General features: G+C 39.6%; 4 protein-coding genes across 5 annotated transcripts in view; 3 read left to right on the top strand and 1 right to left on the bottom strand.

Moving 5' to 3' along the window:
- The first annotated feature begins 16,994 nt into the window (after positions 1-16,994).
- Positions 16,995-81,667, top strand: LOC105060596 (kinesin-like protein KIN-14L). Its single transcript, XM_010944380.4, is given in 24 exon segments — positions 16,995-17,427; positions 27,028-27,151; positions 31,849-31,935; positions 32,055-32,225; positions 32,404-32,510; positions 33,224-33,355; positions 33,576-33,754; positions 34,425-34,586; positions 38,353-38,444; positions 49,914-50,065; positions 50,182-50,355; positions 54,932-55,078; positions 62,640-62,831; positions 63,238-63,309; positions 65,128-65,183; positions 65,277-65,493; positions 70,921-71,112; positions 71,219-71,434; positions 71,699-72,049; positions 76,271-76,369; positions 79,726-79,863; positions 79,962-80,064; positions 80,067-80,119; positions 81,015-81,667. Coding segments are annotated over 24 exon segments (3,867 nt in total). The 5' UTR covers positions 16,995-17,232; the 3' UTR covers positions 81,471-81,667.
- A 3,145-nt stretch (positions 81,668-84,812) lies between these two features.
- On the bottom strand, positions 84,813-92,591 carry LOC105060595 (SUN domain-containing protein 4). Its single transcript, XM_010944379.3, is given in 7 exon segments — positions 84,813-85,112; positions 85,663-85,748; positions 85,843-86,231; positions 86,234-86,989; positions 86,992-87,150; positions 88,215-88,399; positions 92,358-92,591. Coding segments are annotated over 6 exon segments (1,785 nt in total). The 5' UTR covers positions 88,381-88,399; positions 92,358-92,591; the 3' UTR covers positions 84,813-84,883.
- Positions 92,592-115,452: 22,861 nt separating this feature from the next.
- On the top strand, positions 115,453-116,875 carry LOC105060594 (uncharacterized). Its single transcript, XM_010944378.3, has one exon. The coding sequence runs from the start codon at positions 115,491-115,493 to the stop codon at positions 116,580-116,582; it is 1,092 nt and encodes a 363-aa protein (XP_010942680.2). The 5' UTR covers positions 115,453-115,490; the 3' UTR covers positions 116,583-116,875.
- Positions 116,876-142,556: 25,681 nt separating this feature from the next.
- Positions 142,557-144,179, top strand: part of LOC105060593 (uncharacterized) — a 10,297-nt gene continuing 8,674 nt past the window's right edge. For both annotated transcript variants that reach the window (XM_073248001.1, XM_010944377.2), the window contains exon 1: positions 142,557-142,740. The gene's annotated coding sequence lies outside the window, so the exon portion shown is untranslated. The remainder of the gene's footprint in view (positions 142,741-144,179) is intronic.

Genomic DNA, 144,179 nt, shown 5'->3' on the forward strand with positions numbered 1-144,179 from the left:
TCCATAGCTACACCACAATCTGCGGTGCTACATGCGAATGACAGATGATCCTAGTTTTTTTTTTTTTTTGATGAAAATTATAGTTGAATTAAATGATAGTAAACAAAATCATTCTAAGTGCTTTATTGCAACTCCCTCAAATAATCATTGCGAACATCCCCATGAAACTTTGGACATCAATACTATTGTTTTTGCCTTTGCCCTTTGTTGCTTGTCATTTCTTTCCCATGCCCTTACCTATTCCTGCTTATCCTTCACTTTCTTCCTCTTTGTAGACTTCTCATGTATCATCTTGACATAGGCAACACTGCTACCAAGCATAGCAATGCTCCAAGCCCTCTTCTTCTTAGCTTCCCCCTCCATTTACTTCATTGTAGTAGGTATTATAGAAGCAAGATGCTCTTTGATTTCATGTCCTAAATAGGATACTTACATATAGCGAGATCTACATTTGTGAATCCATGAGTTTTCAATTTTGCTTACATGTATAAGCAAAATGTGCATATTACATAGACGGCAAACTGTGCACATTTATAGGTTTCACCTTCTATTGAGAGTGTTGGGATAATTCAATCTACTTTTTCGATTCACAGTCTGTCAATCGACTATCTATTAATTAGAGTGATGGACTATCAAAGCTATATTGCAGGATGAGTTCCAGCTCAATTACAATACATCATCCGACTTTTAATCGGCCTAATAGGCACAGACCACCGACTATCAATCAATAAGCCGACCTACAATCGATAATTATCAACCAACTTCTCTGACAAATATCATTCAATTATAGCGACTCAACCGACTTCATAACCGATGGCCAGTCAGTATATTAGAGTCATCGATCGATGATTATTCGAATTTCTACAATCACTGATATACAGTCAATGTATTCAGACTACTGACATAAAGTCGGCATATCAGAAACCACTAGCACAGAAAGTACATAATGGTCATATATCATGATCATCAGAGGGTCTTAACCGTCCATTCTATGATCACATAATAACAGAATAAGCGGGATCCACGTGTCTAACCATTACAAATGGTTACTAGCGGATTATTTATAAAAGAAAGATAAACAAACAGTGTGGGTAGGATACTTCTGAGCTGATACTCTGTCACTTCTCATTTTCTACTTTCTGTTCGATCACTCTCCCTGACTTAAACATCGAAGGGTCTCCATCGGACACAACTCCGGTGCTCTTCAACGACGATGGGTGCAACAGGAGATTGGCCGCAACATATTGGTGTGCCAGGTAGAGGAGAGAACAAATCCAATAATAGCGAAAATAAGAGCTCAAAATAACTTCACCGGCTCTGCTAAGCAATCTTCCCATCGAGGAGACTTTCCTCCTCCATCTCCAATGATAGAGTCCAGTTCTTCGCATCCCATTATCACTACAGATGTCCAACTCACTACTTTAATGCAGCAAATGAAAGTGCTGATAGAGACGGTGCGTTGCCTCCAACAGCAGCAGCAGCAAATATAGCCAACAATCAAACAGTGATGCAACCTCAATGACAGTTTCATCGATGGGATGGGCCATACCACTTAGTCCTTCACTTTTAACGCATTGATCGCCACCTATTTTTCCCCCACAAAGCTGATGAGAAAAAATGATGATGTACTTTTTTTTCTCATTTAATGAAAGTTTAACTCCTAGATGCTCTTTTCGAGATGATTTCCAGCACATAGACAACTACGAGCTAAAGCTCCAAGAGCTAGATTGTCAAATTAAAAGATTACAAAATGACTAAGCGATGAGACTTTGGGGGCAGACGATCATAATCTACAATTCGAAAAGCTTCTCCAAACGATGAATCGATCATGGTCTATGATTTGAAAAGCTCTTCCCAAATGATGACAGTTTTTCTATAACAAAATGACCTATGACAATGTTCTGATTGAACGACGTAATATACGATAATGTTCCTCTATGACAGGATGACTGTCCTTCAGATATAGAATGCCGACAATCTACAAATATCTTCAATTATTTAGCTGACTCTTATTTGATTAAGGGATCCACATCCGACGACTATGTACTTTGACGATAAATATGAGCTCTGGCTCAAGTCCCGAAGGGCCAAAGTAGAAAAATACCGATCTCAGATTGAGGTAAGTCTCCAGAGGATCTACACGTCGATTTTGGTCGGCCGAATCTATATACCGACTTCAATCGAATAATTATATATGCCCTCTTAGCTACAGCTGAGAGGAACAACATGTCGACTCAACTATGGTTGAGCGAAAGAATAAGCCAATTTGATTCTGACTAAATCAAAAAATATATCGACTCGATTTTACTTGATCGAAGGATATTCGGCTAGCCACCGTCTATCAAATACTTAAAAAAATTTATGCCTAAAAGTTAAGTCAGCTGATATTTAGCTAGTAGGCAAATTATTCTACTATGACTATCGATCGACATTCGACACACCGATTGATAATCGATAATCCGATTAACATTCGACTGCATTGACAGCAAGTCATCTACAATGAAAAGCAACATACAAGGAGTTCAACACTTAGAAAATTTTTAATACTTGAAAAATTAATCTTTTCATTTATGAGCAAAGGACTACAAAATTGGATCCAAAGTCCGATTACAAAAAGTATGTTGGACTATTGTTCGATTACAAGAAAGAAAAAAAAGATATCTACATCGATCACCAATCGATTTCTTCCTCAACTGTGTCGATAACCATCACAGCTTCGATTTTGTAGCCTTCGACAGTAGCTAATTCTATTCCGACTGACTCTAGTGCAGCATTCTTTGCAGTTGGGGCCGACTCTATCACAACCGGCACGACTTCTTCGATTGGGGCCGTTGTATCATCGGCTGGCTCCTTCCTAACACACTAGCTGGGACAGTTATGTTGCTCAGATCTAGATCAGGATAAAACTTTCTATCGCATCTCTCCCATCTCATAACCGACCTAGTAAGATATACTGCCACCCTCAAAAATTTTATTCTTGAAATTCTCATATACTTTATAATCATTGACGGCCTGCTCCCATGCCCAACTGAGCACTTCCTAGGCCGACTTTACTTCCTCTTCGTGGAAGGCAACTCTGCCTCAGCCAGTGCCAACATCTCCTCGGTGGGCCAATGCCTTCCCCATTCATTCTCCAGCTCTTTGCTGCAGCCATCACATTCCCTTCGGAATCGATTGATCGAGTGCGTCTTGCTTTTAATTTGGGACTTCATGGACTCAACATTCTACTGGACCGACTCTAATTCGACTGTAGTCAACTCCAACTCGACCTTAATGTGGGAGATTTTCTCTTGGAGCTCTTTCTCCTGTTCAACCATTGCCTTCTCCTATTCAGTTGCCATCTGGAGGAGTTTAATGGTATAGCCTTCTCGGCATTCGTGGTCAAAATTTTATCGCTCCATATTTGGTGGAAGTCTGTGATCTTCTGATAACCATTCTCCAGCACCCACATATTATGTGCCAGCTGAAAAGAAGAGAAAGCAGTTAGAAAAAATAAGTTAGAAAAGATAATTGAAAAGTAAATTACCAACTTATACAGAGAATCATCGGGTAGAAGGACGAGAATATTTCGGACATCGTCCGACTCTTCTTGCTCTCCCTGTTAATCGGAAGAAGTGCAGCCTCAATGAGTCGCTTGGCCAACTTTGAGTTCGCCAAAGTCGACTCATTGATGAAAATTCAAACGTCGAAAAGCTCCATAAAGTTCGTTGATGACCATTGTCAATCGAAGTAGCCAATGCATTCCCTCACTCTCCAATAGGCAGTCGATCGATTGATCTCTCCATCCATTCAGGTGTTGAAGGTATCCGGGATAGAGTCAGTCCCATCTCGATCGATCCTGGTTCGGGCGCAAAAACTTTTCGAGACTCCATCGACTCTATACTAGTTGGCATTATTCTGACCGGTGGTGCTTCGATAACTACATCATTGCCATGATCGCCCGGCTCCTCAGCTGCCGAAGGCGCTTCAACTAGTGGAAGCACCATATGGGCTGACAGTGTGATGACTGACTCAGTGCTAACCTCCTGATGACTATCGATGGAATGTCAGTCTGGCTCACCGCTGTCGAAGGAATATCAATCTGACCCTTCTTCAGAGCTTGGGAAGGACCAGCACTTGCAGTAGACCTCTTCTTGGCAGCAAACCATCAAACTTCATCTACTGACAGTCGAGCTGTACGTCGCATAGCTGCAAACAAAAGATAACGACTTAGTTACAAATCTGAAGTCAGATAAAAAACAATGATGAAAATAAAGGTTAACTATATTATACCTATGCCAAGTACTGAACTAAATTCGACGTCGTAGAGAGACTGCTCTGTCAATAGCTCCCATTGTAAAGGGACTTCCATATCTTTCAGTCGCAGAAAGTCTTCCCGATCGATCTTATCAATCTGATTGTGTTCATTCTGGCTTATCTTCGGATTCTCCCAAGTGGAAGAAAAATTCTGAGGTGAAGAAGAGGAAACAAAAAAAATTACATCTTTCAATCATGGATGGAGGACGGAAGATCGGTAATGAAAGATAGACTCTTCTTAGGCTGAAGAACCACCAGTCTTTAGCCTTCAGATGAGGATGAAGAACCAAAAAAGTATGAAAAAGGAAAGGTCTAGATTCGATCGGGATCATACAACATAATAAAGTAAAAGTAATGAGAAGCCGGATGGAATTTGATTCAAGTTGGGCTAGACAGAGTCGGTAATAATCTAGAATATTCTGAATGAACTCCAAAATCAAAAATCGGAGCCCAGTCGAAGGTTCTTAATATAAAAAGTGATTTGATTCAGAGGAGAAAAAATCATCTGACCATTCGAACCTGACACGAACAGTTGAAACTGCTTCGGGATGCAGTTGAAGGAAAAACCACCTTTTTCCTTGTAGGATCTTCCATATCTAATGAGATCTGGGACGAAAATTTTTTTTTTAAAAAAATATCCTACTTTATTTCAGATCTAAAATCTATTAAATCTAATTTTTATTATTGATATTTAATTTAAAATTAAATCTAAAACTTGAGGATTAGAGGAATACCTCTAGGGTAACTAGATTACCTTGTAGATGATCGCAGCAACGTCTGAGGTTCAAAAATAGCCACACAGTCACCTGGCCTTTACCGATATCCACTCAAGTAGGATCTGGATCATCTTCTCCTTGTGAATCTCTCCTCTAAAAATTAGATCTGGATCTGATCTAGAAGATCTTCAAAGGATCTTCTGAAGCTGGAGCAGCAGCTTCTCGATAAATCCCTGCAGTCTTCTGATCAGAGAGCCACCACGTCTTGGACAAGCATCAGATGGACATCCAACTTTTTGGACATGAAGAGGAGAGAGAGAGGAGTAGAGGAGACATGGAAAAGTAGAGGAGAATCTCATTTTTGTTGGGTATTGAGCAGAATCTCTAAATTCTAGGCACAGACAGGGTTTAAATAGACCCTGCTGCGCCATGCAGTGCCACATCATTCGACCAATCAAAAAATTTCAATTAATTCTGAAAAAATTCTGATTGATGAAGTGATATCATTTGATCATATCAGATAAGAATTCCACCAAATTCTATCACTGTTGGCACCAACACTGGATAAGCATAGTGAGATTGGCGCCCCACAGTCCAAGTCGATCAAGGGATCGGAGTCCTCATCTGATGGGACTCTATCCTTATCCACTTGGGGTGCATGCCCAATCTGATCTTGGCACCCACTTTGAGATCTAATTTAGTAGGTGGACACTCCACAAAAACTCTTCAATAACCTCTTGACAAGTGGCCTTCAGTTTAAGATCCATAAGTCAATGTTTGATCGATGTCCTAAAACGAAAATGGCAGGTGACAGAAATTGACAGGTGTTGTCTTAAATTCATCTCATGAATTAAGGCAAAATTTTTTGAGCTGGACTGACTCCAGTCAGACTAAGAAAAATATTCTCAAGATTCTTTGGGTGAGTCAAATCACATTTGGCTCAGTCGAGATGAAAAAGATTGCACAAAGAGAAAGTTAGGCTCAATCATGTGCTAGCACAATTTTTTTGAACCTAATTGGATCTAATCCAAATCAATCGAACTGGACTAGCTCAATTGATGACATCCAACCCTAACTCTTGTTTGTGTGATCTAGTTAGGTTCATTTTTGTATGGTAATGAGATATGTCATGATCTCATCATCAACATCATCGGAACTTCTTTCGATGGACCAGAACTCTTCTGATTCAATAATTTAGAATGATCAATCATCAATATCATTCTAATTGCTCCCAAAATCCATCAGTGATACCTAGCAGTATATAGTAGCAATCCATCAGAAATGAAGACGAACCTCTCGGTGCAGCTACCTGTTGATTGAGTTTCTCTATCATGAGTCCCGACTGAATTAGAGTTAAGGTGAACTTATCAAACTCAACATCAGTCATATGAATCAATCGATCGATCCGAGTCCGATGTAAAATCCCAATGAAAATTTTTTTTCATTATTTCACTCTGCCATGACCATGGGCTTAAGGACTCGATCTTTCGATCATCATAAGACTACTCCTCTCATCTACCGAGGTTGATAGATCCCATCTTGATGCAATTTGATTCCTACAATGAATAAGCTACAGCCAACATGCACCTCAGAATTTTGAATGACTAGGAGATCGAGTTATGGTGTAGTCAAACTATAACACACTCAAGATGAACTGTCGATGCATCTCAGATCAAAAACTAGACATACAGCTGCAGCATCGAGCTAGTCATCGACGAGAAAGTAGACTTCCTTATGACTGCTCGAGGTGGTCACGCTCAGTACTCTCGTTCTCAACAAATACCTGTACTCTCACTCTGGTGTCTCCACACCGTAGACTCAAGACACATCTACCCTAAGGAAGCGATCGTACACCAACCTTCCGAATCGATCACCATCCTCGTAATGATCCTATGGTCAGAAGCTGTTTATGAGTTAGTTATGTAAATTCATGCCTTAAATTTTTAACTCTTGAAAAAATGAATTAACATTCTTACTAACTAAAAGGATGTATCACAGACATAATGTATACAATGTGATAGTAGAATAATCCTTTTATTCATTTATAGTCAAAATTATAAATTTATCCTTACATTTGTACAGAAATGTGTCAGCCAATCTGGCATCTAGGGCACACATCTAACAGTAGTACTACTCTAAAAAATGAATGATTGCTGGCTTAGTCAAATAGAAAACCTTTATCGTTGGGCCTGGAAGAGAGTTGCCAATCGAACCAATCGGTCGTTAACTCTAAGAAGACTGAAGGATGGGTGCTCTACTTGAAGGTCTATCGTCCTCTACCCTAGTCTTACCCTTCTATTGCTACTAACCATCAGAAATGGCAAAAAATTGAAAAAGCAAAAAAAGAAAGAAGGAGAAGTCCAACCTGAAGGCTAAAGAAAGACTTGAAAATCCTGACTCTCGATTTGGAGCTCAACAGGAACCTCAACACCTATAAAAAGAACCTTCAAACCCTCAGAATGTAGCAAAAAATCTAAATAGAAGTGATATTATATATATAGAAACCATTAACGATTGGGATAGATTTATTCAGATCAAGATTATCTCGAATTTTGACATGTGGTTACATCAAACCCGATCATTGATCAGATGGTTCCATGTACCTATCATCTGATCATGCTATGTCATCTCTATCCGTGTGAGTAGTTAAGAGTCAATGACAACTAGACGTGTGATGGCAATCGATAAGTCAGAATCAAATTAACCAAATCATCTGACCTCCTGATCATCTCCTCGAATCGACACCTCCTATGATGATCACACGACTATCAAAAAGATAAAACAACTGGAGATCTTTCGACTTTTGAAGGATTCATTAATGCCTTCTGCTGAATCAGGGCTCGAGATAACACATGACAACTTCCTTCATCCAACAGGTCAAACCACATGTCAATCCACATGTTAGGCCATCTTGGACTTGAGGGTGGGGGGCAACTATTGGGATAATTCAATTTGCTTCCTCGATTCACAGTCGATCAATTGATTATCTATTGGTTAGGATGATGGACCATCAAAGCTAAATTGCAGAATAAGTTCTGACTCAATTACAACACATCATCTGACTTTCAATCGGCCTAATAGGCACAGATCACCGACTATCAATCAGTAAGCCAATCGATAGTCGGCAATTTCCAACCAACTTTTTTGGTAAATATCATTCAACTATAGTGACTCAACCGACTTAGTAACCGATGGCCAGTCGGTATATCAGAGTCACCGATCGATGGTCATTCAGATTTTTACAATCACCAACATACAGTTATTACATTCAGACTACTGACATAAAGTTGACATATCAGAAACCGCCACCACAAAAAGCACATAATGATCACATACCACGATCATCAAAAGGCCTTAACTATTCATTCCACAATCATAAAATATCGAAATAAGCAGGATCCACATGTCTAATCATTGCAAACGATTACTAACAGATTATTTATAAAAGAAAGGTAAACGAACAGCGTGGGTAGGATATTTTTGAGTTGATACTCTGTCACTTCTTATTTTTTATTTTCTGTTCGATCACTCTCTACTGACTTAAGCATCGGAAGGTCTGAAGGAAAGAAAAACTGTTTCTCGCAGATAACCAGAATTGCATCTAATTTTTTTTTTTGAATCTCACTGAATAAGGATCAAATCCTTACCTGTATTGCAGCGAAATTGAGGATCAAATCTTCAGAATCTGGATTCAACCATCACGTAGGTCTGGAACTGCAAACCCTCCATTTCGCATGCACTTCAGGCAATGCAGGAAAGCAGGATGACCTCTGATCAAATCACCTTTGCAATCTAACCAAAAGAGGGAGGACAGATGCTGGTGTGACACCTCATACCAGCAAAGGGGACACCCAAGGGAGGGCCCACACCAAAAGAAGAGGGGCGGCAAGGAAGAGGTGGCGCCAAGGAAGAAAGGGGTGCCTCATGCTCACGCCTCTCTTTCTCTCTTCTCTTAATCTGATTTGTTTGCTATTTCTTATACATCCATAGATAGAGACCCTTTCAATTTATAGATGATTTTATGATCCAATAAGTATAGAACTCTTAATTCAAACATACTTTAAATCAGTCTAATACTCATGAAAGAAGAACTTCTACATGAGATAGAATTGGAACCATATAAGGCACCCACAATGCACCCATTCCCACACCAACATAGGACGCCCACAACCAGCACCATATCAGGTGCTGGTCGACCAAGGAGTAAGGAGAATCTCAATGCAAGTAAGACTCCAAATATCTCATCCAAAAAGGATCTAATTCGAATCTAATTCGAAGCTGTTTTGAAACAATTTCAAAAGGCTGTCAATCCTAAACTCTTTAGGACTTTAGAACTAAATCTAACTTAAAGTTTTGAACCTAATTAAGTCTAATTAAATCAGATCTAATTTAAAATTAATTAATACTTAAATTCAATCTCTTATATACTTCATGGATCATAGATCAGAAGCTGTTCATCCCCGATATTGAATCTAAACCTTATATGTAGTGCTAGCTATACATAGTCAACTCTTCAATCCCATTTGATCCATAACTTATTCTCAATTAAGTTAGCTTATATGTTCAATCAAGTCAAGTACTTTCAAATTGAACATATAAACATAGATTAATACTTTCTTATGGTGTCTGACTTGCGTGCGTGACTCCATAGGTTCAAACACTAAGTCGGTAGCACAAGAACTGATTTCTGTACCAATCGAGATACCATCTAGCAATGGTTCCTGACATCCAGATAGGTTGAATTATCGCAAAAAAATAGTTCAGAACCTATGTATATGGTTACCACATAATTCATCTCTTTGATCTTGAATGCTCTAGGATGATCTCACATTAACTGTCAATCGAGAGTGTTTCATCCACATTATATTTCAACCTTTCAAATTCATCTCATGGATATCCTGACAAAGACTTTACTAAATTGAAATGCAGCGATGCATCAGCTCCTATAATCCAGAGAGATCATCCCATCTTGATCCACACACAGACTTCGCAAGTACTTGACTATACCCAGTAGCCTTCTATCATTGCATTAGAAATCTAAATAGTTTGACACTAAAGTACAGTGAGTTACTTGCAAGTCACTATGGTGATCTCAGGTCTGAGAGACATATGTCCATATGCTTCACGAGAAGCTCTTGACAGCAGAACGCTCAACAGGTGAGTCACTTGTTCTGCGGTGATGTATTCCTATATTTCACCTGTATACTGTACCAGTATCACCACACTCCTTAGTTTAGAGGACAACCAACTCATATGGTACACAACGACCTCCACTTGATAAACGTCATCATCCTGTAATGATGTATCATTTGGTTGCGAACATGTTTCAGAACTATATGATAAATCCTCTCTTTATTGTTCACTAACATAGTTCTAAAGACTTCATCACCACACAAAAGTTCTACAAGGAAGATGTAACTTTTGTGATAAAAAATATCAGAATAACTTTTATTCATTTATCAATAATTCATATATAAAGAGTAACTCAATCGTCACATGATTAGTTTTAGGACATAATTTTCAATAGAGTCCCCGTAAGATACAACTTTGGTTAGTGTGGATTTTATTTTGCAGGTACTCTTCACCGACGACGGATGCAACAGGTGATTGACCGCAATAGAGAGTATCTATGAAGTTTTGTTATTGTATATGAGACATTGGGAATATGTGTAGCAATAACTAACAAATACATAGAGATGTATCAACCCTATTCTTGAAGCTTATAGTGGTACAAATGCACAAAATCTATATGTATCACACAAAATAGGTATATTACATTATGATGATCTATATGTATGTACTTTGATAACATGTATCACTTGTTCTATGCACACTTAAAATTTAAATTGAGGGCCAAAAGCACTATCAATCAAAGAGGGCTAATACTTAGTTTGGTAAAAAAGACACGAATTTTATTCCTATGACATTGGGTTACGCTGATTCAAGATTTAGGATTTTCTTAGATGATGCTGATAGGGTGGAGTAGATTTAAGGATAAATCAGGAAAATAGCTATAATATGCTTGCAAAAATATGATGTAACACCTAGCCTTTTTTTGAACTTGGCTTGTCCATTTGATTGGTCCAAAATTGGAAGAAATGAAAAAAATTGTATGTACACTACACATGCGATGAATAAGGTAGACTCTTGATAGGAGTCTCCTAGCTTCTTCCCAATTTTGCCAGAGGAAAGCCAGGGGAGATTTTGACTTTAATTCTATTTTAATTAACCCCCACCTCTCCCTTCAATCCCACACTCAAGACAAGAGCTTGGATAGAGAGCTTATTGGAGTTTATTAGAGTTGTCCAAGTTTTAGCCTGTGCACCATCTATCACCACCGCAACCAAAAATACCATCGAAAGATGGGTAAGATTCCAAAATCCTTTGATTGATCCTCCTCTGCACCCTCTTTAATCTTAAATCATGAATTTTGGCGAAAACTCAAGCCTCCAAATTTTTTTTTGTTGTTTTTTTGATGTCAATTGTCACCATCGACCACCTGATGGGTGACTTCCAGTTGTGCACCATGGCCACCATCTCTAACCACAACTATATTGATCGAGAAACTCCTCTATTTTAGAAAAAAGAGAGCATGAGTCCTATGTTTCACCAAGAAACCAAAAGAAGAACAAAAGAGAAGTAAAGAAAAGAACAAAAGAAAAGAAAGAAGAGAAAAATAAAAATTTCTCTCATTCGTCTCTCTTCCCCTACTTTCTCTCTAGTTTCTCTCTACCAAGTTTTTCTGTCTGCTGTCTATTTATAATTTGTTGAATCTAGCAAAGGACCCTCCATAATGACTTTGATGGATCCCAATGAAGGGATTCTAACCCATAGCCCTTGCGCAGTATGCTAATCAATATCTCAGCCACATAAAGCACCGTTAGATTTTACCATCAATTATATTCTAACATTATAGTATGACTCATAATTTGTGGTTGATCAATTGGATGTCCTCTATCGAATTGACTTGGACGTCAGGTGCTAGTCGTGCTACATTTAGTCATCTCTATGAGGATGTTGGAGCCTAAAATTTTTATTCCTAAAATAATTATTTTTGAATTTTGATAAAATATAATTTTTGATATTAGGTTTTGAAAAAGAAATCCATGATTAGTTGTATTTGTTTGCTCATTTTTCGTTCAATATAAGTAATGATCTGTCTTTTCTAGATTTTTATTTGTATAAAATTATTTTTAATATAAATAAATTATTGATAGATTTATATGCAATTTATAAATTTTATTAAATTATATTTTGAATGAAAATTTGATAAGAAATTTTAAGTAACATTTCTTGGACTATTACTATATTGTTTGCTCCTCTTATATCTTATATGCATATTTATATTATAGATTATATATTATATTACAAAAAAGATTTTGATATGTATCGAATTTGTACTCTCAACTTAACTACATTTTAGAATCTATCAATTGAGAATTATAGCCCAATATTTTGATTATTATTGAGCTTATTATTTTATTTCTGACCTTATCGTAGGATATAAATACAATATTCTAGCCCCATCATGAGGTATAAATATGATATTTCACCTCCCTCTATAGGATACAAGTGTGGTTCTATTGCTAGCTTCATCATAAGACATAAGTGTCGTTATAATTCTTGTGAATGAAATTTATTATTATATATATGAATATTTGAAAGATATTAGTTTTATTGGATTCATATTTTTGAAATATAATTAGTTATGTCTTTACATTGATTCACTATAATTTATATTTGACTATTATATCTTATAATATTTTATGAATGATCTAATTAAGGTACTCATTATTTATCAGACTGTTGAGCTTATTATCTTTTTTTTTTAATTTTTTGATTTAGATACTTAATTGCAGATATATGTGCTGTTTTGGAAATAAGATCAAAAGTAAGATTCAATGATATCAATATAGTTTATATTTAGATTTATTATTATATTTTTATAAAATTATTAATCGATATTTAATTGATATAAGGCTTTAAAATTTTATCAATGAATAAATTAAATTTTAGATTTTAGTTATCTAACTTTTTCTGCTACAATGTATTTGATATCATATTAGAATATTTTGCATACTTACGGAGAAAGTTTTCTATAAATATACAATGGTTGTCGTGATCTTAGTTGGTGATACCAGATTAAAGACATGACATAGAAAAGACATATAATAGAGAATTTTTTTTTAAAAAAATCTAATAAAATCAAATTTAATAATTAGAGTTGATAAATGGTACATATTTTACTTCAATTTTGAAAAGTCACATTTTAACACCCTCCCCCTCAAACAAAAAGTAGCAAAATTTTCTGCATATAATTTTGCCGAGGATATGCAGAGATTGATCATAACAACATATTAATGAGAGAGTAATTATGAGAGTTATAGAAAAAATGAATTACGAGAGTTTTCTTTCCTCGAGGTGGTGACACTATAGCTGGTTGGTTGGTGATGCCATTGATGGCCGAGCGAGGAGTTCTTTTCTCACACTATCATTCTATTCATTCTTTTGGGTAAAAAGCTTATCTATAAATTTATATTTTTTAGATAAATATTTTTCAAACAATATTTAGATAGAAGAGCAATTTATCTATATTCTTTTATGCATTGAAAATGGCTTGAAAATCTATTATCCATATTTTTTTTACATTACTAGTTATCTGAACAAGTTGCTAAGATTTATCTATATTTTCTATAATACTCTTTATTATATATAATAATATAATATAATATTTTATATTATATTATATTTTATATCTTATAATATATATTCATAAATATAGATTGTTATATATAATATAACATAATAAATTATATTATATATAATAAAATAATATATATTATAATATAGTATATAATATGATTATATTAAATTAATAAAAGATATTAATATTATATTATAATAATAAAATAAGATATTATACTAAAATATTAGTATTTGATAATAATATTATATTATATAAGATGGTATTATATATTATTATTGTATTATTATAGGGTTAGAGGTATATTAGGTATGAAATAAAAAAATTATTTTTTTTATTGATGAAAAAAATTACTTATCCATCTTTTAGATAGGTAAGATTTTTTTATTTTATAAAAAATATTATTTATAAAATATAATTTATTTATTTAAAAATTATAAAAATAGATAAATTGATTAATAAAAATAATTATTTTTTTATAATATTTATTTATTAAAAAAAAGAAAAAAAAAAAAGGGATCCTTGGAGGTAGATAAGCATAATACGCACAGTATGTGAAGGAAATGGGAAAGTTCGAGATCTGAGAAACCTTACCAGGACATGGTACAAAAACATTGGAGAGAATAAATTCAATTGGTGCCCGTCCAAACGCACGCAGCGGCGACGTACTTCGCGCCCTGTCTGAACGGCACGTAAAGCCAAAATGTCGAACCGCGTGCACCACTGATCACGTGGGACTCACAACTCCCACCTAGCACCGGAAAATTATTACTCGCGTGGAACCCTGAGCTGGATTCTTCCCCACGTATGAGCCGTCCATTTATTTGACCGTTTTTTCCGGTGTTCCTGCTCCGTTTGATTCGTGATGGAGGGAGAAGGGGAATAGTTTTAGCTACCTTGTTGCTAAGGTTCATCTGAACAATTCCAGGAGGAAAGGGAAGGACGGAAAGTTGAAGTCAGGGTCGTGTCTAGCTGGCTAGCTTTGCTTCCAAGAGAAATTTTGGTGGAGAGGGTCGACGGAAAAAGGGAAAGTTTATTTTTTATTATTGAAAAAGATTAAGGTTCTTAGATAATGATGTGGGGGGGACCAAACTGCTTCTGATGTGGATCTACTCGCATTACATGGCATGTAGCAAGGCAGCAATCTTGGGCTCGGTAATTTCCACCTACAATAATATTAAAGGAGATGAAGAATTATTAAACAGCAATAATTGCTACTAGAATCCTTTCATCATGGAAAGTTAGTGTGATGAAAGCCTGTGAAGCTATTTGTATAGGGCCTTTTGAGTCTAGGGATGGACCAGGAACCTTTGGATCCAGCCTCTAAACTTAGCTGCAGGGAGAAAAAAAAATTTCAAAAAACCTCTAGGAGGTGATTTTTAAAAAAAAACAAAACTAGTTAATGCACATCATCTGGGCATTCTTTGCAAGGTGTATTAAGCTAATCACTACTCAAACTCCTATATCAACATGAAGAGACTTTAGCAACTGCCATCCTCAATGCAACTCAATAAACATGCCAACTTTCAAGTTAAAAGACCTACTTTTATTTCTGCAAGTTATCGGTTGATTGGTCCTTATATGTTTAAAAGCTGGACCTTTGTTTGTGCTTAACTCGTTTCTTTAGATTTTTAAACAAGCTATCCAAGTCAAAAAGTTTTAACCATTCATAGATAATTAAGATTACATATAACTCTATCTAGGCCATATATTCTTCTTCTTGAATGACCTAGATGGTAAATTCAACGACCATAATTTTTGTTTTAAATAGCAAGAAAAATATTAATACTTATAATTTGATAATTTGAAACCATCTAACACAGATATACACATACATACATACATACATACATACATATATATATATATATATATATACATACTAAAATCGATATTCTGCTTGCACGGAGCTCTCAATTTATTATGTGAATGCTCATATTAATAATATTATTAACAGAGTTTTTTTTTTAAAATACTAGATAGGGCTCTTATTTAATACATTTTCTCAAAACATGACAATATAATGTCATTAATAACAAGCTTATTAAACTATTTTCAAGAAAGTATATTTTTGTGTCAAAAAAAAAAGAAAGCACTTTTCATTAGTACCACTAAATTAATATATAAATTAATGATATTATTAATATCCATATTTTCTTAAGATATACCAGTATTAATGGAAATACTTTCCACTGGTATTACACCATGTCCGCATTCAATGCAAGTCTTTGGATTACACTTATATTTTATTAAGTTTTATTATATTATTTTGATCATGACCTTACTTAACAACAAAAGTATAATTATTAATGATCCTACTATATTGCAATTAAATATTTTTTTAGATGCAATATCTTTTTATTTTTTATTATACATAAATTAGATCATGATCTTATAATTTTATAATAATAAATTATTTTACTATATTGACAGATGTATATATAGAAGTTTATACAATAATAATATATCATAATACTAATATCAAAAGTTTACTTTAAAAAATATTTAAGCTTTTATATATATTAAATTCTGTTCTGTTTTTATTATTTATGCAGCCTATATTGTTTTTTATTACATCTATATTGTTTGATGAAAATTCAAGTTCATGATCTCCTCCTATATGTAGATAAAGGTTCTATGTCTATATTCAAAGGTCTTGTTCAGAAACAAGATAATTTTTAAAATAAGCCAATTACCTTGGTTTTCTCGGGACAAACACCAACATGTTGATCTGAAAAGCGAAAACCATCAATGGCTAATAATTCACTCAAAACCCTTGAAAATCAGGGATAGATAGTTCCTACCTTTCCACTACTTTCATCCAGTTAATGTAAGAAAATGGTTATTTATATCAGTCATCGATGGAAAGCAAACCCTTCTTACCACAAAAATAAAAAAGAAAAAAAAAGAAAAAGAAAAAGAGGGCAAACCCAAAGGGAGTAGTACTTATTGTGTTTGAGCAAACCAACGGTCATCACTTAAATCAGTGGTACCTTGGTGCTGTGTAATAATAAGATTAGTTTAAAAAAAGGTATCCAAATATAAAATAATACTTGTCTCACTCTGTCTCCGTACTGTCTACATTCCTCAATGATCCTAAAATTACTTATCTGATTTTCAAACTTGACCTACTCATTTTACAACGCTAGCATGGCCAAACCCATGAAAAGGAACCCTTTTTTCTAAAAATATAAATTTAAAATCTATGAATGAAGGGGCAAAAAAAAAAAAAAAAGAAAATAAAAGGAGGAAAACAGAAAAAACCTGGACACAGGCCAAACGGCCTCAACAACGAGGCGATGGCTCACCCTTGGGGTGGTAGAAAACCTCTGGCCTGGGTGTCTCCTCTCCCTCCTCACGAGTTATAGATAGCCCTCCTCCGATCGCCAACCCCTTCCGATCGCCATTCCTCTCCTCTCCCCCCGGCCTCCTCCCCCTTCTCTTCCATTCCTCCCCATTTCCCCTCTCTAGCGCTCCGTTTCTAGGGTTTGAATCTCGAGTGAGAGGGGGACGGCCATGGCGGAGCAGAATAAACGGTGGACGTGGGAGTTGCCGGGCTTCGAACCCAGAAAGTCCTTCGAGCGCGATGATCAGGAGCCCCACCCCGTGGTCCGGAGGCTCTCCGTCTCCCCGTCGTCCCTGGTGCAGCGCCCTGAGCTCCCGAAGCAGCCCCTCGCTGTCAAGTTCCAGAAGTTGAAGGACCAACTCCAGGTTTCGCCTCTCTTCTTCCTTCATCCATTCTCGGTCTCTGAATCTTTCCTTTTCTTCTTCACTTCAGTAGTAAGAATGTGAATTTGACGCTACCCTATTCTGCAAATTGGCCACTTTTCCGCTGGAATGAGATCTATGATTTGGTAAATATAAGAAAATGAGCTTTTTTTTTTTGTGCCTTTAATATTGTCTGAACTTGTTTGGCGGACTCTACTTTGGCAAGAACTCTGTGTGCATACTTCGGTGCACTTTGTTATGCTTCGATATATAAAGTTTGTCATTCTGCTAAGAGCTCCTTATTGCATTATGAGTTTTAAGTTTCGTACCGATTCATAAAGTTGGTCATTTGTGCTGAGATATATCTATCGTGCTATGAGTTCAAGGTTCCTAGCAAACATGTGTTGTGTAGCTCTAGAGTGGAAGTGGAGAATGATAACAACTTGTTGAATGGTACGAGAGGAGAGGAGGAAGAGAGGCATGAGTAGATGGGGATATACAACGGTACTGTATGGGGTTGTTAAATTCGGGGGCTTCTAAATTTCCAAATCGGTGTTGCATGATGGTGAATTGGTATACCAGAGAAGTGCATGACAGAGAGGAGAGGTGATAGTTGCAGTCTTAAATGGTGCTATACGTTTGATTTTATAACTGTCCCATGCACTTCCTCTGTGCATTCTATTCTTGGGTTTCTTAAAGTTCATGATTTAGTTGCTCTGTTGTGTTGCAGAAGGTTTGCTAGTAAGTACTAACCTGGAGGCTTTTCATGGAACTCAAGAAATTTAGGCTGCTTATTTAGCTCATCTCTTAGTGTAATAGCAAAACTTAACATTTATTAGATTGGAATGAACTCGTACATGGTTACTGCTTTATAAGATGCCATGAAATGGATTGCAGGAATGGGAGTGAGAATAAATAATCTGAAAAGATAGGTGAATGCCACTTATCATGAAAATAAATCATTCTCCATGAAAGTTGAGCGAGCAAGTGAGGTAGCCAAAGTGTGCATAGTGGCTCCATGATATTGCTCACTCCAAGGAAGAACAGGAAAACAAGTGGCTTGCTTGATATCTTTCTTTTCTTTGGAAGGAACCCCTCGTATTAACACAAGAGATGTATGCATGTTGTAGGGTAATTTTGCTGTATTCTTCCATATTTTGGAAATGGAACTAGATGACACAATCTATTCTGGTGTGGAGAAATTCCTCCATGCTCTTTGATGCGTCCAGAGTTGCTGGTATGAGAACTTTAGAAACTTTTATTGTTAAAAAACACCATTTCTCTTGCACCAGGAATTTCATGTCTCCCAAAACTTTTTATGATATGAGAAGAATTTTCTTCTCCTGTTGATGTTTTGATAAACAACTTCTCCCCATTGAAGAAATTATCTTATTGGTGTCACTTCTTCATCAGTTTTGCTTTCTTAGTGAAATTTCACAGACCTATGAAGTCTTGACTCAACCATTGATGCCACTGACAAGCACCTGGAGAATTTTTTTTTTTGCACGCAGAAGGTCATGACCACTAACAGCTATCTTGTGGGAGAATAAATACCAGATTAGTGGTTGAAAGCCCCATATGTGTTGAAAATGGTGGTGCAAGTGGTTCTTCATTTGCATATGTTAAGTAGGGCCAAGTATGGTTGATACATGTTTTGCTCAATGCAAAAAAAATGCACTTGAAGTCTAGTAATTAGGCTTCGGAGGCTGAATTAATGATGGCAAAGGACATCTCTAATTTTTAGGCAAAGGTAGAACCCCTTAGCTTAACATTGAGGCAAGGTAGCTCCACATTTATCAATGTCTATCCTTAAATCCTTAAACCATATAAAGCATCTTAATTTTTCATTTTTTCAATTCCAAAAAATAAACCCAATCAGGCTATGCAATTAAAGATGTAAAATATTTCTATAATAATCCTAATTAGATTTCTCTCTTGGCTTAAAACATGCTGGACCTTTACAGAAAAAGGGATTGTAATATTGCTGGACTTTGAGAATAAGAAGAAGAGCAGAGACAGTATGTAGAAACGGATCTGCTCATGCTAACTTCCTAACCAACAGGTGAAAGAAAATCCAATTTAGCAAGAAATAAAGTAATTTAAAAACTTCAAGGGGGGACTAAGTGATACTTCTGAACAAAGAGGTGAAGGCAGGATATGATGCATAAGAAAAATGTTAATTATCACTTAATTATTTTTAGGTCCTTTTAGGATCTAGACTTTAGTATAATTGTCTCAAATCTGAAATCATTTAGTAGCCATGTGCATATAACCTGCATTATATCAAGTAACAAAAAAATTTTGTATTATAATTCTTCAAGTTAACTTGGGGCTTTTACTTTTGTTGAAAATGGGGGAATACTACCACATGTTTGATGAACTTTGAATAAATTGTTAAACTGTTTTGTCAGGTGTAATAAGCATCCAAATATGTGAGGAACAGCTCAAACAAAGTCTAAAGACTGGTATACATGTTGGTTTTTGCAGCTATCTGCCCCAAGCCACATTTGAAAGATTGTGGGAGCTTTATATCTATTTTCTTGTTGGTTTTGCCCATTAAATTTATGCCATGTGTATGTTTTAGATTGGCCTTGGAGCTGAAAAAGAGGTACAAATTAACTTTAGTTAAAATACTCAAGTGGTTAGTTTTGAACTAAATTATAGATGGAATTGGTTTATTCTTGCAGCTAAAATGATTAGGGTTGAGCATGGATCAGGTTCGGTTGGGTTGAGAAAAAAATTTCATCCGATCAAATCCAATTGGCTTGAAGAAAATTCAATCCGCTGCCGACTGTTTATCATGTATAAGCCGTTTGAAACCGAAGTGAACGGTTTGTAGCGGGTTCGGATGGGTTGTGTCGGTTTGGGCTTTAATATTGACCCAATATTGATTTTAAGTCCAATATTGATTTTAAGTCCAATGTTGGCCCACTTAAGCTTATTTGCTTTTTTTTTGTCAATTTAATGCAAAAAAGGTCTAAACTTTATAAGTTACGAATGTTGGGCTTATTTTTGAATCTGTACGAAACAAAACAGAAAAAAAAGATTTATTCATTTGAAAGCAATTACATCTGAAAGTTTTTACTTAAGAATTGTCTCAAATTAATGTGTTTCCATCAATAATTCAATATTAATATTCTCATGAATCCAAATGGTTGATGGGGTATTTTTTAGAATGAAGTATTGAAGTCTAAACGACACCGTCCCAAAATAAAAGTGAGTTTGTAAAATACTACATCGGTTGGGTTCGGTTTCATACAGGTTAAAAGTGTAGGAACCGAATCCGACCGTAAATAATCGATTTTTTACAAACCCCAACCCGATTCTACCCGATTTATGTCTTTCAACCGATCAAAATCGATGTTTATTGGGTCGGATTGGGTGGGTTTCTTTGGGTTTCGGTTATTTGCGCAGCCCTAAAAATGATGCTCATATGTAGGAGGGAGGGTTGGCATCACTCTGTCTTTCTAACATAGTGAAGTGACTGTGAATTCTAGAACAGCAATTCCTCTGGTTGAGTAGTGGGAGCTCACTTCAACATAATGGTATCTTTGTCTCACAGAGCAGTCAATGTTTGTGAACCCATTTCACAAAATTGGGAGCTGAAACGTTTAGTTCATAGTGCTGCTTAGACATAAGGATACAACTGTTTACTATAGTTTTAATATAGTCACCATGTGGCTAGTCTTAAGTATTATTGCAGTCTAGGAAGCATAGATACCGTTATGCGGTATGGGTACTTTATGGTACCGATACGCCAATACGGCAAAAATTGAAAAAAATCATAATATGGGTACGGCTAGATATTTTATTTTTTTATTAATATTTGAATATATATAATATTTTAATATTAATAAAAATATATGAAAAACTGAATCATATATATAATATTTGAATATTAATAAAATTAAGTTCTCAAATCTCAACTAAATTTATAAGTATCATCATAAAAAACAAACAAACACTTGTAATTAATGAAAAAAAAATTAGCAGTCTAAATAAGTAGAAGAAATTAAAATAGTAAGTTTTGATAATTAAGTGATAATAGTTTAGTTACTTCATTTTCTGCATCATCAGCAAAAAGCTTCTTCTCCATATCTAGTTCATCAAGGGACAAACTTGCAATCTCAAGAATGCAGAGATAGGAGTATCGGTATCGTATCGGAAACGTATCTGCACCGAAAATGTATTCGGTGGTGGTACACGCCTGATATAGGAGTATCCGTGCTTCATAGATTGCAGTGTAACATGTTAACTTTATAGGGCAACCATATTGGGCCGTGTGTCAAGTAGGTTTGACCAACATGAAATAAATTAAGGCAGCAATGCAATAAAAATCCAATTCACGAGGCTCCTGCTATTGTGGGGTCTAGGAAGGGTCAAAGTTATGCATCCTTTCCTCATTTGCGTAGAGGCAGGATGGTGATGCAATCAGACATTAAATTCTTCAGGAAGATCTTTATATATGCATCATTGCAATATAGTATTTTTGGAAAAAACTGACTTAGTTAATTTTCGTTTAGGGATTGCAAGCTTCCATATGCTTGATCTTGTCCTAGATTCTACCTCGATTTATTCATACTAGTTATCGAAATAAAAGTAATATATGTCAAACTTATGTGGATACTCTGACAGGGAACTGAGTTGTAAGAAGTTTTTGCACAACAAGTTCCTTTTCATGAATGATCATTCTGTAGGGATCTTGCTTAGCTTGTCCATATTTAGTTACGTGTATGATAATATTGTGACTTGTGGTGGAGGAAACTTAGGATATTCTTACTGAGTATGATTTTCCAATGGATCTAAGGTCTCTCTTCTCTACAGCTAAACTAGGCACCTTATGTTTGTTGTTGTAGAGCACCATAATAGCTATCCATTCTAGTTTGTTCTAGGGTTCCAGTTTGTTTCTTCATTTCCCTTTGTTCATGTGTGAATGGGAGAGTTATGCGGAAACTCTAATAAGGTTTGTAAATTGATGACATGTATGCATCGCAAAGTTTGTAGTTTATTGGGAGGCTCTTTCTCGTCAATATTCCATTCTAGTTTTTTCATTGAATTTCTACTTCCCTATTCAAAAAATTTGCTAAAGTTTTATATCATATAAGTTTATTAGTTGCTGAATTGATTTCTCCATATTCACATAATGTTGCATTTCAAATATGTGGATGGTGGTGTTCTTCCAACGGATGTTACTAAAGGAATAAAAAGATTGAATAAGTCTCTAAGCAAATTTTTATGCAGTTGAGCCCTGTGAAATTGAACTACATTTTTGGGAGTTGATGTAGTTAGGTCAATACAAGGGTTAAATCTTGGCAGTATAAATGTGACAGGTCTTGGAAAGAGAAATGCTGGTGAACAAGCCTATGGGTATGCACCCTCATAGCAAGCTTACAATAGATCAATCTGAACTTCTAGATGATCCGCAGGCCCCTTCTCTATCCTGACCGGTGGTAAAGGGGACATCTTGAATTGGGCAAATGGCAAGTCACATGACCCTGGTTTTCTGTTTGTTTGAAATAGTATAGGCAAGATGAAGGGGAATGGGGTCAATATCAAATGGTGTGAAGCAAGGTTTGCCATCTCGGTATCGGACCCCATATCGGTAAAATTCTGCTCAATGTCAGTACGCGGTTCGGTACAGTACAGTAATGTTGGTATGCTCCGAGATGGCGTACCGGTACGAGATCGATATGGTATGGTACGGGCAGTATGGGGTGGTACAGTATTCCATGGTTTGTGAAGATTGGTTGGTAGATTGATCTATCTCATTGTCATGCGTCTAGAAATTATTTCCCTTGTTAGTATGTTATTAAATACCTAAAAGCTGGTGGGACTGTTTTGTCATGGTTACTTTATTTTCATATTTTGATTTCTAAAATGTGCTTCTGATCAATTGTTCAAAGATCATTAATAAATAGAAGAATTTTCTTATGTTGATGGGGCAAGTTCTCTAATTGATGAGACTTAACTACAGGTTCTTCATTGAAAGAAATGTAATAAATTGGAGAATATGGAAAAAGATCCAATAAGAAGATAGATGTAGATTATTGAGTTGTGTCTTATCCATCATGTGAACTTATGTACCGAGATGTCCATTTTTTGCATAGTTAATTGCTATTAGGAGGTGTTTTGGAAGTTATATTATTGCAGTCAGTTGTGTAACATTTTGGTCAATAATCCAGTGTTTTTCAAAGAACAGATGCATTAGGGTGGACGACTACTTTGTTAGGAACTAGTATTTGGCAAATGTGATATGTTGGTGTTATACAAGGGAGCATGGTGATGGATGCTATGATCTCATTCATTGAGATTGGTTGAAGTAGATTTGATATATATACATCCCATTTAATCTTATAAACTTTTTCAACAAGTCATTTAAAGTGATATAGTGGGATGTATATGTTAAAAAAATATACACATAAAAGTTAAGAAAGGTACATGCCTGAGGTGTTAAATGGGGAAGTGTTCATGGAGACCAAATACACGTGTGCATGTGTGTGTTTTGTTTTGTTTTGTTTTTTTTTTTTTTTTTTTTGGTGGGGCGGCTGGGGGGGTGTGGAGATGTTGGAGACCAAAGAGTTGGGGTGAAGATGTGGAGATCATGGGGCTCACCTATAAAATTAGAGATCAAGTGGGGCAAAAACTTGGTTAAAATCAGACTGCTGATCAACTAGCCAATAATTTCATGAAGGCCATTTGGAATGAGATAACTGGTTGACTGCTACTGCTATAATGTATTCAGAGCTTCAATTTTTTATGCTCCAGCTTGAATGCAGTATTGAAGGTCTGCTAGTTAAGTTCATAGAAATCCTGAGTTTAAGATGACAGTGTGCTTTTCAATTCATTTTCATGCATATGGGCCTCAACTTTTGTATTTGTTCTAGTTTTATAGCTCAAAACATGTTATAGATCAATTAGTGGTTCTGCTGCTTAGGGCAATTTGGGCATTCAATAATATTTTTAATAGTAGGAGGGAGTTCTGCAGCCTTTAATTCTTCCTTCCCATCTCTTTGTCACTTTTTCCCTTTTTCCTTCATCTACTTTCTATTCCCCTATACATGTTTGCCTGTTGGTCTGTGGCTATGAATCTCCTTCTCATTTTCTTTCTTATTTTTCTTTTAAGGGACCGTAGGTATTCCAATTTCTGCAGGATCATAAGTACAGGTTGGATTGAGTTCTTACTTTGATACAGAGTTAACATAATGCTTTTTATACGGGACCTTGTCTCTCTGCAAGGTACATGTAAGATAGATAGAATTCCTTGGTTAAGAGCATGAAAATTGACTGGAGAGTTTAAAGTAGCAGTATTTACATAATTTTATAGATAATCAAAGAGGATCTTAACAACAAAGCCTGTTGTGAAGACTGATTGTACAATTGCATGTGTGGATATATTATGAGGTAATATTTTTTTGGCAAGAGAACTTGCAAATCATGAGTCCATCTGTAAATCGTATGATGCCAGCCATTCAATTTTTTTGATAGAGAAATATTGTTGACACGCTCCTGACTCTTGTTAGGTTACAACCTAAAAGGGGTGTTTAGCTAGTGCCAGGTGTAACATAGGGCTGATGATATATCCTTCATCAAAGTTTATTCACTTCTTCATGTTCGTAATTTGTGTAAAATTCCTAAGTGGCTATGTTCTCTTGCTGGAGATCTTGATATCCGATTGTAGTGGCTGTCATGTTTGGTGATTCTGGCAGCTTTTGGAACTACTCAACTGAGAGGACTTGGTGGATGGAACACAATTATATGCATAGAACTTACTTATTCTGCTATATTCTTGAAGATGCTAGGAAAGCTGTTAAGAGACAGGCCAAATTTTGATGTATTTAGTGCTAATAAAGACTCTGTTTGTTGAAAACTTGAAATCTTCCGAAGTTGGAATAGTGGCTTGGTGCCTAGGGAAAATAGCCAAGCTATTTTATTGGTTAAATATGGCAGAGGCTGATTAGAGCTAAATTAGATGTATTTGTTACCATATGCAGCCCTCGTCTAAGGGATTCTTAAAAGATCCTGAAGTGTTCATTTTATGTTCTTTTGGGTTCTCAAAAATTTAAGACATGGTCACATCATGGTGTTGATGGGCATGCATATAGGCTAAAAGGATATAAAAATTCATGAGAGGCATACATGACTGGTTCAAATGTCCAATTTCTACATTGGATTTGTGAAAATTTTGAAGTTTCTAGGATCCCAATTTCCTATAAGCAAGCTTTGGAGTTCTTTTGAATTTAAGGGATGATGTTTTGAGTCTTCTAAATCTCGAAGAGAGTAGAACTAAGGGCCAAAATGATCTTACATACATACATACATGTATACATATGTACATACATGTATGCATCCATGCATGCGTACATACATGAATACTAACATATGTACATTTATAATTTAATTTTATTTAGAATGTTCAATTTTTTTTGACCAATTGATGCATAGGCTAGAGGTTTCCAGATCACATGATTTTTGGCATGTGAGAAGTTTAGATGAGTAGATCATATCCGATGGCTTGGATCGTCGATATGGACCACAATCATCCAGTGTAGACCTAGTGGGATCTGAGTGGAGATTCATTCAAGTATAGCCAGGCTAGCTCTCTCTCTCTCTACACACACACACACATATGCACACACATATATGGACACACACACACACACACACATTATATGCATTCACACACACACACACACACGCACACATGCATTTACATATGCATATATACACATATATACATTTACATATGCATATATACATATATATGCATATACATATACACACACATACATGGAATGCTGTATTAGGTTGAACCGTCTAGTACGTCGCATACTGTACCATACCAGTCTCATACTAGTACAGTGTTTCATACCATACCAACACTTGGTATGCTATCTCATACTGTACCAAACTGCGTATCGATACTCTAATAGGATGATAACGGTACGGGATCTGGTGTCAAGATAGCGAATCTTGCACACACACACATATCTATATCTATATACACATACATGCACACACATGCAACACACGCATAGATACATACGTACATGTATGTATATGTATATATATATATATAGAGAGAGAGAGGGGGGGGGAGAGATAGAGAGGACTCCACTAGATGTCTTCTATGGTTCCCTTGCACCCTAAAGTAGATATTTGCAAAGAATAAATTATAATTGATGGTTTTGATAAATACCCTGCACTTCTATTTTTTTACCCTCTGAACCACTTATGGAGCATGTTGCATAAGTCAACTCCTTTACTATTTGTGCCTGATAATTAATTTTCGCAGTCATTATGAAGCTGGGTATAAGATAATCTTGCTTTTATTATGTATGGGAGATTATGCCTCATACAGAGTGTCATGCCTCAGTCTTTGTTCCTATATGTGGATAGATCTAAATGTCATTGGAGCAAAGGTTAGATATCATCTGGCAAACAGAATTAATATTCACTCAACTGAAAAATGTGGCTAATACTTAATTGGTTGTTGATTATTATTTTGCATCAAGAATTGTTTCATGCACATGTTGTTTCTTTCTCCCTATATTTTCTACTCGTTATCTTTATGTGTTTTGTAACCTCTTAGAATTGGCCTGACAGCATACTAGAGAGGACTACTTGGAGTTGAGACAGGAAGCAAGTGACCTTAGAGAATACTCGAATGCCAAACTTGACAGAGTTACTCGCTATCTGGGTGTTCTTGCTGACAGGGCTCACAAACTAGGTAAGGCGATCAAAACTACTGTTCCATTGCATTTATCTTTCTGCATGCACATTTAACGTTGTGCTTGTTGGTCATCTTTCTATGCATTTGTGCTACATGAATGCAAGTCTTTTTTTTCTCTTTGTATATATCAATTTTTTTTTGTTGTTACTTGTACCTCCATCTGTGATTTCACCCTTTGACAATGGTAGCAACATGCACCTTTTCTTTATGCAGCTGTATACAATAACTAATCTTTTAAACTGTTTATGTTGTGCTCATTTATATTTAGTTGTCGGATAATGCTTCTGTGAAATGTCACCTATTGGAATGCATGGTTTAAATTGTTTAGGTATCCTAGTGATTCTGCATGAAGTTGGTTGGCAGTGAAACATATAAGCCGGTTAGGATGATCACAGAGGCTTGATAGCTGCGCTAATAGCTAGTCGCTGTATTAGCTAACCTCATCTTAAATGCATATCTTAGATGCATATTAATCACAAGATATTAGAAAATCTTTTCATTTTTTCCTATGCGTTGTTGTGGCCAAGGTTCAATATTGGTTTGGCTGGCAGCACGGTTTGGTACGCCTAGGTGACTTTCTGTATTGGGCCAAAACCGACATAGCTGAGAGGGTGGAGGGAGAATAAGAGAGAGGGAAGGGAGAGGGAGAGAGGGCCTCTGGAGGCCGTTCGAGGGCTGCCAAAGTGCCTGAGGAGGGGTTCCGCCCTTGTTTTTTTTTTATTTGGCTGATTTCCAATGAAGTTGGTAATGGTGAAGGTTGGTGGAGGAAGAGTGGGAGAGAGGAAGAGGGGGGGGGGGGTGGAGGGAGAGGGAAGAAGGGGGGAGAGCGATGGCGAAAGCCGGTGGAGGACATGGCAAGGAGGGCGGCGGAGAGGAAGAATGTGAGACGAAAAGAGAGAGGGAGAGGGTGGGGTTGCTGACTTCATCGAGAGCTGGCAAACTAAAAAAAAGAAACAAGGGTGGAAGCCCTTGTTTCAATAGGGAGGAGGGTAGAGGCCCTCCGGTGGCCTTGAAGGCCCTCTCTTCCTCCCTCTCCCCCCCTCTTCTCCCTCTCCCTCTCCTTCACTTGTTTCTCATTTTGAATGTTGGTACCATCCGAGTCCGCCGCTACTCGGTATGCCCTGAACTAGGGAAGTTCGGGATGATTTTTCAATCCTTGATTGTGGCTTTATATAGTTGTGTTTTTTTGGTTATTTGAAAGGAAAAAGACAGTTGAAAAATTTTAATCTAAAGATGTGCCAAACTATGCTCCAAAATAAAATTTTGACTCTTGTTGGAAACTATAAATTTCAATTTTCTTTTCTAATTTTCAGATGTGAAAAATGCTTTCTTCAAATTTTCCACTTCATGTTACTCTTTTTGATTAAGCTTTATAATGTTGTACTTATTTTTTAATAAGATTATCACCAAGAACGTTTTTGCAAAAGAGTTTGAGGAGGATGAGGGCTGGGGGAGTTGGGAAGGCAAGAGTTTTATGAGTTTCCCTTTTTGATTTTGCTTAAATGCTTTTGGGGCTCTCTGAAGCATGTGGTTCTTATTCGATGATTTTAAACAACCATAGATGTTTAAAGATCATAAAGATTACTAGATTTGTGTGCTTGACTGTTTGTGTGTGTATCTAAATAATGCTACTCCAAATGATGTTTGGAGGAAATAGTTAGCTGTAGAGCTATGAAGCTTTTTGAATGCTATGTACAAGATCCTGAGGTAGATGCTTGCTGATGGGAAGGATAGGGTTATAGGTATGAAGCATTGGCTCTTCTTCGAAAAAGATATATAGCTTTATGCATGGGTTGGCCATACTGGCCTGAATTGCCTTGTTCTATGCGTATGGAACTGATGGGAACCGGGATTGTTTGCCCTATCGGCTTGGTAAACTGGTTGAGCCGAATTAAAGAGAATCATGGTTAGCCCATTTCATTAAATAAGCTGAACCCAATCCCTCCGGTTCTTGCCTGTTGATTAAATAGGCATGCCCCACCCTCGGGTTTGCGATTGCCTTTCCCTCCTAGTTCGTGTGAGAGAAGCAATCCCTACATTGAAACCCTACCCATCCGCCGTCACTACCCTATCGTGGATCCCTTAGCCCCTTCGCCTCCTCCTTTGTCCCTGCCTCCCTCTCTCTTTCTCCCTCCCTCCCTCTCACTTGTGCGGCCTTTCGAAACCCTCGCCTCTCTCCCTCCTCCACTCGCTGCTATTGATGCACTCGTTCCAGCCTTTCTTCAGCTCCTCATCCTTCCTAGGTTTACCGCCGTCGGACTTGGGAGATCGACCAGGCGAGTCTCTCCTCTTCTCTCTCTCCTTCTCGCTTTCCTCCCTCCCTCTCCCTCTCCTTCTCGCTTTCCTCCATCCCTCTCCCTCTCCCTCTCCCTCTCCAGCACTTTTCCTCTCCCTTCCCATGGTTATGGTAGGGTATGTGGTTCGATATGGCATGACTTGGTATTATACCATAAGGTCGCTGGCCGGCATGCTTGTTGGTACCGGTTCCACCATCTTTGGGCCTTCATGCAACTTAAGATTGTCTACATTTTAGACAATTTTAAGGAAGTTAGAGTTCTTTGCAAGTTTTTTTTTTTTTTTTGAGATGCCATATGATAATATTATCTAATATTTCTTATTATGAAATTTGATTGCTTTTTGGGTTATTTATTCAGATTCCTTTATATTCTGCAACTTTAGTTAAAGTTCGCGCTGTTCATTGTGGGTCTACTGTTGGTTCATTTGCTAATTAACTAGCTCTTAATAGGGTTATTTTATTTTTTCTTTCTGTTAAGATAGATTATGACAAATTGGCTAGGTCATTTGATGATATGAGCAATGATGACAACTCTTTGAATGATCATGTATCTGATGGCTACGGGTGGAGGCAGTGGACAAGGTGGTGGTGGCACGTAAGTTCCCTTGCTTGCTCCATTCACTGATGAGTTATAGTTTGAATATGCGATGTAGGATAGAGACCATAGGCATAAGGCTAGAGAGGACAGCGCATGCAGGCGGAGCGGTCCTAAAGGTGGTAGATGTGGCATCGATCTAGCTGATGAGGTGGTGCACCTAAGGGGAATCCTAAATGTATTAGGACCCCCTTGGTACTTAGGATTAGGGGTGGCAATCGGGTTGGGTTGGATGCATGATAGATTCAAAATATGTCAACTCGAAACCCAACCTGTTTATTAAATAGGTCAAAAATCCAAATTGGAACTTAACCATTTTATTAAATAGGTAACCTAACCCAATGTACAACAAGTTGAATCAAGTTAAACTAGTTAAATGGTTAAGCATTGCCACCACTACTCAGGATAATAATTCTATACCGGATCATATCGTCTTGAGCCGAGTTATGACCCGTATGGATATGCACATTTGAATCTTTGTGTTGTAGTTGCTATCATCCTTCCTAGCCTCAATTAGACTAGGGATCAAACCTTGTTCGTTTCTTTTCACTCGTGATTGTGCTCGATGAAGCAGCAACATTAGCATGGCTATCTGGTAGAGATAGGTTACTGGGATCCTGGGTGGGTGTAGTTTTAACAGATGCATGCATGTTCCATATCAATTGTTCTAATATAAGTATTTTGCATTTTCAATGTTATACTTAGTTAATTTAACTTGTATTATACAGCCAAGGTAATTTTTAGGCATGTAATTTTGAAAAATAAAGCATATGACATTTAAACATCAAAACAAACTCACAAAATCCTATTTTCCACTCAAAATTAAATAAAGAAAGTTTAATAACCTTGAGGAAAAAAACTAAAAAATGTATGCTGTCCATTACCAAGATTGTAAACCTTCCACACAAGTACTTGAATCCGTCGGCTAAACTTAAACCCTTGAAATCTAAATGTAGAAAGGGAGGATGGTGGAATGGAGGGAAAGCTGAGGGAGTGGGCTGAACTGAGAGGTAGAGAAAGTAGAGGGAGGAGGCAGTCTGAAACTGCAGCTAATTGTGTACTTAGATCCATGGGTAAAACCCTTGAAATGTAAAATATAGGGGGAGAGGAAGGTGCAATGGAGGGAAAGCTGAGGGAGGGTGCTGAACTGGGAGGTTGGGAAAGTAGAGGGAGAAGACAGACTGAAAATGTGGCTAATGGTTTCGACATGTCAGTGATAGTTAGTGAGTTGAGGGTGTTTAAGTTGTTTCCTTTGGTGGGAGGCTGACCATAGGAGCAGCTGATAAGCTCCTGTTGTTAAGCATAAAACATGTTTAAAAACTATAGGAAACCAATTTTTAATATCTTGATAAGTATATTGATATGGTCCTGGCTGACATTTTGAGGTATATTGGTTTATATCAGCTGAGATAATGTAGACTAATTTTATCATACCTTACTGGTGAGTGCCTGAAACCTTTACAAACCAAGATCTCATCCTAGATAGAAATCCTTGTGGAGGTTTGGCTGCATTCTTGTGCTTCATGAGTTTACTGTTTTTGCCTTAATATAGTCATTGCATTAACGAGATAAAACTATCACTTCAGTCTCAAGTTGTCACTGGTTCATTTTGTTTCCTTGTTGCAAATGATTTAGATTTGCTGCCTTCTTCTATTTTCTGGCACTATAATAGTAATGTCTCCAGTTTTTATGATACAAGCATTAAAGTGCTGATTGCTTTATATATAGTTCTTTACCTATCAAATGGCCTGTTGTTCATAAGTTCTATATTAAGCTGACGGTTTACTTCCCTCTTACATGCAGATCAAGCTGCTCTTGAAACTGAGGCCAGAATTAGTCCTTTGATCAATGAGAAGAAAAAGTTGTTCAATGAATTGTTAACTGCCAAAGGTACCAACATATCTGCAAAGACTGCAAGCCTTCAATTGCATATATTGGAGAATGTGCCATTTCTTCTTTGTTTTTGATGGTTGAAATTGGTTTCAATTGTCCTCGCATCTCAATTTCAGGAAATGTGAAGGTATTTTGTCGTACACGGCCACTATTTGAAGATGAGGGCCCATCTATAGTTGAGTTTCCTGATGAATTTACCATCCGTATAAACACTGGTGATGATTCTCTTACCAATCCTAAGAAGGATTATGAATTTGATAGGGTTTATGGGCCCCATGTTGGACAAGGTAAGAATCAGTTGCCAATATTCTACTCTTTAGATGGTCGTTTCTATTCCTTTGTCTTCACTTTCTCTTTTATTTAAAAAAAAAAAATAATATAGATGTTTCCTACTCTAGACAATATGACTGTTCATTCTGTTTATCAGGCTTCTTGTAGCTGATTCTGTGATACAAACACTTTCAGGGGAATTTTTTCGTGATGTTCAACCATTTGTACAGTCAGCCTTGGATGGATATAATGTTTCTGTGTTTGCATATGGACAAAGTCGTTCTGGAAAAACACATACAATGGTTCCTCTCATACTCCACTGCTCTTCTCTTGATTTTTTCTCTTAGTCTTAATTTTTTTTTTCTTTTTTACCTAATTCTTTTCTTTTCTGAACCTATTCACTTCTTTATTTTCATTATCTTTGCTTGGATTTGGTTGTAGTCCTTTTATTACCTTGATTTGGTTGTGTACTCTTGTTAGCTCATGTGTATTTACTTTATGTCTTGGTTGATCCTGTTGCATTATTACCAAGTTTTTGTTTGTGGGAGAAGCTTTTTTGGTGAAAGATGCAATTGTGATCCATAAGACAAATTGTCTCTTTTAAATGTTGATAATGCTAAAATTTTGGGCCAAAAAATTCATGGACTTTTGGGCATACTCTCCTTTTGTACAAGTCTTATGTAATAATATTGAGGAAAATCATATGTTCCTATTGTTTTTTTTTTAATATTTGTTTTACTGAATCATCCTTTCCATGGGTAAGACCGTAAGACTATACTTATTCACATGTACTTGCAGATATGCTAATATTTTTAGATTCCTCAGTTGTTTTGTGGGGTTAACTTTGTTCTTGTGGTTTGACCTTGTCTTCCACCAAATCAATTATTTTTAGTTGAAGCATGCCTAAGTTAGTCGCCTCATGCCACTTTGATTGTTTCAAATTCTGAGTTTTCACATATAAAATGCATTTTGTCTGTCCTTCGAATGATAATGAAATTTTTTTATGATGTTTCAGGAAGGATCTAGCCATGAACGTGGTTTGTATCAGCGGAGTTTTGAGGAGCTCTTTGATCTATCCAATTCAGATACCACATCCACATCTCAATATAGTTTTTATGTTACGGCCTTTGAGCTTTACAATGAGCAGGTTTTTTTGATTGTTCTCTTCATTTTGCTTCACTATAATCTGTGTTGACATGTTTAATATCATTCTATTATATCAACATTTTTTAATCAAACACATTATCCTTTTCAACCATAATTCTTTAAACTGCTTACATTGTTTTGCTTAGATTTCTGTTCATTTTCCCCTTTATTGACATTGTTTCTGATGTATTTATGTTGCCTATTTGTGCTTTCAATGATAGGTTCAAGATCTGCTAGGAGAATCCATAAACAGCATATCGAGAATAAACATCGGTCCCCAAGATTCATTCGTGGAACTTGTGCAGCAGAAAGTTGATAATCCTTTGGACTTTTCTATGTTACTAAAAGAGGCAATCCAAAACCGAGGCAGAGATTCTGCAAAGGCTACCGTGTCACATCTGTATGTAGATGAGTAGTCTGAATTTAGTCTTTTTCTATCATGATGAAAAGCCATTTTATTTGTTACTTTGCTAGAAGCTGTTCCTTTAGGTTTAGAAATTCTTGCCTGGAAACGTCTAAACCATGAGCGATGAAAGTCTGTGTCTGCTGACTTTGCAGTGCTTCTATGGGAAGCTTTAGTTTGAGAGGGTTGCATGAATTTAGGAAAATCATTAGGTCTGGTTGAATTCTCAGACTCCCCAAAGATTGGGTGGGATGTAGACATATTTGGTTATTCCTAATGATGCATTTTTCATGTTTCTATTGTTGTTTGAATGGTGTCTTGGTTCTGGCAATTGGGACAAGGGATGTACTGAATATTTGTAACATGTTCTGGGACATTTGACCATGCTCTTCCCCAAGTCTGCTCTTCTAATGTTGGACTTATTTGTTTATGTTTTGCTTAATTTATTTACTTATTTATCCTAGCTTTGTCCTCCTGCTTGCTTTTTGCCTGGTTTATTGTGTTTTTCTTTGTCTTTTACCAAGTTCCTATTTTTTTATAACTTGCTAGCCCATGAATTTGGTGCTCTTGGTTAGTTTCTATTGTCATATTGTTCTAAATTTGTAATATGGGATAGCCTTAAAAATATGTGCAGCTTTTTGAGACTTGCTGTGCTTATTATTGTCAGGGTTGTCACCATTCATATACACTATACGAATTGCGTCACTAGGGAAAGTTTGTACAGCAAGCTTTCTCTTGTAGATTTACCTGGAAGTGAGTGCTTACATGTGGAAGATGCTAGTGGGGATCATGTAACAGACCTTTTGCATGTATCAAAATCACTTTCTGCGTAAGTGTTGGTATATAGTATCTTTCTTTGCTGTAATTTGTCTAGTTTCCAGTGGTATTCTTTGTTTCTTCTGAATATTTGAACAAGACTTGCTTATTTGAATTTTGATTAATTGTTGCTGATATTTTAGCTATGGCATATTTTTATCTTTAACAGATATCATTTCCATCTTATTCTGCATAATTAGCTCTGAATATGAAATGACAAGCATGTGCACTGCCCACTGAATTATTTTTTTCAGAGTTCATGTTTTTCCTTTGCTAGTTGTTATGATACATTTCTATATTTTGGTGTTATTCTGTGCTTCTGCTTGACATGAAAATTTAGTAAAATTAACAAATGTGGTGACGAGTAGAACTTCTATCTTCCTCACCGTCTCTTCTAAAACCTCTCTTCCTGTATATTTTTGATTCTTTTTCAGTTCTATCCTTCCAAATCCTATGCTTGTATTTGACAAAACCATCATTGACATTCCAAGTCCCAATCGTTGATGTGCTCCTCAAGAAAAAGAAAAAGATAAAGGAAAAAAGGGGTAAAAGAGAAACTACTTCCTTTGATGGCTATCCTCCATCCTATATTTCCCATTATCATACGACTTTGTACTTCGACAGTTTAAGCATAACCAAATATATGGATTTGTAAATCTGATAAATGTTAGAATTCCATATTAATCCATAACATGGTCAACTTTTAAAATTAGGTTCGATAATCTCTCTTATAGAAAGGCTAAAACTAGCTTCCTTTACTGTTGTCTCTTAAAATCTTAAACCTTGTGTTTCAGATTCAGAAAGAAATTCAGTAAATTGAACTTTAGCCTTCTGCTACCTTATGCTTGCGCAAGAGATCCTGGTCATCCATTACCTTCCTACATAACGAAGCTTCATTTAGTTTGAAGTTTTGCTCCATTTTTTTCCTTATTACAATACAACTTAGCACTAGAAGTTGGAAAAATGAACAAACATTGAATCACCATGTCTTCCTACTTATTTTCCTTATCAGTGTGTTCTTTGAAGATTGTTGAAGTGTCTTATGTAGAAATGTTTAACCATAGTAAATCCGCTATTAGGTTCAGGTTAATGTTGATGATGGAACCTCACCATCTAGAATAATCCGCATCTCATGGAAAATCTTAACTAGTCTCCTATAAGCTGGTAGAAGATATTTTTATAATGATGTAATCTCTCTTGGATTTGTCTTGGGATGCTTGTCATTAATAGTCTAATGGATTTTTTTTGAAAAATCATAACATGATGTAAAAAACAATGCCATGTTATCTGGTGTTATAATTGGATCAGACCATTTGGCGGGATAAAGTTCTACAAGAATTATCAATTTTCCTTGTTTAGTTTATAGCTTGGATGGTCTGCTAGGTAAATTATCCATTATTGATGGACCATTAAGTTTCAAGCAAACCAGCCAGATGAATGGTAGAAGAAATAGAAATATAACTGATTATGGAGTGTAGAATAAAAGGAGTTTTCTCTCTCTTTTTTTTTTTTTTTTTGTTGGGGTGGCAGGGTGTGGGGGGTGGTAGTTCGCTACAGCTTTTCATTTTCTGAACTCTCAAGAAGCCTTCTCCTATGTGCAAGGATTGAAGTATCACATATTGTGCTCATGCAGGTAAGGGGCCCGCATGGTATGCATGTTGCACAATGTTTGTGGGGCTCAAAATAAACTAGGCCGTGCTTTAGGCAGGTTAGGCTTGAGTTGGCTGTATCAGAGGGATGTTTAAGCCTTAAGGATTGATTGAGCTTACGATGAGGCCAAGTATGAATATCAATGTAACTTGGACATGGGACATTGGTGTCAGGTGTCCTAAAGGATCCGACATTTCAAGCTCCAAAAATTGAAATGCAGGTACATGGTGAATGTGGTGCTTGTATATTATATAATATTATATTATATATAGCAAATGCATATAAATATATGGGAAAAGATGATGTATACCAGGCTCTTTAAGCTCTTTATTGAAAAGGATATAAAATAGGTAATTCAATGAATATGGAGGGCAAAACTGGCATCTTGCTTTTTGGTTATTGAATCTCTTCACTGAAAAAGGTAAAAGTAGTTATTTCTGTGAATATGGAGGGCAACACTGGTGTTTTGACTTTAAAAGCACTTTAATCCAAAAGAGGTCACACCCTTCTTAGGTGCAGTCATTGCTTGTTCCTGTCTCTGGTCTTGGTCCTTCGAACATCATTCATCCTTCTCCTCCTTGGCCTCAAGCTATGCCTCAACAAAAACGGGAGGAGTAGATTGTAATTAGAGGATAGAGAAAGAGGGAGAAAGAAGGAGAAGAGGGCTCAATGGTGCAAGGCTTGAAGACAATGATGAAAAAGATATGCAAACAGTTGCCCTATCTTTCCTCTAATTTCTTATTCCTTCCTTTTGGGGTTTCTCTCTTATTTCTCCCTTGGTGGCTTTGTTGGTATAATGATCGATGAGGGATTTGGTGAACCTGAACCACTTATTTGTTTTCAAATATAGTTGGCTTGTGGCTTCTTTTCCCATGAAAGAAAGTGGGAGTCCACTTTTGTCCTAAGAAAGAAAATCCAATTTGGCAAGAAACTCTCGTGTATCCATGGCATGTAATGCCATTTCTATCATGTCCTGTCCCAATGGGGACACAGCAAAAACTTGAAAAATGCCATTTTCCAGTAACACTGATGATTATTTTGGATCCTCTCATCAGGCACTTGAATGAGCCTTTTTGGGAGACAAGCTTGAGTTTCCACTTATTTCCATAAGCTGCGGATTTTTTGGCTTGGGCTCTTTACCATTGAGCCATAATATGCACAGCTAGCACTAATAAGAGATTACATATCTTACCCCACAAAAAGAAATTGCATATTTCATACATAATAAGCCTATTATAAAGCTGCACATTATTGCATATAATCACATAACTATTCAAGGTCATAATTGTCATTTACCTCCTGCTTCTTTTATCACAAACAAAAATCCATTTTTTGGATAAATTTTGACATCAACATTCTCAATGAAATGAAATGGTTGAGTTTAAAACTTTAAATACTATATGTAATATTGAAGAATATTCATACAGGAGGTCACTGATAGATTTTGCTAAAAATTCTTCACTTGACAAATTTGTAAGTATAAGGGATACATCTAAGGATTGAATCTAATTCCTTTTCTATAGGTAATGTCTGAGTTGTCTACGGATTTCACTTTCTGTTTATTCTCATGTCTGATTTGTTATATGTTACTGTTGTTTTTCAATTGTGAAGTTCATAATTTAGGACTGACGGGCATTTATTAGAATCATTTCTAAGATACATGACTCTCTATTTGAAGGCAAAAACAATTCATCTAAAACAAAATATCTCTCAAAACTTGATGGCAAGATAAAATAAGGTGTTGTGGTTTAAAATGGTTCGATCAGTTTCTTTCTTGACTAGGAGTGCTAATTCAGCATGCAGTATTTTACAGTGCCGTATAATTTTAATTTATTTTTAAGAGAAATTTACCATTTAAAAATTATATTTGTAGGATGGAGTGGTGCAAACATTATAATGCTCCAACTCTGTTTGGTTTTATTAAAATGTTTCTCTTTTCCATCGGAGATATTCAAAAATTTGGGAGCATGTATTTGATCTAGATTTCTTACTTCTTTTACTCTACATCATATCATTCTCCTGTTTATGTATCAGTTAGCATTTGCCACCATTAACTCATTCATACTAAACATCTTTTTTTTTTTTTTTTTGGTTTTTGTTTTTGTTGTTTTTTGGGGGGGGGGGTGTAGGTTGGGGGATGTTTTGTCATCATTGACTTCGAAGAAAGAAATCATACCATATGAAAATTCAAGGCTGACGCAATTGCTTGCTGACTCGCTGGGTAACTATTCTTCTCATGTGACTACATTTTGCATTGATAATCTTGTTTGTACATGTCATGTATCTGTGAACAACATATTCTGTTAGAATATTTGAGCTTGACGAAATTGATATTTATAACCATAGTGATAAATATTTATTGATCACACTGTGATTTGTTTGTCCATTTTCCAGACAATCAACTCTTTCTAGTTGTGTCATGGCTGTGGGAAAGGTGGTTTTTTGGTATAAGCTGGACCATATGAAGTCTTTTTGAAACAATGAAAACTGGTATTCAATCTTAATGATTGTTAAATTTATGGGTCACAAATGGTACTATTAGAGGTGTATTATTGGTAGCAAAATTGTACTTACAGGCAATACAGTTTCCATGAGGAGCCATTAAGCTGCTCCCCCACCTCCAATCGTTTCGAAACATCTATGATTTTTCCTGTGCAGACTTAAGAACAGGAAACAATCTAATCGGTCAATTAGCCCCAAGTAGGATTCCTTGCTTGAACTCCACAACATCATCCAAAGTTCCAAATACTTTTGCTAATAATTAACAAACATGATTTTCGTTTTTAGGTCCTTTAAAGTACATGGAAGGCACCCATCCATTATTCATTTGCTTCATGGGGAAATCTGTATTAAATTTATACAGACTAAAAAGGTTTGTTTGCTTAACATTTTGTGGTAATTTGAGATCAAAACTTCCACTTTTCACCTCCTGACCCCAAGATGTCCTGAGATGCTATTGAAAAATTTGGCACAAGCGTCTAGATGCCACTAAAGAGACAATGAATATTTAAGGCCGTTTCAGATGAAAATCTTGAGGTTCATTCCTTCTATTTTTTGAAGCTAACATGCTTTCACACTTTCTAGGCTTTTTCATTGTTTAAATGCCTCATCATCATGATCATCTTTTTTTATTTTTTTGATGGAAATCATCATCATGATCATCAATGTGAAAAAGAAGTATAAAATGCAAGTAACTTTGTTCTGCAAATGTCAGAGACAATTTGCTGCTGCTGCTTCAAAGGTCACAGGCACGCTAGTGTAGCTGATATATCTCTTTTCATGCTTATGATGCAAACTTCTGATGCCAAGATTAAGCGAAAATTCTTTGCTTAATCTTTTGTTGTTTGATAATATATATGATACCTGCAAGCATTAGCCATAATAGGATTGACCAAGGATTCAGGTCTCATCAGGATGTCTCATGGGATATTGGGACAGGGTAGCATCTCATGTATTGGGACAGGGCCATCCCGCTAGCCTCCCAGCATTTCGATCAGGACGTCTTGGGACATCCTCTATCCCAAATGTCGGGACCGGATGGTGGTAGGTCCTGTCTCATGAAAAAACTGGGACAGCCCTGTCCCACAGTATTTAAAACCTTGGGATTGATGATATAAGTAAAATTTTCACACAAACACACAGACGCGCGTGAGAGAGAGAGATTTGTTATCATAGGCAAGACTTTCACGTAGATATGGCTTTAAAACTGTTTGGATTTGGGAAAAGTTTTTCACTTAGATCTATGATATCATATTCATTGATAGGCAGTGCCTAAATTTTAGCCTAAAATGTATGTTTAATACCGCCCATGTAAACTAATCTTTGCTTGTGCCTCTTTGGGATTGATGTGCATATAGCTCTAAAATCCAAATGCTAACTCTGATTCCTTTCAAGTGAATTTTATATTAATTGAATTGATGCTTCTTTATGTCTACTCCATGTATAAAATTTGTTAGCAATATTTCATGATAACACCAAAAGCTGACATTTTTTTTGATTAGTTAATTAGAGGAATGTTATGTCTGAATGTCTGACATGCTTATGCTTCCTTTATATTTTTTAAAATGCTATCTTTTAACTGCTTCTTGCTCAGATTTTCTTCTGCTCATTTTCTCATATCTTTGAAGTAGGAGTTTGAAATGAAGGTCTAGTTTTTAAGAATTCCAGTCCCAGGTTGATATATTTATTGCTTGGAGACGAAGAATCTCATTTGGAGAAGTCATATGTTACACAACTAATGCAAATATTGTATCCATTTCTAACATTTACTATCCATGCCATAGTAAGTTGCGTTTGGCATGCCTGTGATTTTCGTTAAATACCTGCTCAATTGTTCAATGTTCGTTAAGACGCAGCTTATTTTTCAATGATGGATGAATCATCTATGATGGCTTATGGAAGACTAACAAGCAGCTCTTCACAAAATGGAGGGTTTTAAAGGATTAGCTTGGTTCAACATTACAGAACAGCGCAATCAATGGCATTTGATATTTGGGAATGAAGCATCCAAATCTAAGCAGAAACTACAATTAGCGAATCAGAAGGGGCCTCCTGAAGCTGTGTAGGAAAATATCTTTTGGATACCAAGTAAAAGAGGGGGTGGGAGATGTTTCCCTTGCGAATTTTGTGTTACCACCTCATGAATCTATGGACCATTGGATCTAGATTGGGCTAGGAGCATACAATTTAGTGAGAAGCCTCTTTTTCAAGTAGGAAGCAGTAAAATTAGCTAAGTAGAAACCTTGGGTGCACCACCTTGATGATCATAAAGAGTATGCTTGTGACCCTTGGGGAGAATAGTGGCTATAACTCATTCTTATACTTTAACTCGACTCTAGAATACAATAGAGGTTGCCAGTTGGCTTGTTTAAGTACTTTTTTTTTTCTCGTACTCTATCCTCTGTATATAATATTGGCCAAGGTGCTTGCATTTTGATGAGCTTAGGTGACCAGTCAAGTTGTGGTATCAGGATATCCCCACTTAATCCAGTATAGGCACATGCATCATTTAACAACGGAGGTACCAATTAGGTAGCACTTGGTTTACCCTTTGCCTATTAGAGGTCCAGACTCAAGAGAATATAAGAAAGTAACCGACTTCCAGAATTAGGAAAAAATCAAAAAGAACCATCTTACATTCCACTTTCAATTCAAAGAGCTTGGTGCTCCCATAGTTTTTTCTAAACATGTTATCAATCCTCTATTCTCATCTAGTTTTCCTTATTTCAGCCTTTTCTTCCCTTTTTGTTTCCTTTTCCTCCTATTTTCCCTTTTGGCCTGCTGCTTTAGTCCGCTATTGTGAGCAATAAGGGCTATATATGCTGTGTTGCCTGCAGCAATGGCTTCTTCTGTTGCCTGTGATGGTACAATAGCTGCTATGTGCACATTTTTTCACTGTTCACTGTTTGCATCTGATTTGTTAACTGGTAACTCAATACTGCTGCCATGTACTGCTGTCACCAGCTGCCCTGCAGCCCTGCCATCTTGTAGCTTTGCTTTATCTCTTTACCACTTGATTCCTTTTACCGTCCCCCTCTCTTGGTAAGGGAATGAAGGTGGAGAGGGACCTTAGTTGACACTCATCAGAGCCCAACTGCTTAGGGCCCTAGCCTCTGAACCACCAGTCAAGTCGAATCAATAAAGCCAATTAAGACTGATTTGGATGAGGCCATGTGTGCTCGGGTGCTTGCAGTTATTTACACCGTTTTACTTTTGTCTCTTCTGTTTGTTAGTGCAACAACTTTAGATGGAAACACTTCTGCATCATTTCTTCCCATGTCCTTCCTCATATTTGGAATTGGTAAACTCTTTAGTTTTAAGAAAGGTGTTTGACAAGCTTACTGATGTTTTGTAGTGCATTTGAAATACCATGATGAGATTGGTCATGATGTAGTCTGCAAGACTAGGATTCACAAATGGTTAATAAAGAGACCTTGGGTTGTGAATGAATGAACCTTATGGAGTTAGGGTGTTTTTAAAAGTCTTTTTGGTGGTTGTCTAGAAAGCAGGCAATAAATTGAGTTAAAACTAGCATAAAGTTGTTTCATCCTTTTAAGTTTTGTAGGGAATTTATGGATGAAGATTATTCGAAAGATCTTCAAAAAATATTAGCCAATACATTAATATGTGTAAAACACATTGGTAGTTGAGATGGGAAAAAGAAGAGAAAATAATTATAGTCAAGGAGAGCTAGTAGCATGGTTCGCGAAATCGGACGGTTCGCGACGTGTCGAACCATACGGGCTGCTAATTAGTGTGGTTTGGGCGTCCGATTCGGAACGTCGGCGAAAACACAGCAAGGGAGAAGGAAAGAGAGGAAGCGAGAGAGAGAAAGAGGAGGGGAGAGAAAGAGAAAGGAAGGCCAGCAGTGGCCTGTCGAGGCTGTCGGAGGGTCGTAGAGACTTCGGATCTCCGCGAGACTGAGAAGAGAGAGATAGAGTGAGAGAGGGGAAGGAAGGGGAGAGGAGGGTGGGGAGGCCGTTGGGTGGCCCAAACCCGCTGCGGCCATCGTGGGTTCGAAACAGTGGCTTCGTCCCTATTTTGTTAGGTTTGTGCCGGCAAACCCATTGCCGGCTTCACTGTATATCGGATTTTTAAAAAAATCCGATGAAATAGGGGCGAAGCCTCTGTTTGGAACCCGCGGCAATCTGGGGGGGGTGTTTGGGCTGCCCGATGGCGATGGCGTTCTCCCCACCGCCTTCCCCTCTCTCCTCTTCCCCCTTCCCTTCTCTCTCTATCTCTTTATTCTCAATTTCTCTTATGGAGGACCGTGAAGCTTGGGAGGCTTTGGCGGTTCTTTTGGTGGCCACTGTAGGCATCTCCGTCGGTCACCTATTCCTTTCCTCTCCATCCGTCCCCCCTCTCTTTCTCTCTCTTTTCCTCTTCGATTCATCTTCTGTTTTCGTGTCGGTTCGGATATGGTATGGTCCGATATGGGGGGGTGTCGACTTGTTCCGCTGGCCGGCTAGCATGGGGTCTAGTTTCGAGTCGGCGATCCTTGGCTAGTAGTATAGTGGTTTGTAAGAATGAGGGCGTTGTCCCAATGTTTGGTTTTGCTAGTTAGGGGGCCTGATTGATTGCAGATCAATGACAAATTAATGTGTGGAGAAGATAATGTAAGTGGAAGGACTAGAAAAGGGGAAAAAGAAGAGGAAAAGAGGAAGAGAGAATTTACAGAAAGGTAAAATGGGTAATAGACAAGCCTTCTATAAACTTTATTCCAAAGTTCATTGGAGGCTTCGGATAGGTTGGTCAATGGTATGGTTCGATATGCCCCCATATTGTATCGGGCTCAAATTGACATGGTGGGGTGGAAGGAGAAGGAAAGAGAGGAAAAGAGAGAGAAAGGGGGTGGTAAGTGTTGGGGATGTTTGGCTAGGACACCACTACCACAGCACCTTTTCGATACCGTTCGATGCAACAAGAAGAAAGAAGAAACAAAAACAGAAATACAATCAAATACGTAGATCAGCCAAAAGGCTCGCCTCCACGGGACATGCAAGCTTCATTATGAAAAAGAGAGAATTACAAGAGATCACATCTTCAACTCTCGTACATCCAATCTCTCTCAATAAGAAGCTCTCTCATAAAAATTCTCTCTAGGAAGACCCTCTTGAACCTTTGAAGCGATCATTGTCCATTGTCTGATAATCTGTCTGAAGCACCCTTGTCAGTGCTCTCTGTCGGTGCCCTTCATGGTTTGCTGTTGCTGCTACTGAATTCACTCTCGACTGCATTTCAGGATTCTGTTGAACTCACTACCGTGCTCTCTGTTTCGCCACAGGCCTCTTAAAGGCCAAAATCCCAGCGCAAGCGGATTCTGCAATCCGTTTATAACTCAAACTAGCCTTTGGCCGTCCGATCAACTCTCAAGATCAATGCCATCAAGCTGCTCACATTCCAATCCATCGGATCGTGCAATACTGAGTCCTCGGTCCACCAAAATGCCTGTAAACCATGTGAAACGGATGAGAAACCACCCATCGGTCCACGTAGACCATGAGAAATCAGGCATAAAATGCTCGGTCGGTCCATGTGATACCCCATGGATCGTCGGTCCACGCACCGCACGTGGACCGCATGAGAAGTCCTTGTGGGCCGCACCCGTGCACCCTCGCATCCGCACGTTGGGCTGCGCGCTCACGGCCGACTCGTGCGTCACTGGCGCGCTCGCTCCATCGGCCCGCCGCCGGCCTCTGCCGCTTTATGGGCCGTGCCACCACGTCCTGGCCTTCTTTCGCACATAGTTTCTCCGTCTGGACTCCGTTTGGACTGTTCTTGGGTTTATTGGACTTCATTCGTCGTCTTGGATCTCGCTGTGGGCTCAGTATGGATTGAATCTCGAGGCGTTAAATTTCAATAATCTCCATCTCGACTCGACATTCGATCCCCTAATTTTGAGAGCTTTTGGATCTCCTCACCCCCATGCCCTGGGGCAATCGCCTGCTGATCATGGATAGACAAACATGAGTCGAGTTAGGCCACTCGATCCGATCTCCATCGTATGCTGTGCTTCTTTTGATCTGAGATTTGCTCGGGATATCCTTCTGCGGCAATAGAAATCTCATCCTGTGATATCGTCTTTCATCCTCTTGAGTCTCACGTCTCGTATCCGATCCACCTCCATCTGGAGCTCCACCTTGCTCTAAGCTCCTCCTGGCTCCTGAAGCTCCACCTCGCACTGGGCTCTCCGTCAAGTAGTAATGTCTTTTCGTTCTCTTTTTTTTCTCCAGAATAATCCTCTCGCTACGCAACACCTTCAGAATTTCTCCATCAGCTATCGTCCTATAGCCTCTCGAATTCAGTCTGCTCAGTGAGATAAGATTCCGTCTGAAATCGGATATGTATCAGATCTCTTCTAATTTTCTCACTGCACCATCATGTATCCTCCAGCTAATCATCTCGATGCTTCTTATCGCATAGCTCGATCCATTTGACAGATGAACAGTGCCCTCACTGCTTTTTAGGGAGTCAAATTGTTTCTCTCTGCAACATACATGAAGGTGCATGTAGAATCTAAAATCTACTGTCAGAAAGTAGATACCTCATCAGATATCTTTAGGACATCATTCTCTGACTCGCTACTGGCCGTTGCTGCAGTAGCTCTCATCCGATCCCTGAGTTGAGGACAATTTCTGACTAGATGCTCCAACTCATCACACTGGTAATATCTGATCTTGCTTAAGTCCCTCATCCTGGATTTGGACCACCCTTATCGTGATCTTCTGTCATTCCGTCTGCCGCCTTCTGCTCCTCCAGAATCACCAAAGCTGAGCTGCCGTCTGAGCTCGAAGTTGGATTTTTTCTCCTGAGAACCTCATTCTGGAGAATCGTCGTAGTGACCTCATCCATTTTGATGATGCTCTTCTCCATTAGAAGAGCAGTCACCAAAGAGTTATACAAAGGGGGAAGCGACGCTAGCAAGACCAGTGTTCTGGTTTTCTTCTCAACATTCTCACCAACGTTGAGGAGATCGATGAGAATCTTTTGAAAGTGGTTGAGATGCTCTCGCACACTCTATCTTTTGTCCATCCGCAGCAGGTAGAACTGCCTCCAGAAGAAGAGAGTGTTGGTGAGAGACTTTGTCATGTACAACTCGAGCTTCGACCATATCGTCATCGAAAAAGTCTCACTAAGTACATGTATCACCACTTCATCTGCTAAGTATAAGCGGATCGTACTCACCATCTGCATCTAGAGCCGCCTCCAATCCTGCACTTCCATGGTAGTCGGCTTGTCTACGCACAAAAAAGTATTGATTAACCCGTGTTGGATGAGCACATTCTTCACCCTTGCTTGCCATAAGGAGAAATTATTCTTTCTATTAAACTTGTTGATCTCTATTTTGATTGAGCCTGTCTTCTCTATCTTCAATCTTGATCACCACCACCGTAACCTGCGCGCTGGTACCGTCTAGTTCTGATACTACTTGGTGGGGATGTCTGGCCAGGACACTACCACCACAGGATCTTTTTGATATCGTTCGGTGCAGCAGGAAGAAAGAAGAAACAAAAACAGAAATACAATCAAATACGTGGATCAGTCAAAAGGCTTGCCTCCACGCGGCATGTAAGTTTCACTATGAAAAAGAGAAAATTATCAGAGGAGATCACACCCTCAACCCTCGTATACCCAATCTCTCTCAACAAAAAGCTTTTTCTCACAAAAATTCTTTCTCTAGGAAGGACCCCCTGAACCTCTGAAGCGACCGCTGTTTGCTGCCTGATAATCTGTCGAAGCACCCTTGCCTCTGCTCTCTGTTGGCGCCTTTCAGGGTCTGCTGTTGCTGCTAGTGAACTCGCTCTCGACCACGTCAAAGGATTCTGCCGAACTCACCATCGTGATCTCTATTTCGCCACAGGCCTCCTAAAGGCCAAAATTCTAGCTCAAGATGGAGCTTGCAATCCGTTTATAACTCAAACTAGCCTCTAGCCATTTGATCAACTCTCAAGATCAACGCCATCAAGCCGCTCGCGTTCCAATCCATCGGATTGCGCAATATTGAGTCCCTGATCCACCAAAATGCCCGTGAACCGCGCTGAACGGACGAGAAACAACCCATCGATCCATGTAGACCGCGAGAAATCGGGCGGGAAACGTCCAGCCGGTCCACGTGATGCCCCATGGACCGTCGGTCCACGCACCATGCGTGGATAGCATGAGAAGTCCATGTGGGCCGCGCCTGGACTTGGGCTGCCCTCGTGTGTCCGTGCGCTGGGCCACGCGCTTGTGGCCGGCCCATGCGCCGCCGCACGTGCTCCTCCGCTGCCCTCCGCCAGCTTGCCACCGGCCTTCGTTGCTCCGTGGGCCGTGCCAGTGTCCTGGCTTTTTTTCGCACGTAATTTCTCCATTCGAACTCCGTTTGGGCTATTCTTGGGTTCATTGGATTCGTTCATCGTCTTGGATCTCGCTGTGGGCTTAATGTGGATCAAATCTCGAGACGTCAAATCCTAATAGTAAGAAGAGAGAGAACCTTCGGATGTTGGTTGAGGCCGTCGGAGAGCCTATGCTCCAGTTGGAGGGCTGGAGGAAGGCCAGTGAGGTGGGGGGAGAGGGAAGGCAAGAGAGGAAGGGGGGAGGGAGGGAAGGAGAGGGGAGAGGGAGAGAGCCTCGGGAGGCTTGTCGAGGCTACTGGAGGGCCAAAGCATCCGATTGAAATAGGGACAAATGCTCCTATTTTATCTTTTTTTTTTCAACAACATCGGGTAAAGTTAGCAACGGTGCTCTCCAGCCGCCTTGGCGGATCTCTGGAGGCTCTCTTTCCCTGTCGCCTCTCTTTCTCTCCTCTCTCTCTGTCTTTCTTTCTTTTCTTCTCCCTCTCTCCTCGTTGGTCTCCAGTGAATGCGGAGGCCTTCGGATGCACTCTCCCTCTCCTTCCCTCCACCCTCTCTCTCTCTCTTCTTCTCTTTCCTTCTCCCTCTCCTCCCTAGTCTCTCATTTTGAATGCTGGAACCGTCCTAGTTTGCCATTAGTATGGTTCGGCACACCTCGAACCGGATGGTTTGGGATGGTTCCGCCTTTCTTGCTTTATTCCAAGCCAATGTGATAAGTAGCCTCTCCTCTTTTAGGATAGAAGAGTAGAGCAATTGTTAGGAAAGATGCACAGAAGAAGGTTAAGTATGATGTGACTATGTCACTCAAACCATTCCCAAATACCAAGGAGAAAAATAGAAAGAAGATATCAAAATGTAACTTCACTTATCTCCACATGAATCCAAGTAGTAAATTTAAGCATTTTCTGATTTATTCTTGGCATCCTCAGATTCCTATTTAGGCTCATCTAAATGTGAAAGGATCTCTTACAATTGGCTGCATCCAGCCACCAATATTAGATTATGAGAATGTTTTCCGTATTTTGAACATGCCCTGGGTTTGGGGAAGAACTATCTGAACTTGAGCCTGGACATTCATCTTATACCTTACCTTAATAAGGTCTATTGAACCACTCTGGATGCTGTATCAGTTGATGATCGGTCTTGTACGGTACATCTATGTAATGTACATACACTTAGTATGCTCTAGTGTACTGGTTTGGTACACGTACACCTTTTTTATTTTTTTTTCATTTTTTTTTGCTTTTGAGGGATTTATTTTAAAATTACTTTGTGGTTGTTGAATTACTATTTCAATTCTATTTTGTTGTTATTTTATGTCATATTAGTCTCGGTAGACTATATAATTGATTAATAAATGCAATTGTGATATAATTAATGTAGACCGCATATTTTTGATCTTGAAAATGCATATATCAAATTGATTTGAACTATAAAATACATACCAATAACTAGTTCTTCGTGGAGTGTGTATGATGCTTGGAGACATTAGGATCTTGATCATAGTCAGGGCTTGAGATTTGTCTCCAACCAAGATAATGTGCTCATCCCTGGATCTCATAATTTGAATCTCCAAGATAGCTGTCTTAGTACCGATTTGATGTCAATGCTGGGTTGATCATCCCATCTGAGGGAAGATTGAGGTTGCGAAACTTGACCTATGTCTAGTTGAGATTGTGGACGATAGTAACCACTCAATATACTTTCTCAGACTTAGGATATCCTTGCAGGCCATATCCTGATTGTGCAGAATAGGATCTAGCATACGATGTGGCCGTGTAGGTCTATTCAGCCTAAAAACTTTCCCCCTCTCCCCCAACAACTTCTCTTGAAGATTCCATGGAGTCCTTTTTTCTTGCCATTTGCCTAAGGTCGAAGGCCTTTCAAAACCTTATCTCCACCGCTCTTTCTATTTTGACACTAGCCGCCACTGATGACGATTCCATGGAATTGTCCATTCCTTCTCATGCTCCGCCTCAGCTCAAGGATCGATCATGCCCTAGTGCTGCTCCTCCCTCTCTCTCTCTCTCTCTACACCAACCACCACTGATGAGGTAAGCCCCCTGGTCCCCCTGCCTGTCTCTCTCTCTCCCATCCCTTCTACCTCTCTCCTCTGTCCTGCAGCTATTGACCCTCTTTGACCACATTTCTGTCTCTTTCTCTCCCTCCCTCCCTCCCTCTCTCTTCTCCTCTTTGCTTCTACCTCTCCCCCCTCCTTGGTTCCAAACATGTTGGATCAGCATGGTATGGACCTGTGCCATACCGAATTAATTGTCAATTGATTCGCCCTTGGGTATCGGTTTGGTAGACCTTGGAATGTAGAAAGGCACAAGAGGCCTTTAAGGGGCTGAACCGCTCTAAAATGAGTGGAACAGGGTGGTTCCACCTACTTCAGCTTGGTTTGGGTCGGATCGAATCACTTGCTGACCCGAATTGTGTTCTGTCCTAGTTATGGATTTACCGACCAATTCAGGATGAAACGATGGACACTGCTTGGTACACTTTTCAGGTAATTTTATTTCGTTTTGTTCGTGTTTATGCTAGTAATATGCCAAATTTGTAGGAAGACTGGTTCTTTAACAAACCATTTCATACTTCAATGACTGATTGATATCTTAGAATTAACAATGCCTTCATGGCTTCAAGCATGAAAACCCCCAAGTCCCCAACCTTATCTGTTTTTAGTTGTTCTTTATAATGTGACCCACCAGCTCATGTTCTATGTCAAGTTTGCTGTTTTGACACATGAATGTTGTCTGCTTGGCCTATATTTATTTGTATGTCATATGCTTTATCTTTTTTTTTCCCTCTAGTTATCACATGGTATGTTAGGCCATCCACTCCTTTTCCTTTGGCAGGTGGTAGCTCAAAGACCTTGATGATTGTCCATGTTTGTCCAATTGCTTCAAATCTGTCGAAAACATTGTCCACCCTTAATTTTTCTGCAAGAGCAAGAAATGCTGAACTAAGCCTTGGAAATCGAGATACGATTAAAAAATGGAAAGATGTGGTGAGTTCTTCTCATTTCTATCCTTCAGAAGAATTTGTATTTTTCTTGATTTGATCCTTTGATCTTTGATTGTTCAAAATGTAACCAGTTTCTATATTTTTTTTATTGATTCATAGGCTAATGATTCTCGAAAAGAACTGTATGAGAAAGAAAAGGAAGTTCATGATCTGAGGAATGAAGTTATTGAGCTAAAGCTTGCTCTTAAAGATGCCAATGATCAATGCATTCTGCTGTTCAATGAAGTTCAAAAAGCCTGGAAAGTTTCTTTTACACTTCAGACAGATTTGAAGGTCCTTCAATTTTTAATTTTTCTTCCATATATTTTTAGTTCAGATATTATGCCAAATGTTTTATGCATGATGAGTTCTGTAAACTTGGAGGATTAATTTGATGTTCAGAGGGAGCATAATCTAATTTTCTCATCATTTTTATTGTTCATTAATTTTATTCTGCACAACATATAATTATCATGCAAAATGATATATATGAAACGATGCACGACTTTGCTTGCACAGAAAATGGAGGGACAGAGTTGAAGTATTTGTAGCTTTGACAGAGACCTAGATATGGAGTTAAGATTGTGCTCCCTTTAATTTTGATTTGTTGGTCAAACCCTTGAAGGTTAAAAAGTTTAAGCATTTTTTGATAACAAACATAAAATTTATATAGGTGAAGTAATGGTGGATAAAACTAATGTTGATGAAGTCAGATTGTGGGTGTTTATAATTATCTTTCTTCCACATTGAGATGCCAAGGGTTTGGAAATAATTCAGTCAGTTGATAGCCAGAGATTCCAAAGTGGGCATCTGATTCTACAATTTAAACATCATCTTTATTCTCCTCATATGGTAATAAAATTATTTAGGTGGGCAGTTGATATTTGATACCATTCAAATCATATCTAATTTGAACCCAGCTTTGAATCTGAATAGGGGTCATAGTATCTGAATTGTTTAGGGTTTGCATTTAGGTTCCTGTTTGAGGAAAAAAATGGAGGGCCACTATTGTTGATGATAAGGCAGTGATGGGTGGAATTGTCTTTTTTTTTTCTTTTTTTTTGGTTTTGGGGGTATAGGGGCTGGATTGATGTGGTCATGTGGGTTGGGAACTTGGGATTGTAGAAGGGATGAAGGTAGTGGTGTTTGGCAACAAGTTCATTGGAGGCAGTGGCCTATGATATCTCAAAAGCTTTGGCTGGTGGACGGGGTGAATTATGCGTTTGAATTTTCTCTTTTATATGGTGGCGGATTGGGGTGGGTGGCGTAGGGGGTAATGACATCATGACCTATCTTCTGAGTGGTAGAAGAGAGTGAAACATATGCACAAACACTGCCTTTTATTATATGTCTTTGCACAAAAAAGGTCAATAAACAGACACAAGCAGGGTGGGTGTTCAGGTGGGTGTTCGCTGAAAATAGAATATATTTATCAGGCTATCAAGTTGGAAATTGCATGCGCGCGCGCACACACACCCCTTTTAAGATATCAATGTGATAAAACCCTACTAGATAAGTCATAAAGTCCCACTTTGCATGAACCAAGCTTGAAGAATTCAGGTCAGACATGGATCAGATTATTGGGTTATTGGCCTTCAGTGTCACATTTATGATATATTAAAAGCAAAACAAATTTTATCTTGGAATTGTCTTGTTGCAACAAGAAAAAAGGCTATAGTAACTTGTAATACAATAAGAATATTTGTCAAATGAATGAGACATGGACTTGTGAGATGTTATATCTAACATAGTGATGACTAGCTATAGTATTCTGAATCCAGATTTTGGAACTTCGATCTTTTATGTTGAATGCTATTGATTTCAAGTCTTTGTGGTTGCAAGAGCAGTTTTCTCTGCATGGAAATGTTGGAATACCTAATAAAGTATCTCAAATTTGGAGTAGGTATTTGTTATTATTATACCAATTCAGTAATTAAACATGTGGCATACAATTTGTTTTCCCATGGATGCTTAAGGAATACCACTGATAGTTTTCTCTTGCAATGGCAACTGCTGAAATTAAATCTTGGCCAGTCAAGTCTGGACCTTTGGTCTCAGGTATTTGGAAAGGCATCCTGTTCTGGATGGTGCTCTGTAACAGCTAATACTTTTAGATGAGATGGGGCTTGTGTGTAGAAATTTATGTTTGTGATTTTAAAGAATTTCTAGGGTTACAGTAAATGATTAAGGTCTCATTTGGCACCATTGAAGTTACTTTAGCTTTCAGCTGTAGTGCTTTGGACAGTAGAGCTTTTAATAAAATGCCATTTGTTGTTTTCTAACTACATTTTTGAAATATTGTGGAACTTTAATATTTGCTTGATAACCAAAGTGAGAAAGTGCTTTTCAAGATTCGCGGAATCGGTACCGAAATCCATGCCGGTTGCCGGCCGTATGTACCGTACCATACCATATCGGACTGTACCATACCGTAACGATAGTAAAAAATCAAAAAAAATCCCACACATTGGCACTAAAAAAAAAAAAAACGGGGCCGAATTGGCTCCGAACCAGATCGAACCGTTCGGTATCGAGTGGTTCAAACTGATACCGTACCGAACCGACCGATTTGGTCATGTTCAGCCCATTTTTTGATAATCCGACCTGAATTGGATTGGCTCTCTGTCGGTACGGGGTGTACCGGCCGGTTCGGACCGGTACGGAATATCATGGTGCTTTTGATATTAGAAAATGTTAATAAAGGATATTATATGGTGCTTTTAATTGTCTAACTATTTGTACTGTCAAAAACTATTATTGTATTCTTGATATAAATTATTTATTTTGATATTTAATCTAAACAACATAAAAAGTAAAAAATTTTAAGTTTATTTTATAATATAATAATATTTTATAAAATACCATATTATAATTTAATTGTTATATCATAATAAGATCGATAATAATATTATATTATATTGTCATTAACTCATCATATTGCATTATCAAATACTATTGTTGTATAGTATCAAGTTAACTTATAAATTATTTTGATTTTCATCTAAATAATATAATAAACAATATAATTATTCTTCATGGGTGATTACCGAGTAATAAAGGATACCATAGTAGTAAACTGAATAGTTCTTGATTCTAATAGCAACAAAATATTTGTCTTTGTTCCGTACTCTTTTTTTTCCATGGTACAAGAATCTCTAAACAACCAGAAAGGGAGTAGATCCTTATCACAATCATAATGTTGAAACTCAAAATCCTTAATTACACTGTTCTAACAATAAATGCACAGCAACTTAAATGATTATTGCAATAGAAATATTTTAAATTGATCTTTTAAAAGGAATTCATTGTTGAGTCTCGAACCTAGGTTTTTCGAGTGGTAGTGTTAGGGATGGTGGGGGTGGTGCTGGTTATGTCATCCGTGGTCCGGATGTCAGGTTGTTGGCGGTAAGGGGGCTCACATCTTTTTAGGCTTTCTTCTTGAGAGCTGAGCTTTGTGCCGTTTGGGCGGGCATCATTTGCATTAGACAAGAGCTGCGAGTAGAGAAGATTTTCATAGAGGGAGATTTTGTCATAGTTATCGGCTGGATCTAAGATGAGGCGAAGCAAATTTGGAGACCCATCCGCTGCTCCGTGACATTTGGAGTTTCCTTCGTGATTCTATCGTGATGTCTGTTCGGCATGTTTTCCGAGAGACGAATAGCATGGTAGATTGGGTGGCATCATATATTGTTGAGCACCTCGAAAACTAGACTTTGCATAGGGTGAGGCCTGCCCGTGGGCCTTGCCAGGACCTTTTATTTTCTGATTTTTTTGGCCGTATTCACATTAGAGTGGTGTGACCGCTCGCGTGTATCAAAAAAAAAAAAAAACAGCTTCCCAACCCATCTGACGTAGAGCTTTTGCCCAACAACACCAAATTGGAGCTTTGTCGTGGTAGACCTTTTTGAGCTTTTGGAGGAGTTAGAAAGTTGTTTCAAAATTTTACCAAACGCCTCAAAAGCATCCTCCAAGAAGCACTTTTTGGCCCTCCAAAAGCAATGCCAGATGGAGCCTAAATATAGTCGTGATTATCTAGTGATGATGTATGAATTAGCAAAGATGCTGCATGTGACAACCTTGTAGTCATTTAACAACATTTGTATTTTTTTATCATACCGCATTGCCAATGCTTTCAGAGCTGGCTTTTCCTTATTTAGGCATATTGTAGTCTTTTGGTTTCCAAAAAAAAAAAGGAAGAAAAAGAATGAGAATTTGTTGTCTGCAATCTATTCAGTTTCCAGGTAGCATAATATTTACAAAATTCATAGTGAGAATTGTATTGTTTGAGTTACCTTAAATTAGCTTTGGATATTGTGAATGAACATGTGCATTCCTCTTACCATTTTTCTTTTCCTTTGATGAAAATATTTATTATTATTTTGAATTAAGATTAATTTGTTAGGAACATGATGGATCTTGAATAGAGTAAATATTTTATTAGAAATAAAATAAACACTTTATATGAGTTTACCAAAAGAAATTAATGTCCTGAAGCATAGTTTGCTTCACACATACATTATGATGATGCGCACATGTTTATTTGTTTAAAATAAAACATATACAGTAAACAAAGATATAAATGAAATGTATTAGTGCTAAGGCCTAAAAACATAAGAGAGGCATGATAACAAAATTTGCTCATTAGTTTGAAAAATCATATTCTATTGTCTTCTGTTGTTTCCACGGATATAGATTTTTCAAAGTGGTCTTTGTACATTAATATGATGATGCATGAAGTGTTATAGGAACAAAAGATATTGAGATGGAAATATCCATGGTTGTTGAATAGCATGGAACTCTTATAACTAATAATGCAGAGTGATGGATTGGATGGAATGGCTTAAGCATTTTTCTTCTTATTTCATTGCAGTCAGAAAATATACTACTGGCAGACAAACAAAAAATTGAGAAAGAGCAGAACACTCAGCTTAGGAATCAGGTTGCTCATCTTTTGCAACTCGAGCAAGAGCAGAAAATGCAGATACATGAACGTGATTTAACCATTCAGGCCCTGCAGGTAAAAGTTCTTGTCTTTAATATATTAAATTAAGGTGCATTTATATTGAGACGAGATGCATTTACTCTGGAATGTGTATTCCTTAATGGTGCACAAAGTTGTAGATTTTGCTAGGCCTTGATAAGTTCTGTGCAGATCTATGTATGATTTCAATTTAGCTTCCCTTGAAAAGAATTTAGTTGATACGCAGTTGAAGCATGACCTTTCCACTTCACATATCTTGAACTTTTATGCTTTATTATTCATAACGACATGGAAGATCTGTTTTGTAAATCTCTGCCATTGTTTTCTTAATTTGTCAGAAATTCAGTAGCTTGGGTTATAAGCAACTAAAATAAGGAAATTTCAACTTTCACTACAAAAAGCTGTTGCAGTTCTATTTCATGCTTATGTTTTCTTTTCTTTTTGTTCATCATACTTATTTTGAAAATAATTCTGTTTTGTATTTACTCTCTTATTTCTTGTCCTTGGCTTGTACCTGACATATGCCATTGCGAATGCCAGCCATATTTTGAACGGAGAGAACTTTAGCATGTACTGGTTTTAAGCAATTCCTGTTTGTGCTTTATGTAATTCTTTTTTCCTATCAAGGAAAGATTGGGGAAGACCACTTACAAAGGTGACCATGGCATGTCGGTACCCATAGGACATAGAAGGCAGGAAAACAGGTGGACCACTTTGAAAGATCTTGATAAGTAAAACAAAATTTATAGATGCTAAGATGACTCCAAATTAGGTAGAGATTAGGTTAACAAGAAAAATTCTGTTTGATAAAAGGGTTAACATAACGTGTTAACTGGTAAAATAACAAATTTTTGCTACAATTTGTACAACGATAATAGTATATCTGAAAAAGGCAAAATACTTAAAAGTTATGAAACAAGCAGCTTTACCAAATGAACAACAAATCAAAAATAAGTAAAACTTGTAATTTGTAAATTCAAAGGGAGGTTGGGTACTTTCCCATCTGATCTCCCTAATGCTCTGACATCTCTTGCTGTGTTGTCCAAAAATAACTCCCCATGCCATGGCTCGCTAGACAGTTGAATTTCATGCAAGAGCCTTCGGATTGTTGGCTTGAAGGAGAGTTGTTTGGGGGTCTGCCTAATCCTATGGCCACCTTTAAGCCAAAGAAAGGATACAAGAACTTGAACTTTCCTAATGTAATCCAGTTATATTTGATGTATTACATAAGGCTCAGTTTAGTGAAGTTTCCTTGCAAGATCAATAATGATGTAAATGAGTTGTCCCCAAAAAAATAAAGATGTAAATGAAGCGAAGATGCACAGGCACAGGGAAAGAGATTTGATGGAAGTCGCCATAGCATTAAATTTCAGTATGAATTATAGAAGTATCACAAGTGGAGGTCTTATTGCAATTGCTTTTTGGAGTTGCTGTGATGTCCAAAATGGTGAGTTCTTGGCAATCTGTGACCTGAGCATGCTTCGGCCCTTTACACTTTTTCATGGAGTGCACAATTAGTTCCTTTGTAAAATAGAAATAGAAGAGTAGGAATAATTCTCTGTATTGATTCCAAATTCAAATGTCAGCATCATCTCCATGTGTTTGAGTTAGATACTTCTCAAAATTTTAAAGCAGAAAATGAGTTAGGTGTCTATTTGCATGCTTCTTTTAATCCATTGTGTTGGCTACTGCAGACTTTACAGACCTCCCTGTAGCCTCAAAGCTAGTTTTCACATTTTATTCTTGATGGGAAGTACTCGATTTGGCTAAGCACAGTATCTAATGACTATGTACTAAAACAGAATTTTACTGGTGTTTCTTTTTTGCTTAAAAATACATTTCAAATTTAAAAAGTTACATTTATTTTTAACATTCCATTCCTTGCTTCAAAATTGTATATGTTACTCTACATTAAAATTTTGGGTGCAACTGTTATGAATTGAGACTAGCTTTCTCGAATTTCTAAAGTGGAAAATATGTTGGTGATATTCAAAATCATTTTTTTTAACCATTGAATTTTGTATTTGGCCAATGCATACTTTAGTGTCATCTTTGTCGGCTCAAGAGTAGGCTTCCTTGCTGGATGCTAGATGGCAAGTACTTGACTTGCATAGGCATGAAGAGTCATTTGATGAACCATATCTTAGACAATGTCTTCTTTGGCCTTCATGGGCATTTTGAATTTCAGAGGCAGCTGCCTGGGCCACTAGGCTGTTCTGCCTAGGCATTTGGACAACCCAACTGCCTAGGCACCTGGACTGTTGTCCAAATGCCTAGGCCCTGGACCTTCTACACCTTCTGGCAAGGTGACTGCCCAAGTGCTTAATTGATGCTTTGCTGGGTTCCTAATCACTTTTCTCTTGGCCAGGTGCTTCATTCAATCTCTTTTTTCGAGCACTAAATTTTTTAACTAATTATTTAAGTCAAAAAGTATTTGGTTTAAGAGAGAGAAATTAAATCCATTTACAGGTGTTTTTTAAGATACTAATTGATACTTGAACGTGTTATGTTTATAAAAAGATTCAAATACTATAAATTACTAAATAAAAAAATTATTAGATAAATCTAAAAAAGTTAAATGAAATATCATTATTATGCTGGAGTAATCGACAACCTTATTATTTATCAATATGATGGTCTTTGATATGCGTTTTGTGAACTATATATGACTCGACATATGGAACATATAATTCTGTCACTTTTTATTTTATTTCTTTTTTTGCTTAGGCACCCATCTAGCCATCTAGGCATTCTCCATAGGCCTTGAAAGGGTCAATTCCTAGAACTGCAAAGGCAATTTGATAACCTTGGTTTTTAACATTCCTTAGACAAGTATATAGGTTGATTCAACAACTAGATTTTAGTGTTAATTGCCCTGTGGATTGACACTATTTTATGAACTGCATAGGCTATTTTATATCCTTGGTTTCGACATTCCTTAAAACAAAGTGGTCTAGGTTGACTCCACATTTAGATTTTTAATGTTATCTTCCTATTATTTAATACTAGTTTTATGGATATGATAAATTGCTTTTGTTCTGCATTGCATTTTTTTCTCATTTCTGCATTTGGTTGATGCAGACTTTAAAAACCTTCTTAGAGTACCTAGATGCCCTTGCTGCATGCTGCTTGAAGTATTCTGATTTGCTTATCATAACTACTGTACAACAAACTATATTGCATGCAAAATCTTGTGGCATCTTTTTCTGCTTTAAAAGATATTTTCAGTTTGAAAAGTATTTTTTGTTTTGAACAATTCTTGCCTTCTGTCAGGAACACCATTTTATGTCTTAATTCCAACATCCACTGTCTTGGTGATAACTCCAGTTTTGGGAATGATCAATACAATTGGTGTTAGTAACATACATTAATTGCCAATTATTTCTTAAAACCTTTATGTTTACATTTAAGGGTTTTCGCATGCTTATTGCTTCTTGTGTTTGCAAATGAATATCGCCAAGCACTCAGTGAGTGTAGGTGATTCAAATGCATGAATTGATTCAAAAGCAAAATAAAAGGAGGGTGGGGTTGGGGGGGGGGGGCAGGGGAGACATATATATATATATATATATATATATATATATATATATATATATATATATATATAGCTATAGTCTTGGAGAAGGTTCTGAGGGTCCTCTTCTTTTGCTTGCACCTGATGAGGAAGTCTTGCACATAAAGATGCATGCAAATCAATGACTTCCTCCCTGTTTCAAGGAAAAGTAAACATACTTTGTCCCTATGTGTTTCTCCTTTTGAGTGGGTTGGGAGACAATCCATGGACATGTGGCCACATCAATCATGGCATGTGGGTTGTGGGAACATGTTATGCTAGCTACCATTAGATATGCACTGACATATCCATGGAATGTGCTAATTAAGGATGGCAATTTACTCCGCCCCCTCGAGTACCCAATCCGACCCAGCTGAATAGGGTGGGTTTTACCCAACCCACAATAGATTTGGGGTGGGTATGAGTAATGGTAAAACCCACCCTGAACTTGAGCGATATATATGTATATCTTTTCACAAATGCCCTCTCCGAGGCAAAAAAATGATTTGTATGTTAAAAAAAATGATTTTTGTAATTTTAGCCAACTTGACCCATCCAACCCAGTCTGTTTAACTCTATGCTTCCTACCTCATCTTGAGGCAAGTACGGGGTGTGTATGGGTAATATCTACTCGACCGGTTGCCATCCCTAGTGCTAATGTGCTCAATATGGAATGATTGAATGGTATGTTTGGACAAGGCTTAAGGGTGACAAAAACCTCCTTTTGTGGTATCATTATATTAAGGCCCCACAAAAGCTAAGAAATCATTCTCTTCTAGATTTTTTTTTTTTTTCAAATTGATGGTCTAATTCTTTTGAAAGTTGTCTATTGTAGCATGGTTCACAGTACCACCCTAAACCACTTGATACAAGGAGTACCAAACTGTACCAAGGGGGAACCAAGATGGTTCCCCTTTCGGTTTGAAATTGGGGGTGAACCATGCTGAACCAAACGGTTTGGAGCAATATTGAGGTGAATTAGGTGGTACACCTTGGTTCAGCCTTGTTCTGTCCAAAAAGAATGCCCCCTTTTTAGTAAAAAAGACTACATGAGTCCAGGTGTTTAGAGATATGGTCTATAACTTCTCCTTGGATGTTTTGTAATTGGTGGTGTCTAATATATAACTTAAATGCATTTGCATCCGAATGGTGGTTACACTATGGCATGTCATCCAGGAGCCTTAAGCGGCTGGCAATCTAGATCCTATCATAAATGGTCTCCTCTAGTGGCTTTGAGTGCAACTGATCTACCTTTGTCCTCATCCACAGCAAATAGAGGAACCATCCATGCAAAAGCATTTGAATGATTTAGTATACGTCCATTATGATCTATGTCTATGAATAGGAAGATTGTTGAAGTACAGTGATCCACTTCATAATGACTTTGCATATGATGAGGAGGATATGATGATTGGTTGGCTTGAGGGCCAATAGTAGCAGCCAGGGCTAGATGAATTAGCATCGCCTCCTTGACCAATTAGGTTCATTGCCAGGGAGGCTAGCATGGATCTAGAATAGTGGATGGTGACACATGCCACGCTCAAATCTAGCCCACCAGCCACGGTTTAGGGGAGAGCCAATTATTGTAGGGCTCCATGTTTGAGACATCCTTCGAGTAATTTGATTGAGAGCTGCTGAGCAGGGGCCACCCGGTATGCAATCTTGTTAAGGTGGAGGTTATAGTTGATTCTCCTAATAGAGCTAGGCAAAGAGGGGTATGCAGTGAAAGAAAGCATCTGCTTAGGCTAGTAAGAAAGAAGTAAGAAAGGCAGCTGCACCCCCATTAGATAGAATTGAAGAGGAGTTGGTTCCCTCAGATTTCGAGTCCAGATCATATCACGATAGTAGCTCAAGCAAAGATGTATTTGGTAGCTAGGGTGGCACAGCAGTTTATGACTCACAGCCTTAGGGTGGGCTTCGATTCACCAGCAAGTCTTAGGTCACTCATGCTACATAAGATAGGGACCACGGTGCTCAACCTGGTAGAATCTGTGAGGATACCATTGCATATAGGAGATGAGCCTCTTGAGATCATTTGGGACATGATGCTGCTATCAAAGATGACCTAGCACGTAGAGTAAGATTTTTAGATGTAGCAAGATCCGAGTCATATACTAGATTCTATTCTACACAGGCAAACTATGACCCATATGGATGTGGTTCATCTAAGGCATCATATTCAAGTGGGGACTATCCTTTATAGCCTCAAGCATCTTATGGGTCAGATTTTGTTGCTAGGATCTTTGGATCGCTAGGTCAATATTGGATAGATGACTCCTCTCAAGGCATCTATCCAAGATGCATAGATACTCCTTTGGGACAGCTATCCAACATGCATATATTATGGAGGATAATGATGCAGGACTACGCTATAATGCTCTACGAGGTTGGGTTTATTGTGCCAAGTCTGGACTATGAACATGATTTTGACGTCTACAAGGGACATTGACGCTTCACAATATTTTAGATGTCAATATGCATTTGTACTTTTAAAGGCATTAAAGTAAGGTTTTAAAATCCTATGGGACAGGGGTGTCTCATTTTTTCATGGAACGGAACGCACTACCGTCCTGCCCCATCCCGACACTTGGGGACAGGGGATGTCCTAAGATGTCTCGATTGGGATACTGGGACGTTAGTGAGACAGTCCTGTCACGACACATGGGATGATACCCCATCCCGATATCCCGTGGATGTCCTGCTGGACCCTTAATCCTTGCATTAAAGTAATCAATTTGTTGTATCAAATGTATTTATATATAAATTCATTTGGCTGTTCATAAGTGCTCCATATATCTACTTCAATTCCATTTTATGGTAAAACAACATCAAAACAACAGTAAACTTACAGTTCAGACTTCAGATTAGAATTATTGTGAAAATTATGAGCGGAAACAAAAGGAATTGAAAAAAAAAAATAAGTAATAGCGTACTGGTGAGCTGACCAATACGCCATGGTGTATTGTGTGTTAATACGGTGCTGAATTGATATTGTACCATACTGGTGGGTGACCGGTACAAGTACTGCTTTGGCGAACATTAGTTGTAGCATTCTAAAATTATAGATTAAGTAGAAACAACTGCACATTGTGCATTCAAAAGTCCTTCAAGTAGCAAATAAATGGCACATTCTGATGTGCGGAAGTTGAAGTATCATATACTGGATAAATGTGGTGACATGGTGGGGTTTCCTTTGTCATCCTTTGCTCCTTAGTATCTGTTGAAACCAGCCAGCTGACTGGCTTGCTGGTATGGCTGTTGCTGCTGTTACAGAGTGCCAATATTCTGTTTAGTTCCTGAGGTCTTTTTTGTCTATGGACCTCATTTCAGGGGATGCAGGGTTTCACTTTTTTCCCCCAGGAGAGTGTAATATTCCTTTGCGTACATAAGAAGTGCCCGGTGACCAACTTTTGAAGGCTAAAGTGAACGTTGTAGTTTTTAATTGGACTTGTTGAATTTGGTCTTATTTTTCAGACTATTCTCTGGTTTTGAGATCTGAGTCTTATGTTCCTTCTCCCAAACAAAAGAATTTATGATAATTGCCTCCATTGTCTTGCATTGAGTAGGTTCAGTCACACAGAATGACACAAAATTCCGTAATTGTTCCAGAGAAACTGATAGGATTTACCACATAAAAACTTACAATTGCCAATAATGCTTAATTATGGATTTCCGAGTATGATCTGGTCATTATTCATCAGAAGTTTCTTATCAATTATTAATCATGCAACATTGTTATCAATCATAACTTTGATATACAAAATTAGTCATATGTTGGAAAGTGGACAGTGAATCATCCTGTGCTCAGTCATTATGAAATTAAGTTGTTTGTTGTGTACTCATTATTTTTGCATGTTTGTATGGCATGTTTGCTGTTAATTATTTAGCCTGCATATTGATTGTGCTTTTTTGATCCAATGCCTTAAATTCCTGTATCTGGAATTAATAGAATGACGGACACAATGAATCTTTAACAAATTTGGAAATATACTTACATTATTTCTGCAGTAACACACCTTTTTTTTTTTTTTCATTGTAATGTAGACCAAAATTAAGGGTATTGAGTTCCAGCTTAATGAGGCCCTTCACTCTAATGATGCTAGATCGACTGTTGGGTCTGACTCTAGGTCTACAGGGGTTCTTTCAACTCCAAAATTAGTGGAGGAAAGTGTTGATTCTTCACTGGTGACCAAAAAACTCGAGGAAGAACTCTCAAAGAGGGATGCACTTATTGAGGTTTGCTATTACCTTTGAACTTTACAGCAATAAGTCATAAGACGTATTTGATAATAATCATGTTGCTCTAGTACATGATCAGTTAATTCCTATATTTAGTTTTTCATGGCTGGTAGTTCTATTGTACCTTTATACTTCAGCACTATAATTAGCATTTTTCATGTGCAATGCATGTGACTGATCTAAGGGGGAGAAGTATAAGATTGATGGTTGTTATCCATCAACCAGTATGATGTTTGAGAAGAAAATTGGCCACATGAAGATAGTGTATTGTGGCATTTATTAATTTAATTACATGTGATTCACACATTCCAATTGTTGCTTAGTGATTTATTTATCACCTCCATTCTTTCGGTTAGTCTCCCTTCTTATTTGAATCTTATTCTCACTTCTGTTTCTTGTGCAGAAATTGCATCAGGAGAATGAGAAGCTGTTTGACAGACTAACGGAGAAGTCAGCATTTGGTGGCTCACCACAGGTACCTTAAGGGAGCAAAAAATCATGATGTTGCTGTTTAGTAAGAGCAGTGTTGCGACAGATTCGTACACCTATGCAAGTGACTACTGTACAAGAGGGAAAAAGCGAATACAGGGACATGCATGAAAGAATAATGTTTGACTAAAATATCTATATTTGTTTTTTTTAAAAAATGACTCCATTAAAATATTTCTGTATATAGATATATAAGAATTTATCAAAAAGAAACAAAGATAAAAAGGAAATGAAAAGAAAGGGACGGGGAGGATGGAAAAGGGGTGTACATGATTTCAATGAGTGATTAAAGGGGAAAAGAGAGGTGGGGGACTTTCTTCATTGTTGGGGCTATTAGTTTGCCCAGCATGAGAAGAGGCTAGAGTGGATGCATGCATGTAGGCAAAGAAACACTTTCTTCATTCTCAGGTACACAGGTGTAGATACATACATTACATTAAGGATCATTCATTGCCGTGAAAAGAAGTATGGTTAAATAACATAAAAACAGTCTAATAATCATGTCATATTGGCTTGTATGTCAGATATTATTTCTCAAATATCATTATCATAATATTAATAAATAAACAATAAATAATATAATATAATATTACTTCCTAAATATCATATCAATAAAAAATAAAATAAAATATTAGATTGTTTAATCTTTTTCATATCTATTGTTTATCATAATTTGAATGGTTTAGCAGATAAAGTGGCAGCTTTAGTGGTTAGGCAGCTAATGCTTAAATGGTTATGTGGATTGATTGGCCTCTTAATGTGCAAGTTGGTAACACTTAAATGAGTTGGCATTGTATGATCATTGATGTGATAAGTTAAATGTTTAGATAGCCCATGGTTCGCCGAACTGGCCCGAATCGGGCGATTCGGGGCATGCCGAACCGCACCGATGGCTAACCAGTGCGGTTCGGGCGTCCGATTTGGAGCACAGATGAAAACGAAGCGAGGGAGAAGGAAAGAGAGGAAGAGAGAAAGAGAGGAGGGGAGGGAAGGAGAGTGGTGGCCCAACGAGGCCACTGGAGAGTCGTCGAGACTTTGGGTCTCCGCGGTCTTCTGTGAGAGATTGAGAAGAGAGAGGGGAAGGGAGGGGAGAGGAGGGAGGGAAAGATGGGGGAGAGGCCGCTGGACAGCCCAAAACCCCCTGCAGCTGTCGTGGGTTCGACATAGAGGCTTCGCTTGGCTGCAGGGGGGTTTTGGGCTGCTTGGGGCCACAACAGCGACCCGACGGCCTCCCCGCCCCCCCCCCCTCTCTCTATCTTCTCAGTTTCTCTCGTGGAGGATGTGGAGCTCGGGAGGCTTTGGTGGCCCTTCGGCCCTCTGGTGGCCACTACAGATGTCTTCACCAGCCACTCGTTCCTTCCCTCCCTCCCCTCCTCTCTTTCTCTCTCTTTTCCTCTCCAGTTCATCCCCCGTTTCTGTGTTGGTTTTGGCTTGATACGGTCCAATACGGGAGCGTACCGCCAAGCTGGCACAGGGTCCGGTTCTGAGTTAGCGATTCTTAGATAGCCCTTTTGGATGAAGTGGACCAAGGTGCTCTTTTTGCCTTTGGAATCCTCAATGATGGGATCTGCAACCTGACCTTTTTTAGCTTTGGGTTAAACCTTAGTTGTCATAATCAAAAGCAGGTGTGGGTGCGGGTTTGAGATTCCAAGAAGATTCCTAAGTGGATGTATTATCCTATATAGAAGGTTCCCAGTTCCAAGGGTTAAATAGTCCAAAATGCTTATATGTTTTTTGGTAGATTTAAAATTTTGAAATAAGTCCTTACAATTCAACTTTCTTATGCTGACTATTGGCCTTAAAGGTGTCGAGTCCATCTGCCAAGAGATCAGTTAACATACAGGGACGGGATTTAAGCAGGTATAATAAGTATCTGAAGATTGATGTAAATTCAATGTCATGGTTAGCTACTTTTCGTGGTAATGAGATGTATGCCTTGTTATTAATTGACAGGAGTGATAGCAGCAAAGGACGCACTGTAGATGTCCTTCCATTGCCGGCAGCCCAGGATAAAACTGAAAGCACAGGAGCTCTTGTAAAAGCAGGCAATGACAAAACTAAGACAACTCCTGCTGGAGAATATCTAACTGCTGCACTGATGGATTTTGATCCAGATCAATTTGAGAGCTTTGCTGCTATTGCTGATGGAGCAAACAAGCTTTTGATGCTGGTATGCAGATCTGATAAAAATTGATTTAGTGTGTCAGAGTACTTTTGCTAGTTGAGTGGTATTGATTTACATGTTTTTGTTGCATCATGCAATTGGGGTAAGGTGTGCTTATATGGCTCTTTCAACTCAAGTCTTCGCCACAAAAAAGTAAATGGGAAAAAATTGACAGGCTGAGTGATCTGAGTTTTTAATTTAAATTTATTCCGAATGCTTTGGTTGAGAAACCAGATGAAGATGTGGAGAATATGAGTGTAAGAACTGATTTGAAGAACAAGATACTCAGTCAGGGATGGTTTGACATTATTACTATTTGTTTAGGAACTCCTCTGCAGAGAAAGTATGATATAAGGTCCTAACTTGGTCTGAAATATGCTAATTGATTGTGAGATTATGTTGGAGAATATTTTAAGAATTAATTTCCTAATCTCAATTAGATGTTGTATATGGTTGTACAATATGAGTTCCTAACAGTTCCATTACGACTTCTTGTCAATTTGGTATAACGATCCTGAAATCTTATTTCTGACATTTTTGAATCTCCCATTGTCCTTGCTTAAATTTTTAGCCAGTTAACTGATAACTTATAAATGTAATTAAACAAACCCAACTATGTCTAACAACTTTATGAGCATATAAAAATGATTCATACTATGACTTTTGGAATCTTTGGATTCTGATAATCGACACGTCCAAAAAGCAATATTTCAGAAGAACATTGGTGAAACAACAAATGTCCCTCGGTTATAAGTTATAATAGAGATTTTGTTATCCTTTTTGTTTTTACTAACTTTCTTTTCTATTTTCCTTTTGCTTTCAAACTAATAATCTCCTTTACACTTAGTTGCATCATGCGCTTCTAATTGGAAGAAAATCACCATCTGAATACTTGACAACAAGATCAAAGAAACAATTTTCTTCTACATCATGAAGTTTAACCATGCGTGTCTAATTTCTTGCTAGCATAGTTGATGAAAAAAATCCAAAGAGAAGAAGAACACTATATATGTTGTCTACATGGAGCAAATACGTGATAGAAAACTGTGAGAGGTAATTTAGTGGGTTTAAAGGAAGAGCATGCTAAGAGAACATCTAAATTGCAAAGAACATGCATGAAGGAGCTATGGGAAATTTTTGAAACTAGATTTGGTGAGACATGCAAATTTTCAAACATAGTGTCTGCAGGAGGAGTTAGCCCTTGGTTGTTATCCATCACCTTACTCATATATGAGTTCACCACTGATGCTCAAGAGGAGGTACTGTGGGATATGTTGCTAATGGATAATATTATGCTTGCTGAGGCATCTGAAACGAGAATTAGTATTAATTTAAGATTATGGAGGAGAGTTTTGGAAGACAATGGTCTTGAAACTGTAGATGATAAGCTAGGCGTGCAAATGATAATGCTAAAGTTGATGCTTGGTTAAGCCACAGTTGGATTTAAAACAATTGATGATATTTGTTGAAACCAAATGAGATGCAAAAATGTGCATAGAAGATTTGAGAAGTCCACAGTTAGTCAGCGAGCTCAAATTTTTATTGAAGGGCTAGGGAGAGCACTTGAAATTTCATGGACAGAAATTTTGACAAAGGATTGGGAAAATCTAATCATAACAATGTACATAGCAGTTAAAAGTCATTGTTTTTGAAGGACTAATAAAGTTTTGATAATTAAGATGAAACATGTCCGTTAAGATATAATGAACATTATTTTATTTTCTAGTAATTGGATATATACGTGATCTAACAAGTTTCTATAAGGCTTGGTTTGGTGCAAGTCATATGAAAACTTTCAAAATTTTGTGTCATGTAATCTTAATTATGTTATGTTAACATTGACTCATCCACTTAAGACAATCACTCTACTAGGGAAGTCACAGATTTATCTTCTCAAACTATCTAACAATGTTCAAGAGCTCTGCACCTAATCTAGTTGGAAAATTTGATCACATAGACATGTGGATGAAAATGTGTCATACAAGTAGAAATAATGGGACTCGTGTTGTAAGTAATATAGACTTAAATTGGTGAAATGTAATAGTAGAAAGAGTGACAAATTACCTTACATGAATATCTGTGGTGGGAAATTAACTTGCCAGTCAATCTCAAAGTGCTATGGAAAAAGTTGCTGTATAGAAAGGATTGATGCTGTTGTTTACAGTAGCATCTGTACCATGAGCATCATAATACAATATGTTCAACAAGTTGTCTGTATTTTATCTGGCAATCCTTTGAGCGAGTTTGTATGTAGTTACCTTTTATAGGTGGTCTGTGTATTCTTTACAAGCAGTATCATGCCTGATCATGTCATGATTCCTCCATATCTATATTCTTAATGTGAGTGCATTAATATGATTGATTATAATTTCAGGTTCAAATCTCCTAGTGCTTTAATGATAGTTGTGTGGAAGCCCATCTGAACCATTCTCCTTGCCACAACTGTTTATAAGCCATCTTTCTCCCCCTTCCATGATGAAATTCTTAAGCAAGATACAGATCATTATTTTAATGCATCGCAATGTTGACCGATGGTCAGAGAAATGGATCAGATTAGAAAAATTGTAGTATGACCATACTAAAACTGCAGACAATGGCATCATAAATGAAAGGTTAAATCGACCTTAACAACTTGTATATGCATCTTCAAAAGACCTTAAAGAAGATTTTTAATGCAAAGTAACTGCCTTATTTTTAGTGATATACACCAGCCAAGCTTAACTCACTGGTGAAAACAGAAAAGTAAACGGGTGTGAAAAGAAATCCAAACATAAAGTGGTGATATTTAAGAGCTCTAGACTTGTGCAAAAATAACTTAGCCAGCTCGGCCCAATTGGTAGGCCTAGTTGGGTTTTCAGCATCATGGGTTGGGCCAAGCATAAAAGGCTAAAACTTTGGGCTTGATTTAAAATTAAGCTGGGCTCCTGCTTGCTCGATTTTAGCTCACCCCCACTATCTGCTCCTCTATTTTTGTCACTCCTTGGTCTATCGACATTTTTGACATCCTCCTCTTGCTCTCTATCTCTGGTCCCTTGGTTGTCAGCCAAAACCTCCTCTTCCTCCCCTCTCCATTCTCCTTGGGCTGCCTGCTAGATCTTGCCCTCCTTTCTCTCTTTCATCTCCAGCCTCTGAGGAATCCCATCCTTCATGTCTCCTTGTCCTATGGCTGTCAGCTAGAACCCCACTCCTTGATCGCTGGCAGGAACCCCTCTTTTCAGGCTCCCTTGCCCTTATTGTCTGGTTTGGTCTAGTCTCGTCAGGCCCATTGCGTTGGGTTGGACCAAGCCTTACTACATCCAACTGATTTTAGTTGGGTTGTGTCAGGTTGGGGCTCTTTCTTTTTTTTTTTCTCGTCGCAGGTCAACTCAATTCCAATTTTTGGGCTCAAACTGTTGAGGCTGGGTCGGATGGGGCTTGGGCCTATGGAATTTGTCTTGTTATGAGACCTTGCTCCAATCCAACTAAATCTGGCTCAATAGATGTTTATGTCTAGAGAGCTCAAAGTGTGAGCATTGATGTCATAAATGATAAAGATGGGTAGGTACGGAAAAACAACCTTTTGCAGTATTGCAGGAATAAGTAGTATTTTTAAAGAGAATGTGTCTTGGCTTAAAGTACTTGTTTTGAAAGATGGGTATAGTATGCAACAATTAAGGGACCGCATAGCACATATGCGGTGTGCAAGCCGCATATGCCGGCACATATAACTATTTAAGAATAAATTAAATATATTAAATGCAATAAAACAAGTGTAGTGATAGTAATATTTTCTTGGATAAGTAATAGCTATAATAATAAAACTAGTAGATTGTCTAGTACTTAATACCTAATAGCAATAGCTATGACATGATTAGCATATCAACATTATATATGCATCAGGCCTGGTCGAAACTCCAATCCAACCTAAGAATCAGCTTAAACCTACTCCATCTGCTTGGATCAACATAAGTGTATGTGGCCCTAATAATGCGAAGCATGCTGCATGTGTAGCTGCAAAATTCTATACAGGCTGCATATGCAGCTGCTTGATGCCAAGTTGACTGCCTTTTCAGCCCATATGTTCTGTGACTGCATATATTAACCACATTTAGGCAATGTGGAGTGGTTGGGGGATCGTGTCTACACGATGAGTTTTTTCATAGGCTTGGGTTCTGTTTAACCTGGCTGAGATCTCTGCTATCATGGATTCAAGAATTAAGATTGTTAGAAGCTCTGTCGAACTATGGGCTAATGAATCTCCTGCCTTTTAGTTTTTCAGTAAAATAGGAGCCAAAGCTTCTAGTAAACACATCGTAAATAAAACAAATGTAGAAAACAAACAATAAGCAGCTCTAACAAAGTAACATCCTCCAGCAAGGTTCGCCGAACAGCTACTGGAAATGCTGGTTGTGATTGTTTTGGTATCGTACGTAAATACCAAGTCAAGGTGTACTGGGACTAGGGGAGGGAGAGGGAGAGGGGAGATGAGGAGAGAGATGGAGGGAGAGAGAGAGGGGGACAGGAGAGGGAAGCGAGAGGTGCAGAACCTTAACCTAGCCAATATCATTGTTAAGGAGCCATTTTCATCGTGGAGTTGTCAGTGGCGGCGGAGCATCAAGAGAAAGGGGCGACGGTAGAGGAAAGTCCCGAGAGTAGAATCGAGAGAGGGAATGAGGGGAGAGAGAGGGGCATACCTTGGAGCCGTTGCCATTATGAAGTCACTGGCGGTGGTGGAGCCCCTGGTTCGGGGTGGTTGGGGGATCCTTGTTCACCAGCATCCATAATTTTTGCTTGCTCCAGGAGATTTAATGATGGTAAATTCTTGCTTATTGTTTGAACATCATGTAACACTGCATAGTCTGCTAAACAATTGGTAACATGGCTCCCCTCTAGACATGAGTTATATGACTACTAATATGTGGCTGCTTCCTGTATCATTCATTGCCTTGCTTAGGCCAGAAAATCATGGCAGCAGAATCACCTTTGAATCATAGACTTTGACTGTCAAATTGAGAAATTAGCCGTTGCACTAATCTTATGCCATTTCTTTGCTACAAATCTTAAGGTTCAAGGAGAATTATCATGTTGTATGAATGCGGGATTCCCTGTTTTTAATTAATCAAGCTTCTAATTTCAACACAATTAGGTGTCTATCAGTTTTTATGGAAATTAATCACTAACTGTTTGTGGCTTCTAGCTTGTTTTGGATGCATAAACAATCCCAACAAACAAGGCGGCAAATATGAACTTAAGGTGGTAGAAGTGGTGTTCAAGGAGTATCTTTCATGTGCTATATTCTTGTTCTTTTTTTGTTGCTCCCATGTTATGTGTCGGGGACCGTTCCTTTAGTCTTTATATTCCTTGCCAGTGTGTTGTTTTCATATGAGCAGGTCATCAACTGATATAAAAATGAGCGGTTATTCTGACCAAAAGCAATACATTACCATGTTACAGGTTTTGGCTGCAGTAATCAAAGCTGGTGCTGCACGTGAACATGAAATACTTGCTGAAATCAGAGATGCTGTTTTTTCATTCATTCGAAAAATGGAACCAAGGAGGGTAATGGATACCATGCTAGTTTCACGAGTTAGAATTTTGTACGTAAGGTCTTTGCTTGCTAGGTCACCAGAGCTGCAATCCATTAAGGTAGTGAATCTATATGTTCTTCCTTGGTGTAAGTTTTCTGTCAAATTGCTAGTCATTTTGCATAGATGTGAGAAAAAGGTTTACACATGATCCTTTGCTTTAATAGGTTTCTCCAGTTGAACGTTTTCTAGAGAAAGCTAACAGTGGCAGAAGTAGAAGTTCCAGCCGGGGTAATAGCCCAGGCAGATCTCCTGTTCATTATGATTCCAGTGCAAGGACTGCTATTGTTGATGAACAGATCCATGGTTTTAAGGTTAATATAAAACAAGAAAAGAAGTCCAAGTTTTCATCCATTGTCTTAAAGCTTCGAGGGATTGACCAGGTACAGATGCTGAAATTTCTCATACTCTATGAGCTTCAGTTAGTCTCTTTTTTCCCTTCTGGATGCTGAGAACTGGAATATTTCATACTTTGACAACTCTTTTTTAGTGTTCTTGATAATTATTTCTATGTTGTTTTATAATTTACCAATGGTTTATGAGAGATTCTGATTGTTTGTTTGCTTTATCCATGAAGAACATATCTTTCTCCTGCCTTTACTTTTTGTGGCACCTACTAATTATTTTTGTTTGTTTTAACCGGACAGGAAACATGGAGGCAGCATGTTACTGGTGGAAAGCTCCGGGAAATAATTGAGGAAGCCAAAGCTTTTGCAGTTGGGAACAAGGCTCTTGCTGCTCTTTTTGTTCACACGCCAGCTGGAGAGCTGCAACGTCAAATCCGATCATGGCTTGCAGAGAATTTTGAGTTTCTTTCTGTTACTGGTAGTGATGCAATAGGAGGAACGACTGGGCAACTAGAACCTCTGTCCACTGCAATAATGGATGGATGGATGGCTGGTCTTGGTACTGCACAGCCTCCTAGCACTGACGCTTTAGGCCAGCTTTTATCTGAATACACTAAGAGAGTTTACAAATCACAATTGCAACACCTGAAGGTGCCATTTATATTACTCTCATTATTTACCTAGTGATGTAATTTTCTTGCAGAGTTGATTATTTTTCTTTGTTATAGTGTTCATGTATCTTTGATGTTCTTATGGCCAAATCGATTCCTAAGTAAACTCTTCCCTCTTCATGTTCAATGCTTCTTGGACAATTCAACTGGAGCACTACATGATGGTTTTCTGGTCTTGATTACTAACAACAGTTTTGTCACACCCTAATTTAGGTTGTGAAGTATAAAACTTGTATTATTAGTTATATATTTGAAATCATTCTATGTTTAGATTTACACTTGCTAATTGCATGTGTAGCAAATAAGTTACCAAGGTTTCTAGTGCTGTGTGTTGCAGCAATGCTTTGCTATGCTGGTGTTTGGCATGCACGGGCACTTGTTCCATGTGGTGTGGACTGATGATGCCTGCACTTTAACCTTTGCTGGTTTTTCCTACCCACTAAGGGCCTGTTTGGATGAATGGGCTAAAAATTCCATTGGATTCATTGAATTGGACCAATACAATCAGTTAGAAATAGGCTTACAGGCTGGGCTAGGCCTATATTCATAAGTATTGAGGATTGGTTTTGAAGTGAGCCGGTCTGAATCTCATAGGAAGAAAGAATAATTCTTTATACACTGCATGCGGTGTAGAAAGAATGCACTGCCTTACTTGATTAGGCCATGTAGCCACCGCTTTCTAACGTGTATTTAGTGCTTGCAGTTTTGCTTTTTCATTTGAAATTTTGAATGACAAAAATATCCCTCTTCTAAAAAAATTATGACATCTTGAGGCCATATTATGACATCTTGCAGTGAAATTATGACTTTTTGTTCATAATTTGGCCATCAGATGTCATAAAAGAGGGGCATTTTCGTCATTTAAAAATTTCATAAATTTTCAATGATGAAAATATCCTTCCCTCTTTGTGACTTCTGAAAAAAAATTATGACTTCCTATGTGTAGGAAGTCATAATTTGACTGCAGGATCTCATAATTTTTTTAAAATAAAAGGGGCATTTTTGTCATTCAAAATTTTAAATGAAAAAGCAGAACTGCAGGTATTAAATGCGTTATTAAATGCGCATTGGAAAGCAGTGGCTACGTGCTCCAATGTGGTTGGGTGGTGCACTCCACATCAATTTTATTGCACTGCACGTGGTGCACAAAAACTTTCTCTAGAAAGGAAAAAAAGGCATGCTGAGGCAGCGTTTGCCATACCGTGTTGAACCGGCTGGTACACCCCGTATCGTACCAGACCGATGGGGAATTGGCATGATTCGGCCGGTAAATTCGGTACACCGGCGGTACGAAAAGAAAAAAAAGAGAAAGTGAGAAAGAGAGAGAGGAGAGAGAGGGAGGTGGGAGCCGCCAGAGGCCGGCTGCGGCCGTCGGAGGATTTTCAAGCCCCGTATCGCCCGATAGGGCTTTCAAGAGGGTGAGAAAGAGAGAGAGAGTGCTCGAGGGGGGAGGGACCTACCAGACGGACGGCGCCTCCGTTGCGAGGCCCTCGGTGGCCGGCGAGCTGACGCCGACGGTCTGAGGGCGGTGGCGTGGATGGGCTCCGCCTCCTTTTTCGAAACAGACGGTCTGTTTCGATTTTTTTTTTTTGTTTTAAACTCATAAAGTCGGCAACTGCGTTGCCGACTTAATAGATTAAAAAAAAAAAAACAAAAATCATGAAGCCGGCAAACTATTTGCCGGCTTCACTTAAAACTATCTTTTTAAAAAAATCGTGAAACAGATGCGACGCCTCTGTTTCACGCCCATGGCGCTGCGTGCGCGGACTGCGCCCTCCGACGGCCACGGCGGCCAGTCGGAGGCCGTCCGGCGGCCCCGCTGGCTCCTTTCCCTCCCTCTTTTTCTTCTTCCTCCTCTCTCTCTATCTCTCTCTTTCTCTTTTTTTTCTTCCAGTTCGGGTCGCCTTCATCGGTTTGGTACGGTACGAAACCATACCGCCGACCAGCCGATACGGCTGGCGGCACCGGTTCAGCATACCTTGCGCTGAGGTCTTTCTTTTTTTATTTTTATGGGATTTGGGCCGGTCCACCAATAAAGCAGTCCTAGGTACATATGGATATGGTCTAGCCCAGTCTATAAGCCTATTTCTAACTTGTTGTATTAGACCAGTCCTATGAATCCAATGGGATTTTCAAACCATTCATTTAAACAGACCGAAAATGAGACTTAGGGTTTCTTGTTATGCACAGTGTTGCCAAAGCTGCCTTGGCCAGATATCTGAAACCAATTTATAAAGTGTTTGTCTCAAGTTTAGGCAGTCATAAACCTACTTCAAATTTAGATGATCATACCTTGATTGCTAACACTGTTTCCAGGTAATGGGTTTTAGGCTTAAATTTATACATCATGTGGCACTTGCATTATCTTCCCATCTACACCATGTAATGGAAGACATACCTAATCTATAGTCTTTGCATCTGTGCCAAAAGAACATTCTTAACATGCTTATTGCATAAGTCAAATTATTGGAAAATTTAAGTCATCATCTTAAGTTTACCTTGATATATATCCACCGAAAGAAGTGAAAATGTAACACTTCCAATATGTTTGTTTAGGATAAGTGTGACCTAATACCAAGGCAATAGTTTTTCCTCCTTATTGTTATGGCCCCAAAGTCCACTTAAAGAGAGACTGATGCTCCTCATTTTGATCCCTCATAGTTACAGCCCACAGGCTCTTAAGAATAACTGTGGATATGTGATCATTAGTTATCCACATTTTTACTCTAGATATTTATTATGGAATTATTAAATTATGATTCTTAATTAAAAAATTTCACTTATTATGATTTTTCTAATGTTGTAGTCAACCCTAACTAGTGTGGGATTAAGGCTGAGTTTAGTTGCCTTGTATGATTTGTTTAATGTTGTGTTTGTCAGGTTAGCATGCGAGCCTTAGTTTTTCATTCTTCTGTTGTGGGTTGTAGGTGCTTAGGTGTGAGAACCTATAACTTGAAGGCATTCGTGCATTATGTTCTTGTTCTTTTTTTACATTTGACTTGTTTTTGGTTCTTATGACTGGTGAATACTGCTGTGAAATTTAACTCTCAATCAGATGATATTTGTTGTATGTGCATATAAAGGATGTGCGTATATATTGTTATTCATGGTATAGGGTTTTGCACATAGGTTCATGCTTGTAACTTAGTTTATAGCGACCGGCACGTGCCCTAGGGGCATTTGGTTACTTGACCAACTTATAGTTTGTCTCAGTAGCAGTAAGTACCGGGGTGCATAGCTTGCTGTTTGCTTTCATGATGGGCACACAAATCTGAATACTCCATTGACTGTTTAATTGTAAGCCCTTTAGAAGTTTCTTTGTCTATGAATTAAGTAGTTCTGAATAAAATTTGTTTTTGGTAGAAGGCATGATGGTTTGATGTTATTTATGGTATAAAAGTATCTAAGCCTACTGAATTGGGGTCCTTATCTGGGATTAAGGACTTGGTCTGTCCTAGTGATACTGCACTGGACCAGAGAGATCATGTCCTGGAATGCATTCAGGGCCCTGGTCTCTCTAGAACAGGTTTTCTTGGTCCATCTTGATTGGGGCAAACCAGGATAGTTGCATCCTGGCACTTGGGATGGCCTGTTATCCTGGGAACCAATCTTTTTATTTTTTTTGAAAATTCTCTTTATTCATGTTTTAATGGTTGTTAAGGACCAATCCAGGATCATTCGAGTGCCATCCTGGCTCTAGACCAGGATGGGCCCTGGTACTAGCATTTAACTCTTGATTATATGGATCAAGACCAATGGTATGAGTTCTTGATTTATCCCCAATAGGCTTTTTCCCCATAATCTAGTCAAAATTCGGATGCTGTAATTTATGCTGGCTCAATCTGATAATCAAGGAATGATGATGTGGAATTTTGATTTTAAAGAATCCTATATATTGTATATTATGGTCGATGGATTATGTATAGAATGACAAATAAATTGCATGAAGCTTTTAAACCATTGTTTGTTTTACGTTGTACTTGCTGATTGATGATTCTTTTGTTCTTGCATGTATGTAATGTACAGAGCTGTCATGCATGCTACTCAATCCTTTCATGAAAGTTGTAACATTTTTGACTCGGAGTTCTTCTATATTTCCAATTCTTTGATAATAGATTCTTATCTTTTTTAAATAAGCTTTTGAAGAATGTATGAACTACGAATTTGACTTCTTTCTTTCTTGTGTCTTGATTTTTGATAGGATATAGCAGGTACCTTGGCAACGGAACAGGCTGATGACCTTGCCCATGTGAATAAACTTCGTTCGGCCCTAGAGTCAGTTGATCATAAGAGAAAGAAGGTAGTGGCATGCATACTTGTACCATCATATGTAATAAAAATATTTTGGGTTGTAGAACTACTTTTGTTTTAAGGACACATTAGTAGGTATAGGTGGCAGCTTCTATCTTTGCCTAATTAAACTTCAAAAAAAAAAAATGAAGAACTAGGGATGATCGAGGGCAGAACCATGTGTACCTAGGGATGGGGGCATGGCCCCCTTATACATGTATTAGATGTAAGAGCCCCTCCTAATGGATCAGGATCTCTCTCAATTGATTATTTGATAAGTTTAAAAATAGCTACATTTAAATTTTAAATATCTCGTTATTTGATAAATTTAGATGGTGAGCTTGGTGTTACGTTTACTCCATTATGACTTAGGTGTCATTGTTTCGATATATGGAAACAACCTCTCCGCATGCATGGATAAGGCTGCATATATTTGATCCTCCCTAGACCTCGTAGTGGTGGCAACCTTGTGCATTGGGCCACTCTTTCTTTTAATCTTTTTTTGAAAAAGAAATCTCTATATTTTGGATTGAAGCAAAGCTAGAGAATGTTATAGGAGAAACTATCAGACTAACATGCTCTCTTGTGCCTTCTCTCTCGCTCGAGGATGTGGGGCCTCAATCTTTCTTTGTTGTAGGCAAAGATAACAGGTTTCTCTCTCCTCCCTCTGTCTCTCTTTTCCTCAGACTCCCATAAAACCCTAGGGGAACCCAAAGTTCATAACTTCACTGCATCACCTTAATCTCTCTCTCTCTCTCTCTCTCTCTCTCCGGGGTTGGGAAGATTTTAGGGGACTGCATGACATGTCAAAGCAATGCTTAGGAAAAAGGAATCCATGAGTCTGTCTATGATACTGATCCCATTTCTTGATATTAGTGTCAAGATATGCTTCGATTAGATTTATTTATTCAATCTGATATTCTTTTCTTAACCCAAGTTTATGTGATTTTTGTGCCTCGTTATCTCCCAATTCCTAGTTTATATTATGAATATCAATTCTCATAAAATTTTCAACTACCTAATTCCATGAATATGAGCACTTTATTATATTTTCTAGAAGAAGGAACCCATTTGTTTTTCTCCAATCATCCATTATTTTCATTTAACAACATAAAGATGCATTATCATTTTTTTTATCATTATGAATATTATGAGGCTTCTACCAATGATTTTCTAACTTTTTATTACCAATGAGGTTAAAAATAATCTCATTTTTTGTTGAGAATGAATAAGCTTTTTGATTATTTATTTTTAAATTATTTTTAATAACTAATAATAATTAAGATTAAATGGATATAATAAAATCATAAGACTTGGCCCACCAATGTCAAAATCTTGGCTCCAATCCAGGGGATGACATCTAATGAATCATCTTACTCAAAATGTTCATGTGTTAGGTAATGTTCTTTGTTTGGATGTATTAGGTGTTGGTTTTGACAATCTGATCCCATTTGTTACGCTAATTGGAAGGTCTGACTGTGGTCAATTTTTTCAGCTAACTAGTTCAAAGCAATTTCTGAGTGTTAGTTTATCTCATACAGTTCCATACTACATATTTTCTTGCACTATGGGCAGCATGACAAGCACTCACATAGGTACAATGCATATGTACCGATTTATGCTTACAATCTATATGGGTGAATTCATCTATTAATTTTTCTGTACTAAACATTTCCTACCTTTTTTGAGCTTCTTGCTTTTGTTAAAAAATTGTGAGTTAATATTACATTATGTTTTAAAACTCAAAGAAAAATACAATCAATATGTGTCTGTGTGTGTATGTGTGTATATACATTTACATATAACTACACATACAGACACATATGCATGCATGTGGAGGTAGAAATATATGCTGTATATTCAGAACTAGCAATATAATGGAGCCCCCACAAAAAAGAAAAGAAGGGGGGGGGGGAGGGGGTGGAATAGAAACTTGTGTGTGTAGGTGTGTGTATTATGTATCTTAAGACTTTTTTTGGTAATTTCCATTATAATGCTAGTTTTAGAGGGTACGATGTGTGTTACATTGTGTGTGTGTGTGTGTGTGTGTGTATGTGTGTGCACATGCATATATCTCATGCATGTTATATGCTTTTTTGCATGCACATGTGATATGTATCTATGTATGTGCATGGGAGTGTGGGAGGGAGAGGGGTACGGTTGATGAGAGGGAGCGACCCGAGTATTGCAGGAAGGAAAAAAAAAAGACGAGCAGGGAATTTTCCTCCCTCCAGGACATGAGCCATGGAACCAGGTTGATGTGGGTTGGGCCTCATATGACTATTCTCAGTCCCTCCAAGCAAGGATGATTGGTTCACCTGTTCCCAAGCTGCCCTTTGGTTTTTGGTTTATTTTAGTTTCGCAGGGAACATTCAAACAGTCCAAGTAGGTGAAGTTTTTCATTATGCTTAAAGCCCATATATTTGAATTCTTTTTGGGCTTATAGAGTTAGTTAAGGGACACCAAGCATTAATTTTTAGTATGAGTGACACATTAGGAAGTGTCTAATCTCGGAATCATGCCTTAAAGCATGAAACTATATAGGGAATGTCATGGGAATGGGAATTTATAAGGGGATGGAATTCTCCATCCACCAGATTGCTGTAGGATGCGTTTGTTAGCAGAAGTTTGATTTTGGGGTGCTGAATTATACCTTATTTATCCATATTCTTATATGAGATGATATAGTTCTGCTTAAATAATGCTGTTTTATTTCTTGGTTTCCATTTCTTCCATCTTTTATCAGAAATCAAACTAATCTGGGGTTGAGGCATTATGCTTGCTTGCATGAATGGCTGCATGCATGCGTTCATATCTGTATGTAGATATTTTAATGTTTGAAAGTTGTCTTTTTTCCTGTTGCTGTTGATTTCTGGACCCCATTCTAGCATCTGAGAACTTCCCTATGTAATTTTGATAGAGTAATATGTCAAGTACATCTAGTTATTATGACTTAAAATCTGAATCAGTAAGAGAGAATCGGAGGGAGGGGAGGGTGGGGGGGTTTGTGCACAAATTTTCATGTGCATGAGTCCTTTTACTTTGTACATGATGCTTCCAGGTTGTCTGGGCCGGATCCCAATCCAAATTAAGAGATTTTGTGGCTCTTGATATAATTGTATAAATTTGCAAACAGATTTGATCTCATGATACCGACCAGCATGTACTGATAAATTATTAATGGCTCTAAAGACACTATCAAAACCTTTTTCTCATAAACTGAGAATTGAGTTGGAAACTTGTCATTTTTATCAATCAAACTTTTTTTTTATTATTATAATCAACAACATTCTGTGAGTGATCTGAAAAATATTGTTTGGTACACTTTGGTTTGTGCATCTTATTGCCACTGCCATTTATCATCAGATTTTACAACAAATGAGGAGTGATACGGCCTTGCTAACAACAGAAGGTGGTTCACCCATCAGGAATCCTTCAACTGCAGCTGAAGATGCACGGTTGGCATCTCTCATATCTTTGGATAGCATCCTGAAACAAGTGAAGGTATGCTGATCTCAGTTCCGTTTCTTCCATATTATAAAGTTTGTCAAATAAATTGGTTTAATTACAAGAAACGTTAAACTAGGTTCTCTACGTCACAGGAAATAACGAGACAAGCTTCTGTAAGCTCTCTTACCAAAACCAAAAAGAAAGCAATGCTAGCATCTCTGGAAGAACTCTCAGAACGGATGCCATCACTGCTTGATATGATCATCCATGTGCCCAGAGGCAGATTTTAGATGCTCGGAGATTAGTAGAGGTAAGTTGACCATCAGTTTGAAGTATCTATCAAGATGGAATACTGGATATCTGTATTCTTTAAGATAGCTATCCCCTTATCTGGGTTGACATATAATGCTTCTGACTCCAGATCTCAGAATATCAACCTATAATAATGAATACTGTATTAAATTATATCTCTGGAATATGATATTAGTTATACCTCAGGCCCAAATCATTCTTTTTGATTGGTTCTTCTATGACAAATGCTGCATCCACATGGCTGTTTTTTCAACTCACTGGTTTGGAGACTATCATAGAGCTCAGGATGGACTCAATTGTTCAGATAATTCAATCCCATGGCACAACATAAAGAATTAAATTCTTAAGCTTGGATGAATTTTGGATGTTATTTGCTCATAATTCGCCATGAAGCATCATATTTTTTTTTTTCATATCCTGAAAATTTTTATACAAAGAGAAAAATTGAAATCGAGATAATACTGAGGATAGAAGAATAAGTTCTCTTCATTAATTGACAAATATGCAACAATTTCTACATCATGTGATCTATTGTTACTTCATGCTAGCATTGCCTAATTATATTTATAGGTTGCAATTGTGCTATGTGGCTTTTATCTGCACAACATGTAGATATAGCATTCCTTCATTTTATTTTACTTGCATTCAGAAATCCAGTATAATTTGAGGCTCATTAGGAGATATGGATCTTATACTAATTACAAGTCATTGAGCTAGTCAGATGGCGCAATCATGGTTTCATCAACTTGACTCTATCCCATTGTATGAAAAAATAAAAAATCTGATAATGAGAAAATATTTGAGTATTTTTACAGAGTACCACTGTTTTTCAGTAAGGTGGTTATAAACCACAAGCCTTAGTGATTTTAATATGAGACCGTGAATTCTTGCAGTCCATACGTGAAGAGGATGGCCACTTTGATCACGAAGCACGAACCAACCAACCATATGCAGATCCATTATCGGCTGCAGAGGCTGAGGTAACTCAGTGGAATGTGTTGCAGTTCAACACAGGGACTACAACCCCATTCATCATAAAATGTGGAGCAAACTCGAACTCTGAGCTTGTCATCAAAGCAGATGCCCGGGTCCAAGAACCAAAAGGAGGTGAAATTATAAGGGTTGTTCCAAGGCCTTCAGTTCTTGCTCATATGAGCTTTGAGGAGATCAAACAAGTATATGAGCAGTTGCCTGAGGCAGTTAGCTTGCTCGCCCTTGCACGAACAGCTGATGGTTCCAGAGCTAGGTACTCTAGATTGTACAGGACTTTGGCTAGTAAAGTTGCGGCTCTAAGGGATCTAGTTGCAGAGTTGGAAAAGGGAGGTATGTTTAAAGACGTGAGGTCATAAATGCAGGAGCGTCGTCTTGTACTATAAAAACATATACGTCTTGCAAATTGCTGCCTCATTCTTGTAAGATGATTCACTATTTTATGATATCCTCTCAAGGGATAGGTACAGTTTTCAACAAGCTTGACTTGTAATGTCACTCCTGTTTACAGTATTATTTTCACAATGAGGCACGTAGAAAATAGGTATTCCCTTTCTTTTGCTGTTCTTTTTTCACTATTGCTGCTGAAGCATCAACTTAGTAATGTTTCATAGTTAGCCACAACTTTTGTGAAAAATCTGTCATTCACAATCTTTTGGTAATTATCATGTTCAGGTCATTATATTTTGGCGGCCTGTTATAACCTAGCTAACTTTATGATATTTATTGTTTCAGCCTTCCAAGCATGCAAAAATCAGTTAGAATAAGCAACAATGTAACAATCCATTCTATTTTGGCGGAGCAAAGTAATGGTGGTGGATCAATAAGTGGTCATGTAATTTTCTCCATATACTGAATGTTAGAATGTAGTGATTGAGAAAATGAGATACTATTTGGTGTTGGTGGTGCAAAGCAATTTGCATTATGCATGTTTCCTTCGCATCGTTAATTTGTTTGGACATGTGCTTATTTTCTGAAGTCATCAAAAATGTATCGTACTATTTTTTCACTGAAAACTGGCATGGCAGATCCTTCAGTAATTCTAATATTGATGCGTTCAAAGATTAGAGGTTTAGCATATGCAAACATGGAATTCGAATACATATTGTTATCGGGAAGAAGTTTCTCTTTGTGCGTTATGTTGCTGAAATCCTTCAGGCGCAGTTCCTTGAAAGGTTGGTCTGTATTGCTTATGGACTCCCTTTTTAAAACCGTTTTGGATATATAAGTTTCTGGTATAGCTTGAGCCAACCTGATTGGGGAATTGAGGGGAAAAGGACAAGAACGATAATTTGTTATCAGCTTCAAGTTATAGGCCAGAACGATGGTATCATCTACTTGTGAATAAGCCTACTTAAGCTTCCTTTGATATCAGACTCTTTACTGTCAGCATATTCATCATGTTCCATGGTATTTTCACTTCTAGGCTGTTATGTGAATATTTTATATTCAGGACTCTGCCGATTGTAGGGAAGATAATGAGAATAGAAACGAATTATTATAATGACTGTATGATGACAATGAAGCATCGGTTGTGGGTTTGGGCCCTCCATTAGACTCGGAAAAGAAGAAAAAAAGACAATGAAGAATCAATATTTTAGGAATCCAGAAAACCGAGGAGAACCAACTTGAAGATATCCCTTGCCATCCGCAAATTTTCATTTGCGAAGCGTGCAAAATCGCTTTCCTAGTGGTTCTCTTGCACGGTTGATACAAGCAAGATAAAAGCACTTTCAATGGGTATATATGAAACAATGTGAGGTTTCACAGGGTTTGCGATTAAGGAATAATGCGGGTGATGATCAATATTTACGGATGTTGACCGCTTCATGGAATTAAGGGTAAATTTACATTCTAAAGTTATTGAGGTTTGGAATTTTATTTTGTACATTTTGGTTTTCACGAGTTTAGAGCCTGCAGCTGTAAGTGACCAATAACACATTTGAGATCAATTTGAAGATGGCCTGACTTGCATATATAGAGAAATTTATATACTACAAACTACTAGATCAGTTACTAATTCCTGTCTTTTAACATAAATTTTGTAATGCCGTGACAGAGTTTGCCTATGAATAAAGTTAAAACTTAATATTCACATCTCTGGAGGTTTTCTATTTCTTTATCAGTCATTTTAAAGTTAGCTAGAGTCACTTCCTAGGTCAATTTTATGTTAGAAAGTTATTTTATCGGGTAAAGAAAGAAGTCCCTATTTATGCGTTTATGCATGGGTTTGTAATTAGGAATGGCAATTTTTCTCAATCCGCTGGGTATCCGACACGACCCGAACTTAATGAGGTGAGTTTTATCTGATCCATTAAGAAACGGGATGGGTATGGATTCTAGAAAAAATATCCGAAGCAAGTTCGGATATTTTTTTTTCTTATACTCCATTCAGAGCCTGTTTTAATAAATTTTTTTTCTCATTTAAATAAATTAATTATATATATATATCTCTCTCTTGTTTAAATAAAACCCAATTAGATCCCTGCTTCTTCCCATTCGAACACCCAATGGCCAAATCCTATCCAAGTGGTGGCCCGATGGGTCCCCACTCCCCATACTATCCCGACATTCAGGGGTCAAACCTTAACTATGCGACGGCCTGATGGGTCCCCGCCACCTCCCCCCCCCCCCGACATCTAAGGGCTAAATCCTAGCTAAGCGGCATTTAAGGGCCAAATCCTAACTAAGCAGCTTGATAGGTCCCCCCCCCCTCCCAACATCTAAGGGCTAAATCCTAGCTAAGCAGCATTTAAGGGCCAAATCCTAACTAAGCAGCTTGATGGGTCTCCAACCCCCCCCCCCCCTTCTCCCCCAACCTCAACACCCAAACCCTAATGGCAACTCGACAGGGGCTTGGTGGTGGACGAGGAGGGTGCTGGTGGCAAAGAGGAAGCGAAATCGAGAGTTTGGGATTGTTCGCTCAGGGGGGCAACAACTAGGGATCTTTTTGCTACTTTGTTAGATTGAGCATTATTGAGTGGAAGAGACGTCGTTGTCACTTGGGGGAGGCGCCATTATCTAAACTTCTCTATTTGACTGCTCCAAGCCTCTGACCTCTCACCCGATTAAGGTAAGATTTTTTTCCCATATAAATATTTTTTTTTGCTTTATCTTTTTTGATTGAAGATTGGAGGGGCTCAAAATTTTTGATCGGAGATCCGGGGGGTTTGAAATTTTTTATCGGAAGACTGAAAGAGGGATTTTGGGTACAGCCGACTAAACTTGACCCATCTCTGCATCTCTATTTTGCCCCCCGATCCGAGATGGATACGGAGCGGATATGGATATTAAGTTTTTTCCGACAGGACAAATAGGGTATTGAAATAATATATCTCAGTGTTGCTATAATATTATGCTTACAAAATTATATAGTGGATCATAAATAATTTAATGTTTAACAGTATTTTGTAATTTCACCGTTGGTGCATCTTACACTGTTTCCTCTAGCTCTTTCCGCTGGGGTTCATCGCCTGCTGAAAGCACTTGTTTCAAATTTAATTTGAACATTACCTTAAAAAAAATCATTAAAAATGTTTATCATATTCTCTCAATCACCCATTATCTATTTGTTGGCTTATATGCCATTGTGTAAGCTATGTTTCTTAATTCTTCATTTACAGAGAATAGTTCGGTCAGCAAGGTTGGTGACGCACGGATTCCAGTAACCTCAACCAAAATGACAGTGGCTCCGCAAAAAATTGTTCCAAATGAAACCTCATGAAACAGTAATATCTTGCCGCAAATATAGGAAATGTAGCGCACACAACTATTACAACACCAGGATGGAAGCTATAATGCCGCTGCTCAGAAGCAAGATAAGCCAAGCAGAGCTTGTCCCACAAAACGTTTTAGAATTATGTATTTTACAAACACATGAGAGCATACCTATAAACAACTTTGTAGCAGCTAAACACCCAAAGACAAAACTTATGAATATCACTGCAAGACCCTTGTTCTCCATGTCAAACTGATGTTCTCGAACCCTTTCGATCTCCGATCTGCATATCAGCAGAAACATGTGCATTCAGTCAATTTAAAGTGAATAATGCGTAGATATTAACACCAAGCATTCATTTTGCCGCTCTGTTCATTCAGTTTTCTGTAAAGGGTGTCATGTGAGGGAAGGGTTGCTGCTAAAAGTGACAATAATAATACCTACATATTGGAGGTAGGCTAACAGCCAATAACGAGCGAGTGGGTAATTTCCTATCTCTACATGAGCAAATTCATTCTCCAATGAGGCTCAAGGAAGGGGCTCTTACAAATAGGTCCAGAAAACCAAAGTGACATTAGCATCTTATCACTAAATAAGAAGGTCCATACTTGTGGTAGGGTCATAATTGAAGGTCATCAGTGAACTTGGCTTCACTCAACCAGAACAGCCCTAAAAGAATAGACATGCCCGTCTCCAGAAACATAATACCCTCACATGACCCTAACATTGTGGGTGGAATAATGGAAGTTTAGCATGTGTATCTGAAGATTGGAAACCTACTTGATGAGATAGACTAGTATGCAAATGTCAGGGCAAGAAGGAATAAATCACACCTGAGCATCACATTATCTCTGACCAGCTGGTCCAACTGTGAGGAAACGAGGACTTTCCATGAGAGAAGCTCTCCAATGTTATTGGCCTGAAATCAAGGAATGCAAGATCAGTTTAAAAAATCGAGAAGTTAAAATTAAATAAATCACCAAAAGATTACCGAGATTGAAAATTCAACGTACAAAATCATCTTTGCTGCTTTGAAGGTTCTTTATCTGTAATTTGATTTTCTCCAGAAGCCGATCCTTCTCAGTGATATCATCATCAAAGTCTTTAAAGATGTGCCCATATCTGCTATTCAACTCCTCCAGGTACTGCTCCAAAACAGAAAAATTCATGTCAAGAGACTGGACTTTCTGCATTAGTACCTTGAGAACAGCATCTCCAGGCATCCTTCCAACTGGCAGTGGCCTTGTCTCCTTTTTTTGATCAAATTGTGGTGGCCTTGTCTCATCAGTTTGATCAGGCACATTGTTTTTTGATGGCTCCTGTTTTGTCTGCAGACTTTCAGATGGAGATTCATCATCAATTTCTTTATCAAGTTCTTGATAGGTATCATCACTGTCAGTGATTCTTGCAGTGGTATTTGCTCAGCATTATGTTCTTCAGGCTCCAATCGCTTGTTCTCAACAGAGATCAAATCCTCCAGCATCCTCTCAACTGCATCCACACCATACACCTCCACCACACTTAATGTACAGTAGAATTCTGAACCATAATGGCTGAGTAAATTGAGTTTTAGGTACCTTGCCCACCTTGGCTCTGGAAGAGAAAATCTCTGGGCATGTTTCACATTTGCAGCAGTAAAATTACTGAGTCTGACCCAGTCGTCAGTCGGATAAATTAAACTACTCAGCAGTTCAAAATCTTTTAAATTAGAAGAGTGGTGCTCAAAATTTGCTATCTCAATGGTGTCAACTAAAGTTTCTTCTGAAAGCTCTATAACTACATATTTCTCCTCTGCAGAGCATGGATTTCGTAGATACCTGTCCTTATCTTTGTCTAATATGTTAGAAGCACCTTTAGCTTCCTTATTAAAATCTAAGACCTTTGCACCCTTAGTAGCAGAAGCATAGTTATACTCTTTCCCACCAGGCTCAACTCGGTGAATAACACTGCCTGCTTGGCTGGGAATAGGCTTTTCTTTTGCAGTGACTGCTTTGCTTTTAAACTCATCAAGACCAGGAGGAGCAATACGAGATAATCTTTCACTTTTAAGTGGGGCATCCTTGTCCACCTTGATGTCTGACTCAGAGACTATCTCAGCTACCTGCTCATTTCCAAAAGTTGACAGATTTACTTTATCATCTTCATTAACTAAAACTTCTGTGCACTCCCTACACCCTTGCTCTCTGAAATGGGGCTTTCCTCAACATTGTTATTGAGATTGGCATCTGATAGTGCCAAGTCATCCCAAGAATCTCTACCACCATCTAGATCTGGGGTATCTGTGTGCCAGCTGGCTGCATCTACAACAGCACCCATTCCATCTGCATGCCGTTGCAAGGATAATTAATATACACACAGCAGTAAACGAAGGGAACAAAAATCTAAAATCAAAGTCCAACCACCTTCATTGCTTTGTTAGTCAGTCCACCCTTTCTGTTGTTGTTTTGGCAGAAAGATGTTACTGTCTCATGCAATAGTGAAAAATACATAATGTGGGTGAATATAATTGTTCATGTGAATCGTGCATACGTAGCAATAATGTATTGAAAGGAAATTCAATTTAATGGCCAATATACAAATCCCAAATGTACTTATCTAAATATTATCATAAAAAGGGAACATGAAATCCACCAAAAAAAAAAAAAGAAGCCAAAATACAATTAGTGAAACACCACCAAAACCAGATCAAAGGAATGTAGATTTGTATCAATTTGTTCTGAAAACTAGAGAAATAAAACATGTTACAACACCATATATGGAATTAAAACATGTTACAACACCATATACAGCTACCGAACCATTAAAAAGAATGAAAAGAAGAGCAGTAGGACATAAATTTCTCTATCCAAAGACCATGATTCATCAGAAGATCACGCCTCTTGTCTTAGTGTTTTTTCTTTTTGATATTCACCAATAAACACAATGAATGGAAGAAAGATATGAGAAATTTCAAAATTTGTGCAAGGTTCAAATGAAAACCATAGAAGTGTTTATCAAATATATTACATCCATCATGTGGTAAAATATTCTTTTGATGCATCTCACAATATCAAAATACGTGCAAAAACAACAGCATAAAATCAGAATCAAACAAAATCATAAATAAAAGACCCAATAGGAAATAAAATATAATAAAGCCATTGATGCAATCAAGAAAAATATATAGTTAGAAACAACCTGACAGCAGCTGGTGAACCAGGAAAAGCATAACAACCAGAATACTAAAACAAGAAAAGAAGGTAGATTTATTGATGAAACAAAGTAAACAAGAATTCATATGAAAAAGAGGTCCTTTTTCCACTTTATTTTTTCTTTTTACAAGTTCTAGCATTAATTCTACCGACTTTTATCAATACAATCAAGAAGAGAAGGGAGAGAGCACCACCTTTATAACCATTGCCATTGCTGATCAAGGAATTGAGGAGGAAGAAGAGAACCCATGAAAGGATTACAATAGACAGAGAGACCTTGTACAAGTGCTTCCTCCCAGCAAAGACATTGTTCTCCAAAGCAGCTCTTCTTTGCAGAAGAGCTCTACGAGACCTCTGCATTGCTCATTAGTCCACTCCGCTGCCGTACATGAGGAAACACATAAATCAACTATAAAATAAATAGAACTAGAACTGCACTCCCATTCCAAATCTAGAACAAATAAAGGAGAGATTGGAGGAAAGACAAAAAAAAGAAACAAAAGATGGCAAACTTTATTTTGCTAAGTGATACTTACCTAAATTTATCTATCCAAACTATAAAGTGTGATATTGTTTGCAAAACACTCATTCAATACCAAGAGAACAGCTCATGTAGTTCAATGCATTTCCTCATTTTAGCTTCCTTTGAATCTCTATCAGCTCCAAAAGCAATATGAGCAATTCCATCCATATATTAAACAACTGTCTTCCCCAATAAATGCTTATAATAAAAGTTTCTACAAAAATATTTAATAAAAACAAAGTCAAAATGACTAGAGACTAAGCCAAATAGTTTCCTCTACCAGTCTTCCCGACTGATCTCCACTAGCCCATAGGTTTTGTTCCTCTCCAAATTCCTCCCACTGTGTTCCTCTACCCCACCAACTTCCCACCAGGGCCACCCTCATGTCAGCCACTGGCCTTAGCAACCCCACAAAGGAAGAGAGTAGCTATGGATTAGGGCTAGGCAATGCAGATAGGGAGTAAGAGGACGGTTGCAAGCTAGGGCCAAATGAGAGAGAGGAGGAAGAAGAGGGCAGTTATGGATTGGGATTAGATGAGAGAGTTGGAGGACTGTGGGTTAACGAAAGAAAGTGATTTTGCAACTTGTCCCCAAATTTCTACCAATTGCATGATATCCTTAATTTTTCAAAAATCACAAACTTTGAGAACTAGGACAGGAAGAAGCCTGGCTGATGTCAGGGTGACAATAGGATTTGGACCTAGGTCACTAGTACCCAATATCAAGTGACTTTACCAATTGAGCCAGTAGTACCCTAGGAGAAGAGGGGGGGGGGCAGAGAGCACTACTTACATTCTATTTTTTAAAGTTAAACCTAAAGACCGTTTTGGATTGTTTTTCAAAAAATCAGGGAATAAATTTATATTCTAGAAAATTTGGGATTATATTTGGATTTCAAGAAAGGATAGAGAAAAGGAATGCAAAAAAGTCAAAAAGATTCTGACATAACAGGACCCCCTAAAACTGTTATCTTCTTTTATAATGGAAACAACAACCATTACATGTCCAGATCAGACATGGAATAGGATTTATCTAAAGGTAAATTTTAATGACTATGACTATGAGTGTTACAAGCAGTTGAAATAGAATATAATGAAGAGTAGTGGAGAAATAGCAACATTATGTCATTATTTATTCAAAATTCTGTTCGCTAATTGATTTTTCCTTTTTACACTATGAATGAAAGTTTGAATTTAAAATTATTTTACCCAGGCGAATGGTACAAATGTCAAATAAATTTCACTCTAGCGGAGAAATAACAACATTATGTCATTATTTATTCAAAATCCTGTTCACTAATTGATTTTTCCTTTTTGCGGTATGAATGAAAGTTTGAACTTAAAATTATTTTACCCAGGTGAACAGTACAAATGTCAAATAACTTTCACTCTTGACAACTAATTTGACTGGGTTACCACTATCACCGCCCAGTCCCAAATTGATCCAAACAATCCTGCATTATATAAAAGTAAATCCTGATAAAAATCTATAAATTATATTTAGCAACAGCCAAGGTTTAAAATAATATCTGCTATAACGTTAAAATGGCCATTAGTGTCGGAACAGTTTTGGAAACCTCGAGTTATGTTATACAATATAAAGACAAGCTGTTAAATGACAAATCGGCTGCTATTTAGCTGTCATCCCATGATACCAGCTATTATATAAGAAAAAAGATGGTGTTTATTATCTTTTTTACTGTTCATCAATACATGGGTGGTGATGGGGGTACAGCTGCCCCCCCTTGCTTAGACAAATATCTTAGGTATATGAAAGGGCAAATGTTCTTTATCATTGGTACATGTTACCATGACTCCTGTCATGGGTAACTAGACTTCTTTTTTGGGAATAGCTGTAACCACTCCAGAAATTACTTTTTTGTTTATCAGTTAATCGAAAATTTTCTATTCAAATCATTACTGTCAATTCAATATGCATGATCTACAAAGATCATGCAAACCTATAGAGCTTGAAATTTGGGCCTTGGGCAGAAAGCTTGACTGGTTCTTTTCGGATGAAGAACCAGGAGAAAACTTTTTTTTTCCCCCAATGCCAGGTGAGAGCTTGGGTGGTTGTGTTTTTGGTGGGAAAAGAGAAAAGCAACCTGGTTTAGTACTTTTTGTAAAAGAAAAAAGATCTTTAACCTTTTTGCCTCTCTCTCTCTCTCTCTTCTCCAATTCAATCGTGATCTTGTATCATTCACTTTTTACTCTTGTACTCCAGAATATCTATAACCTAGCAACAATCATGAAATAGAGGGAATAAAACAAAAACTGGGAAGAGGGTATGTGGTTTTAGCAGCTGTATGACCCATCCCAAGTTTGACAAAAGAATAAAAGCTCAGGTCTGTTTTCAGTTTATCTTGTTATTATTGTTTCCCTTTGTGGACTGTTTACTTTTCTTCTATCTATAGTTATTGTGCTGGTTTTTGGTTAGAACTTTTGCTTAAAATGTTATACATCGTAGAAATACTGATTGGGTACAAGAAAACTATTTTCTATAATGAACAAAGTTTTCACTTATCTTCTTCTATATAGTTCTATACATCTACCTTGTATTGTTTGCAAATTAAATATATCATTATATTTTGATGAGAAGATTATAATGTTCTTACAATCTTAATACTCTTAATTAATAGCTTTTGTAATCTTTTAACAAAGATCAGAAAGAAGTTTGAATAACATTCTCAATTTTCTTGAATAGATTTTCTAAGTTCTCTGTTATACAGTAAATGAATGATAGTTTTTATAATTTACTATTCTTTCTTTGAAAAGGGGAAATTACTCCAGTATTTGATGCCAGTATCATGATTCCCTGTCTCAGTTCAACAACAACATCCCCCCCCCCCGCAAAAAAATAAATAAATAAATAAAATAAGACGAGGCAATATCTTGGTTCCACCATTGCATCGATATAAAATATTTTTAAATTTAAATCACCTTTTAGCTTGAATAATTTTTTTTTTTTAATTTGAGAAATAGACTTTTTGTCAAACAACACCATTACCATTCAGTTATTGCTCATAGTTTCCCACTATAACAGCTAATAACCTCCTGAAAGGTACGAGCCATGCACATGCACGGATGCCTTCCACCAACATAAATTGAAAAACATATCAATAACATTTTCTTTGTTTGATCGAAGACAAAGAAAAAGGGAAATGATAATTTTCTTTTTTAATCTAAAACCCTACGCTTCTCAATGACCTCTAATGCAACATTTACCACAATTTCTCATTTTTCCCACCACAAAATTGCTCGAAATTTTCACCAAACAACAAAGATTTCCCCTTCAAAACCCGAAAAATAGGAAAATGATACAGTTATTCACTAAATAAGATTCAAATTTTAAATTCAAATTCTCAATTCATTTATAAAGTCGATAATCTCAAAAATTACCTATTTCCAGCAATTCAAAACTAGCCCGACCTACAAGATTCAAACGAGATTCAAGAAAACAAGGTCATAGCTTAACTAAACAATCAAGTATTACTCTTCTAGATCCCGATCAAGAAATCGAAAATATCCAAGTATTGCCTATTCAGCATCCGTAATTCAAAAGCAAGGAGAGAATTCATGTCCAGAAAAAAAAGCAGAAATTCTTGGAGATGTAATTCATACCTGATCTCAAATCAAAATAAAACTAATCGTAAAAAGAAACCTGTGGTCGCATTAAAACACACGGTGACGCAGGGACCTTCGTGTCAGGGAAGAAGAGAAGAAGGGCAAGAGAGAGATGGAACGGTCAAACAAGGGTTGGGACGAGGTTTGGGCTAGGGTTATGGTTCCGGCGTGAGAGCGGTTAGATGACTCACCGGCGGCGTGTCGGAGCACCAGATCGAGATCGGATCGCCTCCGTGGTGAAAGCGGTTTGCATTCGGAGGCCAAAGATCAGACCACCGCCGAGATTGTTGAGGGAGGGGTGGCCGATAAGAGCTCGAGAGACGAAGGGGGGGCAGAGATAGAGAGGAGGAGGGAGAGACGATCTAGAGGAGGAGAACGGTGGAGTGAGGCTTCAGAGGACGGGAGCGTCGAAATAAAAGAAAGGATTTTTTTTTCGTTTCTAATATATATATATATATATATATATATATATATATTATAAATTTTATGTTGCCTTTTTTTCTACTCGTTTAAATGATATTGAAATATAGAACACGTTGAAAAAAATATTTTTAAGAATATATATATGGATAATAATTTGACATATATCCATATAATTTTTATATCTAGAAGGATATATATATAAAAAATATAATTTTTTATGAAATATTTTTTAAATATTAAATTTATGTGATATCTTTTCAGCGTTGAAGTTTATACGTAAATCATCATAAAATATCATTTTTATTTTTTTAATAAAAATATTATTTTATTGGAATACATTTGATGCAATTGATATTATTAATTAAAATTATATTTGTTTAAATTAAAAATTAAATAAAATTATAATTTTTTTATTTTAAAAATATGATAGATTTATGGATCTTAATAAAAATTTATATGATTAATTAAATTTCTCTCTTTTTAATAATAAAATTTATTTTGATTAACTAATCATCGAATCAATCTCTTGGGCAATATATTTGTAGAAAATATTAATGAATGAGCATCAGATTAGTTTGAATATTAAGAAGAAATAGATTAAAAAATTATATATATATATATATATATATATTAAATTATATAGATATATTCATAAAATTAATATTTATATATATATATATTTATAAATATTTTTTTATAAAATTATTATTTATATATATATATATTATATATATATTATATATTTATATCAATCATTTCAGTGAGAGTATTCATGTAATTTCCAGAAAAAAAAAATTAAACTCAATAAAAAATGATAACAGTCGTGGTCATCCGGCTCAGCCTAGGGGAAGAATGTTTACCGAATGCGCGGAGAGGGTGCGCGTCCCCTAGGCCAGGCCTCTTAGCTGGAACGGGTCCCACAACGGCTAGTCGGCACATTGGCCAAGGAGAGAGGCCGGGTGGAGCCATTTCCAACGGTAACTTCCCGGGTCCTCGGCCGCGGGGCTGCTGAGCTATTCGGCTATATATAATTTTCGGTGTTTTCCCATGTAGATATTGGCGGTGCTGAGGCATGGTGATGTGTAACGTTTTATGGGATTCTTTTCCTTTCTTATTACCTTGCATACAATATTCCTTCAATCCTTATACTTGCATTGTTCTCGTGTCCTACATAGCAAATGGGAGTTGGTGCAATACATATTTGGATGCCCATGTATAGCATAAATGAGATCCGGCGATTCGAAGGGTATGTGACATGAGATCCTCCCAAATTCGAAGTTCCATCCAGCTCCATAGCTACAACCATGGATAGATTTGCATGAGAATCCATGATTGCAAGAGTGGAGACCTCTAGTTTAAAGCCAAAGAGGAGAAGATCCTGAATCATGATCTTTAGCATTTTTTTCTTTCATCAATGACATGGAAATCACACATGGCATGTGGATGGATCAAGCATAAAATTTCATTAAGGACACATACTACTATTCAAAGAAAGATTTTTGAATCTTAGTTAAGATTGAGTTTTATCATGAATAAAAATAATGTATAGAAATTTAAAAATCTCAAAAATATGTTTTAAATGGGCTTGTGAATAATTCCCTTAAATTATTTTTTGGTTGCTGGTCCAACGTTGAACAGAACAAAGACCACATTACTCCACCAATTGCAATTTAACCTGTTGATCACCAAAAAACTAACATACTTTTGCAAAACTAGTACCACATTTATTTGTAAAACTAATATTTTAAAATATAATTTGAACTACTTTGTTCACTTAACTCCAAATCAATTACCTCACGAATAACTACTCCATCCTATATGGTGGAGTAGTTTATTCTATAGCAGAAAAGGAATGGAGAAAGTTATCCTATTTATTTAGAGTAACTTATACTAGAATGCAGCCTAACATTTGGCTTATGAACCCATGATGCATGGTGCCTAATCTTCTTATGATTAAATCTTGATCATTTAGGCAACTAAAAAAAAATAAAAAATACCAGAATCCCCTTACATTAGAAAACTAAATTTAGAGTTAATTAATAAGACATATGTCTCATTAATTAGGTCCATCTTAGATAAGATACTAGATTCATTTATTTCTAAAATTTTTAGAGCTTCAAATATTGCAACTCAAAATGTTTTAACATAGTGAATTGATCGCACTGGACCTTGTCCTAGAAAGCATAACAGGTTTGATTCTAATATATGATCAACTTGGGGAGGAGAGGAGGTGGGTGGGGGGAGACATTGGTTGGTGCAGGCTTGTGGAGTAGAGAAGATAAAGTATTAAAAAGAGAGAAAGGGACTAAAGCCACTTTAGGAGTAGTTTGTGAGAGAAATAGATGATGTAAACTAATTGGCATACGAGATAGGAAGAGACAATATTTTTTAAGGATCGTTTGGTTGACGGAAAGTGGAGGAGGAAAGATATAATTTTTGGGAAGTAGATGAAAGATCTTTTGTTTAGTTGGTGTTTTAAGAAGAGAGAGTGAAAAAATTTTTCCATGAAAAGTCACTATCCAAATTTTATGAGAAGTAGAAACCATAGGAAAGATGGATTGACACTTCCAATGAGATGGAATGATGCTACTTTGTTCTTTCCCAAAATATCCCTTTAGATCAACGACTAAGATTTTTCAAAATATCAATGGATGGTCAGGATAAAATATTAAATAATAATATAATATAATATTAATATTATCTTAATATTTATATAAATATAATATTAATATTATAATATTTATTATATTTTAATATTATTTTAATATTTATATTAATATTATATAATATTTATATTAATATAATATAATATTTATATCTATATTAATAAATTTATTATATTAAAATATTAATATATATTAATATTATATTAATATAATAAATTATTATAGTCTAATATTATATTATAATATATTAATATTATATTAATATAATAAATTATTATAGTCTAATATTATATTATAATATATTAATATTATATTAATATTAATATTATATTAATATTTATATAAAATTTGGGAGCAAAAAGATATGGTCTTATTGTTAGATGTGTGTCCTAGATGCCAGATTGGCTGACACATTCCTGTACAAATCTAAGGGCAAATTTATAATTTTGACTATAAATCAATAAATGGTTATTCTTCTATCACATTGTGTACATTGTGTCTGTGATACATCCTTTGAGTTAGTAGGAATGTCAATTAATATTTTTAAGAGTTGAAAATTTAAGGCATGAATTTACATAACTAACTCATAAACAACTCCTGACCATAGGATCATCACGAGGATGGTGATCGATCCGAAAGGTTGGTGTACGATCGCTTCCTTAGGTAGATGTGTCTTGAGTCTACGGTGTAGAGACACCGAAGCGAGAGTACAGATATTCATTGAGAACGAGAGTACTGAGCGTGACCACCTCGAGCAGTCATAAGGAAGTCTACCTTCTCGTCGATGACTAGCTCGATGCTGCAGTTGTGTGTCAGTTCTTTGAGTTGAGGTGCATCAACAGTTCACCTTGAGTGTGTTATAGTTTGACTACACCATAACTCGATCTCCTAGCCATTCGAAACCCTGAAGTATATGTTGGCTGTAGCATATTCATTATAGGAACTAGATCGCACCAAGATGGGATCTATCAACCTCGGTAGATGAGAGGAGTAGTCCTATAATGATCGAAAGATCGAGTCCTTAAGTCCATGGCCATGGCAGAGTGAAATAATGGAAAAGAGTTTTTCATTGGGGTTTCACATCAGACTCGGATTGATCGATTGATTCATATGACTGATGTTGGGTTTGACGAATTCACCTTAACCCTAATTCAGTCGAAACTCATGATAGAGGAACTCAATCACACAGGTAGCTGCACCGAGAGGTTCGTCTTCAGTTCTGATGGGTCACCACCATATATTGCTAGGTGTCACTGATGGATTTTGAGAGCAATTAGAATGATCTTGATGATCGATCATTCAAATTGTATGAATCAGAAGAGTTCTGGTTCATCGAAAGGAGTTTTCGATGATGTCGATGATGAGATCACGGCATGTCTCATTACCATATAGAATTGAACCTAACTGGATCACACTAACAAGGGTTAGGATCTGGATGTCATCAATTAGGCTAGCCCAATTGATTTGGATTAGATCCAATTAGGTTCAAAAAATTATGCTAGCACACGATTGAGCCTAACTTTCTTTTCGTGTAATCTTTTCTATCTTGATTGAGCCAAATGTGATTTGACTCACCCAGAGAACCTTGAGAAGGTTTCTCTCAGTCTAAATGAAGCTTGTCTAGTTCAAAAAAGTCTTGTCTTAATTTATGAGATGAATTTAAGACAATACCTGCTAATTCCTGTCACTTGCCATTTTATTTTAGGACATCTGTCAAATATTGACATATGGGTCTTAAACTGAAGGCCACTTGGCAAGAGCTCATTGGAAGATTTTTGTGGAGTGTCCACATGCCAAAACTGTTGGAGCACGATCCCGGCTCCTCCCACGGACTTGGGTGCAGCGGAACCAGCAACAAACAAATCTGGAGACTTCTGGACTCGATCGAAGGCCCTTGACGAAATCAGCCTGGTTGCTGTCTTCTTCGTCAACCTTTCGTTCCAGATGAAGAACGCCTCTAAGATCACGTATAAAAAATCCAAGATCTGGTACCCAACCAGATCAGGCCTGGATCGAAGTCTTCCAATTCGTAGATCTCAAATTGGGGCGTTCTAGATAGGGAAAAGGTAGATAGAACCAGACCTTGCAGATCTGTCCTGCTGCAGCCTTTCCTGTAGATCTGTTGATGGAGATCTCACCCGTGCCTCAAACGACCTCAGATCAACTCCAGATCTGAGAGAAACTTGTACCAACCTCTTCGCAAGAGATTTCAGATCCTGGATTTGATGTTTAGGTGGCTGCAAGAGAGGGAGAGGAGAGAGAGTTGGTGGCTGCAAGGGGGAAGGGGCTAGCGCCTCCTTGCTTTTCTTTCCTTTTTGGGACCTGACGGCAAGAAACCCTAGGGTTTCTTACTCCTGGGGTGTGGAGGATGGCTGGAGAGAGAGGGAGAAGAGAGAGAGAGAGACTTGGGAGAAAGAGTTCTATTTTTCTTGGCTTAATCAAACCTATACACAGTACATGTATATATAAACACAAGGTCAAGTGACCCAAACCCAAAACTCCCTTGACCAACTCTATGGGAGATTAGGTTAACCCAAACCCATGTACACCCATGACTCGACCTAATCTCACATAACCTGGGCTCAGACCTGGCCCATAAAGAGTTGGTCCCTTGAGGCCTACATAACTTAGACCTCAAGAACCCGGAAAGCCCACAGCCTTTCAACCTAGGGCCCAACTAGCCCTAGAGCCTCCATGAAGCCCTCATGAATGATGGACCTTGGCCTTAGCCTTGGTCCTCTGAGCCTTGGGCACACCACCTGGATCACAACAATCTCATCTTGGTGTCTCAAGGCCTCAACCAGCTCCACTCTGTCCATCAGCCGAATCAGCTCAACACATCTCTGAAAGCTATCCCGTGGAAGTACCTTCGTAAGTGCATCAGCTGGGTTCTCCTTGGCGTGTACCTTTACCAGCTCCACCTTGCTATCCTCTACAAGCTCCCTGATTCGATGATACCGAATGTTGATGTGCTTTATCCTTGCATGATAGACTGAGTTCTGTGCTAATAGAAGTACACTCTGGCTGTCACAGTGCACTCTAATGGCCTCCTGAGTAAGGCCCATCTCCGTCAACAAACCTTTCAGCCAAATTACCTCCTTAGCTGCTTCTGTCAGCCCGATGTATTCCGCCTTTGTAGTGGATAGGCCGTGATAGGCTGCAGACTCGATCTCCAAGAAATAGGACCTCTATACAGGCTAAAGATGAAGCCTGTCGTAGACCTTCGGGTATCCACATCTCCACCGGTCTGCATCTACATAACAGCCAATCAGCCCCTGAGCCTCCCTGGACATGTCAGAGTATCCCACTACACCTCCTCGCTGTCCGTAGCAGATGCCAACTCCAACTGAACCAGCCAGGTATCTGAATATCCACTTCAGAGCTCTCCAGTGCTCCCTGCCAGGCTGTGCCATGAACCTGCTAACCTGACTCACTGCATGAGCGATGTCTGGCCTACAACAGACCATCGCATACATCAAGCTCCCAACTCCTGAAGCATAAGGAACCGTCTCCATCTCCTGAGCCTCCACCTCAGTCTGTGGTGCCATGATCTTCGAGAGTCTGAAGTGACCAGCAAGTGACAGCTCCGTCGGCTTTGCTCCCTTCATCCCAACCTCTCTAAGACCTTCTGTATGTAGCCCTCCTGAGATAGATACAGCACCCTCCGAGTTCGATCTCTGAAAATCTCCATGCCTTGGATCTTCCTTGCAAGGCCCAAATCCTTCATCTCAAACTCTCGAGATAAAGATGCCTTCAGATCCTGCACAACCTTCCTACTCTTGCATGCTATAAGCATGTCATCCACATACAAGAGTAGGAACACCCTAGAACCATCCTCAAGAGACTGAACATAAACACAGGGATCAAACTTGCACCTGAAAAGTCCAATGCTGCGCACATAGGAGTCGAACCGCTTGTACCATTACCTCGGCGACTGCTTCAGCCCGTACAGCAACTTCTGCAACAAACAAACCTTTCCCTTTGATCCTGGATCCCTGAAACCGAGTGGCTGCTCCATGTAAATCCTCTCCTCCAAATGCCCATGGAGGAACGCCGTCTTGACATCCATCTGCTCCAGCTCTAAATTCTGAGCTGCTACAATGCTCAGCAATACTCTGATGGAAGTATGTCTGACGACGGGAGAGAAGACCTCGCTGAAGTCGATGCCTTCCTTCTGGGAGTATCCCTTGGCCACTAACCTCGCCTTGAATCTGATACCTCCCTGCTCTGAAGGCCCTTCCTTGCGACTGTAGACCCATTTGCAGCCAATGGGCCTCTTCCCTTGTGGCAACTGCACCAATCATCACGTCTGGTTCTGGTGGAGAGACTGCATCTCCTCGGACATCGCCTGGACCCACCGCTCTCTGTCCTGGCTCTCAATAGCCTCCTGATACGTATATGGGTCTCCATTCGCTATCACCAGGGCATATGACAGCGTCTCCTCGAAGTCATATCGGTCCGGTTGCCTGATGGTCCTCTTGGGCTTGTGTAGGGCAACACCGATATCAGTCCTCGGTCCAGCTCGCTCCTGCTGGACCTCTCCACCTTGATCATTCGTCTGAGTCCTCTCCACCTGTGGAGACACCTTAGGTAGGTGCTTCACCTGAATGTCATGTCCTCCGTAGTACCTGCAAGAGGCAAAATCAAAGAGGTAAGCTGCCCAGGAGCACCCTGCTGGACCTCCTCCTGCTCCTGCTGCTCCTCCATGCCTGCTCGCCTCCGTAGGACTGACTCCTCATCAAAAGTCACATCCTGACTAATGATGACCTTCTTTTCCAAGGGATCCCATAGCTTGTATCCCTTGACTCCTCACGGATAGCCTAGAAACACCGTCTTGCATGATCTGGCGTCTAGCTTGCTCCGCTCACCAGCTCCAATGTGCACATAGGTCGTGCACCCAAATACCCATAGATGGCCCAGCCCAACTGTCCTCCCAGACCACACCTCCTCTGGAAGCCTGCCATCCAACCTGGTGTGAGGTGACCGATTGACCAAGTAACCTGCTATGTCTACTGTGTCAACCCAAAACTCCTTTGGAAGCTCTGCCTGCAGCCTCATGCATCGTGCCTTTTTCAAAAGTGTTCTATTCATCCTCTCGGCCACCCCATTCTGCTGTGGAGTCTCCCTAACTGAGAAGTGTCTCCTGATCCCACACTCCTCACAATAGTCCTGGAACTCTCTGCTGGTGTACTCCCCGCCATTGTCTGACCTCAGATACTTCACGCTCCTCCCCTGCTCCTCCACCTCAGCTCTCCAGACTTTGAACTTGGTGAAGACCTCAGACTTCTATCTCATGAAGTAAATCCAGAGTTTCCTTGAAAAATCATCAATCAGGGTCATGAAGTATCTGGCCCCATTCCTAGCTAAAACTGGGACTGGTCCCCACACATCCGTGTGTACTAGCTCCAGAGGGGCTGCACTGCAGGTTGTACTGATATTGAACTGAACTCTCCTCTGCTTTCCCATCTGGCAAGGCTCACAGATCTCCCCTGTAGCACCATCCTCCAGATTAGAGATGAGTCCTCTCCTGCTCAACTCCCTCAGCCCCTTGTCACCCATGTGGCCTAGGCGGTAGTGCCACATCCTGTAAGCCCCCTGCTGGTCCTGTGCTGCAACTGCTGCATCAGACTCTTCGGTCACCACAGATCCCTCCATGCGATAGAGGTTATTGTCCAACCTCCTGCCTCTCATCATCACCATAGCTCCATTGGAGATGTTCAGTATTCTGCTTCTAGCCCTACTGCTGAAGTTGTATCCACTGCGCTCCAAGTAGCCTAGTGACACCAAATTTTTTTTCAACTCCGGGATGTGCTTTACATTTGTCAATATCCTCACAATCCCATCAAACATCCTCACCTTGACTGTCCCTATCCCAGCCACTTTGCAAATGAAGCGAAAATTTAGTGCAGGGGCAAAATGGTAATTTTAAAATTTTTTCAAAATTACTATTTTACAATAAAATTATTAATTAATCTCATTAATTAATACTAATTAACCCTACACTAGGATCTAAATATGATACAACAGCATGCATTTAAATTTGAAATTCAAATTTGAATCAGTAAACATTTTACAGTGCTGTGTTCAGAACACATCACCTTTTGCGGGTAGTCGATCACCGCAATCTGATCACCGTCGGAGGGCTCTGATCGTCACATCGTAGCCACACAAATATCTGATCTCTACGGATCGTCCACACGAAGCTCCCATCTGATCAGCTCCTCACGAATGCTAGTTCATGATTTCACCCTTTTGATGGCAGATGTTGATCGAACTCCTTCGATCGATGTGTGCCGACTTCTCGAATGCTCCAGATCATTTGCACAGTTGCTTGAGAGGCTGTTGGATCTCTTCCTGAAATTTGGTGGACTCACGACACTTGTGGCACAACAATCTCACTTCCCGAACCCTAGGTAGAAACCCTAGGGTACACACCAAAAACCCTGCGCCCAATTTTCTCTCTTTTCTTTCTTTTTCTCTCGGAAGGTTTTGGACCTTCACCTTGCGCAGAAGCCTTCCTCATGCCTCAAAGTTTCTCTCCTAAAATTTCTACGCACGTCCCACCTTTCTCCTCTTTTTAAAACAACGTCGAACGTGTCTTATCCGCGTGAGAGGATAAAGACAAGAGGTTACACATTTGAATTCAAATCAAATTTGAATTCAAACAAAAACCAACTTATCCCTATCCTTTTGGACGTGAGAAGAGAAGGGGCGTGGCTCTTTGTGCGTGGAAAATGTTTCACGAGAAACCTTTTCTCGTGTAAGTAATGTGACGCACAAAATGGATAAGGATGAAAGGGCAAGTGATAAGTTATCCATTCAAATTCAAACATGCTTTGAATTTGAATGGCTAACTAATTATTTTATCCATCCATATGGCGTACAAATGAGGGTGTGGGGAAGGGTTTTGCGTGAGAAAAATTTCACGAGAAGTTTCTTCTCGTGAATTCAAATGGGTGCAAGGAAGTTGGGTGTCGCAGGGAATTTAAAACAAGGTGGTTTGATTCAAATTGAGCCAACCTAGTTTAAAATAGGTTAAGCACAATTAGATCAGATTAAACCCAACATAATTAGACTTAATTAGGCTCAATAAAATTCTAATCAAATCAGAAATTAACTAAACCTAACCCCTGATCAAATCAGGGACTAAACCACCTTAGCGATTAGGTCAACATTTAACCTAATCGGGTCAATCCAAACTGAATCCAATTCAATTTGGACTTGATCCAAAAATAATTACTCAATCAAATTGAGTTAATTAGTGATTAAATCACTAATTAAATCTCTCATAAATATTGAGTCCAAATCTGATGGGCAATCAGGCATCAGAGACCATCGATATGAAACCCTGATCAAAGAGTTCAAATTTCAAATTCAAAATTTGAAATTCAAAATTTTGACTCCGGTACCCAAAATATGTGGAACTCATGATTAGAGAATCTTAATTCTCAATCATAGAGTCCCAGATAGATAAGAATCATAATCAGCCATCAGATCAGAAAGGAACCTCTAATGTGTGTGACCCCGCAGGTTCGAACCTAAGCCGGTAGCACAGGAACCAATTTCTGTACTAATCGAAGTGACCATCTAGCAATGGTACCCGACGACCGGATAGGTCGAATAATCGCAATCGCAACATTCAGAACCTACGTGAATATGGTTACCGTATAATTCATCCCTTTTGACCCCTGTGTTTAGGACGACTCAGGGTTAAACTGTCAACCCTGATGATATCATCCGAATCGTGCTCAACTCAATTAGTCCTGTGACTCCTCACTAGGACTACCCTGGCCAAGGTTTTGCTAAATTGAAACACGACTGTACACAGCTCCTAAACTGGAGTGGTCAATCCCATCTTGACACACGCACCGACAAGTCAAGTACTTGACTACACCCAGCAACCTTCCGTCACTGAATTAGAAATTCAGGTAGTCCAGTGCCTAAGTGCAGTGAGTTGCTTGCAAGTCATCGTGGCGGTCTCAGGTCGGAGGGACATTTATACCCATATCCCATCGGAGCAAATCTTGACAGCAGAAATAGCTCCGGAGTTGGTCACGTTCAGTGCAGATGTACCATTACATCTCACCTGTATGCCATACCAGTGTCTCCACACTCTTTGGTTATGAGGACAACCAACCCATATGGCACACAACGACCTATGCTCGATAAACGTTGTCGTCCTTGGTAACAACGTATCATTTGGTCGCGAACATGTTTAAGGACTAAGCGACAAATCCTCTTTTGTCGAGTCTAAATAGTCCTAAGGACTTCACTACAACACAGGAGTTCATTAGAAGATGAAACATTTGTGATGAAAAAATACCAAAATAACTTTTATTTATTTATAATTCATGTACTAATACAAAAAGGAGCACAACCATCAACAGGCTGACGATTGGCTTTGGGATACTATTCCCAACAATCTCCCACTTGGCCTAAAGCCTATCGGTGCAGTATCTAAAACCCATCTTCGACTTGTAGTCGTTGAACTCCTTCACCGCAATGGCTTTAGTGAATGGGTCGGTCAGGTTCTCCTTCCCGTCGATCTTCTGAAGGTCGACGTCACCTCGATCCACGATCTCCCGGATGAGATGGTAGCGGCGCAGAATATGCTTCGTCCGCTAGTGTGCCTTTGGTTCCTTCGCCTGAGCAATGGCTCCAGAGCTGTCGCAGTAGAGCAGAACTGGACCAACAAGGGAGGGTGCTACTCCGAGCTCGGTGATGAATTTTTTCAGCCACACCGCTTCTTTGGCAGCATCTGATGCAGCAATATACTTCGCCTCGCATACTGAATCAGCCACAGTGTGCTGCTTGGAACTCTTCTAGCAGACAGCCCCACCATTAAGGGTAAAAATAAATCCTGACACACTCTTGCTATTATCACGATCAGACTGAAAACTAGAGTCTGTAAACCCTATAAGTCTCAAGTCCGATTCACCATATATAAGCCACTGGTCCTTAGTATTTCTTAAATACTTCAGGATGGTTTTAACAACCTTCCAGTGATTCTCTCCTGGATCAGATTGGTATCTACTCACTACCCCTAGTGAGTATGCCACATCTGATCTTGTACATGTCATGGCGTACATGATAGATCCCACTGCCGAAGCATATAGAATCCTACCCATACGCTCTCTCTCTTGAGGTGTTGTCAGACAATCCCTCTTCGAGAGAGAAATTCCATGGCCTATCGGTAGATAGCCTTTCTTGAAATTTTCCATGCTGAACCTTTTCAGCATAGTATCAATGTACGTGGACTGGGATAAGCCAAGCAACTTTTTGGATCTATCCCTATAGATCCTCATCCCTAGGATGTAGGAAGCTTCTCCCAGATCCTTCATGGAGAACTGTGACGATAGCCAAATCTTTATTCCCTGTAATGCAGGAACATCATTTCCGATTAAGAGAATGTCATCCACATACAATACAAGAAATACTACTACTGGACCATTAGCCCACTTATAAATACAGGGCTCTTCTCCGTTCTTAACGAAGCCATACGTTTTGATCGTCCTATCAAAACGTATGTTCCAACTCCGAGATGCCTGCTTAAGTCCATAAATGGACTTCTGTAGCTTGCACACCTTAGACTCATCTGTGGATGTAAACCCTTCAGGTTGTATCATATACACCTTTTCGTCCAGCTCTCCGTTTAGGAAAGCTGTCTTCACATCCATCTGCCAGATTTCATAGTCCAGATGGGCAGCTATCGCAAGCATAATCCGAATGGATTTGAGCATTGCCACAGGAGAAAATATCTCGTCATAGTCTATACCATAACATTGACGATATCCCTTGGCAATCAGACGGGCTTTATAGGTCTCCACCTTTCCGTCTGCGCCCCTCTTCCTTTTGAAGACCCACTTACACCCTATGGGTTTTACTCCTTCGGGTGGGTCAACCAATGTCCACACATCGTTGACCTTCATGGACTCCATTTTGGATTTCATGGCCTCTAGCCATTTCTCAGAGTCAGGTCTCTGCATTGCATCCATGTAGGTGATCGGATCCTCATCATTTTCATCAAGTTCGACAGGATCACCATCCTGGACCAAGAAACCATAGTATCTGTCCGGTTGATGTGGTACTCTACCAGACCGCCTTAAGGGTGCATAATCAATGGGCTCCGGATCTGATCTAATCAAATCTGGTTCAGGTTCAGTAACATGTGTCAGTTTTTTCACCTGTCGAACTTCGTCAAGTTCGACTTTAGAGGCAACAGTTCCTTCATTAAGGAACTCCTTTTCTAAAAAGATTGCCTTAAGGCTGACAAACACCTTTTGCTCATCAGCAAGGTAGAAATAATATCCTTTGGTCTCTTTTGGGTACCCTATAAAATTACACTTGTCAGACCTAGGTCCAAGCTTGTCTGTAATTAAACGTTTAACATAAGCCGGACACCCCCAAACCCTAAGGTGCGAGAGTACTGGCTTACGTCCTATCCATATCTCATATGGCGTTTTGGCTACAGACTTACTCAGAACTCTATTTAGAAGATAACAAGCCGATTCGAGCGCATATCCCCAGAGGAAGATCGGCAGACCAGCAAACCCCATCATGGATCGAACCATGTCTAACAGGGTCCGATTCCTCCTTTCAGACACACCATTATGCTGTGGTGTTCCAGGAGGAGTCCACTGAGAGAGAATCCCATTCTCTCCTAGATACGTCAGAAACTCATTGGAAAGGTATTCACCTCCTCGATCAGATCGAAGAGTTTTAATACACTTTCCAGTTTGTTTTTCTACCTCATTTCGGAATAGTTTGAATATTTCAAATGATTCCGACTTATGCTTCATTAAATAGACATACCCATATCTAGATAGGTCGTCTGTGAAGGTTATGAAGTAAAAAAATTCACCTCTTGCACTTGAGCTCATGGGTCCACATACATCAGAATGTACCAGACCTAAGAGTTCACTGGCTCGCTCACCTTTTCCAGTAAAAGGTGACTTGGTCATCTTCCCAAGAAGACAGGACTCACAGGTTGGAAGTGATTCACAATCACTAACTTCAAGAATTTCTTCTTGAGCCAACCTGTTTATCCTGTTCTTATTGATATGACCTAGCCTACAGTGCCAAAGGTAGACTTCTGACACATTATCTGTCATTCCCTCAGGCTTCTCATCCAAAGCCTGATCCATATCTGCTTGCACCAGAAGATCCTTCATCCAGATTTTCCACATGCAAAAATTTTTCTTGCCATCAAACTTCTCGAAATCGACCTTCATATTGCTGCCCATGACTGGATCCAAGCCAAACAAGCAATATAAAATCAAGAAGTGTAGAATATACCTTGATGGTACCTTGCTGAAAATTTTTAGCACTTGGGATCTTCACCTTCTCGCACTTGGAACCACTTTCTCACCACCGTGGCTCTGATACCAACTGTTGGAGCATGATTCTGACTCCTCCCACGGACCTTGGGTGCAGCGGAACCAGCAACGAACAAATTTGGAGACTTCTGGACTCGATCGAAGGCCCTTGACGAAATCAGTCTGGTTGCTGTCTTCTTCGTCAGCCTTTCGTTCCAGATGAAGAACGCATCTAAGATCACCTCTAAAAAATCTAAGATCTGGTACCCAACCAGATCAGGCCTAGACCGAGGTCTTCTAATTTGTAGATCTCGAATCGAGATATTCTAGATAGGAAAGAAGATAGATAGAACCAGGCCTTACAGATCTGTCCTGCTGCAGCCTTTCCTATAGATCTGTTGATGGAGATCTCACCCGCACCTCAAACGATCTTAGATCAACTCCAGATCTGAGAGAAACTTGTACCAACCTCTTCGCAAGAGATTTTAGGCCCTGGACCTGATGTTTGGGTGGCTGCAAGAGAGGGAGAGGAGAGAGAGTTGGCGGCTGCAAGGGGGAAGGGGCTAGTGCCTCCTTGCTTTTCTTTCCTTTTTGGGACCTGGCGGCAAGAAACCCTAGGGTTTCTTGCTCTTGGGGCGTGGAGGATGGCTGGAGAGAGAGGGAGAAGAGAGAAAGAGACTTGGGAGAAAGAGTTCTATTTTTTCTTGGCTTAATCAAACCTATACACAATACATGTATATATAAACACAGGGTCAAGTGATCCAAACCCAAAACTCCCTTGACCAACTCTATGGGAGATTAGGTTAACCCAAGCCCATGTACACCCATGACTCGATCTAATCTCACATAACCTGGGCTCAGACCTGGCTCATAAAGAGTTGGTCCCTTGAGGCCCACATAACTTAGACCTCAAGAACCCGAAAGGCCCACAGCCTTTCAAGCTAGGGCCCAACTAGCCCTAGAGCCTCCATGAAGCCCTCATGAATGATGGACCTTGGCCTTAGCCTTGGTCCCCTAAGCCTTGGGCATACCACCTGGATCACAACAAAAACCACATTAAATTGGGTGCCATAATCAGATTATGGCGTGAGCCCAACTGGATTAAGTGGGCGCCCCAAGTGGATAAGGATGGAGAGTCTTGATCAACATAGACTAGTTGGCGCCAACCTTCCTTTGTGCTTATCCAAAGTTGGCGCCAACTCTTAGAGAGAGGGTGGGGTTTTTATTTGATGTGATCAGATAATATCACTTCACCAATCAGAATTTTTCTGAATTTATTAAAATTTTTTGATTGATCGAATGATGTGACACTGCACAGCGCAGCAGGGTCTATATAAAACCCTGTCTGCGCCTAGGTTTTCATGAGATTGCACAAAATCCATCAAAGCTGCCACCCCCTTTCCTCTTCTCCATGTCCCATCTGTAGCTCTCCCTCTCCTCTTTACGTCCAAGGAGTTGGACGTCCATCTGGCAAAGGTCTAAGGCATGGTGACGCCTTGAACAAGAAGGCTGCAGGACTTCTTCAACAGACTGCTGCTCCAATTTCAGAAAAACTTTTGAAGATCTTCCTAATCAGATTTAGTTCTGATTTTTGGAGCAGAGATTCATGAGGAGAAGATGATCCAGATCCTGTCTGAGTGGATACTGATAGAGGCCAGACGATTGCGTGGCTAAATCAGAACCTCAGGCTTGCTGCGATCATCTACAGGGTAATCAGATTAGCCTTCATATTTTTTCATATTTTTAGATTTATTTTTAAATTAATATCAGATAATAAAATTAGATCTAGAGATTTAGATCTAAAATAAATGTAGAATAATTTTTTTTTAAAAATTATTCCATCCCAAATTTGATAAAATCTGGAAGATCCTACAAGAAAAAAAGTATTTTTTTCCTTCACTTATATCTATTAAGAATATAATAGGTATTTTACATAGTTTTTTCAGAAAAATAGGTGCTCAACTAAACATAAGCTGCTCTACAATAAGTCATTTTCTCATGGTCAACTAAATATGTCAAAATTCTATTTTTAAAAAATAACTTCTCAGAAAGTCACTTCTTAGGAAGAAAAATTTTTTTCGCAAACCAAATGAGTCTGAAAAGAGTGTTAGGAGGCAGATGAGATAGAGTTGGAATTAGAAAGGGAGAGGAAAATTGGTGGCTGCTAAGGTCATGTAAGAGAGAGAGAGAAGATGAATGGAATAATAAAAAGAGAGAAGTGATTGAGAGATGTACAAGGAAAGGGACCTTTTGATGGGATGTAATAAATACACAATACATATAGTTTATTTAAGAAAAGAAAGCATTTGATGGATGTCCATGAACCTGCTAATCAAAAATGTTTGGTCCATCACGAAAATGTACACACCTAACTCATATATTTCTCCTTTTTCTCTCATTTTTATCCATTCTATAATGCATAAATGTTGGTGTTTTTATCAAAAAGGGTGCACATGTTCAAATAAAAAGCAAAAGAGATCCACGAAAAAATCTTAGAAAAATATAACATATGATGTTTGAGATGAAAGAATAGGGGATGGAGATAAATAGGTCATATCTTAAGAGTTTGCGTAGCAATAACAAAGATGAACTAATACATAAATCTATTATTATTTTTTTAAAAAAATATTTGACTCAACCAGATCTCTAAAATAGAAATCCTAGTCATATCCTGAATCATATCCCACTTGAAAGGAATTCTAAAATAGTCATCTTTTGAATCACTATGGGAGCTTAGAATCAAAGACCTAATCATCCCTTGATGATGGATATTTGAAGGCTCAGATATTATATCACTTCATGTGCTACAAAGCATGCGTTCAGGAAGATGCATGGCCAGGTCCTAAGAGTTTGCATAGCAATAACAAAGATAAATTAATGCATAATACTATTATCATTTTTTTCTAAAAATAATATTTGACTAACGAGATCTCTAAAATAGAAGTTGAAGATTGCATCCATGAGTCTAGAATATTTATCTCCAAATCATATCATATTGGAAGGAAACTCTAAAACAGTTATCTTCTAGATTGCTTAAGAAGCTTAGAATTAGAAGCCCAGTCATCTCTTGATGATGGATATTTGGAGGCTCAAATGCAGTATCACTTCATAGTTATTGCATAATATATTTTTAGGAGGCTAATAGGGTAGCTAACTGAGTGGCTTTTTATGTGGCTGACCATTGTGGATCTAAACTTTGGGAGATCTAACCTGATGTGAGCAGTTATATTTATTCAAGGACTTTATAAAGTAGCCATGTCATTGGCAAAAAAAAAAAAGGATGAAAAAGGATTTTGATATTACGACATAGGGTTAATATTGTGACAATTGGTGAATGATAACAAGCATGGCTGGTTGTAGTTTTTATTAACAAAGATGAACACAAGAAGATAGAATAGATTGTTTGATTTAGAGATGATGTCATCCACTTTGATTGTAGACCAAGTTTAGCCATTTAGAGTCTTTTTTTTATTCTATTTTTCAATTAGCATCGCATAAGCTACCTAATAAAGAAGCTAGACTTCATATATGTAATCTTTTTATATGAGATTTATATACTATTTGAGGCAATTTTATCTTATTTTTTGTGATAAAATTATTAGATTTCTTAAAGTGCTTAGATTTAGGATGGGGACCAAACAAATTAATTAGTTCAAACTTTTGAAAAGAAACTAGTCTTTATTGAATTTAAGTTTTAAAATTTTTAAATAATCAATTACATTTCATTATCTAATTAGATGTATATATTATTAGTGTTTCACTATTTTGCAATACCATCCTAGTAATATCATATAGTTTTATCCAAATTAAAGAAAAGGGCATTCCATCCACATTATAAAATTTCAACTAAACTGAAGGATATGAAATCCGAATCTCATAAAATATGCAATCAGCAGCTAAACACTAACAAAGAAGCAAAAGATCTAAATAGTTAACAACTAATCAATTTTTTTTTATTTGTTTGAAATATTTTTTCATTACAAGAGTATATTAAACTTTGAATATCCAATTAGTCTCTTATTTTTGTCTCATTAAAAAATATTAAACTAGTCTTGCATAACAAAAGATAATACTTTATTTTTCACTATTAATACCTTATAATTGCTAATCAAGAGTGCCACTAACCATGATCTTTATTCATTTTGATTCTCTAAATTAATTAATGGGTTTAATAGGATAAACTTTTTTCTTTTTTAGGGAAAGGAGGGTAAAGGATTACCTTATTTATTAAAGATTAAAGATAATGCATCAAAACTCCTTAAAAAAAAAAAAAGAATAGAAAAGAAATTACCTTATCACGTGCCATCTAGAAGATTGACCACTTTCTCTTAGTCACAACAATTTTTAAGTTGTAGGATGCCTTCCAATATTAGAACAAATTTACATATTCTATCAACAAAGATATCCATAGATGCATTCTTTTTTAGGAGCATTCTACTATTCTATTCTTACCAAAGATACTATATGATTGATACAACTTGATCCTCCTTGAGATCCATAGGTATTTTTGTCTTCCTTCATTTAATCCATAGTGAAAGTAGGAAGGATGCTTGATATCTAAATAACCTAATCTCGATTTGATACTTGTCTAGTGATTCTATAAGTGATCCTCATTCTAGTAGTTTTTTAGTGCAGGATCATCATTGTCATAATAGAGATCAAATAGTTGCACGTTGTCCTTAGTGAACTTTAGTTTTAGAGCAAGAGTCTAATGATTCATAAAAGGTTGAGGATTAAATAGTGATCCTATAGAGTATTCCAGAGATAAGATAGAGTTAGAAGATGATTTAGAGATAAATAACCTCCATTGTAATATAGTAAAGTGTGTATTATCTGTTGTTATGGATAATGATGAGGGCAAGAACATCAATTTGACCCTTTCTAAATCATTAGGTAAGGAGTTTAAGTCTAAGAATAAACCACCTTCTTAGATTCTTATTAGAAAAGGTATTTGCACCACATCTTTACTTGAACTAATATGTAGGGGGCATATGCCTAAATTGGCTACATGGTGGAGTGAGAACAGACATAATGGGCATCCCAAGAGTTGAGAGATTAATGGACATTGTATAGGAGCTGACTAAAGGTATATTGGTAAAGGCTGAATTAGGGGCATCCCACTAAAGATCGAATACACGGAATGACAATATACTGATAAAAAGCAGGCTGAATAGAGAAATAGTATGAGATTTAATTGATTAAGTATGACTATCAACTTCACAGTTGATACAATGTCTATAGGCTTGGTAACTGGTATCAAATGAGGATATGAAGTAATGGGAGATAATTAGCATAAGTTATCAAAATCACTAGGAGAGAAAGTAGACGAAATTTACAGCTATTAGAAGAGTGTAGTTATTCTATTTTAATATAAATATAGAATTTATACTATGCATGAAAGATCTTTTGATAATCAATCCAATATATTTTATTTTATCTTAATCTATCATATTTTTTACTTTAAAAGCAAGAGTGACTGTTTTTACTTTAAAAGTAGAAATGATTGAGCTTTACTATCATAGTGCAGCACTATATTTCTATCGTAGCCTAATGCTACACCTCTCTATTATAGTCTAGTACTATACCCCTTATCTATCTTTTTCAAATGATGATTTGACAATGACTAAAGTCCTTACACCTACTCTCATACTATTCTTTATCATCCTTTTGATCACTTTCTAGCTAACCCAATGTTGGTGGCACATCGATATGCACCAACCTTCACCATTTGGCTTATTACCAATCTTTTTTGCTTCAGGATGGGACTTCGCTAGCAGATCCATAAGACATCCAGGTAGGATGAAAAGAGTATTAACACATGTATCTCTTGTACTATAAATTTAGATGCAAAACTGTAATGAGTAATGTGGATTATAAACTTATTGTTAGTATGCATCATGGGGCTAAAATCTTTAATGTTGGAAATAATATCATGGTTCTCATATCTCTCGAATACTTGCCCAAATATTCCTTCAAGGACTTGCTTGTCGAGCTATTGGGCCATTCCCCATCATTAGAAAATTTAGATCTAATACATATTTACTTGATTTTATCTAGTTATTTGAATATTATTCATGTTTTGAATATGGATTTTTTACCTTCTGAGATACCTTGCAACCTCATGCATTGACACCTTATGTTCTTATAGGTATTTTAGTGCCTAAGTCATCATATTTTCCTTAACAATGAAATCAGATTTGAGTAGTTTTAGATGATGAGACTATTACTTCTTTTGATTGTGGTTTTTGTTGTTATCTTGTTCAATGAAAGGCCATCTTTCATCTAATGCTCCTTAAATCATTGAAGATGGGTTTCATGCCTTGGGTCGTACTTACAAACTTATGATAGAACTTTGTGAAGTTAGGTTCTTACCAACTAAAGGAGTATGACGAAGGACTATCCATTAGTAAAAAATCTAGATACACTTATATTAGATGTAAATATAAAAATTTAAAAATTATTTTATTTAAAAATTAAAAAAAATATTTTTATTTAGAATTAGAGTTTTATAGATTCTAGAATTGGAATTTTATGTATACTCTCATATTTTATTTTTATGCGGATTCTTATTAAAAATTTGGGTTGTCTATATAAATCCAACCTGACCCAATTCTAACTTAGACTAAAATATTTCAAGTGGAGCACAGTGATGCATACTCAGACCTAACCCAAATGACTTATTGGGTCTAGAATATGTTCAACAGACCCAAGCTACTCAAGCCAACCTAATCAACTATTAGATTGGGTTCAGGTCCAATATCAAGATGCACTCACAAAATTGGATCAACTAGGATTAATCATGTCCTAGTCTGATCTGACCCATATGTGGTCCTATTGGCTCCAAATTTAGTAATGCAGTATCCAAGTCAAAGATCGACACCATTAATCATGATCTATACCATTATAATGTACCTAAAAATAAAAAATCATATATTTTCATGATTTCTAACTTATATATTATATATATACAAAAATATATGATTTTTATTATGCTAGCATGGTAAATGCATAATAAAAATGTGAATTAAGAATCCACATTATTGATCTTGATCTACATATATTAGAACATGTATCGGACGAGAATCAATAGATTATAATATTTAAATCATATCAAAATGTGGTCTAATATTATTTTAACTATTCATTTTTATACCAGCTTGTTGCATTGTTAGAGAGCACTAAAACACGTGATTTTGGATTGGTTGTAGGTACTTTTAGTGCTATAAATAATGATTAGTATTAGATTTTTGATTTGGATGATAAGGACTACATGGCAAGGAAACTGAGTTGGATCAACATCCAAGATTCAAACTTCAAATTCAAAATTTCAAATTTGAATTTTGGTTCTACAAATGATTAATAAGCACATTAGTTAGATCAAGATTTGAGAATTTTGGTTTTCTTGAGAGCTAGATTGAGATTTGAGAATAAACAAAACAAACTGGATCAAGATTTGAGAGTTCAAAAGTCACATTCAAGAATTCAACATTCAAATTCAAAAATTTAAAATTTACATTCTAATTCTCCAAAGTAATTAACAAGGAAGCCGAGTTGCATCAAGATTTGAGAATTGATTCTCTCAAGTGATCGATAAGAAAATTGTGTTGGATTAACATTAGAGAAAATTATTTTTTAAATTTGAACTTTTGAATTCTAGAATTTGCTTTTGGATTCTCAAATCTTAATCTTGCTCAATTTTCTTATCAAAAGAGAAAATTTTAGGGAACTCTTGGTTTCATTCATGATATTTTTTGTGATCCACTACATCACACATAAATAATTTATAACGTGTAATTGTACAAGAGAAAAATTTTTGATAAGAACATCAATATTGTGGCATTTACTAAAACTCAAACAAATTTTGACAAGAGAATTAATATTACAACTTTTATGCAAACAAACCATGATTGTAGCCTAAAAATCTGTCATCAATCACTTGAGAGAGTCATAAATTCCAATTTTGGATTTTTAACTTTGCTCTTTTAATTCTTGAATTTGATCCAGCTTGATTTCTTTATCAATTGCATGAATTTTGGGCCAACTTGGTTTTCTTATTAATTGCTCCCTCTAGAGAATCATAATTCAAACTTTTTGAAGTTTTGAGTTCTTGAATTTGATTTTAAATTTTTAAATATTTATTCCATTCTATTTTTTTATTAGCATATATTCTCTTCTTTCGAGATGAACATAAATTATCTCTATATATGGTCACATGCGATGGTGTAAAATAAGCCGAGAGCAAGCTGAGTTAATATTCGAGTTCGGCTTGAGCTAGCTTGTTTAATTTCAAGAGCTTAAGCTCTTCATCCTTTTTTATATTCGAACTAACTTTTCTTTCCTTGAGATTTAGTGAGAATTTATTTTTTTTTTTATGACTAAGCTTTTATTTATAAAATATGAAGTAATAAACTCATTATATTCTAATTTTGTAGTTATAACACATTCTATTATACATAATCAATATTAATTTATAACAAAACAATTACAAAATAATAATACTATTATTATTAATATTATATAATAATTAATATAATATATTTTATACATAAATTATTTATATATTACCATTTCTAGTTTTGCGCTTGCTCGCGAGAAGCGTTCCTTGTTTGTTAGCCCTAGGCACAGGTGGCAATATTTTAAGCTTCCAAGCACCACCATCTTTACAATGACATCCCTACCTAATCAACTCCTCGTGTGGTGACTTCAGAATTGCGGCCGACAACGAGGCCACTTTCTAGAAGGACCAAACTACCCTCTATCATCTCTAATGGCTAACTTAACGTTCCTGCCATTAGTGAGAATTTTGCGACCTTTTCCGTAACTTCGTGCTATTTTACAAACGAGTCCGTACTACTCGTCCGTCCTCCTTCGTTCCTCCTGAACTCGGCGAGAAGGAAATCAAAAGGTAAACCAAAAGGCCATGAAACCCGGCCGCGAATCCAGCGGTGGCGATGGCGGTGGCCGGACGGTGGCGGAGCAGTTGTTGGACATCGCAGAGGAACTGCTCGACTCGCGGGACCTCGTAGGTACCAAGCGGTTCGCGGAGCGCGCCCTCGAGTCCGACCCCCTCGTCGCCGGCGCCGACGAGGTCCTCGCCGTCGCTAACGTCCTCCTCGCCTCCCAGCGCCGCCTCAACAACCAATGTCACTGGTACGCAATCCTCCAGCTTGACTCCTCCACCCCCGCCGGTCGCGACCCCGCTGCTGTTCGCCGCCAATACCGCCGCCTCGCCCTCCTCCTCTGCCCGGACCGGAACCGCCACCGCGGCGCCTCCGATGCCTCTAAGCTTGTCGCAGATGCGTGGTCTGTCCTCTCCGACCCTTCAAAGAAGGCTCTTTTCGACCTCGAGCTTGACATCGCCACCGCCCACGGCGAGCTTCCTCCCTCCTCCTCCGCCACCCCTACGTCCCCAGCTCCTTCGCCTCCAAGGCCCGACCCGACGTTTTGGACCGCCTGCCTCTCCTGCTGCCACGTTCACCAGTACGACCGCGCCTATGAGGACCGCAACCTTCGGTGTCCGAAATGCCGGCAGGCCTTCCGCGCCACCGCGCTTGCGGCGCCGCCGCCCATCGTACCCGGCACAGAGATGTACTACTGCTCCTGGGGTTTCTTCCCACTGGGGTTCCCCATCGGGCCGAGCTTTAGTGGTGTCTCAGCTTCGGTTGGCATGCCAAGCTTCGGTTCTGAGTGGAAGCCCTTCTATCCAATGTTCCCGTTGAGTGCTTCCCACCAGTCTCAAGAGCCACCTGTTCAGAGAAATGCGCCAATGAACACTCCAGAGTCCCCGGCTGGTAGTTCGCCGAGGAATGCACCGGAAAAGGTGACACCTTTATCAAGTTATGCACCAGACAAGGTGATTTCTTTGGGCTCAAACAGGAAGGTGGTGGCGAAAAAGTCAGTTGGGAGCTGTCTGAGAAAGAGGGCTTTGGTTTCAGAGGCTGCGAAAAGGAGTTTGGAGGGCACTGCAGCGAGGCCGGTGATTATAGATATAAATGAAGATGGTGAGAGCTGACATGGTAACTGGGTTTCAGGAGACGTCGTAAATGAATAGTTTGTAATGCCGAGCTGGATGCTGGCGGTGACATTTTGGCAAACCAGATGAACATCTCCTTCCTGAAGGGCTGAGAGTTCCAGCTTCAGATTCTGTTGTAGTTATGATGGGATGATTCTAAATTTTGTGGGCTAGATGTATTTTGGATGTTTTAAGTTACCGAGTCGGCATTGCAAAATACAGCTTGAATGTATACATTTTGTGATAGTGTGAGTTTCTTTTGGTTACCAGGATATGATTTGCATTTTCTTTAATGGGCTTGGATGACAGATTTGGATAGAGAGTCTGGCGATTAGCAACTTTATCGCAGAAATGGACATCTTTTTATTTAAATGGATATTCTTCGTCCCTCATGATTAGCATTAGCACCAAATATCCAATATAGCACATCTGAAATCTTTTCAGCTTAATAAGGTATGTCCTATGATTGCCATGTTATCATTAGCTTTCAGCGGCTTTGTTTGATGTAAAGTTATGTTTTTTCTGATTTGTTTCAATTAGGCATTTTTGATAACAACATTAAATTCGTACTCTTATTTACTGTTTCTTTTGCAATGATTAAAGCAACTGATAGCGTAGTTCACACTGGCATTATCTCCTAGATGGTGTGTAAACAATTTTTGTAACTGATAGTCACTTTTGGCAAGAAAGGAGTTTATTATGGTGCATGGGCACTACTCTGCTGCATATGGCCATCAAGATTCTCTGTTTATCATTATGGAACTGGTTATAGTGTTGATTTCTTCGATTTAGTATTTGACTGCAAGAAGAGAGATTTACTTTGCTGGTAAGAATTCGTAGTTCTATATCTGTTGTATTCTTGCTGCATGGACACTTTATGTTTAGTTTAGCTTCTGGATTCATTTTGCCAACATTTGCATGGCAAGTTGTTTAGTCTTGTTAGCAATATAAAATCTGAGTTTGGATCACTGGAGAGGTCCAGTTCCACTACTGGCTGTCTCTGTATTGAGGTACTGATGGTGCTTTGAACTTGACCTTTCCAGGTCAACCATGAGGTGTAGAGGTCCAGACTCAGATGACAGTTTGTAAACAGGTATTTGTTATATAGCTTAGTGATGAATCAACCTCAGTGATTTATGTGGTTTCCTAGCAGAGGGATTTATTTATAATTATTGATCCATGTTTTACTAGCAACATTCTGAATGGAAGATTCTATGATATATTGTCTGATCAGCATCATTTTAGATAGTTCATTCAAGATTTCAAGCATCAACCGGAGAGAAAATCTGACATCCCTTAAATTGAATGAGAGAATTTCAGTTTAGTTGTAAGTGGAGAGAATCTAATTAGAAGAGAAAATGTAAAAAAGAGGATGAAAAGAGGTGGGTGGGGACTTCTTTGAAGTACATTATGGCATGATGGGTTCAACATAATGTCAAGTGTTTTGTTAAAACAACAGGAGATAGATGAAAGAGAAGGAGCGAAGGTAAGGAAAGTGGCTTAGTGCCATGTCATGGCTTCAGTACGCTCATTAAATCAGATGCCCTTTCTTCTCAACAAACAATTAGGCTAATAGGATTGGCTTATGCATTTCAAGCCTGTATCTTTCCTAAAATGAATGCTAAACCTACATGTAAGAATACATTTTGGAACCATCTTCGTGTTGATGTCCACCTTGCTTGTGCTTCATGTGGGACCCAATTTGTAGGGCTTTCATAATGAGAGGAGCCTATGATTTCTGTTGCATGACACATGTATGTATATGAAGCACATCTATCTTCCTCATCTCTACTCCCCCCCCCCCCCCCCCCCTCTTCTTGTACTATGACTTTCCAAAATAGATGGCACAAAGTGAGACAAATGGTCTCTAGGTCTGTTGTCCATGTGCTCCAATAATATGTTTCATCCATTTGTGTGTTGGATCACCTTTTTTGGGATATAAAAGGAGCATATGGCTGATACAGCCAGGAATTGATTGAGCAGAGGAAAAGGTCAATAATTGCCAGAAATGAATTACAATTCTATGTTCACAAAATCTGATCATACGTGCAATATCATATTAATAGAAGTCATCCTCTAAAACAAGGGCCAAGTTCGCAAGTTGTGGTACCAATACTTGTATCAGCACTTGACTAATAAGGTACCATACTGATACACATGGTACATCTTATTAGTCAGCATAGCACAATTGAGATGTAAACAAGATCTTTATCATAAAGTATGGAGGAGCATACTGGTTGTGGTACCTAACCAATATGGTATTATGTGCCGGTATGGACGAACCTATAATACTTCAATCCGTGGTAATTGCATTTATTTGTACTTCTGGTAACTAAGAGGGATGGCCATTAAAGAGGATCCAGATGATTGGTCTATGCTGATTAGTGGTTGATTAGACATTTTGCTGACACTAGAGTGGTCTTTATACCAATAGGTCCATCGAAGATGCTAACAACTGAAACAAGATAAAAGTGTACACTAAATGGTGATTAATAGCATCTTTTAATATGTCTTAATTGTTAGTGCAAGAGCAAGTGCAATGCCAATCTATTCTACCTTGGAGATTGGTAACATATCCTATGGAAAAAAGAGATGCAGTTTTTAAATCTCATGTAGAGTTATAAAATTGTCCATCCTCTACTATAGCATGGGAGGCCACCAATCATGGTCATGATTGTACTCATTTGGCAGGTTATTCATAGTTTTATTACTACAGTAGTTTCAACTTTCAACCAAGAGATCACATTGTAAGCACATATAAGAAACAAATCAAATAGAAGAGGACTAGAAGATTGAGAAGAAAATATCTCATAGTTACATAGTTTCTCCTTCCAAATGTACACCTTAAGCAAATTTTGCCATATTTTCAAGTTCAAAATGTCTAGAATGTTGCTTTAGAATTGTTTGTGTTAACCAGTGAACCATGCCGAAGTAGGTGGTTCGGGGTTTGCCGAACTAGGCCGATCAATAATCGGCATGCTTTGGCTATTTGATTCGATCCCCCTTTTTTATATGTAAAATTAGCAGCCTCTTTCTCTTGAAACTTCTCTTCATTCTCTCCCTCTCTCTCGATTTTTCTCTCTCTCACAGTGACCTATGTCAATCGATGCTAACGCTTGTTCCATTCCCTCAATCAGGCATGGTTCTTGGGCCCTCAATTGATGTCCACACAGTTGCCTTCACCAATCTACACATGATGTCAATGCTAACATAGTCATCCTTGACTGAAGCCAATGCCGACGCCTCTCCTGTGGCACTCCTCTCTCTCTCTCTCTCTCTTTCTCTCCATCTCCCTCTTCCCTCACTCCCTCTTTCTCTCCATCATCTTCTCTATCTCCCCTAGTTCTCCTACTTTAGGGTTAGTGTTAGAGTTAGGGTTTCTCCCTCTCTCCCATCCTCTTCTCCTGATCTTTTGTCTTTGGTACACCAAAGCTCAATATGATATGTATCGGTTTCATTCCAAATCAGTCACCAGCCAGTATAAGGTTGGGTACGAGTTCAGTTGTTAACTGAAGACTTATATTGTGAAGGGTTTGGGTCTAAGAGAAGCAAACTTGGTTATTGTTTTATTTTAGAAGGATGCAAGAACAACTACGACAAGCAGTTTGGACCATGATTTTTTAAGTTCGTATTGTCTAGAAAGGTGCATTTTAACTTTTGGCGTCTAACTTTACAATCTTAGACTATTCTCAAGGTATCGCTAAAATATTGAGATGGTATTGCAATTTGAGGCTTTCCTACTGATGTATATGTTCCATATCAAAAATTGGCACAAGATTTTTTGTTGTAGGTTCTTGCAGTCACCAAAAATATGCTACAATTGTCTACTCCAAGGTTTGCCATATCAATCGATACTAGTGTATATCAACCACATTATACCAGTACCAAATCGGTACGCAATAGAGGGGGCGTACTGACACTTAGTACACTGAAATGGCTCCTGTATTCAATGTACTAATACTGTAATAGAATGGTAGCAGTATAGAGTCCACCATCGAGGTGGTGAACCTTGGACAACTCTAATTACTCTCATGGAAAATGCCAACTAAATTAGATGTTATTAGATGTAATAGCCGCTCACTCTGTAGTGACTGTGATTTTAGATACTAAAAGACATCCCAAAATCTGGGTTTTGGTAGTTATCAAACCCTAGTTGCCTATATACATTCATTTCTTTGTATAATTGGGTGAATGAATCCTGTTGATTAGGTTTAATTGAATGAGACTTAGGCTATTTTATTTGTTACTTATATGCTTTTATGTGAGGGCCTGTATGAATTATTTTTTTCTCTTTTGCAAATTGCATTGAGCTGTTTAGTTTGGTATTAGGTCTACTATTATGTGAAAGCTTCGTTTGGAGAATATTAGTGGCATGACTCTTGCCACTATGTGGTCTTGGGGAAGGTCAATTGCAGACTTACCCAATGTGCAAAGTTGTTTCCATGTTTTGAACCTGTGATACCCAGATCATAATGGAGCAACGTAATCATTGCACCAAGGACACCCTCTCTATTATTATTGTAATTTTTACATCTTTATTATAAATAGGAGGAGAGAGGCAGTTGGCCCTAACTTTTATGGTTGGTTCTTCCAGTTTTTTTCTCTCTTCTCTTCTCTTCTTCCTTTCCTCTTTCTTTTCTTTTGGTTTTGCTTATCTCTTATACAAAGCAATGATCACTGGAATCTTGTATCAGAGCGGTGATTCAGATCTTGGGTTCATCTTATGCTTTATTCTTTTCATTATCCTCATGTCTAATAGCAGAAAAAGAAAGACCCCTCTGTGCTGATCACAAATTAGAAGAAGCTCTAATTTTGAGTGCCTTTGTTGAAGGAACCAGGAAGAAGATTTCTGAAGGAATAGCTATGCAAATCTAGTTCAGATCTAGGATCCAGAGGGATTAACTGTGCAGATCTACTCTAGATCTAGACTGAGAGGAGGTCTTTTTAGATCTGATTGTGATCAGATATAGGCCAGGCTTCAGGCAAACCAATTCTAGGAAAAGAAAAGACGGTATTTCATGGTAGTTTGTGGAGATCAGATTGATATTGCAGATCTGGAATAGTCACTTGCAGCCACAAATCTGATTTTCGCTCTCTTGATCCATTCTTGATTTGAAGATGTCTTTGATTAATGAATCGGAAGTGAGTTCTAGAACTAGAGCACACTATAGCTTGGGTTTTTGTTTCAAAACCCTAATCAGATCATTTTCGCCATGAGATTAGGTGATTTTTTTAAAAGATTTGTCATGCTGGTTGGTACCATACTATACCAGGCATACAAAACCATATGGGTACATGGTACCGTACGATACTGACACTTATATGCCGAATCTTAATATATCGTACTATATACTGACACTATAATAGGATGGTATTGGTACCGGATCCGATACCGAGATAACAAACCTTAGATGATATAGCTGTCATGAAGGGGCTATGGCTGCCAAACTTTTTCTTACTGGCCCAGGGTTTTAGTGTATATCACATGTGATACCAAGAAGTCCAAGAAGATTAATAATAAGGGGTACCTTAAGTGGGAGGAAGAGAACACCCAGGTAATGTCTTGGTTGTTCAACTCCATGACATCCAAGATTTACAAGACTTGCTTTTCTATAGACAACATTCAAGGTATGGAGTAAAAGGAATTCTACTTATTCACAAAGAAAGAACATTGCCATGTTTTATCATCTCAAGCATTTTGGGAGGAATTAGATCATCATTCATTGCTGAGTTGGAGGATCTCACAGATGGTGAGCTAAATCGGAAATAGATTGAAGAGAGGACCTTTAAATTTTTGGCTGTTTTGAATAATGGGTTCGATGGGGTTAGAGGGTGGATTTTGACCAGAGAGGAGCAATCCAGTCTGAATCAGGTTTTTTTTTGGCTTGGTGAAGGGTGAAGAAAGGAGGGAGATGAGTCCTGATACTTATACTGCTGTCCCTAAACATTCTGCTGTACTTTTCCTCATCTTCCAAGGGAGATAAGAGAGCAAGCAAAAATAATAATGATGAAAGTCCCAATGAAGATTTACATTGCACTCAGTAGCTTGGGTGCAATGATAAGGTTAATCTTGCGTGACCAAGGTGCCCTGACTCTGAAAAATGAAAACAGCCTATCCACATGCAAAGGTAAGGCTACATACATCTAATCCTCCCCAGACCCAGCAACAATAGGAGGAGCCTCATGCACCGGGATGCCTTTTTTCCCCTATATCTTCCTTTTCTCCCTCTTACGAGTCAGACACTTGGATATGCTTCCGAAACTGATTCTCATATCCACGTCCATGTAAAATAACAATATCTTTTGGGAGCATGCAATTTAATCTACATCAACAACTTCCAAAAGACACTGTTTTGTACCTCACTTCAGAAGATTGTTTTTAATATACTACAGACTAAATTCAGCAATAAATCATTACCTTTTGTCATAGAAAATTACACATATATTATAAGCTAAATATTGGGAGGAATATGCCTTTTATAGCCATGCTTCTTCCTTGGTTTTTGAGATCATATCAAATGAAAGGGATCATCTTAATTTCTGTTGACTTCCAAGTTCCATGTATTGCAGTCCATGTCTGTTGAATAATATGATGATGATTATCAGATGCTGTCAGATTTGCAGCATGTCTATGGAGCTGACCAAAATCCCCACAATTTATTCATAAATTCATGTTTTGGGCATGTCTTCAGGTGGGATTATTATTCCCAGCAAGTGCCATTTGGCCACTCTTTTTACATGTGAAGGTGATAAGGTTAGGAATCTACTTGATCTGCTTCATTACATACATTATGCAACAACATATTCCTCATCTCATGAATATGTTTAAAATCATCTTAGTAAAAGCTTTTACTAGTGGACTACAAAATACATATTCTTCTCTAGAGCTGATCCTGTAGAGTTAAAATGATCACTGACTGCAGTTGGATTAGCTTTTCTAGCATAACGCATTCATGGAACGACCACTGATTTTTCATGACCGATGATGCCACAAGCTAGTCATGTGGCAATCTCAAAGGTCGAAAGTTTAATTTAGGATGCCATTAACAACATGCTGCAATATAAAGCTACCTCTTGGCTTAGTCTGGACACCAAGAATTTTCCACATTATTTTCTTAAAGGTTTCTGCTGCATCATTTAGTTCTCCTGTACAAGTTCTACAAGCCACCTTTACATCAGATTCTGTTTTGAGCAGTTTGTTTGGTTAAGTACCATAAAGTGATCCAGCATTTCTATATCCTACAAGTATAGCAACTTGATTTAATGTCTTCCGCAAAATCTGGTACATCCATTTCATTTTTACTAAGGTCTTGTTTAGTGTCATGATGGATTTATGGAGGCACACCACTATCGTCCCTTTCCTGGTGGTGTGGCCCCAGGAGGATGCTACCAATGTTTTGTTTAATTTTGTTACAAAAATCTCAGAGATGTTTTCATTTAATTAGTCATTGCTCGAGAATGTGGCCGTCAGTATCCATGTGAAAATCTAGATACCAGGCTAGTATCTGCTTCAAAATGTTCAAGCTAAGGATTGATTCTATCTAAAATTTAATGACTTAATTGAATTCTTAGTAAAAGTCTCAAAAATGTTTTGACTTCTTTCCTTATCATTGATTTCCCTCTAATCATTGTTATTTAGATTTTCTTTTTCTTGGCTGGGGATGTTGCTTTGTGTCCAGAAGATCTCAAGTTCTCTTGCATGGGTTTTCTGCCTGCCCACCTTCTGCTTCTCCTGAAGCAAATTCTGTTTCTTTGAGCCTTTAGGAATTACTCTTTGATGCTGGCACCGTTCTTATCAGGACATGAGTTTAATGCATATATTTTCATTTATTTATACAAAATGCGATGTCTGGATGAGCTATATATGTCAAAAACATTCAGATTTGTTATGTGTTTAGGGAGGAGGAAAGCCCAGAAGGTAGAATTCAGGTGAAGAGAAGTGTCATCACTTCCAAATCCATCTTTACTGTGTATGTTTATGCATGCTATGTAATAGATGGAGCAATTTACCTTCATGAATGTCGTTAAATGATCCAGAGCAATGCGGTTTTCTTCATTTTAATGGTGAACGAGCAAAGGCTTGCACAAAACAAGATTGATATCAGAGCCTTGTCATGTACACTTATGATGTTTTTGAAAACAACACATTGAGAGTTCTTATGTTGAGGTTAATTTCCAAATCGCGAAAAATTCACAGCTTGTGGAGCATGAAATTATGTAATGGTGGATAATGAGGACACATAATCGGACGATCAGCTGTTGAAGATGTAGACTGATGAGTCCATATCTCTTCATATTTTCTCTAGAATGAGAACTATATTGCATCCTTGCTGCATATGAAAAATAATATATCGGTATCAAGAAGAATAATAAATCCAATTGCCTACGCATTATATGTCCTTCCACTATAAGTCATGACTATGTTCAAACTATATCTATATGTTACTGGGATTCATTTTTATGCTCTGATATGATATCAGACTTTTCATAGGGAGATAACTGATAGCATCATGATGCAGGAGACTTGATGTCAGTTTTTGCAAGGATGTGTAATGCTGATCCATTAGGAATGCAATATGAATTAATTATTAGATAAAAGCATGGACTCGGCACTTTAACTGAAGAAGAAGTAGAGAACCATGTGGTGGATCATTAAAAAAAATTTGTTGGGTATAAAATATCCCTCCAGCCGAAGTTCATACCAGGAGTGACCCTCCGAGATTCTGCCGACGTCCAACCTTGGGCGACATATTTCCGAACCTCTCCGACGGTCGAGCTTCCACAATATTTTCAAGTTCTGCCGACAGATAAACTCCCACAGCTTCTTCCACAAGTATCGACCGGGTTCCCCCGACGGACGAACTCCTGCCGCATCTCCCAGGCTTCTCCGGCGATAAGCTTCTTCGGTTGTCCATCAGGCTGCTCCAAGTGCTCTTTGGATTCTACCATCGGCCGATCTCCTACAAGGGTCAACCGTTCTCCGGACCCCTTCCGAATCTTTTCCGACAGGATTCGATCGACTCCAATCCGAATTTCTTCCAGAACTACATCAGTTTGTCAGTGGCCGAACTTTTCCAACAGCAGATCTCCGCGACGGACGGGCTCCATCCAAGTTTCTACGGCGGTCGACCGCCTTCTTGGTTTCATCCGGGCTCCTACGGGAGCCGGACTTCTTCCCGAACTCCTACTGCAGGTAGACTTCGTCCGAGCTCCTACGGGAGCCGGACTTCAGCCCTGAGCTCCTATTACAGGTAGACCTCATCCGAATTCTTACAAGGGCCGGACTCCGAGTCCCCACCACAAGCGATCTACACCGAGCTTCTGCTACAAGCGATCTACTCCGAGCTTCTGCTACAAGCGATCTACTCCGAGCTACTACTACAAGCGTTCTACTTCGAATTTCTACTACGAGCGGTCCGCGTCGGATTTCTACTGTAAGCCTCCACCCAAGCTTCCCTTGTGAACGAATTCCTTCCGGACTTCTATTGCAGGCAGGCTTCGGTCGAGCTTCCTCAACGAATGATCCCCATCCGGACTTCTACGAAACCAGACTCCGACCGAACTTCTGTAGCAGACAGATTCCGGACGAACTCCTACGACGCGCGGGCTCCAACAACCGAACCCCTCCAGCGGGTAAACCTCTCTAGTGCCATCCGACATCCACTGCCGGTCGACCTTCTGTCGGATTCTGTGTGAAACTGAACTTCGTCTACAGAAAGCCCTGACCGAGCTTCTACAGCAGATGACCTTCGCCTGCAGTACTAGCGCCCAAGGCACCCAACGGTAGAAAGCTCGCAAGCAACATTCGAGCTCCTCTCAGACGGAGAGCTACCCCTCTCCACCAGACACCCCAACCGAGCTTCGACCGACAGGCCTGGACTCCCTGGCAGGCCACAGTAATGGCCGCGACTCTGCTCCACATCATATAACGGATCCCACGCGGCTCCATCATCCTCTGGCAAGTCACGACAACGGACATCACTCCACTCTCCACAACAGGCTCCACGTGGCAGGCCATGGCGATGGCCACGACTCCACTCCACTACTCTCCGTAACAAACTCCTCATGGCCTCGAACAGCCCACTATCGGGCGGTTACAGACGTCGCTGTCAATCTGTTACGCCCTCCGCCTATAAAAAGGGGATCCCCAGATATGTTATTCTCTAAGCTCTAATCTCTATTTAAAAACTCTGCTAAAATTTTCGTTCGAGCACTCCATTCTTGTTGAGGCAGAGAACTGACTTGAGCGTCGGAGGGTCTTGTCAGAGCACCTCCAACTCCGATTTAGACTTCCTTTGCAGGTTCCGGCGGCGACCATGACTCCCTCGACTCCAGCTTCTCCGACGTCGGTGGATTTTTGCATCAACAGGATTGGTGCTAGAAGGAGGACACTGTGTCTTCGCAGTACCTTTGTTCTTAAAGGAGCGCTCAACGGGACCACCTCCGATCATCTTCTCCGACATCTCCTCCTCCGGTTGCCTGCCTGATCTCCACCTGATGCCTCCCCGAAGGGCATCCACCAGGCGGTCAACGACCTCCGCGGTCAGATCTCAGCGAGCTCCACAAGCCCCGGCCTCATCTCCGATTTCCAGGCTCCTTCTCCTCCGGCGACGGCAGTCGGCATGGAGCAGTTTGACCTGCTGGTTCAATAGGTCAGGGGCCTCACCGAAGCAGTGCAGACCATACAGCAGCAGCCGCAGGCATTGGTGCGGTTGGAAAGAGCGTCGTCGAAGTTTCAGTTTCAGAATTCGACGATCGGGCGGGCCACATGGGCCAGCCGCCCTGTCTTTCCCAGAAAAGAAAAACAGAAGGCGGAGAGTCCTCCGCCGATCATGATTCAACCCCCGGAGAGTCCCTGCCTCCGCTCCACCAGAAGATCCTCGAGGCCCGCAATCGAGAGGACCTCCTGAATCAGAGATTCCAAAAGATGAACTAGCGAATCGAAGAGCTCCGCCGCGCTCCCACTGCTTATGGTGAGGACATCTGCACTGACCCTCCTTTCTCTCAAATGATCATGCAGGAACTAATCCCGTCGAACTTCAAGCTTCCCCAATTCGAGAGCTACGACGGGACCTCGAACCTGGTCGACCACTTGGAGGCCTTCCGGACTATGATGCTGCTCCATGGCGCGCCAGACGCCATCTTGTGTCGAGCTTTCCCGTCTACCTTGAAGGGAGCAGCAAGGAATTGATACTCGGCACTGAGGTCGGGTACAATCTTCTCCTTTGATCAGATGAGTTACCAGTTCATGGCTCATTTCGTCAGCAGCCGACGTCCCTGGCGAGGTTCGAAGTCCCTCATCAACATCAAGCAAAAGGAGGGAGAATCCATCCGAGCTTACGTCAATCGCTTCAACGCCGTCGCTCTGGAGGTCCGAAACCTGGACCAATCGGTTGCAATGGCCACCTTAAAGAGCGGCCTTCAAAAAAATGACCTCCTCTTCACCCTAAAAAAGAAATATCCCAGAGATTTGCTGATCTGCTGGCTCGGACCGAAGGATATGCCCGAGCGGAGGAAGCCTTCAAGTTGAAGGATGAGGAAGCTGCGAAGGAGCGACAGGCGGGCGACTCCAGCAAGCCCGCAGTTGAAAGAGGGCCGAGTGAAGCTCGGCCACGTTCTCGGACTCCTCCCAGGCACAAGCGCGCCCAGACTCCTCCCCGAGTATGCAGACAGAGAAGCCCGGACCGCAGGATTCGGCGGGGCTCTCTCCCAGGAAGATTCCGCAGCTATGCCCCCCTCAATGCATCGAAAATCCAGGTGCTGATGGAGGTCAGGGAGCAGCTCCCAAGGTCGGAAAGGATGCGCACACACCCCGGAAAGCACAATCCTAACAAGTTCTGCCTCTACCATCGTGACCACGGCTATGACACAGAGAAATGCATTCAACTCCTAGACGAGATCGAGGAGCTCATCAGACGAGGTCGGCTCGACAGGTTCATTCGACGCTGGCCTGAGGGTAGAGAGGATCAGCCAAGGGCCTTGCCACAACCTGAGCCGTCGAGGAGGGAAGAACAGCCCAGAGATCGGCCTCCAATTGGGATCATCAGCTCCATCTCTGGAGGACCTCGACGGAGAGCAGACCTTCTACGACCATGGGATTTGAAAAACCTGTAAATGTATTACTAACGACTTTGCTTTAAATCAAGATTCCTTTCAGATTTGCATATCTTTCCCTTTTGGCATGGACCCGTAACGATAGGGGATAACCCTTTCAGACAACGAAAACAAAACCATGTTAGGAATAGGAGGAGAACCTTGTCCTAACATGGGCAAAGTTGAAAGTCCGGTTATTTTAAGATCGGACGGAGGGAGAGGCCCATATAATGACCATTATGTGCCCCCACAGTCCTATTAGGGACAGGAGAAGAACCTTGTCCTAACATGGGCAAAGCTGAAAGTCTGGTTATTTTAAGACCGGACGGGGGGAGAGGCCCATATAACGGTCCTTATGTGCCCCCACAGCCCTGTTAGGGACAGGAGGAGAACCTCGCCCTAACATGAGCAAAGTCGAAGGCCTGGTTCTCTTTAGACCGGATGGGGGAGAGGCCCTACAACGCCCTTATGTGCCCCCACAGCCCTGTTATGGACAGGAGGAGAACCTCGTCCTAACATGAGTAAAGTCGAAGGTCCGGTTCTCCTTAGATCGGATGGGGGGAGAGGCCCTACAATGCCCTTATGTGCCCCCATAGTCCTGTTAGGGATAGAGGAGAACCTCGCCCTAACATGAGCAAAGTCGAAGGCCCGATTCTCCTTAGACCGGATGGGGGGAGAGGCCCTGCAACGCCTATATGTGCCCCCACAGCCCTGTTAGGGACAGGAAGAGAACCTCGCCCTAACATGAGCAAAGTCGAAAGCCCAGTTACTTTTAGACCGAATGGGGGAAGAGGTCCTGCAATGCCCATATATGCCCCCACAGTCCTGTCAGGAACAGGAGGAGAACCTCGTCCTAACCTGAGCTAAAAATGACTACATCAGGGATAGGAGGAGAATCTCGTCCTGACGCCAACTAAGATTCGATCATTCAAGATCTAATAAGAAAAAAAGAGAACCTTCTCGATGGCCCCTCTACGCTCCCGCGACCCCGTAAAAAATTGGGGAGAACCCTTACTTAAAAAGAGGAGGGAGATGTGAAGGAAAAGCGATGGACTACATCAGTGAAAAATGGAAGCTAAACTATATCAAAGATACAGGGGACCTCGTCTCAGCGAGGACGGAGATTCTTATCAAAAATCTCCAGTCTCCAAGAGGGCTCTTAACATAGGCCAAGGATAAGACGACTTCCTCAAGGCGACGAGAAGTTCAGACTCCCGAGCTCGAACTCCGAAAGGAAGCATCAAACTCGAGTGGCCCCGGACAAATCTGCGGCCATAAACAAAAGGGACAGGTCAATGCGACGACGATTGGGTACCTTCGAATGACATCGATATCGAGCAAGGCAAAAACCAAAAGAAGTTCGGTAAACGATAACTCAACACATGAGTAGAAGAGGTAATGAAAAATTTCTTTTCATTTTATTAATTAAGTATGCATTACAAAATCCTAAAGACCGAAAAAGAAAGATGACAAGAAAAGCAAGCCAATGTGGCGACGACCAGGAACCTTCAGACAACATCGACATCGAACGAGACAAAGAAAAAAAAATAAATAAAAGAAGTTCGGCAGACGACAATTTGACGCAAAGTGCGGACAAGGTAACAAAAAATCTCTTTTTCATTTTTGATTAACAAGGTATACGTTACAAAGTCCTGAAGGCTAAGGAAAGAAGAACAATACTACAAGACCTTAAAAGAATACATTAGAGATCGCTTCAAGCTTTCGACTTCTCCTTACAGTTCCATCTTTTTCAGCAGTATTTCCCAGTATGTAGGATGAACCCATCGACTCTCACCCTCCGCCTCGTTTCGCCCCATTGCCGAAACCCTAACCCTAAGGGGAAAAGGGGGGATAGAACTCAAGGGGCGGCGGCGGCGACGGCGGTGGCAATGACGACCAGCATAAAAAAGAACCGGAAGTACCTCGGAGGCCGTGGTAACGTCGAAGGCATGCACCACCACCATGTTCTCTCCGACAATTACCATCCTAGGTACTTCGACGAGGTCAGCATGCGCTACTTCCACCGCCCCCACAACAAGTTCTACTGTTCCGCTGTCAGCGCCGACCGCCTCTGGTCCCTCGACCCCGACGACGTTAAGAAGCCTGCCACAGCTTATGACGGCAACTCTACCCCCTTGACCGATGTCGTCCCGTTCAACTACAAAATTCTCGGGCAGAATGCACTCACCAGCCAGTTTCGTTATTAAATCCCTGTTGTTAAAAGAATTCTCCCTCGAGTCTCCTTCGAAGCTGTGGGAGCCTTCAGTGGCAGCTCGACAGCCGCTGAACTTGCGGGCCACTGTTTTCCTTCTCCTCCTCCTCTCGATCCGTAGCATCCCCTCGAGACGGACCTCCGGGGCAGAAGCCCCGGCAGGAGAACTCCTCGAAAGGGCTCGGAGGACTGAAGGCTCGGTGTCGTAAGGGACGTCGACGGCGAAGGCTGCCCGGGCAACTCCTACGTCCGTGCCTACAACAAGAGAAAAGAAAGAAGGAAATCCCGAAAGATCGGGAAAGATTGCAAATAAACCCTCGGAAGCTGAACAAATAAAGAAAGAAGAGGAAGGAACAACAGCAATGACAAGAGAAGTTTCGGGACCAACTTAGATTGGCCCGACGTAGGCGGGGAGCCGACGGAGATGGCGGGGATTGACGCAAAGAACGCTTAGGGTCGAAAAGGGCACTGATGGGCGGCAGAACTCTCAGATAGAAGAAAGGCGCCAACAGGACTTTCAGGTAGAATGAAACTCCCGGAGAAAGAAGGACGGGTTTAAATAGACCTTGGGATCCGGCACTATAATGATCGCGGATCTCCCCAGGCCGACCCATGTTCGCCACATGTCCCACTCGCCACAGCAGGCGGCTAAAAGCAGCTGACAGCTGGCAAGACCATTATTGCATCGTACCTAGAGCAACGATCCAGCGAGAATTTTGAAAAGTCTCTTCAGATCGTTTCGATTTGAAAAGACTCCAGCATGCACGCATTAAATGCCAGGATATCTGAGGGCGATCACGTGCAGAATTTAAGGGGGTAACTTCGGCTGTAAAAATTTTTCTATACTTCCTTCATTCGATCGACTCCAATCCGAATTTCTTTCAGAACTATGTCAGTTCGTCAGTGGCCGAACTTTTCCAACAGCAGATCTCCGTGACGGACGGGCTCCATCCAAGTTTCTACGACGGTTGATCGCCTTCTGGGTTTCATCCGGGCTCCTACGAGAGTCGGACTTCTTCCCTGAACTCCTACTGCAGGCAGACTTCATCCGAGCTCCTACGGGAGCCGGACTTCAGCCCTGAGCTCCCATTGCAGGTAGATCTCATCCGAATTCTTACAAGGGCCGGACTCCAAGCCCCCACCACAAGCGATCTACACCGAGCTTCTGCTACAAGCGATCTACTCCGAGCTTCTGCTACAAGCGATCTACTCTGAGCTACTACTACAAGCGGTCTATTTTGAATTTCTACTACGAGCGGTCCGCGTTGGATTTCTACTGTAAACCTCCATCCGAGCTTCTCTTGTGAACGAATTCCTTCCGGACTTCTATTGCAGGTAGGCTTCGGCCGAGCTTCCTCAACGAATGATCTCCATCCGGACTTCTACGGGAACCAGACTCCGACCGAACTTCTGTAGCGGATAGATTCCGGACGAACTCCTACGACGCACGGGCTCCAACAGCCGAACCCCTCCAGCGGGTGAACCTCTCTAGCGCCATCCGACATCCACTGTCGGTCGACCTTCTGTCGGATTCTGCGTGAAACTGAACCTCGTCCATAGAAAGCCCCTGACCGAGCTTCTGCAGCAGATGACCTTCGCCTGCAGTACTAGCGCCCAAGGCACCCAACAGTAGAAATCTCGCCAGCAACATCCGAGCTCCTCTCAGACAGAGAGCTACCCCTCTCCACCAGACACCCCAACCGAGCTTCGGTTGACAGGTCTGGTCTCCCTGGCAAGCCACAGTAATGGCCGTGACTCTGCTCCACTTCCTATAACGAATCCCACGTGGCTCCATCATGCTCTGGCAAGTCACGACAATGGACATCACTCCACTCTCCACAACAGGCTCCACGTGGTAGGCCACGGCGATGGCCACGACTCCACTCCACTACTCTCTGTAACAAACTCCTCATGACCCCGAACGGTCCACTATCGGGCAGTTACAGACGTCGCTGTCAATCTGTTACGTCCTCCGCCTATAAAAAGGAGACCTCCAGATATGTTATTCTCTAAGTTCTAATCTCTATCTAAAAACTCTGTAAAATTTTCGTTCGAGCACTCCATTCTTGTTGAAGCAGAGAACTGACTTGAGCGTCGGAGGGTCTTGTCGGAGCACCCCCAACTGCGGTTTAGACTTCCTTTGCAGGTTCCGACGGTGACCGTGACTCCCTCGACTCCAGCTTTTCCGACGCTCACGGATTTTTGCATCAACAAAATCTATAAGTGATTTTTTTTCCACGTATATACATACATACACTCTTCATCTACTTTCTCTATTTGTCTAGTAATTTCAAGAGAAAATAGTATTAGATGGACCACTCTATAGAACCAGTCTAGTGACATAATAAATCACATCATAATTGCATAGTTAATATCAAGTTTGTAAATCTAATCAATATTATGCTGCAAGAAAAATATGACTCATCACATTCTATGTGAGCTATTTAAAGTGGTTCAATATGGGATATCATATGTCTCGTAATTTCATAAAGCGAGCCATTTATAATTATTGTATCCCCTTGTTTAGCTACTCCTAGTGTATAATGATTTCTTTTCAATGCTACTATTATTGAGACGGTAGTGACAATATATAAAAAATTGAAAATATTATATAAGTGTTTTCTTCTTGTAGAGAATCATACAAGTTGTTCTTCAGGACATATTTTATAGAAATTGTTCAAAATAGCCCATCTAGCATTGTCGTATCCATCTATCCTTTGAATTCTTAGTGTGGTTACTTTTTAGCATGTCCCTACCATCGAAATAACAATGGCAATACATAAAAATAAAAATAATAAATATATGCAGCTGAAAAATGTGATAGATCATGTTCTATAGAGTTACATAAAATGTTTTAATAAGGTATACCATGAATCTCATAGTAACATGAAGTAGCCCATCTATAATTGTTCTATCCACTTGTTTACCCATTCCTAATGTACAAAGATCTTTATAAAAGTCTTTTTAACATCGTTGTTGTTGGGTATAAAATACCCCCCCAGTCGAAGTTCGTACCAGGAGTGACCCTCTCGAGACTCTGCCGACGTCCAACCTTGGGCGACATATTTTCGAACCTTTCCGACGGTCGAGCTTCCGCAATATTCTCAAGTTCTGCCGACGGATAAACTCCCACAGCTTCTTCCACAAGTGTCGACTGGATTCCCCTGACGGACGAACTCCTGCCGCATCTCCCGGGCTTCTCCGGCGATAAGCTTCTTCGGTTGTCCATCAGGCTGCTCCAAGTGCTCTCTGGATTCTACCATCGGCCGATCTTCTATAAGGGTCAACCATTCTCCGGACCCCTTCCGGATCTTTTCTGACAGGATTTGATCGACTCCAATCCGAATTTCTTCCAGAACTATGTCAGTTCGTCAGTGGCTGAACTTTCCAAGCAGCAGATCTCCGCGACGGACGGGCTCCATCAAGTTTCTACAGCGGTCGACTGCCTTCTGGGTTTCATCCGGGCTCCTACGGGAGCCGGACTTCTTCCTGAACTCCTACTGCAGGTAGACTTCGTCCGAGCTCCTACGGGAGCCGGACTTCAGTCCTGAGCTCCCATTGCAGGTAGACCTCATCCGAATTCTTACAAGGGTCGGACTCCGAGCCCCCATCATAAGCGATCTACACCGAGCTTCTGCTACAAGCGATCTACACCGAGCTTCTGCTACAAGCGATCTACTCCGAGCTACTACTACAAGCGGTCTACTTCGAATTTCTACTACGAACGGTTCGCATTGGATTTCTACTGTAAGCCTCCACCCGAGCTTCCCTTGTGAACGAATTCCTTCCGGACTTCTATTGCAGGCAGGCTTCGGCTGAGCTTCAACGAATGATCCCTATCTGGACTTCTACGGGAACCAGACTCTGACCGAACTTCTGTAGCGGACAGATTTCGGACGAACTCCTACGACGCGCGGGCTCCAGCAGCCGAACCCCTCCAGCGGGTGAACCTCTCTAGCGCCATCTGACATCCACTGCCGGTCGATCTTCTATCGGATTCTGTGTGAAACTGAACTTCATCCACAGAAAGCCCCTGACCGAGCTTCTACAGCAGATGACCTTCGCCTGCAGTACTAGCGCCCAAGGCATCCAACGGTAGAAAGCTCGCCAGCAACATCCGAGCCCTCTCAAATGGAGAGCTACCCCTCTCCACCAGACACCCCAATCGAGCTTCGGTCGACAGGCCTGGACTCCCTGGCAGGCCACAGTAATGGCCGCGACTCTGCTCCACTTCCTATAACGGATCCCACGCGGCTCCATCATGCTCTGGCAAGTCACGACAACGGACATCACTCCACTCTCCACAACAGGCTCCACGTGGCAGGCCACGGCGATGGCCACGACTCCACTCCACTACTCTCCGTAACAAAATCCTCATGGCTCCGAACGGCCCACTACCGGGCGGTTACAAACGTCGCTGTTAATCTGTTACGCCCTCCGCCTATAAAAAGAGGACCCCCAGATATGTTAATCTCTAAGCTCTAATCTCTATCTAAAAATTTTGCTAAAATTTTCGTTCGAGCACTCCATTCTTGTTGAGGCAGAGAACTGACTTGAGCGTCGGAGGGTCTTGCCGGAGCACCCCCAACTCCGGTTTAGACTTCCTTTGCAGGTCCCGACGGCGACCGTAACTCCCTCGACTCCAGCTTCTTCGATGCCGGTGGATTTTTGCATCAACAGGATTGGTGCTAGAGGAAGGGGGCTGTGTCTTCGCAGTACCCTTGTTCTTAAAGGAGCGCTCAATGGGACCACCTCCGATCATCTTCTCCGACATCTCCTCCTCCGGTTGCCTACCTGATCTCCACCTGATGCCTCCCCGAAGGGCATCCACCAGACGGTCAACGGCCTCCGCGGACAGATCTCAACGAGCTCCACAAGCCCCGGCCTCATCTCCGATTTTTCAGGCTCCTCCTCTGGCGACGGCAGTCGGCATGGAGCAGTTTGACCTGCTGGTTCAACAGGTCAGGGGCCTCACCGAAGCAGTGCAGGCCATGCAGCAGCAGCCGCAGGCATCGGTGTGGCTGGAAAGAGCGTTGCCGGAGTTCCAGAATCTGATGATCGGGTGGGCCACATGGGCCAGCCGCCCTGTCTTTCCCAGAAAAGAAAAACAGAAGGCGGAGAGTCCTCCGTCCGATCATGATTCAACCCCCGGAGAGTCCCTGCCTCCGCTCTACCAGAAGACCCTCGAGGCCCGCAATCGAGAGGACCTCCTGGATCAAAAATTCCAGGAGATGAACCGGTGAATTGAAGAGCTCCGCCGCGCTCCCACTGCTTACGGTGAGGACATCTGCACTGACCTTCTTTTCTCTCAAATGATCATGCAGGAACCAATCCCGCCGAACTTCAAGCTCCCCCAATTCGAGAGCTACGATGGGACCTCGACCCGATCGACCACCTGGAGGCCTTCCGGACCATGATGCTGCTCCATGGCGCACCAGACGCCATCTTGTGTCGAGCTTTTCCATCTACCTTGAAGGGAGCAGCAAGAATTGGTACTCGGCACTGAGGTCGGGTACAATCTTCTCCTTTGACTAGATGAGTCACCAGTTCGTGGCTCATTTCGTCAGCAGCCGGCGTCCCCGGCGAGGTTCGGAGTCCCTCATCAACATCAAGCAAAAGGAGGGAGAATCCATCCGAGCTTACGTCAACCGCTTCAACGCCGCCGCCCTGGAGGTCTGAAACCTGGACCAATCGGTTGCAATAGCCGCCTTAAAGAGCGGCCTTCAAAAGAATGACCTCCTCTTCTCCCTAGAAAGAAGTATCCCAAAGACTTTGTCGATCTGTTGGCTCGGGCCGAAGGATATGCCCGAGCGGAGGAAGCCTTCAAGCTGAAGGACGAGGAAGCTACGAAGGAGCGGCAGGCAGGTGACTCCAGCAAGCCCACAGTTGAAAGAGGGCCGAGTGAACTCGGCCACGTTCTCGGACTCCTCCCGGGCACAAGCACGCCCAGACTCCTCCTCGAGCATGCAGGTAGAGAAGTCCGGACCGCAGGGTTCGGTGGGGCTCTCCCCCAGGAAGATTCCGCAGCTATGCCCCCCTCAATGCATCGAAAATTCAGGTGCTGATGGAGGTCAGGGAGCAGCTCCCAAGGTCGGAAAGGATGCGCACACATCCCGAAAAGCATAATCCTAACAAGTTCTGCCTCTACCATCGTGACCATGGCCACGACGCAGAGGAATGCATTCAACTCTGAGACGAGATCGAGGAGCTCATCAGACGAGGTCGGCTCGACAGGTTCATTCGACGCCGGCCTGAGGGTAGAGAGGATCGGCCAAGGTCCTGCCACAACCTGAGCTGCCGAGGAGGGAAGAGCAGCCCGGAGATCGGTCTTCAATTGGGATCATCAGCTCCATCTCTGGAGGACCTCGACGGGGAGCAGACCTTCTACGATCATGGGATTTGAAAAATCTGTAAATGTATTACTAACGACTTTGCTTTAAATCAAGATTCCTTTCAGATTTGCATATCTTTTCCTTTTAGCATGGACCCGTAACGACAGGGGATAACCCCTTCAGACAATGAAAACAAAGCCATGTTCGGAACAGGAGGAGAACCTTATCCTAACATGGGCAAAGTTGAAAGTTCGGTTATTTTAAGACCGGACGGGGGGAGAGGCCCTACAATGCCCTTATGTGCCCCCACAGCCCTGTTAGGGACAGGAGGAGAACCTTGCCCTAACAATGAGCAAAATCGAAGGCCCGGCTCTCCTTAGATCGGATGGGGGGAGAGGCCCTACAATGCCCTTATGTGCCCCCACAGCCCTGTTAGGGACAGGAGGAGACCTCGTCCTAACATGAGCAAAGTCGAAGGCCTGATTCTCCTTAGACCGGATGGGGAGAGAGGCCCTGCAACGCCCATATGTGCCCCCACAGCCCTGTTAGGGACAGGAGGAGAACCTCACCCTAACATGAGTAAAGTCGAAGGCCCGGTTACTTTTAGACCGGATGGGGGGAGAGGCCCTGCAACGCCCATATGTGCCCCCACAGCCCTGTTAGGAACAGGAGGAGAACCTCATCCTAACCTGAGCTGAAAATGACTACATCAGGGATAAGAGGAGAACCTCGTCCTGACGCCAACTAAGATCCGGTCATTCAATATCTGATAAGAAAAAAAGAGAACCTTCTCGACGGCCTGTCTATGCTCCCACGACCCCGTAAAAAATTGGGGAGAACCCTTACTTAAAAAGAGGAGGGGATGCGAAGGAAAAGCGACGGACTATACCAGTGAAAAATGAAAGCTAAACTATATCAAAGATACAGAGGACCTCGTCTCAGCGAGGATGGGGATTCTTATAAAAAATCTCCAGTCTCCAAGAGGGCTCTCAACAGAGGCCAAGGATAAGACGGCTTCCTCAAGGCGACAAGAAGTTCAGACCCCCGAGCTCGAACTCCGAAAGGAAGCGTCAAACTCGAGTGGCTCCGGACAAATCTGTGGCCATAAACAAAAGGGACAGGTCAATGCGACGACGATTGAGTACCTTCAAATGACATCGATATCGAGCAAGGCAAAAATCGAAAGAAGTTTGGCAAACGACAACTCAACACATGAGTAGAAGAGGTAATAAAATTTTTTTTTCATTTCATTAATTAAGTATGCATTACAAAGCCCTCAAGGTCAAAAAGAAAGATGACAAGAAAAGCAAACCAACGTGGCGACGATCAGGAACCTTCAGACAACATCGACATCGAACGAGATAAAGAAAAAAAATAAATAAAAAAAGTTCGACGGACGACAATTTGATGCAAAGTGTGGACAAGGTAACAAAAAATCTCCTTTTCATTTTTGATTAACAAGGTATACGTTACAAAGCCCTGAAGGCCAAGGAAAGAAGAACAATACTACAAGACCTGAAAAGAATACATTAGAGATCGCTTCAAGCTTTCGACTTCTCTTCCAGTTTCATCTTTCTCAGCAGTATTTCTCAGTACGTAGGATGAACCCATCGACTCTCACCCTCCGCCTCATTCCACCCCATTGCGAAATCCTAACCCTAAGGGGAAAAGGGGGGGATAGAACTCAAGGGGCGGCGGCGGCGACGGCGGCGGCAACGACAACCTGCATCAAGAAGAATCAAAAGTACCTCGGAGGCCGCGGTAACGCCGGAGGCATGCACCACCACCATGTTCTCTCCGACAATTACCATCCTAGGTACTTCGATGAGGTCAGCATGCGCTACTTCCACCGCCCCCGCAACAAGTTCTACTGTTCCACCGTCAACGCCGACCGCCTCTGGTCCCTCGACCCCGACGACGTTAAGAAGCCCGCCACAGCTTATGACGGCAACTCTATCCCCTTGACCGGTGTCGCCCCGTTCAACTACTTCAAAATTCTCGGGCAGGACGCACTCACCGGCCAGTTCCGTTATTAAATCTCTGTTGTTAAAGGAATTCTCCCTCGAGTCCCCTTCGAAGCTGTGGGAGCCTTCAGTGGTAGCTCGACAGCCGCTGAACTTGCGGGCCACTGTTTCTCTTCTCCTCCTCCTCTCGATCCATAGCATCCCCTCGAGACGGACCTCCGGGGCAGAAGCCCCGGTGGGAGAACTCCTCGAAAGGGCTCGGAGGACTGAAGGCTCGATGTCGTAAGGGACGTCGACGGCGAGGGCCGCCCGAGCAACTCCTACGTCCGTGCCTGCAACAAGAGAAAAGAAAGAAGGAAATCCGAAAGATCGGGAAAGATTGCGAATAAACCCTCGGAAGCTGAACAAACAAAGCAAGAAGAGGAAGGAACAACAGCAATGACAAGAGAAGTTTCGGGACCAACCTAGATTGGCCCGATGTAGGTGGGGAGCCGGTGGAGATGGCGGGGATTGACGCAAAGAACGCTTAGAGTCGAAAAGGGCACCGATGGGCGGTAGAACTCTCAGATAGAAGAAAGGCGCCAACAGGACTTTCAGGCAGAATGAAACTCCTGGAGGAAGAAGGGCAGGTTTAAATAGACCTTGGGATCCGACGCTATAATGATCGCGGATCTCCCCAGGCCGACCCATGTTCGCCACGTGTCCACTCGCCACAGCAGACGGCTAAAAGCGGCTGACAGCTGGCAAGGCCATTATTGCGCCGTACATAGAGCAGCACTCCAGCGAAAATTTCGAAAAGTCTCTTCGGATCATCCCGATTTGAAAAGACTCCGGCATGCGCGCATTAAATGCCAGGATATCTGAGGGCGGTCACGTGCAGAATTCAAGGGGGCAACTTCGACTGTAAAAATTTCTCTATACTTCATTCGAAACTCGAACTCGGAAGTAGGGAGACTGGTGTTGGGTATAAAATACCTCCCCAGCCGAAGTTCGTACCAGAAGTGACCCTCTCGGGACTCTGCCGACGTCCAACCTTGGGCGACATATTTTCAAACCTCTCCGACGGTCGAGCTTCCGCAATATTCCCAAGTTCTGCCGACGGATAAACTCCCACTGCTTCTTCCACAAGTGTCGATCGGGTTTCCCCGACGGACGAACTCCTGCCGCATCTTCCGGACTTTTCCGACGATAAGCTTCTTCGGTTGTCCATCAGGCTGCTCCAAGTGCTCTCTGGATTCTACCATCAGCCGATCTCCTACAAGGGTCAACCGTTCTCCGGACCCCTTCCGGATCTTTTCCGACAGGATTCGATCGACTCCAATCCGAATTTCTTCCAGAACTACGTCAGTTCGTCAGTGGCCGAACTTTCCCAACAGCAGATCTCCGCGATGGATGGGCTCCATCCAAGTTTCTATGACGGTCGACCACCTTCTGGGTTTCATCCGGGCTCCTATGGGAGCCGGACTTCTTCCCCGAACTCCTACTGCAGGTAGACTTCGTCCGAGCTCCTACGGGAGTCGGACTTCAGTCCTGAGCTCCCATTGCAGGTAGACCTCATCCGAATTCTTACAAGGGCCGGACTCCGAGCCCCCACCACAAGCGATCTACTCCGAGCTTCTGCTACAAGCGATCTATCTACTCCGAGCTTCTGCTACAAGCGATCTACTCCGAGCTTCTGCTACAAGCGATCTACTCCGAGCTATTGCTATAAGCTATCTACTTCGAATTTCTACTACGAGCGGTCCGCGTCGGATTTCTATTGTAAGCCTCCACCCGAGCTTCCCTTGTGAACGAATTCCTTCCGGACTTCTATTGCAGGCAAGCTTCGGCCGAGCTTCCTCAACGAATGATCCCCATCCGGACTTCTACGGGAACCAGACTCCGACCGAACTTCTGTAGCGGACAGATTCCGGACGAACTCCTATGACACGCGGGCTCCAGCAGCCGAACCCCTCCAGTGGGTGAACCTCTCTAGCGCCATCCGACATCCACTGTTGGTCGACCTTCTGTCAGATTCTGCGTGAAACTGAACTTCATCCACAGAAAGCCCCTGACCGAGCTTCTATAGCAGATGACCTTCACCTGCAGTACTAGCGCCCAAGGCACCCAATGGTAGAAAGCTCGCCAGCAACATCCGAGCTCCTCTCAGACGGAGAGCTACTCCTCTCCACCAGACACCCCAACCGAGCTTCGACCGACAGGCCTGGACTCCCTGGCAGGCCACAGTAATGGCCGTGACTCTGCTCCACATCATATAACGGATCCCACGTGGCTCCATCATGCTCTGGCAAGTCACGACAACGAACATCACTCCACTCTCCACAACAGGCTCCACGTGGCAGGCCACGGCGATGGCCACGACTCCACTTCACTACTCTCCGTAACAAACTCCTCATGGTCCCGAACGATCCACTACCGGGCGATTACAGACGTCGCTGTCAATCTGTTACGCCCTCCGCCTATAAAAAGGGGGCCCCCAGATATGTTATTCGCTAAGCTCTAATCTCTATCTAAAAACTCTGCTAAAATTTTCGTTCGAACACTCCATTCTTGTTGAGGCAAAGAACTGACTTGAGCGTCAGAGGGTTTTGCCGGAGCACCCCCAACTCCGGTTTAGACTTCCTTTGCAGGTCCCGGTGGCGACCGTGACTCCCTCGACTCCAACTTCTCTGACGTCGGTGGATTTTTGCATCAACAGTTGCTATCACTGAAATGACAATGATAATGCTTAAAAAATTGAAAGTGATAAATCACTTTATTAAAAATATTTAAATATTTTTATAATATAATTAATATCATATCGATAAAATATATGTATATTATATAAGTTTTTTTTCCTCGAAAATCACTTAGAGTGGTTTGATATGACAAAATCTCATATTAGTTGTTCAAAGCGATCTGTCTAACATTACTTAATCTATCTTTTATTCAAACCCGTGTACAGTAATTTTTTCGCATGTCTATACGACTGAAATAATAATGGCAACGGTAAAACATAATAAATCACTTATTTATATATTATTTTTATAAATCTAATTGTTATAACCGAAAACATAAATGTTGCATGAATAATCCAAAAAATATATAATATATTGTATAAAAGTAGTTGAACGTGGTCCACCCTCTGTTGCTCTAGCCAACGATCTTTCTGTTCTTGTGTATAATAAGTTATTTAAACAAAAAGAAGTATAATAATTTTTTTTGTTTCTTTTTTGATAACCATTCTCCTTGTCAAAACTGAAAAAAAAAAAAAAAAGAAAAAAAAGGGGCAGCGCATGAGAACTTGATCAGAGGTCGAGGCCACGTGCACCCAACGGCGCGGGTGCAGTAGGCGGTGGCGTTAACCATCACATAATGATGAGCGGAAACCACCTCGCTAAACTCGCCCCGAGGGCAACTCAAAAAAAGAAAAAAAAAAACTCTCCCCGAGGGATCTCCGCTCGTTGTTTGGAAGAAGAAAAGAAGCCGCCCGCCTCTCAAATCAAAAAAAAAAAAAAAGTCCAGCGGAAAAAGCCCAAGCGCGGGATGGCGGATATCCAGCGTCATCCATTTCTGGGGTATTTCCTCTTCTTTTCTCCGGTTTTTTCCTTCACTTGCTCCCATCTTCTCCATTTTTGTCGCTTGGGCCTCTCTTTCTTTCTTCTTTTTTTTTTTTTGTTGTTTATTTTGTGCTTAATCAATCCAACCTCACGATATCTGTCCTGCTACCTTTCCTTTTGAATGTGAAGGATTTTAGTTGGAGTTTTGTTACTTGAAATGGCCTAAGAAATGAGGCTAGATGCATATTATATTTGATCTTCGATAGCTACGGGGTAGTGTTGTTTGTTTGATGTCCAGGATCAAGTTAGATTAAAGTTTGAAATTTGTACCAAAGTATTCTCCTTAAAAGTGTGGCTGTTTATGGAAAAAAAGTGCAGCAAAAGGAAGGGAAGAAAGGTCTGGATATTCGAGATTTATTTATTTTTACTTGGTTCACCCAAAATCGGGCTACATTTTTTATCTGAAATAACTGAGAGATCTACTAGAGGCAAGGGTGCAAATGCCAGATGTGTTCCAGTCTTTGATCTAATAGAACAGAATTATCCCGCTCCCTTGAAAGAAAAACCCTTTCTCTGATAAAGATTGCAAGATATAAACAAGAGATTACTTGTAAAGATATAAAAGTAATGTCCCAAGAAGCATATATGTTTTGTTACCATAGCTTCTTCTTCCTAAACCTCTATATCTCAAACAAATGCTCTTGCTTTCTTGTGTATAGAAATCCCTAAGACTCTGTTTGGTTGCTGAGGAGGTGAAAATCCAAAAAAGGTTTATTAAGTAGGAACTACTTTCCCCCTTGTTCCATAGTAGAAAGAAAATTCAAGAAGAGAAAATGAGAGAGAAAATAAAGGGTCAAAATTGAATCTAACAAGTCTAAACTTTTTCTTCTGAAAAGGATAGTGATTGTGAGAAAAATAAAATAAAAGGCAATTGGCTTTATATAAGATTATCAGATGTTAGCCCCTTTCTCAACGATTTGCTATATAATTCTTTTTACTTAAACTGGACATGGGAAAATGCTCAACCTTCTTTTCTTCCACTGTTTTTTTCCCTTTTCTTTTGTTTTCTTGGCAACTAAATTGCCTTAAAACCCAAGCCTTCGGTCGTAACTCCAAATACATCGTCTTGAAGAAGAACCAACCACTAGTGTCTCCATAAAGTGCCAAACCAATCTCAGATTTGTAAATGAATCCAAGATGAACTGTATACTAACTCATAACTGATACAAATTCCAAAGAGAGCTGTATTTGAGAGAATTCCTCAGGTCTCACCTTCTAAGTTTCTCTAGACCCCACAAATTTCTGAGTTGATCAAGAGAGCTCCAACTCTAGCCCCACATCTATTAGACCATGGCAGCCTTGGGGAGTCCAAACCAGGTTCAACTTCTCTTTAGTCTTTACCATGAATTTGCCCTTTAAAAGTGACAAAACAACAAAACATCTTGCATATGGTTTTC

This window comes from Elaeis guineensis, chromosome 13 (genome assembly GCF_000442705.2).
Source record: "Elaeis guineensis isolate ETL-2024a chromosome 13, EG11, whole genome shotgun sequence".
Classification (NCBI taxonomy): domain Eukaryota; kingdom Viridiplantae; phylum Streptophyta; class Magnoliopsida; order Arecales; family Arecaceae; genus Elaeis; species Elaeis guineensis.

Bases quoted from the DNA above. Each gene is read 5' to 3' on its own strand.
- LOC105060594 (XM_010944378.3), top strand. From the start codon at position 115,491: ATGAAACCCGGCCGCGAATCCAGCGGTGGCGATGGCGGTGGCCGGACG.